The sequence below is a fragment of the Streptopelia decaocto genome, assembly GCF_964273445.1.
Source record: "Streptopelia decaocto genome assembly, chromosome: 3".
NCBI lineage: Eukaryota > Metazoa > Chordata > Aves > Columbiformes > Columbidae > Streptopelia > Streptopelia decaocto.
In genome coordinates, this window is record NC_138656.1 from 113,549,964 (window position 1) to 113,694,142 (window position 144,179).

Here is a 144,179-nt window from a genome sequence, read left to right on the forward strand (position 1 = left end):
CTGTCTTCCTCCCCTGATGTTTATGTCATTGCAGATGTATCAATAAAGATGATTTCTTCTCTTTCAGGTCACTGGTATAACTGATCCCTCTTGGACCTACATACAAACACACTTCCTTACTAAAGGTATCACTGAATGGTGGTTGTGTTCATTGGAAGAAAAAGGGCAGATGTTTAGGGACTATCCTGGAATGAAGGAGACCTGCCTTGTGTTTTGCTCCACTCTTTCTCTGTGACTTTGAGCCGTTCATTTTTGTTCTCTGTGTGTTAGCTCATATTTTACAATGAGGGTGGTAAAATACTGGTTGACCGGAGAGGTGGTGGATGCCTCATCCCTGGAGACATCCCAGGCCAGGCTGGACGGGGCTCTGAGCAACCTGATCTGGGTGAAGATGTCCCTGCTCATGGCAGGGGTGGCACTGCATGAGCTTTGAAGGTCCCTTCCAACCCAAAATATTCTATGATCCTATTATTCTATTATTCTATGATTCTATGATCTTTGTTGTAAACATGAAAGCCTGAAAAATGGACCTTCTCAGATTGTATGCTGCTTTTGACCAGAAAGCAAAGGTGTGTACATTTCTGATGTGGAGATGTCAGACAGGCCATACTATTGTTGGCTCAGAAGAAGTTCAGAGACTGCTACTTGAGGTCTAGGACACATCTGCATTTATGTGACACTGAATGTGACTTAAGAAAGCCCAAAACCTATTGCAAGCACTGGGGCAGAGCTCTTACTCAGAGTTATATGAACACAGGCAGGCTGCTTCCTGGCTCAAGCTGATCTGCCTGCCTGCATCTTGCCCATGCTGTCTGGATTTTAACCTACTCACGTCCCCATGAGGCCAAGGACATGGTGCATCATTCTCTGCAGCACTGGGATGAAGGCTGTCAAAAATCACCTTCTGAAACAGGCCCCATTGCAGTCTGAAATTTCAGAGATTTCTTCTAAACACCTGAGGCCACGTTGCAGCAGCCCCAACACAGCTGTCTGTGGAGTGTCAGAGGGTGTGAAGAAGGGAGTGAATTTTCATGTTTCCTAAGGGAACTTGTGTGTCTTTTTAGAGGAAACACAGCAAAAGGTGATAACACCTGCTGTTATTGTTATTATGTCTTTAAACAGAAAGAGATGTCTACAGGGGGCTGAGCTGCTCAGGAGATGTGGTCTGTTGTGCATTCAGGGTTAAGAAGAGGCAGTTTGATCTCCCTAGATTCCAAAAGAAGTGGGGCTGGCTCATGTATGGTCTTTCCCACCTTATCCTCACTGTGTGTGCAGAAAACACCCGTGGTCATCTCCTTCATGTATGGGAATGAGCACTGGCTCAATACAGACCTCAGGGCTTGGCACAGTTTGGTTTCAGGTAGATTTGAAAGTGGAAATATTGCTTTTGATAATTCATTTTAAAAACCTTCCCTCATGTTACCTCAGGAATGAAGCTCCTTCCCCTGATATTTATGGAACAGTGTGGCACAAATGCATCACTCATCCTCTCATCTGTGTTTCGTTGGTTTGTACAATTGTAACACCAGGTACAGAGCCTAGAAGTGATCCCTGCTCACTGAGGAGTCACTCAAATGTCAGGATGGGAGGAAGAAAGGTTAAAGGGTGAATATCCTGCAAGCATTCAATATGCCCTTATGGCTAGGAGATACTGGGCTGCTATCTGGCAATTTTGAGTGTCTCCTGAGCTGCTTTTCCAGAAGAGAAATGGAGGGCCAAGGAAGCCAACTGGAAGGATGAAGACAAACTCCACGGTGTGGAGTAGCTCCATTGGTCCATGGCTTGTGTGGTGCCACCTTCCCAAGAAAAGCAGCCCAGAGTCTGCTTTTGTCCTAGCTGAATTGTCAAGCATTGGAACAGGCTGCCCAGGGAAGTGGTTGAGTCACCATCTCTGGATGTTTCTAAAAGATGTGTAGATGTGGCACTTAGGGACATGGTTTAGTGCCAGAGTTAGGTTATAGTTGGACTTGATGACCTAGAGGGTCTTTTCCAACCAAAATGATTCTATGATTATAAATCCTGCCCTTTACAGAGCAACTGTCAAGTCATTTGTAGTTACTGTAGCCTTATGAGTGGCTGGTGGAGCAGCCATAGTTCCCTGCAGACTGAGGGGACATGTATATTACATAGTCCAGGGGTATTTGAGTCCTTCAGGCTCTCTTGCAAAACTGTGTCAGCATGGGCACAAGGCAATGTGCACATTCCTCTCCGTCCTGCTTATCCCAGGTATCAAAACAGCACTATAAGCTACCCTAGAAAGCTTTGAGTATAATGGATTTTAGTAAAATATTTAAACCATCTGATGACAGCTCTAGTCTTTCTGGAAGCTTCCCTTTAATGAGAAAGGAGTTGTTGGTTAGCTTAAGGTGAGTTGACCTTGCTGAAATTTAATAAGTGGAGAGATCTCAAAGTGTTGCTTAAAATAATCTACTGTGCCAGACCCTCCTGACTTGAACAGCTGTTCATTAAGGTGGCCATCAAACATCCACAATTACATTTCTTACCTTACTGTAGAGCAAGCAAAGAGGAGAGGCAGGGCTGTTCTTCAGATGCAGTGCCCTAGCACTGAGCTTGGAGAAGTGATGGACTGGAAAATCTTCAGCTCGTTCTGTCAAAACACCCCCAGGCCTCAGTCATTTTGGAGTGTACATCCTGTTGGAGCCACGTGGTGCGGTTGACCCTGCCAGACCAACCACGAGTTCTCCCCTTCTGAAGCAGCTGCTGGAGAAGTGATTACATCTGCCCCCCTGAGTTCAGGGCTCCTGGTCTGCCTCTGGCAATGGGCATGGCTTTCATGGCACATCAGCAGTGTGTTCATGCACACCTATTTTCTTCCATTTCCTTTTGTCTTTGTTGGGTTCTAGCCCTGAAGGAGAAATTATTATTGTATAACCTTTATGGGAGAAGAAAAAAAACCCAACAGGTGCCAATGATTTCTATCGGGGTGCAGGTTATAGATGAAATATGAACGGGTCTGTTGGCAGATTTGCCAGTGGCTCAGTAGGTACTGGTCCTATATTCAGAATCAGAAGTGTCTTTAAATTCATCTTGGAATCTGCGTTGTCTTTAGATTATCAAGAATTCAATATGTGACTGACCTTGCAGCATCTTTTGGGGTTTTTACTCTTGTTTGTGTCTCCACTCTGTATTGAGTTCCTTATGGGATGCCTGACACCCTTACAGCTTTCAGAAGAGACAGCATCGGTGACTTCTCTCAGCATCCATGAAACACTCAATTCTCCTAATTTTCTGATTCATTAAGACATTTTTAAGAGAAATTGAATCTAATATGGAAGCTAATGTTGAAAAGAATCTAAAGTAGACTCAAATACTTTGTGTAGAAGACAGGTATAGTGTTGCTTCAGAGGTTACGTGAGTGAGACATTATGAATTTGGAAGAGAATGAAGAGTGTGTGACAAAGTAAGATTAAGTTCGGTAAATGGTACCAGAGGCCTTTCCCTTAGACAATGAATTCTTGGATCCTCTTGAATCCCATGTGGGTGTAGACACCAAGGGGTGTCTGTGTCCCCAAGTTTCCATAGTGTAAGTGATGTAGGGTGAGTCTCTGGAGACATCTCATAGAATACTGCACCAGAAACACCCTCAAACAAATAACTCGTTGATCAGTCCAGGCAGCTCCTTCAGTACCAATGTCAAACTGAAAGATAACTCTTGGGTTGGGAGCATCTGCTTCATTCCACAAATCAGAGGTACTGTCCTTCAGAAACGGTCTGGAACATCTTGAAAACCTAAAGATAAAGCAAGTTGAACATCCTCATCCTGCTTCCTGAGATGCTTAAAAAAAAAACCCAATACAAATGAATTATGAAAGAAATCCCATTCATCTTGAAAGGCAAGTGTAATCTAAAGACTGATGGGTGAACTCCCAAGTACCTTTACATTTCATAGAGTCAATATTTGTTCTTTCTCCATTTATAACCCCATTACTCTCTCTCGGTGGGCAGGAGATTTCAAAGGGAGACCATTTGTTTTCCTTGATTAATGCATTAATGCTAGTGGTTTGTCATAGTAAATTATACTTACTATCACAACCTCCTTATGCAGGAGAAAAAGCAAGCCAAAAATTTATGATCAAATTGCTCAAAGTCACAGACTCTCATTATTTTAAAAAAAGCAAGCCAACTTCTGCTCTTCATTACCGTGCGAACAATGACTGAACAGGAGAAAATGTGATCCAATATCCTTTGTTTTGCAAAAATCCTTTAGAAATCATCACATTATTTTCCACTACATTGGCTCAATTGCGTGCAGTATTATTGCATGAAGATAGGTGGGAGAGAGAAACTGCTGCTTCATCTTATGTCTCGCTTTTGGCTTCCCCTGCATTCACAGCAGGGCTTTCACCTGAGAACTGGGCTTTACAAGCTTTGTACCTCCTCCTCCTCCACAGGGGCAACAGCAGCTATGAACACTGGCTTCCTAAAACAGCTGAAGAAGGCTACAGTTCTCCTAGGTATTCATGACAGCATTTGTGGCAATCTTCTTTTGATGAAAAACAAACTGCCTGAAATCAGCACTTAGGACTGGGACTCCTTTCATGAACACAGCTACTTTTCCTTTAATGTCAGAAGGTGCATTTTGCAGAAGCGGGGGTGCTGAGCTGAAAATAAATTATCTTACCTGTCACTGCAGAACGGGAGAAGGTGACTAGTTATCTGTGTCCAAGATGGGGTTGGCAAGTGAAGCAAGAAATTATCAGCAGTGTAGTAAGAAATAGAAAAGATTCTCCATGGGCAAGAGCATCTCAGGTTGAGAACGGCTGTGGAAGGGCTGTGCATGAAATACACCCAGGGGATAACTGCAGAACAGGGCAGAGAACAAGCACCAGAGTGGTGGGCTCAGAGGGTGATGCTGGCTTGTCCATCTATCGCAAAAGGCTGGTCTGGCAAAAAAACAAAAGGGGGTGAAAACTGGGTGGGCTCTAGTCCCCTTTTACCTCAGCTGAGGTGTTTCTGAGGCAAGTTATTTGTGTACAGAAATGCCACCTTCTATACTAGTCTTTGCAAAAAAGAAAAAAAAATCCAGCTGTGTAGCCTCCTTCCTTCCTCTGTGTTCTTTGTAGCTGATCCAACAAAGAACAGTACTGCATTAGATATCAGTGATGCAGATCCAGCCAGGTGCCCAGAGACAATGGATGCAGTAAAATCTCAGTCTGAGCTTTCTGCGATGGGAAGTCTCTTGCCCTAGAAGCAAGTTATTAATAACTGGAATTCCCTAATGCTGGTGTTGTGGCTACAGAGTGCAAAGGTTTGAATGGCTTGAACTTCAATGCCATTGTAAGTTCCTTAGGCTGTTTTAGATGACATAGTCCAGCACTGTCTGCAATGCCCAGCACACCTGTTCTCTGTCACTGGATAGTCTCTTGAGACCACTGTAAAACAAATCGCTGGTGATATTATTGTCCTCAGTACTTAAATGCATGTGAATGCATACAATTACAGTCCTTTCAAATAGAAGATTAAACAAGGAAAAAGAAAATGTATTTTTAAGCATATGTGAAAGGACAACATAAACCTGTTCTTCTTTTTGCAAATGGCAGACCTAGTCCATTGTTGAATTTGCACTGAAGCCAGTGAAATTACACTTGGGATTAATTCTACCCATTCAGCAGAAAGGCATTTCCTCTGATTCCCTTTGATTTCTTACCGATTTGTGATCTGTGAGCCAGAGATTTTCTGTGTAACTTGCTGTCTGTACAAAGATGAGGGAAATACCCTGTGCCCTTAGGCAATGATAAGCCTGAGGTGAAAGCTGATCTGTCCAAGTTATTCTGGAAAGAGGTTTGCTCTCTGTATGTTCTTCACACGTTCTTCAGCTCTGACTTCCATTAGATCTGTCCTTTAATAAAGAGAACATTAGAAAGTGTTAAGCTTCAGTGAAATTGCTTTCCTGCAATCTAGAGTTGTTCAAATCCACCCATGATCAAAGATGTCGGTATGTGAGGAACTGAGAGAGCTGTGTTATTGGTTCACCCTCACAGGAGAAGACAGTCCTGGCCCTGAACCAGGCAAGCCAATGAGAAGTTTTTCATTGACTTCACCAGCTCAGACTTTAGCTCAGTCTCTGTTGAATGCCCCTGTAGGAATGGTCTATCCTGGTGACTGTACCAGTCTGCCCCAGCTTCAGGGATGTTTATTCAGTTCTTAGCCCATGCTACTGCATCTTCACCATAGCTGTTAAGAATTTCTGAAATGCTGGTGGGACTTTTAACACACATCATCTGTCATGGTGGAGCACCGGAACAGGCTCCCCAGGGAGGTGTCACGGCCCCAAGCGTTACAGTGTTCAAGAGACTGAACAACACCCTCAGACAGATGGTGTGAACTGTGGGGTTGTCCTGTGCAGGGACAGGAGTTGGACTTGATGATCTTTGTGGGTCCCTTCCAACTCAGGACATTCTATGATTGGTTCTATGACATTCATGCTACCAAACTCCTTCCTACCTGTTGGGAATGGCCAAAGTCCCTCCCGACTCCCAGACCATGCTCAGGAATTGTCTGGTTGCCAGGTGGCCTGGGTCAAAAGCATGCCAAGGACTAGTCCAGCAGGTAATTGTAACCAGAGGAGTTGTAGTGTAAGTGTCCAGATCCTTGCTTGGTTCAGCTCATTACTGTAGATGTGGATGTGATGCAAAGGTATCACGGCGATGCTTGGAAACCATCAGTTTTGTGGGGAAAAAAATGGTCTCTGGCAATGAAAATGGTTTTCCCAATGTAAATACCCATTGTAAATTATAAAAGTTGTTGCAGTAAGGATGGGGTGTGATTGTGCGTAGGGAATGTGTGCCCATGAGGGACAGGAGAATGTGGGGTAACGCTGAAGGGCTTTTTTATTGTCCTTCATGGTTCTGCACTTGCATGCCCTCAAGGTGGAGTCCACAGTACTTGTGAGGTTTGGGACAGGCGCCTGTGGTATCATGTTAAGGATCATTTTAAGGATGAATGTTGAGATGCTTACCAGTTTGTATCAGATTCCATTAGGGCATGTTTCTCCCACATGACAAGCAGAGAACTTCCAGACAAGTAAATCTGAGGAAGAATTCTATTTCCTGTGGAAAAGTATGACAATGTAAGTTATCAGCACGGGTTGGTAGTAAAACAGGAAACAAAAAGGAAAGACATTGTGGAGATTAAAAAGGGTCTGCAACCTGAAGTGACTCATACCTTTCTAGCAGCAAGATAGAGACAATTCTCCCTTGGTCATCGTAGGTAAGATAGTAGAAAAAAGCTTACTGCTGTGCACTGTGAACCAGCTGGGATGTCTCTGCTCTTCAAAGCAAAGATATCTTCAGGTGTAAAATTCAGGTTCTTATCTAACCAGCACTCCCAGAGAGCTATAGAATATACTAAAGGAAAGATCACAGTGGCAAAAGAAAGCCAGTATGTACCATCATCCAACTGATGGAGAAATCTTCCCAGGAAAACTGTTAGAAGACTAATCAGTCAGGTCAAGTGGGAGAGCAGTTTCATGTTACAGATATAAGAAGCCAGTGCAAGTCCTGAAGGTCTCAGTGAACTTGAGGGTCTCAGCTGAGTGCTTTGTGCCTGCACAGCAAACAGCAACATCCAAACAGGCAGGACGGATGAAACACAGAGAAAATGAAGGATCCACTTCACAGCTGAGGAATTCTGATCCTTGAAAACCTTGTTTCTTGAAATCCTTAGGTGACTCACAGTGGAGTAGAAAGGTGAAGTATGAATGTGACTCCAAATCCCTGTAGTTCTAGTACAGTGATTAACCCAAGAACATCCTGTACACAAGGCACTAACTAAAGCCAGTCGGATATGCTGGTCCCAGATACAGCACCAGACTGTACAGTGTCCTCTAATGTAGAACGTGGTGTCACTATACTAAGGAGAACTCCAGCTGAGAGGTTTCAACATCAATTACTTGGTGCAGGCATGAGAAGTTTTTCAGCTTTGTTGTGGATCACTTTGTAGTCTCCAAATATTTTATTTTTGACATTTTTGTGCACTGGAGGATTTTGCATCACTCTTTACAACATTTCTCAATGTTTTTAGTGAGATAAATGCATCACTTGGGGCCTTTGCTCCACAGAATTATGTTAAAGCAACACCCTCACTCCAAACCTGTCCCACTATGCAGCAAAGCCCCCCAGGATTTATATTTGTTTTGTAAACTGGGGCGATTGAGTGACACAAAATGTGAAACTTCAAAGGCTTATCAGTTTGAATGCCCTGCACAGCTGTTGTTTAACATTGAATATGGAGACAGGGGAGGACTTTACTTGTGAGATACTTGGTGTTGTATTGCAAAACTGCATTATGTGAAGTCCTGCGCCTTCAAATTGATGAAAGCAAACAGTGATTACTTCCATGAGTAACCTCATCTGTTTCCAAAAGGCACTCTTAGGGGAAAGATCAAAAAAAAAGAAGAACAAAGAGCTGTTCTATGCTGCAAACTTTGCTATTTTGTATTTGAAGCTCTGTTCACCCAGTTTAGATGTATTTCTATAGGTATCAATGCACATATACTTTGTCATTAATTTACATTCATTTACTAGGAGGCAGCGTTGCTAATTGGAAAGATCTCTAACTAGACTTAAGAATAAAAGTGTTCAATCTTTTCCAATCTCTGACAGTTTCCCCTTGCTGACCTCAAAAAAGTATTAACCTCAAACATATGACTGGGCTTTGTCCATGTATGAAATGGAAGAATGCAACAGTGGTCTTTTGGGGAGAGCTTTGAGACCTTATGGAAAACAGTGAGAAGTGAGTTATTGGGGTTCAGAAAGCAAGACTAGTCTTAGCACATTTGTACAAATACAGCTGCCTGTGACTGTGTAAACAAACATGGCTTCAAGCCTACATATGGTTGTCTAGCTAAAAGCTAATTCTGGTCCAGCTCTTCTAGCAACCAGCCCTTTTTCAAGCTGTTAATGGTTTGGTCAGTGAGGCAGAGGTTCGTGGTGTGGGGTCAGTGAAAAATAGGAAAGCATTACCAAAATTCAGCCCTAGAAGGCAGCAAGATCAGTACATGCTTCATTAAACTAGGAATTGTCCTAACTGGGTCCATTCATGATTATAATTTATAAACTGGGCGATGCTAGGATGACAAAATTGTACAGCAAATTGCTTGACTTCTCACTGCCTCAGTTTCCCCAGTTGCAGTTGTGCTTAAGTGCATTTAAAGCACTTTGGGAATTTGCATGTGTGTTTCAGATATTATGGTTTTACATGTCGCAGGAGAAGGAGATGACCTGCAAGACAAAGGAATACGAAAGGAGAAATGACAATGCAATTAAGCATCATGGTCAAAAAGGAAGACTGAGTTACCGTTGTTAAGCATCCCGGACTAAAGCCACTTTGGGATTCAGGTGACTAAGTCCTGGATTAGCTCTGGCTGGAGCTGTCCCCTGATCTCCTCGGAGGTGGGGCTGGTCGGTGTCCCTGCTCCTCGGTGGTGAGTGGTCACAACACTGGGTATTGCAGGGGAAGGTGAGAAGTGCTGAGCTCAGGCCCAGTCCCTGAGTATGCAACTTGGTGCTATGGACTTCTTTACTTCTTAAACTGCTTTTTGCCATGACCAAGAAGGTATTAAATCCAGCTCAGGCACAAGACTCTGTCTTCTGGAGGTAGGGAGTGTGTTTAAGTTTCCCAATATTACCCAGACTGTCGTATCTAAGAGCAGTCATTCTCCACAGTTACTCCATGAACAGAAAGAGCACAATCATTCCTCCAAGCTAAGATGTAATGCTGAACTGCATCAGTACCAGCCTGTTCCGGCTTCTGGGTGGCTTTGGGGACAAGGGATCCAAGAGATTGTATATCATCATATGCATTATTACCTATTCCCAGGAGACATATATAAGGCATGGCTGGATTTCAAGGGCCATTGTTCCATTGGTGTCCTCTTGATTCATGTTTACCCCATGAGACTGTCCGTGACAGAGAGTCCATCCTTTGTCTGTGCTGCAGTTGGGACAGGTGGCCTCTTTCTGCTTGAAACACGCAGAAAAGAGCCCCCACATACCCTAAGGAATAAGGACATTATGGAGATTTGCTTTAACTGAATTGCCTGTTTCTCAAAGGCTGATATATAGGTGGCAGTTTTTTAATTTTATTTTTTATTTTATTTTAGCAAGAGCTGCTTTCTGCTTTTCTTTTGGAAGGCATCTTTATAAACTTGCTTAAAAACAAGTAAACTTCCCCTGCTCTGGTTTAACTGTATTAACAACAACCTAAAGAGCTGCTCAAGCACACTTCCCATGTTTAGCTTTAAACCTTTTGTCACCAGAGTTTTTTAATTCCCCATATACTGAGTCAGCCAAACCTAATTACCCTTTAATTAGGAAAATCAACACCTGCTAAGAGGGTGGGCTCTTTTCAGCAAATAGTGCTTCTCTTTTCTCGAGCTCCAATAAATTTCCAGGGGCTCTATTATTTCTTTATCCTGCTGATAAGGAGCTTTGACTGATAATCTGCTAATGGGGATAGTTATTTCATGCTTATAAGGCAATAGTGGTGAATCTTCCTCTTGGCAAGTGCAGCAAAACAAGGTGGAGACAGGAATTATATGTAGATTCTAGGAGCCAAACGTCCTGATTGTTTCTCTTTAAAACTTAGGTCAGCCCTGGAAACTATGGGTCAGTGAGGTCTGGCATGTGGGATTAAAGTCTCAGGTGAAATAAAGAGTAAGGCAGCTCAGAGAAGTTCCTGGTCTTTGATCTTGCTTAGGCTACCCTCTGCAAAAAGGTGAGGTGGCAGGATTGTCTACTGGGACTGGGCTGTACAAAGCCTGCTGGACCCCAGGGTATGTCTGTGCTGTCAGGTCAACCCAGAGCCACCACTGTCCTTGAGAGGAGACTCATTGCACCTTCACTGTAGATACTCTGTGTGAAGAGCTGTTTGTGGGAAGGAAGGTTGCTTAGGTGTAATTCAGGCTAGACCAACCTCTTGTTCACATGTTCTGAATAGATGGGGTGTGGGTGGGATTCAAGCTCAAACTCAGTATTTCCCACACTACCCTCATCCTCAGTGTGGCTGGCTGGAACTTGGGCAAGTGGCTGTATGGACAGAAAGGAGATGGGGCCACGGACCTACAGATCCCCTTGAAGTTTGCTTTTAGCACACAAACCATTCCAGGACAGATTTCTGGTGGAAACAATGACTGTGGTATTCATGGCAGCACTCTTGAAAATGTCTTTCACATATAATCTGTCAGCCAGTCTGATTTTTGTCTGAGAACAGCTGAAACATAATCAGAAATGCCAGCATAAGAAACTTTTCATAAGTGCACTCATCTCTGAGCCCTTTAGGCTGAAACCTCTTACACTTATTCTCAGCTCTAAGGTGAATGTTTTTGGGAAGTTTTGCTTAATTCTGCATGGATGAACAGGACAGAGGAGTGAAAAACAGTTGTTGTTTTCCTTGGGTGTTCCCACTCAGGCTTTTTTTGCTGGTAGAAGCTGCAGCTTTGTTCATAAAATCACTGAAGCTTAGAATGTCCTGAGTTGGAAGGACCCACAAGGATCATGGAGTCCAACTCCTGTCCCTGCACAGGACAACCCCACAGTTCACACCATGTGTCTGAGAATGTTGTCCAGTCTCTTCTTGAACACTGTCAGGCTTGGGGCCGTGACACCTCCCTGGGGAGCCTGTTCCAGTGTCCAGCACCCTCTGGGGGAAGAACCTTTTCCTAATGTCCAGGGCACAAGGGGTCCAGTGGAATAGAGGCAATCTGGCATGACTGGCTGCTGTCAAAAGGAAGGAGGATTTTGAATATGTGGGCTGATACCAGATCCAGCCCTGCAATGAGATCCAGGAGGGTTCGATCTCTGGACCAAAGTCTCCTCCATTGTAGGATCAGCTCAGTGGTGGACACAGCTGAAGAATTGTCCTGTCACCAGTGTGGCAGGACACCACTGCTCACACTGATTTCAGCTACAACTACAAATATCTGTCGTTCTAAACATCCTTATGAATTCAGGCATATATATCCTTTGAAAATACTGCCCGTCCATCCTTCTCTCTGTCCGCACCGGAGAGAAAAGATCCCCGGGTATCTAAAACAACAGCAATCGCGCTTCTCCAAGGCACCCCCCTGACTTCCCCCCCGCAACAGCTTGCGGTACGGCTGCTGGACAGCCTGCAGCAAATTTGGGGGAAGCGGTGGCTTTTAGGACCCTGGGACCTCCGCCAGGGCTCAGGTAGGTCTGTCTCATTTGTCAGCCTCCCTGAGCCGGGTTCATTCACTCCCAGGGATGCGTGTGTGTGAGCGCGGGTGTGCGCCCAGTGCTCCCCCGGCCCCGCCGCGATCCTGCCCCGCCATGGGACCGGCGCTCTCCTGCGGGCGATGAGTGCCGGGCTGGGGCAGAAAGCGCTTTCCTTTTCTCTGGAAGCGAACAAGCCGTGAGGATACTTAAGGATGTGCAGCCCAGATGTGTCTCCCGTCTCCGCTTTTCTCATAGGACTCATGTGCTTGGCAGCTTTCGGCAACTTTGCGAGGACTTCTGCGGATTTCTCAGGTAGGGGAGACACTGATGCTTTCCTGTGTTGAACGGGAGCTCTTGTTAGAGGGCTCGGGAGCAGGTTATGCGGGGAGTAATTTTAATCTTTTTAAAATAAGCTGATGAAAAGGATATCCTGTAAGAGGATTTTGTTAGAGCCTTTCTCAATAACCCTTAGCAAAACCGTTTCGGTAGAGTAACTTTGGAAACAAGGAAGGGAATAGTGTTAACTTGTGGAAGTTTGTAGCAGGTTTTGTGCTGTGTTTGGCTGAGGAGTGAGAAGAGATAGGTTAGGAGGCGGGGAAGGTCTAGGACATAAGTTAAAACTAACATAACAAGATCTAAGTATTTTGCAATGGGACAGATTCTCCCCCTCTTAAAACACAGGTCCTGATTGCTGCAACCCCCTCTCCCCCGGAGCTGAAATAAAGGAGATGTTACATGCACAGAGTGAATTATATTCTGAGCCTATGTTTGCTTAAGCCAGGAGAAAAAGTGTATCATTTCTAAATCTAAATAGTTTCTGAATCTAAAAATGCTCATAGCCCTTGTTTTGAGTTGTGCACAGCAGGTAAATACACAGCATTTTGAAAGGTATGGAGTCCCGTATAAGTTTTATATGGAGTCCCGTATAAGTTTTATAACTATGTACAACTACATCAGTTACTTTGAAGTTACATTTCTGCTTCTGTTCTTTGTGGATGTACATGTGGATCAGAGAAAATGTAGCAGATCTTGTTTTACACTTAAGCAATGTCGATTAGTTTACTTGGGAATAGCTAATAAGGGTCACTTTGCCTTCAGGATATCAGTTCTAATTTCGGGTCATAGTGTGAAGACTCTAGCCTGGCATATTCTTTAGGTGTGCGTTGCAAAACTCTTGTAGTGGATAAGAGCTGCTGATTATAGTTTGCTGACGAAAAAGTGCCATTAGCAAGAGCTGAATCTCACTGGACTCTAGTTTCAACACATCACAACATTGCTACTCGCTTTCTGGGAGTGCATGTGTCTGCGTGCTGGGAGAGATTTGTGTTAAAAGAAGGAGCTTGTGATGGAGCAGGAGAGAATATCTACAGTAGCTTGAAGTCTTAACGTGAATTAAAGGGGGCTGGCTTGCTTGTGATTCAGGATTCTTTGGAGGCAGATCAGTCCTGGGGGCTGCCATTCAGGGCATATCTGCCTCTGAATGAGAAGGGTTGAGGCATTTTCCTGTTTCTAGTGTGCTTTTATCTGTTTCTTGGTATTGAGCTTTCTCTGTGTTCCTCCTTGCAAGCAAATGAATGCAGAAAGGGTACATGGAGTGGACACGACGGGAGTTAAAGCTGCAATTGGGAAAGTGTACTAGTCCTTCAGAAATGTAGGTAAAGTTTAGATAAAGTTTGTCCCAGCCAGGCCAAATGGGTAAGCATTAAAATGTGCAAAAGCATCTCAGAGCAAGGGTACTTTACATTGTGTGTACACAACATAGCCAGAGCAATGCAAGTAAGTTCAACAGGCTTTGGTGATGCTGGCAGGGGGGAAGATGCCGTCCTGTTACAAAATGAATAAGAAGGTTGCAGATAAAAAAATCATGTTTTCTGCAGCATCCAACTGTACTGCCACGCTTTGGGAGAAGAGGGGTGGCTTAAACCCCTGTGTATGTGCATGGCAAGGCTGTTCTCTGAAGCAGGGTCTGTAATCCCAACAGCACAACCTCCCATGAGTTTCCACAACTGTGGAAATCTTCCAGCAGATCCAAGCTGTGTTTCCTGATAGCAGGCTTGGCAAATGTCTGTAGTCTTGTTGGACTGACTGTACCTTGCAGGACAGGAAACATGGTTTGCTGCAGCAAAGGGCTGTACCCAGTGCATTACAGCTCAAATATGGTTTTGTAAGTTCATGAGCTGGGTAGCAACAAAATGAGAGGGAGTAGGAAAATGTACAGCATTTCCCAAAACACACTTTTACTTCCTAGTACATTTTGCAAAGACCCCATTAGTTTCTCTCCAGTGCTTGAAGAGATGCACCATGTGCAGTGGCCCAGATAACTCTTCCTACCTGATGGAGCACATTGTCTGTTACTGTTACCCCTACATACGAATTGTCAGCTGGCATGAGGAATGGAAGGGGAGTAGCCTTTTAATATAATTTGACCATAATGCTTTCTGGCCACTTACATCCTTTTTCTGTACTTTGGGGTGTTCTGGGTTCTTCTCCAGCATGGCTGGAATTGAGCAGGTGAGCATCTTTGGGGAAGCCTTGTAGCCTTACCATATGCCACCCCACCTAGAGGTGGTGCATCCAAGACATAAATTGTCTGCATCCCAAGGAGATGAAGGGATTTGTAGTGGTTATTGCTGCTAAGGAATGCAAGGCTTGCTGTCATCCCCTGAGAGGTTTCTGCAGCAGTTTGACTGCTGCCCACATGCTACAGGCAGATGACGCACCTCGTTGGGATGTAAGGGCTTTTCAAAGTTGCAAATATCAGCAGTACTTTTTTTTTTTTTAAATTAAACTCAGCCCTGTAGATCTTACTTAGCAACAAATCTCTGGCTTCTCAGCTTGGTTTGACTTGGTACTACCAGGGAAGTGATGCTGTTAGTGACTCGTCATGGCCTTTTCGTGATGGGTCAGCGTGCATAGATCCAGCCCTGGAAAGAAGCAGCTTAGGGATGTCCAGTCTTGAGCTCTAAGCAGACCACAAGCAACACTGATCTGACTCACACACTGCAGCTATGAATCAAGACTGGCCAAAAGACTTACCAAGAATTGCACACCCACCCATGCTCCTAATACTTTCTCAGTATCTATGTCTTTAAAGTGTGTGCCTCTTGGCTGCAAGATTTCTTCTTTGCATAGGTCATGGGAAAGCACCCTGGGAGGGTAAGGAGAGGCCCAGGGTAGCACTCACAGGTAGAGCTGGTGGGGATCTCCGTCATCTTGGCTCCCAGGCCCCTGAGCATATGGGAGCCTCATCACATTGTGATTCCATCCCTCCTGTTCCAGCAGCTCAAATGCCACAACGTGAACATGATGACTGTGTGTCCTGCTGGGGACTGGTGCAATCTGAGATGTAAGAATTAAAATTCCTTTTAAGTGAAGTATTTGAACTATGTGAAGAGTTTTGAAGCTGTTTTCTTTAATAGTTCTTTAAACATTGGTGTTTGTGGGAGGGTGTGGGGTTAGGAATTGGGTCCTTCGGGAGAGAGTGGAGTTATCAGGCACTTTGCAGCCACTTTTATGAAGGCCTGGACTTTTTCTCTGTACACGATTGCAGTATGGGCTCTTGATCTAATCTCATTCAGTGACCGGTTCTTGTGCTTGGGACTGTTTGAAGGCTCAGGATCTAGTGTCACGATTTGTCACATACCCCTGGTGTTCAAGGTGACACTTGAAGACTGTGATGAGGTGTGGGGTGAGAGGCTGGTCTTTTGGATCTCTGTTCTTTAACTGTAAACCCTTAATCCTAATCTCAGTCCCAGCAATGAACTCCCTGGAAGCCCTGCTGGTTGATAAAACTTCCCTTTTGTTTTAGCCTTTTTCTGTTAGTAGTGGGAGTCCAAAACACAGCAATGTCCTTGCCCTGCCAGAGGACACTGTGCTGTAGCTCCTCTGCGTAGGCTCTGGGAGGCAGTGATCCATGTGCAGTGCACAGAACTTGCTTCTTAGAGGAACTAGGTTAATGAAAAGGGGTCCAAAGTTAGTCTTTGGTACTAATTTAAAATGCAGGTGTTGAAAGCTTAGTCAAATCCTGTGTGCCATCTCTAACTCCAGCCATGGGGTTCCTGTCTCTGAAGATAAATCACGCAAACACATGTTGAATTCTGCTCTGCCCACTGCCAGCCAAGGTGACCATTAAATTTCCAGCTGCGTACCTGCAGGGAATTAGGCTTTTGTGATTATGATGCTGTGCTCCAATTCTCCTCAATGGCTTCCCCATTAATTAACTAATTTCAGGCACATTGAACAGCAAGGTAGTAGAATCAGATCTATGGGATTGACACAAATTTCATGTTAGTGGAGACAGAACCTTCACTACTGCCACAGTGCAGAAAAGGCTGTGCTGTGAACTCAACCATTTGCAGACATCAGAGAATCCACTACAGGGACCTAAGCCAAAAACTTAAGTTTCTAGGCATGGAACTAACTTTGATGGGAGCTCATGCCTTTTCTGACACAGGAGAACCCCGCTGCAGGACATAAAGCTACAGGAATAACAGCCCCAGTAGTGCTGGTCCCTCTGGGTCTGCTTTAATATTTCTGTTCTTTGCATTATATTTGGCACAAGCTGGATGTGAGCAGCACTTTGCTTAAGGGAGCTGATCCATCATTGGGCCAGATGAATACTGAAAGCTCCCATGCACACTCCGCAGGTGAGCCCTGGGTCGGGACCTCTCCCTGGAGGCTCTTCCTGGCTTTGAAAGCACAAAGGATTATTTTGGTTGTTGTTGTTTTTTGTTTGTTTGTTTTCTTTTCCCCCAGGATGGCAGCCTTCAAGTGAAAGCTGCTTTTGCCACCTCTTTGCTAATTGGCTCAGTGTGTTTGTTTGAGCTGATGAGGGTCAGGTTTGGGAGAGGAAAGAGGCTTCTCCCTGATTGCGCTTAATCAGTCCATAATAAAGGCAATTTGTTTGACAAGTCCATTCACCAAATTATCACCAAATCTACATACTAACAGCTTCTGAATGGCTTTAGTCAGACTTTGATATTGGTTTTGGAGTCCTGAATGGGTCAATGGTGTCAAGGGAGGTCCAGGATTTCTATGTGTTGAAAGCTGCAGGCTGTGAAAAGGGGATTTTCAAGAGAAAGGCGGATACAATTTCTTTTCCAGTGCAGTGGTGTAACTCAGTAATGAGGTTTGTGCTTTTGACCCCAGGGGCAAACAGACATGCTTTAGACCTTATTTAAGGATGGGGCCAAACCCAGGCCACCTCCATACCTTCTCTTTGCGAAAGGCTTTGAGTGATGAGGTTGGATGGACCTCAGGCTGCAGCTTGAAGAGGTCCTTGCCCTAGGCAATGTTTTCCTTCTCAGCTGGAGGTCATATGTACCAACCCATCCATCACAGCTGTGTGGGCTGCTGTTTGGCTTACTGATTCTCCTTTGCAGAGGTGACAAAATCCAAAACTTCATCAAAGCCAGTTAAAAACACTGGTGGCCTCTTCTGGTAATGTTCTGGAGATGTGGCGGCACGGTGAACTGTAGGGGATGGGTTTGGGGATCTGAAGGACAGTGGCTGGGTCTGAGTGGTTCTGGCAAGGGGGACCTGCATTTGGTTTTGTGTCATGTGTCTCTGTCAGTGGGCAGCAGTTTTAGGACCGCAGAGAGCTGAGGCTTTTGGAGGAGGAGATCAATGGGGGGGCTATCAAGTGCCAGTTCTGCTGCTGTTGGGAGAGGAGGAGAAGCAGCAGCACAGAAGCTGAGGCTATTTTGGTGCCTTAGAGAGTTGTTCTGGTTTGTCAGCAGGGATGCAGCTTTGTCGGCATTAATATAGCACATTAAGCAAAATGCAGATGTCTGTGCTCTCCTGTCCTGAGGCTGCTCCAGAAAACACCATGGATGTCCCAACAGTTGTGATGATAATGCTGTGAAGGAGGAGGACTCAGCTCTTGCTGACTTTTAAAAAGTCCAGAGTTTACTTTTACTGACAACCGAAGGGACCAAACTGAGTTTCAGAAAGAGAAACACGTGTTTCCAGTTCTGTGTGTTTGTGCTCCTGGGCTGTGACCAGAAGTGCTGCTGTTACTGCTGTGAAAAACCAGCCGCAGGTCTGGATTTGCAGTGCCAGGGAAGGACCATTGTGAGGGGTCCATGTGGGCAACGACTTCAAGCTCAAGAGCCATGTGTGTGCATCTGGCTCACATCATGTGGAAATTCAGTTTTAGCCATCAGAGCTGTCAGCAAGAGTCAAGAGACCCTGGCATCCCTACGTCTGCATGATGATTGGCAATGTTTGTATAGTATCTACTAACTGCTGTGGCCCAGAATCCGATCCACTGATGCAAACTTTTGTCAGTACCAGGAACTCTATTTATTATTATTGCTATAATAATATAAATTATTACTACTAATAATACTAATTAAAATAGGGGCTGTTGTGATAGGACCAAGGGTAATGGTTTTAAACTAAAGGAGGGGACATTCAGGCTAGATATGAGGAAGAAATTTTTTACACTGATGGTGGTGAAACACTGGTCCAGGTTGCCCAGAGAGGTGGTGGATGCCCCATCCCTGGAGACATCCCAGGCCAGGCTGGACGGGGCTCTGAGCAACCTGATCTGGGTGAAGATGTCCCTGCTCATGGCAGGGGTGGCACTGCATGAGCTTTGAAGGTCCCTCCCAACCCACACTATTCTATGATTCTGTGATTAACAAACAAAAAAATCCATGGTGATAATTTTCTTCAGAGTATCCCAGGTTATCAGTACCCTCCAGATGCACAGTCTATTTGAGGAAAATGTCCTTGCAGCATTCTTCCTATGTCTGTGTGTTGTTAGGTGTACAAGTGCTGCAGAATTAAAGCAAGCAACTGTTTATGTCCTCGGGTAAAACTTGTTCCCTGATTTAAGACTCTGCAAGAGCATAATTTATGTAACACAAATAGTTTGGTCAGTTAAAAAAAATGGTGGGAATTTTGATGTATCTTTTCACAACTGAGATACTTAGAAGCCAGAATGATAATTTAAGATGGGGGGGTGGGGGAGAATAGGCTTAGTTTCTGCGGGGGGAGAAAAACTGTGTATTTACACTTGGCACCTTGCTGATCTTTTTGTTGATGCTAATTTAAACACGGCCTGATCTCCCAATGTGTTTGGTGCTCAGAACTGAAAATTGGACTATGCTGGTGTTTAGGTGGGTGGGCGGTGATTTAGCTGGCCAACACCAGGACTGTTTACATGTCTTATTTGAGACAGGCTGCTTGTGCTTGGTGTGTTTGTGCACGTATAGGTTGAACCTTCTGCTTTCCGTTCCAAGACAGCAATCCCAGTCCCTGTGGGGGACCATTTGAAGCAACTACCCTTGTTTTTGTGTGTGCTCTTGACATTCCTTTTTATCCAGATACCCAAGGCCTTCATGGATTCAGTCTGTTTTTGTGCCTTCTGTGGCTGCCTGCAGGAGCACACCCAATGCCCTCCTCAAAGTAGTTCAGAGGATTTTTGGTCGGGTTGGCTTGATGCAATTCTATGGCATTCCTTGTGTCCTTGCCAGTGCTGTGTCTCAGCCTCATTGATTCGGTACTGCTGTTGTCTGGGATCTTTGTGTTTTTTCTGATAAACAGACAAGGGCCAAATTCTGCTCAGCTGTGAGGCAACTTTGCTGACTTGCCAGGATGCAGAAAAGATAATCCTTCTTGCTCATTATATCTGATATAGAAGTAATAATTGTGAAAGTTTTAAAGAAAACTGCTTGGGTTTCTTCCTCCTGTCTTCTTCCTCTTTTTTCCCCTTTTCCCCCCTCTTCCTCCTCTTCCTTTATTCTCTTCCTTCTTTCCTCCTCTTTCTTCTTCTTCTTCTTCTTTATTTTGCCTGAGGAAAGATGTTGCATGTCTCTCAATCTGGGCTTGGGCTGGTCCAGGTACATATGGTTCAGCTCAGTAGCTCAGGATATGAGCTCATTTGTGGTAATTAAAGTATGTCTGTTCTTTCAGGGATGCTTAATGCTTGGCTGCCTGGAATGTATTGCATATCTTTTTATGTCAGAGACAACCATGGTTCGGCAGTTCTGAGTTGCATAGTAAAATAAATCTTGTCAAATATGCCATGTGCTCTCGAATAGAGTTGGTATTATAGATGCTGTGGTATCAGTGTTGATGGGGCTCCTTTGGCTCATAAGGTTTCCTCTACAGTAATCCCCCTTGAATCCATCTGGATCCTTGAATGAAGATGGAGCAGCATCTCTGGGACCTGCAGTTTGGGCAAGCTCTCCGACTGTACTTTCAGTGGTGCACTTGAATTAGCATATGGACGTAGCATACTGCAGAAGAATTGGTGGTAGATGTTGTCCAAGCCCTTTAGTTGTGGTGGGCAGGGGGGGTCACATCCACTTGTTGGCAAAGTATCCTGCATCATTAACAACATTGCCAGTGCTGTGCCTCACTGGTGTGGAAGAAAAAATTGTCTTTTTAAGAAATATTCCCTTTTTTAAATGTTACGTTCACAGAAGAAGGCCGAGAGGGGTACAAGAATTTTATCAGCCACTTACAATCAAAGAACTTCACTATATACTTTTGTGTGTCATCTTTTAACCTGGTATCAACACACCAGTTGCCAGCAGAGACGCTTGCCATTCCTCCAGCAGCCTGTAAAAGCACCAGAATCATCAGGCTGTGAGAGGGCTGTCTTCAGGTAAATTATACTAAACCCTCAATAGATCAGGTGCCTGCTGGTGGTGCTTGTTGAAAAGGGACCATTCAGACCACCTACTCTGAGACCCCCTATATGTTTGTGTTGTTTTATTTTTCATCTGCCATCGGATGCCTGTGGTTTTGCAGCTATGATATTATCAACCTGTGTTGTATTAGCCTCAAGGGTTGAAAATGGGCTTTTACTCCAACAAGTAAATACAAAAACAAACACAGCGGTGAAGGGATTTTCTGCTGATTTTTCCTCTGTGATTTTTGTATCACTCTGTGGGCTGGGGTGACCTGCACCCTGTGTTTAGGACCTGTGGGCTCAGCTGTGATCCTTTTTTGTTTGCTCCTCTGCATTGATATTAAGGTTGCTTTATGGCAGGTGCTCTTCCTGGCATTAATTTCCTCTGTTTGCTGTATTTTGTGAAGGCTTTTGGCTCACACAGGTTCCCTTGAAGCTATGTTGGGCCAAGAGTGCAGACGCTTAGTGCAACTAGACTGATAGGTGGTAACTTGAGCTGTTGTACCTGGATTATGTTCAATTTTGGGTCCCAGTCTTTGGGAAATCTCTCACCTCTGTGTTCTGTGTGGGGCCTGTGAGCTTAGTGCTGCTGTGGCCTTGGTGATGCCCATAAATGCTACGGGACAATATTCTGTACTTTGGTTTTGGACTAGTTTAGTTTTTGGGTGGAACATTCAAAGAACAGCATTAAGATTGCAAATCAGACATTTGAAAGTTAAGAAATGTTAAAATTAAGGTAGTTTTAACTACTTGAATCCATTCCTTTGGGCTTTTACGGTATGAGTTACTTTCTAATGAGCACATACTACTTTTTCACCACCTCCTTGGGGTCTCCTGTATTGTTCAGTGCACAGGACATCTGCCTCACGGTGATTTTCTTTATCCTTCTGATTGGTTATGGCCCTAGGTTCTTATTTACCAGTAATTTTAAACCCTATTTTGCTTGTTGTGAGTGCCCTATAAACAGGGACGTGCTTACCCTTCTGGAAGGAGAGTCTGGAGTGTTACCTGCATTGCACAGATGAGAATCCAGGACAGAGAGACAAACACCAGGAGCTCTAACTGCCCAGTATTTCAAGGGTTGCTCAGTATCTACCATTTTTCAGCAGCCCCTTAACCATAATCTCAAGCTGTGGTAGACAGGAAGAAATACGTGGTACGCAATACACAACTCCTTCTCCAGTACTGTAATGTGTATATGAAAATGAACTGCACAGGTTAAAATGAGCATTACAGCTGCAAAGTCAAGAGCATGTAACTACGTGCTGTGGGTGAACCCTGGTAGGCAGGTCAGCTCCACGCAGCCACTTGCTCACCTCCTCTTCCCACTCTTGGTGGGACACAGGGAGGAGAAAGGAAGAGTAAAAGCAGGAAAACTCATGGGCTGAGATAAAAATAGTTTCATAGCTGTTGAAGGAGAGGTGGAAGAAAAAAGAAAGAAAACAAAATCAGTGCTACAAAGGCAATCACTCATTTCATCCCACAGGTAGACTGATGCCCAGCCCCAAGCAAAAGATGGCTGACTTACCTAAACATCATTCCACTCTCTTTTATTGCTGAACATCGCCCCTCACTGCAAGAAAGACATTGAGGTGCTGGAAAGAGTTCAGAGACAGACGACAAAGCTGGTGAGGAACAGCTGAGGGACCTGGAGGGTTCAGCCTGGAGAAAAGGAGGCTGAGGGAAGACCTTGTCATTGTCTACAACTACCTGAAAGGAGGTTGTAGCATGGAGGGTATCGGTCTCTTCTCCCAAGTAACGAGTGATAGTATGATAGGAAATGGCCTCAAGTTGCACCAGGGGAGGTTCATATTGGATATTAGGAAAAAAATCTTCACAGAAAGGGTTGTCAGGTATCGGAACAGGCTGCCCAGGGAAGTGGTGGAGTCGCCATCCCTGGAGATGTTTAAAAGACATGTAGATAAGGTTCTTAAGGGCATATTTTAATGCTAGTGTTAGGTTGATGGTTGGACTCTATGATCTAGATTCTGTGATGTTAAATGGTATGGAATATATCTTTGGTTAGCTGGGGTTGTCTGACTGATTGTGTCTCTTCCCAACCCCTTGTGCACTCCCCAGTCTATTCACTGGGCGGGGGCAGAGTGAGAAATAGAGAAAGCGTTGATGCTGTGCAAAAAGTGCTCAGCAACAGCTAAAACATTAATATGTTCTCTGTACTGTTTTGATCACAGACCCAAAGCACAGCACTACACAAGCTGCTATGAAGAGAACAAACTCCATCACAGCCAGAGTCAGTACACTAAAGAGCGAGCAAGATTATACCTGATTTTTTTATGTAATACAAGCTAGAGGTGGGTATGATAACAAGCTTTCAGTTGCCAGATACGAACTGAGCCCATAAAGTGCAGCTGTACGCAGGGTCCTGTTTTGCGTAGCTTTTTTTTCTTAGAGCAGTCACAATTTGAGTGTTATTTTATTTGGGATAAGAGTACCTAAAATTGGTTTACAAATTTGGGGTCAGTCCTTCCAAGAGAAGCTTAAATTATTTTTGAAGACATTCTCCCTCCAAATTTTTGTTTGTTTCTGTCTCTTCAGGAGTAAAAAAAAAGTAAAGATGTCTATTCAAAGACACAAATAACGATTCTTTGGTGCGGGTGATATGACTGAAAACAGGATGTTGTCCAGTTTTGTTTCTCTTTAGATTTTTATTGTCTGGGTAACCCCTTGGAAACTGAGGTTGTTGATCTGCCTGTTTCCAAAGCACATCCATCTCCTCCTGTATCATTTGTACAGGGGCCGCTTCTGTCGTGTTAACACTTTGCTTCTTGGTTTATGTGCTCACGCTGAATTCCAGCTCAAAGAGGTTAATGCTTTAGAAAAGTGAGTCGAGCAGGGAAGTGGCTCTACAGTTGATGATGAAGCGCACACATCTGTGACCCATGCTGTGCTCACATGTTAGTTTATTGTTAGCCTCACAATAAAGGATGACACTGTTTTTTTTGTTCAGCTAAACAACTTCCATGGGATGAATTGTATAGAAAAAAAAAAAAAAAAGAATAGATGAAGCCTGGCTTTTATTTGCCAAAATGTTCTTTGTTTTAGCTGCGTTGTGTGGGATGCAGAACTCCCAGAAGAGGATAGCCTCTCTTATATAGCAACTGAGGGGAGCTGATGAATTGAATAGGGAAGCAGAGACAGAGATTCAGCAGGAAGGGGTGAAAAAATTGTCTGATTCTTCCTGCCCTTTGGCTTTGCTTGTCTTCAGCTGACAGCCCCAGGCTTTCACTTTGACTGTACTGCAAGCGTAGATGCTCTGCTATACCAATAAGTTGCACTGTAAATGTGTTTGATGCCATTTAGCTTGTGTTTGGTTCAGAGTTAGTGTGCACAGAGACTAGTTATTGCATTTTGGCATTTTTGCTGGTGGCTGGACTGTAAAGGTCTGTAGCAGCTGTAGGAAACTGAATACTTGCTGTTAGACAATCTATTTTTCTTGCTGGATACATGAAAATCACTTTTTCTTTATCTCTGTTTTCTTAAAAGTTGTCCGTATAATTGGAAGGCAGGGTTCAAGTTCAAACTGATAAGATTATTTTGCTTCCCTACACTGCGTGACAATGGTCCCTTTTGGTAAATTAAGCCATGGACCTCCTTTTGCTGTAATGGGAAACAATCTCATTAGAAACAGAGCTGGATTAGTGAAGAGACCAACCTACCGTATAGACACGCATTCTGACCCCAGCAGGCCTGAGGTGCCTTTTGTTCACTCCAGCCTCCTCTGCATTTTCCCATCGCTCATATATCTGTGTGGTGGAGCTGGTGGTGATTATTTCTGCTTAAGAATAGCCTGCTGGGGGGTGAAAAGGAAGTCGATTGGCCAGCATGATATCACAATATGAATGATAAAGTGATTTTTGAATGTTTCCCTTAAGTCATTGGAGTACAAGACTGATTAAGATGTCTGTTGAAGGGTATTGGAGATTAAGGGACACTCTTCACTGGTTTTACCTGTGAGACAGTAGACGATCTTTCTTCTGTCTCTCAGCATTACTCTCTTATACAGATCAGAAAATCTGGACCTGGTTACACCAACTTTTCCAGCATCTGGACACAGGAAGCTCTTCCTGTTGGGGAAAAGAAAGGAAAACCTTTTCAACTCTGTTGTTTCTGGCTGTTCTTGGTGATGGTTATTGTCTCTTGCTGGGTTGCGTGTGGGCCATCCAAGCTGCTTTATCAAGTTGGGGCCAAGAGCCCTGAGCTGGCATGGTGCACACCAGTGCCAGCAAGAGAGCAGCGTGGCTGTGCCTGCAGTGGGTTCTTGGGGGGATGTTGTGTCTCAGGAACAGTGCTGAGCTGTGAGGTTCTGCTTCTGGAGATGCTCATAGAATCACAGAATAGTTTGGGTTGGAAGGGACCTTCAAAGGTCATCTTGTCCAAGGCCCCTGCAATGAGGAGGGACATCTTCAACCAGATCATGTGCATGCCCGTTGCATCCTCACATTCTGCTTTTGAGATCTGTTCTATCTGTCTGTCTGTCTATCTATCTATCTATCTATCTATCTATCTATCTATCTATCTATCTTATCTATCTAATCTGTCTACTTATTTGTTTTATCTGCAATTTTTCTGCTTTCTGAGTTTCCTCAGTTCTGGGAGATTAGGGGATCAGCCCTGGCTGGTTCCAGCTGCTCCCACGGGATGGAGTCATGCTAAGAGGGGCAAGTCCCACGTCTTCCTGAGTTAAGAGCTGTTTTTTGATCCTTGAAGAAATCTTTGTGCCCTTGCATCTCTTCTGTGTCCTACTTCTCTGATCCTGGAGGTATTGCCTGGAGCTTGACTCCTGGCTTGAAGTAACCTGGCAAGGAGGGCGAAGTGTGGACAGCGTTTGAGAGTGGCACCAATGGCAGAATGAGCCTGGCCAGTTATTGTAGTAATTTGTAAGTAAATTGATTAGCCTGGAGGCTAATGCTTTAAGTGGTGAGGAGTCCTGACTTGGTAAGTAATTAAATTTAAAGCATTGGGGCTATTCACATGAGGGAGAGTTGGTTTCTCTTTATGCTCCTGATGGATATGAAGTGTTTTTTGTAAACAAATGTAATTAACAAGAACAAGGGTTAACCAGGGTAATTGAGACTGCAAAGCTATGGACTGTCTCTTGCCAGCCAGGGTGCAAATAGGCAGCTGAAGGAACAGATCTATTTTCTGTTCTTGTTACATTTCTGGATATATTTTAAGGTTTCTCAGAAAGACCAGAACAATGAAACACCCTTTGACAATAGCAATCTCTTTTCTTCATGGCACAGCCTGAGCAAGCATTCAGACCCTTTCCTTCAGGGATTGCTCATTTCCCTTATTTTTTCTCCTGAGATAAAAACAATAGTCCCCCAAAAGCACAAGTTCTGCAGCGCTGTGACAGAGCCAGCATTTGCTGCTCTATCAGGCAAGCATTGGATGGGACATTGTCTTCTGTTTCTCGGGGGGAAAAAAACAGAAAGCAACAAAGAAACCCTTTTCATCTGTTGTTTTAGTGCTGTCAAAAATAATAACTGATGCCCACCCTGAATTTCTCTCAGCGTTTTTTCAGAGGCTTTCATCCTTTATGCACATGAGGGAAAATGAGGCATGTGGGAAAGAAATCATATTCAGTGAAATAAAATATTGTCAAGCCAATTGGAGACACAATCCTGGGGTGTCCTAAAGCCTGAGGCTGCGGACCCAGGCTTGGCTCAAGTGTGAGGGGAGCCTGTGATTAAAGAGACTTGTCACACACAGACCGCCCATGTGTCCTTTTCTACATGGCCTTGAAGTGAGAGCTTGGGGTCTGTGAGACTCTTGTTTTCCTGCCTGTTCCTTTTGATTACATGTTGCCTCAGTGTCTCTGAGTGTTTCTTACTTGTTTCTTACTTTTTTGAGCCCAGATCCCATAGTTACCTGGATTGTGGTGACTTCTGAATAGTTTTGGGGCTGCAAAATTGAAAGGTATGTGTACTGCCCCATTAATAATGCTGCCTCTCTGAAGAGTTTCTGATACAGAAAGGTCTCACAAAGTATAATAGATAACTCTGAGTGGATGCTTAGATGGATAGTCCTGTTTATCTGCTACTTTCAAGTGAATGTTTTTACTTGATCCTGTGTCGAGTTAGATGAAGTTACTCCTGGAAAGGATGCCTTTGTTTGAACTTCAGCAGTCCAAAACACCTGAGTAAGTTCAAAAGGAGCACACCGAGGGTTTACCCACATCTTGTGAAGTTTGCCAGTAAAATGCTTTTGGTGACACACTGCTTCAGCAAGTTGCTGGCCTGTAAGACCCATGGTGGCTGCCTGCCACTTCTGCTGCTTCCTTCACCACTGGGGCTGTGGTCCAGCCATGCTCCCTCTGCTCCCCAGTGCAATACCAAAATTCACTTGGTCCAAACTTTACGTGCTGTCTTACAAAGGGCCAAATTGGCCCGACCCACCTGGATTGTAAGAGATTTCAGAATTGTCTTTAAGCTCAGACCTGTCTCTGTGCAAAAGTCTTCTGGTGCTTGAAAACTCCTTGTCTGCTGTGGGGTTAGTGAGGGTGTCAGGATGCTGTTAGTATCCCGAGGGAGATATTAACCCAGTATCCATGTCTGTTGTATGCAGAATTGTCTTTTAAAGCCCCTCTCAGCATAGAGCTGCACTTCTGGGTTTGTTGACCAAAAGCGGCTCAAGCTACAAAGTGTTGCGTGGGGAGGGAAGCTGTCTAGATGCTTGATCCCTTGTTTCAGAGCCTTTCTGGCTCATTTCCTAGCATAGTTTTCTGGAGAAGGTCAGAGCTGCCTCCATCCCAGCCGTATGTCATTGGCCGAATGGCAACGTTGATGGATGTGGACGGAGATCAGGCTTTTCCTTTAGCACTTGGCCTAGTGGTGGTGGTTGAGGGTGATCTCAAAGGAGTGGCTGTCAACGGGCCCTTTTCATTTAGGGCTTCTTCCATTGGTGACAATGAGCCTGATTTGCATTGTAGAGAAACTGTCACCTAGTGTCTGGCTCATGTGTTAACAGAACTCAGCTGTGCTCCAGCCCCTGTGGGATGTGCAAGAGGGCAAGAAGCTTCCTTAGACATTAGGCACGTGGAAGGTACACTTACCACAAAAATGTGGTGGGGAGAGGTAGAGAAATGTCCATCTGATGGTGTATTTAGAAAGAGATTGAGCATGCAGGCAATCGGTGGACAGAGATGGAAATTTAATCTCCCAGGCTGTTCTCCATCCGAGTCTTGCCTGGGCAATGTAGCATCCAACCCTTCTGATGCCCAGGCATGAGCAAAACTTGCTGTGGTTTGAGTGCTCTGGTGAAGGCTGTTTTATTCTTACTCTAATGGCTTGTTGATGGTAGTGCTTCAGTGACAAGTCATTATTGGTGTGTCTAATAAAGCTTTTAGGACTGCTCTGGAAACTTTAAAACCTGTAGTAGGTAAGGCTACAGGTAAACACCTTGGAGGCTTGCTGCATCTCCAAGGTGAGACAGGCCAGGTGCTTTTTCTTTGTGACAACTCCAAATTTGCTAGCTTTACTTAAAAACTCTAAAGTTTCCTCCTTTTTCTGCCTCTAGTTCTGGGTTTCCACCGGGTCTCCAGTTCAAGCACACTCTATAAATCTATCAAGAGTAATTCACTGTTACACAGCATTGATCATTCATGGCTGTACAGGCACTTTACCATAAATACCAATAGCATTATTTTGCAGATGAAGAAACTGAGGCACAGATTGTGCCATCAGCAATGGGCTTTCTTTTTCCTTAACTCTAGCAAAGACAACTTCATCTCACTTAGGCTGTTTCTTTGGACTTGTAGAAATCTTCTAGAAATCATCCTGTTTCCATTACATCTGCATCCAGAGGTCATGGCTGTTGGTTCCCCTTCACTGACCCAAAAAAGGCCCAGACAGTTGGCTTAGACTAGATGGATCATGCTCAAAATCACTAAGTGGAGAGCAATACAACTGACGACTTGTTTTCCAGCCCATCTCCTGTGCTTTTTTTAGTTCTCAGCACTTTGATATGCAATGGATATAAGGGGATTCTGTAACTCCTTCTTTCTGTCTTCATAGGACATTTTTTTTCAGGAAAATTCATATTAGGGTGGTGAGGTGTGGAACTGAAATACCATGCTCTGTCAGTGTCCTTACAAGTAATGTCTCTGCTAGCCTTGCTGTTGCTCCCTTACCATGAGGGATGCCAGGTATTAATAATACTCCTTGCACTGCTCTGGTAGAGCTAAACAACCCCAAGGAGTGAAGAGATTGGCCTCAGTGGTTTGAAATTAGTACATTTGTGTTTGTATTTCCTATTTTTCACTTTCCTGCCTAAGGACTTTCATTAATTGTTCTGATGTATGTGCCTCCTCCTATTTTTATAAATGCTGTGCGTGTTCTCAGAGCAAAATGACATTCATTCACTCTGAAATAACCTGGGGATTTGTTTTCTTGGGTGTTGTAAAACAGACTAGGTATAAATGCTGCAATTAGGAGGTGATGGGCTAATCTCATTAGTCAATGGGAGGAAACATTGGGGTCAGTGGGCTGGATAATGAAATCTGAAGATAAATTTTGATGTGCCAGATGGCCTGGCATAGTGGTTCCACTAATTTGGAAAGAAACAGAGCCAAAGGTAGCTTTGAACAACAAAAGCTGTAGCAAGAGACGGCATGTGATTTCTCTGATCTAAGAAGCTGTTTATGCAATGTCTCAGTTGAGTGCAGGCCTGTGGGATTCATCCAGGCCTGCTGTATTTTGGGGTTTTTTTTTGCAGATTTTGAGCAGTAAGAGGCAGGCCCCCAGCAAAAAGCTAATGAGGCACTGGCAGTATATTGCTGCGCTTGTATGTTCAGCAAGAAGAAAAAATCCTGACATCTCATACTTTTGGGTGGTGCTGATAATATAGATATCTTCGTTATGTAGGGAAGGTTGTGCTTGTGATGTCCCCTCATCCACAAATATTGAAGACAACATTTAGAAATCCTAATACTTGCTTTTTGGGATGAGATTGTAGGCCTTTTCAGCATGACACTCTGGGCTTAACTCGAGGTTTTCTGGAATCAGTCCTTTTCATGCTCACTGAAGTAGGCAAGAAATAGTGCTTTTGGGGCTAAAAAAAAAGGAAAAAAAATCCAAATTTTCAAGAGTGCTCTCCGAGAGAGGAACACCTCTGTTTTGCCTTAGCCCAATGGAGATAGTGTCACCAGATTTTGCTTTCACAGGGGCCTACATCGTTCCTTTCATGTCTGTTCACTTTTAGTGTTTGGCATCAGCACACACTGAGGCATTTCCCATCCTCACCATCTCTGCAGGGTTGTGGCCTGAGAGATGCCCCAAGGGTAAGTGGGAAGGAATTGGATATGGTCCTTCTCCTTTCTGCTTTGCTCCATACTTAGAATCGTATAATCATTTGGGTTGGAAGAGACCCTCAAGATCGTCAAGTCCAGAGCTTGACGCAAGTACTCACTCCTCACCTCTCGCACCTACCCACACCAATATTTTTTCAGGAAACAACCAATGAGCAGGGTTTGCCAAGCTTGTTTGTATTGCCAAAAATAAGAGCCAAGGAAATCCATTTACACACTCTGGCCACCTTCCCTGACAGCACCCTGGTGCTATTTTTTTAGCAAACATCCAGTGCAGAAAAAGCCTCATCCTGGGCTCAGGGCCATCGCCTCAGCTCTGCTGATGAGTGCCCAAGCTTGGAACAGCCTAATAAAAGCTCTTAGTCTTTAAAGCAGTGTCCAGAAGAGTAGCCAGACTTCATCTGGCTGTGAAATAATGAAAAGTGTATTTATGATAAGAAACCTTATTGAAAAATGTGCTTGTAACTGGGATGCAGCCAGTCAGTGCTCTCTATCTCCTGGCAGATGGAAAGGACGGACATTTTCGTAGTAGTTTAGTGTGTTTAGTATTATGAAAACTCAATGGGGTGGATCTTCAATGAGCATACAGTAACACAGGTCTGACAGCAGCAATGCTGTGTGGTAATGATCTGTATACAACCTGAGAGCAGCTCAGGAGCAATGTAGTTGGACTACTCCCATAGAATCCTTTACTATCTCCACAGTTATACGGGTTCTAGTTTCTTAGCCCCCATCTTGAGTCCTATTTATGTTACCATGGGTCAAACCCAACACTTCTTTTACCTGTAAATGCCTTGTGCACTGCAGCCCTTTGAAACAATATATATGACTGAGCCACTTCCAACCTAATTCCTGGGGGCACACTGTATGCTGGCAGTAGAATTTAATGTGGAAAACATTAATTGACAAGTGTCCTCTTCCTTCTACAAAGGGTCTGGGTTCAGCTGCTGGAAAGGGACCGAATTGCCTGTCTGTCCAGCGACTGGAGGCACTTAGTGTCAGGGAAAGTCCCAGAGGAGATGCAGCTGCAGGGGAGGCTGTGATAAATCACAGTGGCTCCAGCTGTCGGGCAGGGCATGGGGGAGATTGATGGGGTGGGTGGAGGGGCTGAGGCAAGGAGAGTTCAAGCATCACCCTGACCTACGAGAGGGGAAAATAGCCCCAACCCTCAGCAAGGTTTGATTGAAACCTGCTGTTCCCCCAAAAGGGGGAAAGGTCAGGCTCTGCTTTGTCAGATGCCCTCAAACAAAAAAACCTATTTATACAGGACCCACCCCTGTACCTTGTGAAGTGGAGGGTAAAAGGGTTTGCAGACATTCAGTGCTCCTCTCTCTGGTAACATTTGTGCCAATGAACAGTGGAAATTCAGATTGGGCTGGTAGTAAAAGCTTGGAAGCAAGTGGGCAGGTTAAAACTCCACATAACTGGGGGTACTAGAGAGAGTTCAGAGAAGGGAAACAAAGCTGGTAAAGGGTCTGGAGCACAATTCTGATGGGGAGTGGCTGAGGGAACTGGGGCTGTTCAGCCTGGAGAAAAGGAGCCTGAGGGGAGACCTTGTCACTGTCTACAACTGCCTGAAAGCAGGTTGTAGGATGGAGGGGGTTGGTCTCTTCTCCCAAGTAGCAAGTGATAGACAAGAGGAAATGGCCTCAAGTTGTGCCAAGGGAGGTTTAGATTGGATATTAGGAAAAATTTATTCACAAAAAGGGTTATGAAGCATTGGAACAGGCTGCCCAAGGAAGTGGTTGAGTCATCATTCCTGGAGGTGTTTAAAAGACACGTAGATGAGGTTCTTTAGGAGCATGGTTTATGAACCAAAATGATTCTATGATTCTACAGACATTAACTGCAGTTAGTCTCCATAAGCACTATATTGGTGATCCGTGGATGACACTGTTCAGTGCCTTGGTTTCCCTACTGAAGGGATGGGTTGTGCATAGGATGATGATTGTGGTGAGCATGTGCTTGAAATGATGCCTGAAACGGTTCGTATATCCCTGAGCACGGTGCAGGTGCTGCCAGCACCTGGGCAGAGGAGGGTTTCCACACTTCATCACCAACTCTGTACCACAGGTACCCCAAGAACCAGACTTGATGGTTCAGCTAGAAGTGAAATGTAAATATACCACGTGTCTGGGGACCCACAGTCAGGACAGTCATTTAGAGTTGTCTTGACTTCCCAGTGCTAAGGTGTCTGCCAGAAAAACTGACCTTCTCTGCTGCCAGGTGTCCTTTTTCCTGAGTCCCCCCAACACATGGACAAGGAACAGCTTCAGGCCATCTGAACTCTTATTGTGACCTGCTCCCTGTCACAGTCTTTCAGAGGGACTCTGTGGGTCCCATGTAAAGTGATGGGTACTTGTCCAAGTGTCATATGATACAAACACAAATGCCTCTGTCACACACATATACATGACAGAAACATGGATGTTTGGAATCAGATATGACTTCCATGCCCTGTCCTGCATCTGGTTTGTACTCATGTTGTAAATAAAACTGAGATGAGGTGCCTGTGTGATTTGCCATGACCAAAGGCTGGGCATCTCTTTAGCTAAGCGAAGAACTGGCAGCTCAGAAGTCAATTTCTGTGTGAATCGGATGTTTCCATCAAAGGAGAGAAAGCATGACAATAGCTTCAGCCATCTGATTTTAATGTCCCGCCATACGTCTGTTGGAGCTCTTCCAGCCACTTTCCAACCTCTCCCCTCCCCTTCTGCCCTTACACAGAGGAGATGCTGTACCCAATACAGCTCAGCCAAGCAGAGGCAATCTGGCATCCCTGTTCTGGTCCTGCATGGCCTTCATCTATTTGCAAGTTACCAACAGAGAGTATATTGGCCCAGTAAATTGATTGGCAGCTTCTGTAAGTTGCTTTGCAGCTGATGGCTGCAGAGAGCTGTTGGAGCGGAAAAGCATCACGAAATACCAGCTCGCTAGGCTATGAGGGAACCTGCTGGAAGGCAGCAATTTCCTAACAGGAAAGGAAACAAAGGCATTTCATTGAGGAATGTTGTAGGCAGAGACTGACTCACAAGCAGGGTGGAGGAAAGGACTTTTAAAAAGCCCCAAAACAGGGAAAAAACCCAAACAACAAAACCAACACCAAACATGTAGTTCAAAGGCAAAGTTGGCACTTTTTAGCTAATGGAGTCTTTGGCACAGGATTGTAGCTCAAAGCCAACTTTGATTTTACAGAGTTTGATTTTATGGTGTTTCATACGTTGAAGGAAAGAGCAAATTCTACCCAAATAGGAGGCTGCGAAGGTCTCTTTCCTCCTTTCTTTCCAAGGCAGCATAGACATGACTAAAGAGGAAAGTACAGGCTGTGTCTCTGCTGCTGAGGCACCGGCTTTTCCAGCTCTCCAGAGTCACTTTCTGATCAGCAAGCAGGCCAGTGACTGGGAAATATGGCCTTAAAATAGTAGCCCCTCTGTGTGTCAAACAAACTGCTGATCTTAAATATCAAAAGCAAAAAGTCACTGTTGTTCTGTAACAAATTGAGTTTGGGTCTGTATGGAGAGCAAAAAGTGCCATCAGGAAAGAAAACAAATGTGGCTAGTTGATGGCACATCACATAAAAGATATTACATACCTTTAAATGTTTTAAAGAGCATCCCCTGGTCTGCCTGGTACATTCTTTCAGCTCTTTTGTGTGAGCCCCATTATTTTATTTCTCCAGTTTTGTAAAAGAAGCTTATTTGAGTTGTGTAGATAGCACAGGGAATAAAGCAAAATGCCCTAGTCTGAGCTGGTTATTTGTGTGAAAACCCTGCTTTATAATGATCTTTCCTTACCTGTGGAACGGAATTTAGCTCCTTCCACCTTCAGTGTTGTTATAGTTCCATTAATAGGCATCAGGGAGGGAGATGCAGCTACACAAGTCAGTTCTTCTGCATGGTATTTAAAACACTGTGACTTAAGTAGGATCTTAACACAGTAGGATCTCAGCTCCTTCTCAGACTTCTGGATTCTTGATTGATTTTTGGTGGGAAGTAGGGATTTCAAGCAGGACGCAAGACCTAAATATGTTATTGAATCTGGGTCTGAGCCCATGTGTGGTTTTCTTCTGGAATAACTAATGGAACAAAACTTTGCCGTGGGAGTCTCATCTTACCAAAAAGGAAGCCTGGCTTTAGGGCTTTCTGTAATCAAAAATGCTGCAGTATTGTAACGCAAGAACTTCCTCTGCTGGTTCAAAGTTGTTAAAACAGAGTTTGATGGGTTTAATTTTATATCCATTCAGAAGCATCATCTTGTTCTGCAGGTGGGATGGGGGAAAATGTGTACGGGAGCTGTGGAAGGGACCGTAAGAGAACAGATTTCCAGCCTGTCACCATGGCTTTTTCCCCACCACTTGCCTTGCTGTCACTCTGCTGCCATGTGAGAAGGCCTGTGTGTGGGGATGTAAGAACAGTCTGACCAAAATAAAATAGAGCAGATGGTTTGGAGGTGAGAGCTAGAGATAGTGAGGCAAGCATTTGCTTGCTTGATGGGTAATATTTACCTGAAAGACCTCACCATGACTTTCTGCACGTGCCATACGTCCAAAGTGGTTACTCAATAGGATGCATTATGGGAAAATAATGTTAACTTTATTATTTTGTTTGGTCTGATTAATCATAGACCACTGATCTGCTGTCAGACTGTTCACTATCTGACCCCAAATAGCTTTGACTTGAAGAATGGGAGTGTGTCTGCTCAGAAATTATGTGCGTTAGCAATGCTGGTTGTGTGCTGTATTTGCAGGTCTGATAAAAACTGAGGAGAAGAGAAGAAGAAGAACACCTTAGTGCCTACCCCAGCAGACCTTGACTTAAACACAGTCACGCCTCACACCAGTGTATGTGAAGACAGACTTGCAGCCCTCGTGTTTTGCCTTGTCTTTGCATAATGAGACACCAAAGTATTGCTTGTCTTGGCTAAACAACAGAAATTGGCTGTGATGAATTGCATTTGTGCCTGTTTCTGATTGGTTTAAGGTGCCTGTTTCAAGGGGTCGGGAAGAAAGATGAGTGTTTACATTTTCTCTAGATGGCTGGCGCAGGCTCTTTGCCCCTAAGTAGCCCAGATTAGCACATAGCCAAGAGTTCTGGCGCAGGGCCACAAGGACAGATTATTCACTGTACTTTGAAAGGGTGTTGGGTTTCTGCATCTGACCTTTTGGGTGGATAAATGGGAGGATTAGCAGCTAAGGAAGCAATTATCCATTCTCTATAATTAATATCTCCTTCTTATTCTCTGGTGTTATTTGACCTGGAACCAGAACCTGTTGGTGTTGCCAGTTTTGTGTAATTACCACCTTTAAAACGAGGACTAGAGTCCCAGACCTTTCCAAGTCAGCGCAGTGGAAACGGGGAGTAAGAACACAAGGGTGAAGTTATAGAATCAAGCTCCGGTGTCCAAAACAATGAAGATCGGGATGATTAAAGACTGTAGTTTTGTCCCTGAGGTAACTCTCTACCCTTTAATGCCACTGTGTCTTTTGACATGAAGATTAAATATGCTCGCTGTTCTTCTTAAAGAAAGCCAGCCCTGTCAATAAAGCAAACAGATGCCTAATGCTTCTGCACAGGCCTTTTTAAAGGTTGCCTGTCCCATCAATTCTGCCGTGTTTTCAGCTGTCACAGTTTAAAATGCCATCTTGATCAGGTGCATCTAGAGATTGTCATTCTGCACTATCATTTCCCATTTACAAGCCCAGGCAGATGTAGCCAGATGTTGATAGCATCTGACAGTTCTAGGAGAAGAATATATTTTTTGAATTCTATTTTTAAGAGTAATCTTGGATTCCTTATGTATCTCTCTGTCTATTTTGAGGTATTTATAGTGCCTATTGCAGTTGTAAATGAGACTGAGACTCAAAAAAATTTTAATGATTCTCTGGAAATCTCCAATTCTGATGTGCATCTGGATTATTTTCTTTTTAAAGCACTATAATTTTAAGAAGAACAAAGCAGTAGCTCAGCCAAAACAAATCGGATTGCCCTCTTTGAAAGCATTTCTTGTTAAACTTTCACACACAAAAATCACTTTTGGAACAAAAAGCCAAAGGAGAATAAGCTTTTAAAACACGTAGATATTAAGTTAAATATTAACTTCTTTTTAAACTTCTGACAGGATTAAGTGAAGCTTTTAAAACATGCTTGTAAGTCAGAGGTTTATTGCAGACTTTTATTTGATGCCATTGCTCAAGTAACACCATAGGTGGGAGTTTTCCCCCTGCACTGTATTTTGAGATAAAGGGAAATCAGCATTAATAAATTAAGGACAATTAAACCTTTTATAGGATAGGTATTTTAGACTATGCTATCCGAATATCAAAGTTTATCAAGGGGATTGTCAGTTGAGTGAAGAGTCACTGGGGAAATGCTTCTGGGTGTCAGGGAATTATGAGGCTTTAGCAGACACCATGGGACTTTGTACAGCACATTGATAAATGGGGAAATCGCTTAAATACACAGTGAGATTATGAACTGCAGCCCAGCTGTGGGATTATCTTCCTGCCTACCGCACGCTGAAAGCAAAAACAAACCAAAAGTGTTAGGCATTTGCAGTGCCAAACAGCAGCATTTTACTCAGAGGAGACCTCCTAAGTTGTCTCCTGGGGACCACATCTAAGGGAGAGCTAATCTATCAAAAACCCTTCTGCAGAGCACTGACTCCAGTAAAAGAGGTCCCAATAATCTGTTTACAGGCCCTTGAGTGAGTAGAAATTTTCAGTGAACAGTCAAAAATAAAACAGAAATTTGCTGTTTATGAACTAAAATCTTTCTGAGCAAGGGAGGCTGAATTCACAGAGAAAATACCTTCCGTGGTTACTGCAGATACTAGAAAATGTCATTTTCTTGGTAAAAAGACTAATACCATGGTGTCATTCTCATAGTTGTGGGTTCCCCCCCCGCCTTGGGAGGGATACATGGGCTTGTTTGAGCTCAGCGGGAGACCGATGGAATTAGCCTGAGTTAACCCCATGTAGTGCAAAAACCAGGGGACTGTCATATTACCCTGAAAGCAAATTGAACTTGGAGACAAACATTGACAGTGCGGATTCAGGAGAAGAAAAACACGTGGGGAATGTGACAGCTGAACATCCTGCATGCTGTTGCAGATTAGTGTGGTGCTGCGTTTTATTAAATCAAGGAGGTCACTGTGTGTTGCTGTAAAAGATGTTTGTCTTGGTTTTCGGAATACACAAGTACCAGCCTGCAGGGAAACTTCAGTTAGATCTCTGTTGTCTTCAGTTAAAATTACTAGTTCAATTCAAATAATAAATTAAAATAGTAGAATAATGGAAGTCATCCTCAGTTAGTGGATGATTGTTAAGTATTAGTAGTGATAGGTTATAGTAGTCACCATTCATTTCTCAGTTGCTGTGTGGGACTTGCATGTCCTGGACCACCACTTTTTAAAAAATTTATTATTATTATTTTTTATATCAGGACAACTGCAGGAGGTGCACCTATCTTTACGTGTTCAGATAAGGAGTATGCTGATTTTTCTGCGTCTCACTTGATATTGTGTATAGGTGTCTTTGTAGTCTTCTTGGCCAGAGAAGATTTCCATTGGCAAAGAAAACTTGGGATTTTTCCAGTGATGAGAATTGATATTCAGTCTCGCAAAGTTACCAGCACAGCCAGTGTGAGCTCCCTTGGTCCTGTGCCATTTCTACTGGTGGTGCCTGTCCAAACCTCAGATGTGGTCATCTATTTTCCTCTCAACCCCAGGAAGAAGGACTTTTTTATTTCTTTTGATATTCTCAGCCATTATTTGTCTACGAGATAACTCAGCAGTCTCTCTCCCTCCAAACACTGAGCAGCTGCAAATCATGACATCTGCTGTAACATTAATCATTAATTTTAATGAGAAATAAGTAAACTTGGAGTTAATTCAATCTCTCTTTTGTTATACCTCTGTTAGGGGTAGGCAAGGTACCTCTAGATTTTTCCAGAGTGTTTAAAATGTACTTTTAAAGTAAGTAAAGTAGGGTTTCTCCCATAATCACCCGTCTCCAGGAGATGGACCTCCAAGAGAAATACTAATTACTGTTGAGTTTGTGATTTAAATTATGAAGGTTAGCAACACTATTTCTATATCCCTGGCTGGGAAGACTTGTCAACAGCTCAATTACCATCAGCGAATCTCATTTTGTATTCCAGAACTGTAGAGAAAGGAATAGGAAGGAGGAAAATACGTTCATTTACTTCAGCTAGAGAGAGCTTGGGCCTGTGTCCAGTTGTGAGTAATGCTTGCTGGAAACAAGACATGAGCGTTAACAAGGAGAGTAATTAACTATTAGTGTAGTTTATGAAGATATGCCACAGATTTTTCCTTGCTTGGAGCTTTTCATCCAAAATGCAGGGGTTTACTCAGTGAATACTTCTTTTTTTGAAGTTTTTGAGCTTTAGTGAAAGGTCTGTCGTGTGAACACCTAAGACCTCTGTGTTATGGTGGAGCTCTGGCTCAACAGGCTTAATAGTGTAGCTCGGCTTTGAAATCTCAGTAATTGGGTTGCATGCATGGATGTGAGGCTATGATTTGGGCTTTGCTGATTAAAAAATTTGTACCAAAAAGGCCCTTTGCATTTGTAACTTCAATAGACTGCTCTCTTTTGGCAAAAGAAAAGTCCTGAAAGAGGTGAAACCCTCAATCCATGAGCAACAGAGCCCTTGCACCCCACTGCCCCAGGAGGCCTGGACGTGATCTCCTCTGGTGTTTGGGAAAACAGGGTTTTGCCTGAAAATTGCTCTCCTTTCTGAGTGCTCGTGAGCAGAATAATGGATCCTGGCCTGAGGTTTGACGGGGAGAAATTCAGCTTATTTAGTGCTGGATTAATGAAAAATTTTGCTTCCTGAGAGGGACCATGACTTCCTCTCAACCTTAACAAGCTACCAAATAGTTCAAACCTATTTAGAAAATGCCTAGCCCAAAGTGTCAATTATTATTGTAGTGGAGGAAAAATGCTTCATTTTAAAATGTAACCCCAAGTAACACTCACAGTTTTTATTTTTAATAAAAACGAAATCAATTTCTAAAGGTTCTTTTCTCCTATGAGACTTTTTTTTTACCCATTCCCAGCTTTTCAATCTGAAAATTCCAAATAAGATGAGAATTTTCAAGGTAAACAACACAAAAACTTTTGCTCAAAAAGCCATTAAAAAAAAAAAAATTGGGAAGAAAACTGGTAAGAGAAAAATCAATAGAGAGGTACACCAATGTGTTTTTTCATTTGTTTCATTTTTAATAATCTAAGACAGATAGGGGCCTTTGGTCACTCAAAATTTTTAAGTCTTTCAGGAGTTTTTAACCAACACTAAAATCAATAGTGAAGATTTCAAAAGACAGCACTTCACCCTGAACTGTTACTTGTGTAGACAGAAATGTTCACATCACATATACCCAGCTGTTTTTATGACTTTAGACCAAACATCTACCCCAATAGTAACCCATCTATGGGATGAAAACACACACAGCTTCATGGTGTTGGAAATGCTCAAAGTCTTTCTCCTGAAGATGAGTAATACAAAAATCAAGATGTGCCTTCAGACAAAGAAACAGAGACCTGCTTTTGTGGGTGCCAATATCACCGGTTTTTAGTGTTATTTCCTGACATATGGGAACGCTTTAGTGTGCAGGTGATGCTTTGAGGTGCTGAGTTCTGTCTTTGTAAGCTGTAATTCTCCCTGGATTTTATTATTTGCCATAGATTTTTGGGAATTATATGGTCCCATCACTTTTAGGTTCTGCATAGATTATAGCAATGACTGAAGAGTGTGCCTGAGAGGTTCCTTCTCGGCCACAGTTTTTGATATGGGCTATATCTTCTGTCTGGGTTCCTTTTCCTTGTGATTTATAGAAAAAATGGATTGTGACCATAGTGCCAGGATGTTTTGTTAATCTGTCATACTCTCAGACCTGTCTCCTAGCACTTTCCTAAACAGTTTGTGTACAATTTCTGGAATTAGAGATTCAGCAGTCCTGGTTTGGAGGTTACAAGGGATTAACCATATGAACAAAGCCAGACCACACCAGTTGTCTCAGGGCCAGAGAAGGTGACCTGCCACTAGTTACTATTTTTGAGGGCATGCAAGAAAAATGAGTGATCAGGGCACCCCTTCTTGTCCTATTACAAGAAAATGTGTAGAGCCCGAAGAGGGGATAGGAAATCAAAGCTGAAGATGATGGTTATGGCTCATATATACCCAAGCTGGGTGATGGCATAGTATGGTACCTGCAGTATCTGTTTCTTTGGTGGGTGTGCTGAAGTCATGGTGGCTACGGATCACAGCAGCTCTTGTGGGAAGCAGTGATAGCTCTTTTAGGAAGGTCTCCAGGCAGCATCAGTCATATGGCATGATGTCAAAGGAAGATGAGAAGAAGAGCAGAACTGAAAAAGTTGTGAGTTACTTCCATTCTGGAAGGAAGAGTGATTCCTCTGGCCCTTCTCTCAAAACCCAAGGGCAGACCAGGGAGGCATAGTCCTCTGATAGTGTCATTTATTCACAGAGCCAGGCTGCTCAGGAAATAACTCAATGCCACACCAAAGCTTGGAGCAGGCATCTCCAGAGCATCAGAGGTCCTAGTAGCTGCTGTCCCTAGTCCCATAGTGCAAATGTTTGCAAGTACCAGCTTTTTCTTCTGCTGTTTTCATGGTTGGCAAGAGGATGGTTTGCTTTGCCCCTTGTAATTTAGTGTGCTAGTGCTTGGCTCTTTGTGAACTGCTGCTCCATGTTGTTAATTATTGGGGAGATCTATCACAGATTTGAGGGTCTGGAAAAAGCAGTTGAAGTGCCTTGTCTTTCCCTCTGATTTTCTATGGCAAATTCTGGGTGACTGTGCAGGTCCCTCACTGCCTCTGAATGTGGAGTGAAGAATTTTCTATGCCCTCATGTTTCTTGACAGCCCCCTTACATGATGGGCTGATTGTGCTTGCAGGAACTAGGGGATGTTTCTGCATGTAGATTTTCCCAGGGTATTTCGGGGGTGATTCAGTGACTCATGCAGGGGTTTAATTTCTCTCCCCACTGGACCCTCTCTCCTACTTCTCCCACCAAAGTGGCAGAGCTGCCGCTAATTGGCCTGACAAGTGGAACAGCTCCTTTTGGAGGGAACCCCATTCTCTGTTGCTGAGAGGAATTTGCTTTGAAGTCCTCTCCCTGCCCTGTATTGTCTACACACCTTGTGTTGTGTGTGATAAATGGAAACCAAACAGTCCCAGACCAAGGAAACGACTGCTAAGTCCTGTCTGTCATTCCAAAACGTTTGCTGTGTTTTTAATAAAGCTGTCAGGGTTGCACTGAGCAGCCAGATTCAAAGCAGCCAAAAATGCTAAGTAGCCATATGCAGCTCTCCTACTGATTCTTTTTTTGGGGGGGTAAGAGCACATCAAAGCTGATGGAAGTGGGTTGAAGTGAACTTGTTATTACTAACGTCCCTGTGTGACACAGTGTCAGAAACACTGTGACCCAGCACAGCTTTGCCGTTGCAGTAAGAAGCCCAAGACAAAGTTTGCAATTAGGATACTCAAAGGGATTATTTCCAGAGTGCTATTACTGCTTAGAGCCCTCAAACTTTTCTCAGCCTTGTAAAAAGGGTGCTTTCATGGTCTAATGGGTAGACCAGTATCAGCAGGGCACAGGGCTGAGTTTCTGTTCCCTGGTACTTCCACTGAACCGGAGTGTGACTCAGTAAGTGGTTTAGTCTCCCTGTATCTCTTCTCTTGCTCTCTGCCTTTGCCTCTATCATCTGCTCTGAGTCAGATGGTAGGACTGAATTAGACCCTGTACTTACAGGAGTGATAAATCCCTCCATTTTGTTTAGTGAATCTGGATGGGGAAAAAGGAAGCCACTTTCCTTAAGAAAATATTTTTTAAAAGGAGAGAAGCACTTGGAAAAACAACAAAAAAGTGCAGGCTTTCAGCTGCTACTCAAAACAGCTAAAGTGACTCTGTGGCTTGAGAGGGAACCTGGGCCAGAAGGGGAAAGACACCATTTTTCAAAGAAATGGGCCTGCTCCAAATTTCTCAGATTCTGGGGTTGAAGTGCCTATTGACATGGTGGGACTAGGGAATGGCCAGGTTAAGGGACCTTTGCTTCTTGGGTGTCCTGAGAGATGCTGGTTTGTTGTCAAAGTGACCAGGGAGTCTGGGACAGATACAGCTGGATTCAGCAATGCCACTGTTTTCTAGCTTCATGTGAAAACTGCGTGCAAAGAAGGATTTGTGCCAGGATGATATGCTTAGCATCTCAAAGATCTAGGTGGGAGAGGGTTTTATTAGTGTTTTAGAAGTTGTTTAGAACAGCCTGAACCCCTCGTTGCTGCCATTGATTAAGTCACATGAAGGTTGTGATACCATGTCACTTCCTATGCAACGTGGCGTGTGGTGGGATGAAACTCCAGAATTACAGTGAAGTCCTTAGGTGGTGGTGGATCAGAGACCATGTATACAGCAGACCCCTTTTCCCTATGGAAGCACCCCAGGCCTGGCTGAGATACAAGGAGACCCCGCACCTCCACAAAGCGGTTGATAGCTGTGAGAGTCAACGTGACAGCGAGGATATGCCAGCAGAAAAGGGTTATATTGGCTTGGGAGAATATTAGCTCCTCGCTGAAGGGATTTCTCTTTCCCACCGCAGATGTAAAAGATGAAAAGTGAGCAGGAAGGGAAAGCACGTAGCTGTTCAGCCTGTCCCACCACTCTGGAAATGGTGCTGGCTGGACGATCTCTGAAGAGCTGAGCTACATGGGGAGGGGATGCAGCGGCTCTGAATGCCAGCAGGAATAGCTGTGTAATCCAAACTTTCTTGTTTCCTGAATAGCCCAGCCTCCGAGCACAATTGGGCTTCAGTGGTGTAGGGGGAATCTTATTAGGAGGCTGCAACGAGGAAAGAAGATTGGCTTTTGTAAGCGGTAAATGAAGTAGTTATTAAAAAGGAAAGACAAAGCTACCAAAAGCCTCATTCATGTTACAGGTTCGGGCATGGGACAGGGGAGAAATCCACAAAAATCTGTCTTTCAGCTTATTCTGTTGCCTGTGTTTGAATGCGAAATTGGATATCCCCAGGATCCTGGGAGACAGCGCACATGAAAACGGCATCAAATTCCTTCAGGGGTATGCAAGGAGGAAGCGACATCTGTTTTGCATCCAAACATTGCTTAAAGTCTAGTTAAAACTGTTGTTGTGACAGGGGGGTGAAAAAACATGGAGAAAATCCTCCTTCCCTTCAGCGGGGAATCAGCACAGCCAGGAGGGGAGAATACTAATGGAGGTCTCTGATCTTTCCTCTGCTTACAAATTAATGCCATACCCAGTTTGAACAAGCCACTTAGTCACCCGTGGTCGAGTTTTCGGTGAATGTGAAACAACTTGCTTGTGATAGACAGGGTCATTCACATTGCGCTATCCTGGCCACTGTGTATGAGGAAAAGAGCAGTGTCAATCTAAGCAGGTGTTTTTTCACTTCTTCAGTTAATTATCTTGACTTAATTTGATGTACCAGCTCACATAAGTCAAAACTGGTATTTCAAAGGAAATCTGGGGGATTTGGGGTGTTTAATAAGGCATGTAATGATAGGACAAAGGCTAGTGATTTAAAACTAAAAGAGGATAGATTCAGACTAGATATAAGGAAGAAATTTTTTACAATGAGGGTGGTAAAACACTGGCCTGGGTTGCCCAGAGAGGTGATGGGTGCCCCAACCCTGGAGACATTCAAGACAAGGCTGAACGGGGCTCTGAGCAACCTGATCTGGGTGAAGATGTTCCTGCTCATGGCAGGGGTTGGACTGGATGAGCTTTGAAGGTCCCTTCCAACCAAAACTACTCTGTGATTCTATTGAGACCACTTGGATGGGGCTGGACAGAAAACAAATATCTATGTCATGAAATGTTTTGAGGTTTTTGGCTTTGAGAAGATCTTTAGACATTTTTCATAATCAGAGACACCAACACTTTTCCCTTACTCCTTTTTCTACAATACACTTTACATTTAGATGCTCACCTAGAAGCTGTGAGAGCCACAATCAGGTGCCTGAAGCTCCAGTCTGTAGAGTCCATTTCTCTTTGAATCTCCCAGTTGAAGCTCTTCCATCCTGTGGTTTATTCCTTTGGTGAATGAGGTGTCAGCTGATCCCCACCATAAGAGTGTGGTAGTTCTGGCAGTTGCCTGAGACATGGAATTCATGGATAAGTACCTGTCTGATATGGGACATCCCAGGGACTCCCGTATCAGCTCATTTATCTGTCCTAAGCTTGCAGCTGATCTAAGGTCTTGCTTTGGGAGTCAAGAAACATCCCCATCAAAATGAGAGCAGAATGAAACCAGATTTAGAAATGTGGAAGTATTGCATTTTTATTTGCATCCTTACCCACAGAAGTAGCTTGGTTCTTTTAAAATATGTTGTAGGTCTTTCAGCCCATAACCAGGCAGATAGGCAGGCCTGCCACATAAAATATCCCCACATTTTGCATGTACCCTACACCATGGCAGCCTTTGAGCCTATGTGGAAAGCTATGGCAAAACAACCTGAAAGGAGGTTGTAGCATGGAGGGGGTTGGTCTCTTCTCCCAAATAGCAAGTGATAGGACAAGAGGAAAAGGCCTCAGTTCATGGCTGAACTGCTGCGTGTGAAGGGCTCCCCAGTTAGTCCACACCAGAGCCCAGGTTTTGGGGCAGGTGGGACAGCCCATCTTTCACCCTGCTCATGAGGGGGACTTGAGCTGCCACTCTCTGAGCCAAAATGCTTTTAAGCACCCGTGTAAACAAGGCTGAAAGCTGAATTGTTTCTTTTTTGTTAGGCAGAAGGATCAAGCAGGCAAGTTGAGGCTAAAGATTGGCTGTGTGGTCTCATAAAGCAGACAATCTCACCTGCTCTCTGCTAGACAAAACACAGAGCCCGCAGGTGGGAAGAAATGCTGGAGGAGGCCAGGACAGGGAGACACTGTTGAGATTCAGTCAGGGAGATTTTACCCCTGTGGGATTATAAGCAAGACAGCTGTGCTGGGTTTCCTCTTCTTCATACATGGAAATGAATAACTAACATGTTAGCTTTTTGGCATTTATCCAATTTTATAACCCAGGTTTGAATACACTTCTAATTAGCACAAGACTGAAACAACCTCATGCTATTAGTCTAATAATGAAATATACATTCCCTGTTGGTCTGTGCCTAGAATGGTTTCTGGATTAGTTTGATAAAATCCTACTGTCTTATTCCCTTTTTTTTTCTCCTTCTTGGTCCAGTTTCACCGCCTCTCTTGGTAGCCTTTAACTTTTCACCATAGAAGGGGGAGGAGGGAGATGGGACACCAGAGGTATCCTGGCATGTGTGGGACTGTGAGTACCATCAGTCAGGTGATATTAGTGTGAAAATTTTGTGGAAGAAGATGCTACAATGCAGTTAGATTTGAGTATGTAAGACTTTGCCAATCTTGTAATAAAGGAGTGGCATTTTTTGCTGAAGAGGCAAGTTTTGAGGCTGAGCTCCTGAACTTTTTAATGAGAAAATTCTGTGTAGAATTAGTACTGAGTAGGTTGTTAGGTTAGTCCTTTGCATGGTGGTGGTGGTTAGTTTCAGTCTCACGGAATTAAAATGCTGGTGTTATGCACAGCCATTCTTGCACTGACATGGGTAGCAGATACACCTTCACAGCTCCCTCTTTGGGTAGTAGAAGCAGCAGAGTTCACCTTTCCTAGTATTGCAGCAGTGTTAATTTAATGCTGCAGATCACTGCAGAACTGCACAGACCAAGGCCCTGTTCTACTGAGACACATGAATGCATGCTTAGTTTCTAAAAGTAGGTTAATATTTCCATGTATCTTACCTGAATGGAAGGTCAAATACATAAAATAATTGCCTGGATTGAGGCCTGAATGACCTAATTGCACTAGGCCCTGATGAAGGTAGAGTCCAGTGTCAGGAGTGACAGCAGGTCTTGAACTTAACACTTGATCAATCTTTTAATACCCTTTTAGTCCAGCAATTAGCATTTATAAGGCTCTGGAAGTGAATAGCTCTGTTAAGTTTTAGATCCTCGGTCTGCTCCGCTGTGGTTTTGTTCTCCCAGGGTGACTCAGTGATCTGATCTACTCCAGCGGCTGCTCCTGCAAAGAGCTGGATTATAAAAGTGTCTTGATTCTTCCCTTGTTAGAAGCTTGTGGTTTACGAGGTTAGAAACCTCTCTGGGTTAAGTTTTCACTTTGTGATGATAAGCTCTTTTACAAGAGTGCAATGAATTTCTCTGAGGTTAATTTTGACAGAATAGGCCATTTTCACTGTACCTACAGCAGAAGAGAACATCTTCAGGGCTTTGAAAGGAAGTCTTGCAAGTGAGCAAGTCAAAGACAAACAGTGGGTAGCTGGACAGCACAGAAAAGCGGGCAAAGTTTATTGAAACCAAGAGACTTTTTTGTTGGACTTGGGAATTGAACTAGGAATTTATTTTTTACCCTGGCCATAAAGCCTTTGCTGAGAAGGCAATGCCTGGCACAGCCTTCCAGCAAAGGGTGGATGGATAGTGAGAGCCTGGATTTCTCTGCGTGACTCTGCTAGCTTGTGTATTCTCCAAAACCTGCCTAATAGTTTTCAGTATCTAAGTGTTGATCTTCTTGTAGTTGTGTTCTTTGTCCTATAGACTGTAAAAGTAACTGCAGTAGAGAGTGGATTCAAAAATTATTAATGTTGGTGATGAGGTGTTGGTACTCTAATACAGGGGCAAAATTGGGACTGTAGCAGCACCTGGTGACTGAGAGACTTTCAGGGACAAAATCTGGGGCATAAAGGGAGAGGATAGAATGGGAAGTAACGTGTACAGCAGGAAACAAAACAGACTTCCAGGACACCACAAAGCAGTTCAGTGACTTGACTGGAGCCCCAGGAACCCAGTCTAGCACTTTTTCCATTAGACGGTGGCTTATGCTTGGCATATTCATGTGTTTTAAATGTTGCAGTCGTCACATTTCACTTAACATAAGAGCAATATGTGTGATACGGCATGGAGTTAGCTGTGTCCCAAGTGAAACTGGCATGGTCTCTCTTGTGCTCCAGTGGTCTCCTTGAGCATGTTCAATGGAACTTGGGCAGATCTTTGTAGACAAGTGTTGGAGGTCAATCTTCATTTCTCTCGCAGCCTCAAAATGCTCTTGCCCTGCGAGCGACCCACAACTATTCTCTACCCCTGGATTCCTGGCTAGATGGCTGCATGGGGACACTGTCATAGAGTTTTTATTTTCCACCCAGGCTGCACCCATTCAGTCAGTGTGTGGCCCTGTTGGCCACAGAAGTTCTGGCTTCTTACTTCTGCCTCTGTAGTATGCTCTGGAATTGGGTAGTAAAAGATATGCATGAAAGAAAGCCAAATAATTAGCCATCCCAGCCTTAATTCCCTGGGCAGAAGTTTACTTTTCAGTAACTGAAACTGGCTTAATCCTAATCCCCTGCAAATTCCTCTTCCTAAGAGTCTTTGTGAGGCTCCCTTATTGGTGAGAGCTTCAAAAAAGACCAGTGCTGCTGTTAGGGTGAATTTTTCTAATGCCTGTAAATGTTATATCTACAGTGTGATATAATACAAAGACAGTGAATCTCTGAAGCCAGAGACCCCTTAACATGTGGAGGGGAGTTATTAATGTGTAAAACAAACTGGAAGGGGAATTGTAGTGTTCCAGACACAAGTCTTTTCCATTATCAATATAAACCTTCTAATTTCTTGCCTCTCATGCAAGCTGGTAATTTTCTGGGAGAAGCCTTTCTCTGAAGCAGCTCCCACTGCCTTCTATGTTTTGTTGATTGACAGTGGTGAATATGATAGGGTACACTGGGACCACCTGTCATTGATACCTAATTTAGCCAGCGGAGAGAAGTTTCCACCACTGACATATTTGACACTTAGTTCTGATGATCTGAGTGGTGGGTTCCACTTCTCTGTGTTGTCCGTGCAAGGAACCAGAGCCTGACTGCCCACATCAGCTCCTTGTGATCTTGACCTTAGATGACCCATTAGTTAGAGAACTGAGTAAGCCTGTCTGGATTGTATATCATGGGTTGCATGTCTCAGGCATATATGGGAGTTAAAAAAGTATCTCTAAGTGCGTTCCTGGAGCTGGAACAAAGTTAGGACCACAACAGTTCTGAAGTTGCTCAGGGTCTTGTTCATCTGAATCTTGAGTATCACCAGGAACAGAGATTACACAAATCTCAGCTATGAATCCTCCTTCATCTTCGTGGGGAGGGGAGAGAGATATTAGTGAGAAAATTAGATGTTCCTATCCTTTGCCTACAGTGGGTAGTGTGTCTGCTCATTGCTGATGAAACTTATGTCTCTTTTTTTTCAGACAAATGGGTCCGTTTTCCCTGTCTTTTCACAAGCTTCCTTTACATCCTAGTTCCCATCTCTGTTTGCTGTTCTAGTTGTCACCCTGGGAAAGGTCTGGGTGAAAGACCAGTGAGTGGCACAGGTTCTGCTCACTATTCCTCTGCTGTTGTTGCCTCCTTTCTCTGCCACGAAGGACAATTATTTATCGTGACAACTTGGTAGGTGAGCATATTTCTTTGAATTGATGTGCTAATTAAAGGCAGTCTGTGTGTTAATGACTTTGTTCCTATTTTAAACAAAAACTCTAGGGAATCTGCTAGTCTCAGCAATAAAATGAAGAGAGGTTAGTTTGGGGAAATTTATGGTCTAATGCCAAGTGAAGCTTCCCTTGTTATCTCTATATATTTAAGACACAGTCTGTTTCTCCTGTCTCTTTTACTCGCTTCCTTCATAAACCTTTAGACTAATTAGCTTGGGTGACTTCTCCCCTGAAAAAGGATTAAAGACAAAGAGTTAGGTGATAAATAAACCTTGAATATGTATTTTGACAGTGTCACTGGTGTTCCTTTTTTTAAATTTCCCTTTCTAAAAAGTGGAATTCCAGTCAAGTGTCAAGGGTCTGGTATCTTATTTCTGAGGCTTCATCCATGCTTTGGGATGCCCATGTCTCACGTCAGAGTTGTTTGGCAATTCCTTCTCCTCCTCCATGAGCTACCCCTCATGCCAGTTCAGCTCCAGGAGCAGGGACATGCTGGCTTGTCCCTAGCCAGGTCCTACATCAGTGGCAGCTGCTTAGGAATACTTGTGCAGGATTTAAAACAGGCACAGCTCAGCTCTGTAAAACTGTTATTCAGACATCAACAAGTGTTATTTCTTCTCTTTAGAGGGATTCACATCTGTCAAGGGTTTAAATAGTACTAAGGGAAGGAACCTGCTGAATTCCTACAGTAAAAGTGATGTCTGTGTTAGGAATGTACACAGCCTGGGCACACACTGGGATCTGTGGGGGGCCCAGGCACCTTGAGGATGATTTATATCCCAGGCTGTCTGAATTGCCCCACTGAAGTGCCCTTCCATCTGCATGGATGGCAGAGGCATCCTGGGGTGATGGTACCACTACATAGCTCAGAAAATGGGCTAAAATCAGGTGGGTGACCCACAATGCATTTGTCATAGCCTAGTCAGGACCACAGTGCTGTTTTTAGAGATGCCATACAAATACCTAAAGAGTACCTCTCCTTAACCTGGGGTGAGCATTAAGTCCTGGGTTGCAAACTGTGGGTCCTCTGGGCCATGGCTGAAGGACCCATTCCCCTGACTTCTCACAGAGGAAAAGGCAGTGATTTCTGGGCTGGGGTTGCCACTGCCACCCCTTGTTGCCAAGCTGCCTCATGAAGGGGGACCAAGTGTGGGCATCAGGATGTGTCCAGAGCTTGAACTAATACAATTAGCTCAGCTCAGTGAAAAAAGAGGGACCCAAGTAACACCTGATTCATATCCTTGAGGACTTTCTAGCTTACTGGCTTTGTTTCTCTAGCTAAATCTACCAGCCCTTACTCTTCTTCAAAGTGTGCATTGGTAGAGGTTGATTGCTCTAAAGTGAGGGAATCCTGGCATTAGCTTTACTGAGGGAATTGACTTCAGTGTGCTGACGTGCAAACAAAAGCTTGAGAAGACACGTTTCTGAATATAGTTCTCCAGAGACTCACTTGTCTCAGGGACTGGGAGAGCTGCATATTGTTGTACTTGATTTTAGGAGCTGCCTAGGAAACACCCTTTCCCAGCCTCCTGACTGAATAGGACTTACACCAGTCTCTCCTTGTGTCCGTGGGTCATTTACATTTTATGGTTGAGGGACAGCACAGCTCAGATCACAGTGCTTTTCAGAGAAAGTTGATAGTTCCACTATCATCTGAGATTTAATACTTCCACAGCAGGCAAAGCCTGTCGGATCAATTTGTTGTTCCGGCCCATTCCCAGGCAAAATGCCATTTCCCAGTACAAAAGCACCTTTTGTTGCCACCGAGCCAGTTGAAATGTAACATGCTATGTGCCTCCTTCCTTGAAGAAGTGCAAGGTGCAATATGAAATAAAATTTTAAGGATTATAGATTAAAACTAATGCTCGACAGTTCGACAGAGCAGACTATGATAATGATGAAAGTCTCAGGAGCTGCCTGAAGATGAGCAGGAGATAGAAAGTTACATTGTGTAGGATGGAGAAATTAGTCTAGTATTACAAAGATGATGAGGCATCTGGAGCATCTTTCTTATGAGGAGAGACTGAGAGAGCTGGGTCTGTTCAGCCTGGAGAAGAGAAGCTGAGAGGGGATCTCATCAATGTTTATAAATATCTCAAGGGTGGGTTTCAAGAGGATGGACCAGACTCTGTTCAGTGGTGCCCAATGACAGGATGAGGGGCAATGAGCACAGACTGAAGCACAGGAGGCTCCATCTGAACATGAGGAGAAACTTCTTTCCTTTGAGGTGCCAGAGCCCTGGAACAGGCTGCCCAGAGAGGCTGTGGAGTCTCCTTCTCTGGAGACATTCAAACCCACCTGGACACATTCCTCTGTGATCTGCTCTGGTGAACCTGCTTTAGCAGGTGGGTTGGACTGGATGGTCTCCAGGGGTCCCTTCCAACCCCAATCATTTTGTGATTCCATGATTCTGTGGTTACAAGCTTTAATTCTTCAAATTGTTCAAAAATCATTTAATAAAACATTCTATATTTTGATAAGGGAAACTTTGATTTGAATTTGTCAAGGGAAGAGAAGGTAAAGGAATAGGTCGTTGACTCAGGAAATCATACCTGCCCTGTAGATAGCAGTTGTACTGTGTGGCTATGCGTGTACTAGAAAATTAAACACTTTCAAGTGACATCCAGGGACTGGAACATGATTATAGAATCATGAATGTATTTAAGGTGGAAGGGACCATTGGAGGTCTTCCAGTTCTAACCCACGCTTAAAGCAGGGAGGGCCTCAAATTTGTGTTAAGGTCCTTTGTGACCTTACCGAGTTGAGCCTGAAAATATCCAAAGGATGGAGCTTCCATAGACTCTCTGGGCAACTTGTTCCAGGACTTAACATCTTTGGTGGTGAAAAATTGTTTTGTTAACTTTGATTGTGTTTTTCCCTCTTGCAACTTGTGACCTTTGCTTCTTGTCCTCTCTTTGTGCATTTCTGGGGAGGATCTGGCTTTCTTTTCAGTAACCAAGCCCATTAGGAAGTGTAAGTCTACAATTAGGTCCTCCCCTTAATCTTTGCCAGGCTAAAAAAACATACTTTCATTAGTGTATTATGTTATGTGCTCCAGACCTTTAATCATCTTGGTGGTCCTTTTGGTGAATGCTTTCCAGTTATTCAACATCTCTGTTTTACTGGAATTTTCATGTCTGCTGAGTAGAGAGGAATTATCAATTGATTTCAACACATGTCTAAAGTATTTCTATGTGCTTTCCTGGAGCTGGAATGAAGTTAGGAACACAACAGTTTTGAACTTCTTAGGGTCTGGTTCATCTGTATCTTGAGTGTCACCAGGAACAGAGATTACACAATGTCATCTTAAAAGGACCTGAGGCAGCCCACAAATTGTCTTTGGGAGGTAACTGTTTCTCACTGTTGACTTTAGGGAGATGCAAAGGTCTCTACTTCATATTTTGATGTTAATTTAAATGACCTAATAACAGGTGGATGCCTACGTGACACATCCTTACACAAATAGTCTGTTTCTGCTTAGAACTTCTTCTGCAGGGGGTGAGTGGCCAGTCAGTTGTAAAGAGGATAGAGCAGATACACTCTCATCTTCTCAGTGGTGTGGGAATTCAGGCTTGAATGAGGATGTATGGGTATTATAGTGGTAAATTTGTTTAGTATTCAGGCTAGGGAAGGGAGAGGTCTAATGTGTTACCCACATTAGAACTGGGTAACTTCCCATTCTCTGTATTTACTCTGGAGAACACCAATATTTAGATGTATGGGTGTTTTGCCATCTGACTGAAACTTTTTCAGGGGATTTTGAGGAGGGTAACGGTGCTGATATATAGGGATTTTGTGTTTTTTAAAGCTCAAGGTCACCTGAAAACATCAAGCTGGGTTTGAGTTATAAACGTCTCCCAGCTTCTGGGTTGAATTTAGGGTAAAGAGAGCAGAAAGACCGCTACACAGTTTTGAGCAGAATAGTTGGTCAAAATTTTGGGGCATTGGTTTTGATAGAAGAGGCACTCCTCAGGGAGCCAGCTCTCTTTTGGTGCCATTTTAATCATATAGGTAACTGTTCTTGAATGAAGTAGATAGAATCATAGAATCATTTTGGTTGGAAGAGACACTCAGGATCATCGAATCCAACCATAACTTAACCTAACTCTGGCACTAAACCATGTCCCTAAGAACCTCATCTGAACACCTTTTAAGCATCTCCAGAGATGGTGACTCCACCACTTCCCTGGGCAGCCTGTTCCAATGCCTCACAACCCTTTCTGTGAAGAATTTTTTCCTATTATCCAATCTAAGCCTTCCCTGGTGCAACTTGAGGGCATTTCCTCTTGTCCTATCTCTTGCTTTCTTGGGAGAAGAGACCAACACCCCCCATGTTACAACCTCCTTTCAGGTAGTTGTAGACAACAATAAGGTCTCAGCCTCCTTTTCTCAAGGCTACAAGGAAACTTTTTGCTATGTTTGCAAGATTGCGTATTGTAGTTATTGGGGCAAAGATACTACTGTATCATGCTGTTGCTTTTGTCCCTCTGAAGCCAGCTGCTTCCATGAGATTTCCCCCAACTCACATTGGGAGCTCAGGAATCTAAAATATCCATACAATCAGGCTCACTCTATGTTAAGACTTGTGATTTTGTTAATGCCTGGCCCATCCCTCTTTCCTTTGGTTGATTCCAGTGGAAAAAGAATTGTTGAAAGACTCTTCAAATTACTGTTGATTTTGGACATTTCTGGATCAATGAGCTGTATATGAGGATCTGAGTAGCAGATCAGTCTCTTTTAGCTGTTGGTCCCAGGTGGATCTACTGAGTTAAGCATCCCAGGAACCTCCCATTTTTGCCTTTTCATGTGGGGAACAACAAGTGCTGGGAGGAATTATTTCAGTCTCATGAGATCTTAGAGTCACTAAGCTCTGAAAGCTGCTCTTTGGAATTGTTCATTTGTGGCAATTTTTCCTTACTGTCTTACCCCTTCCAGTCCCAAGGAAAGTTTTCATCTCACCTAAATGCTCTGATTTTCTTTGGACAAGAATTCTTCTTGACCCCTCTGCCTTTACAAATAATATGTATGGGGATTTTGGTGCTGTTTCACACTTCTTAGCCAAGATAGAACAGTTCTGTTGTATCTCAATGCAGGGAAAGTAATGTCTACATTGAAATTCTATCCAAGAGTTTCTCTCTTTGTTGAGATACTGGTTGTGGAAACCCAAGCTTTGTGCCCTTTGTTTATCCTCTGGGAGGGACAGTTCTGCTCTGCAGAACCCAAGGCATTCTGCCAGTTCCCCACTGTTGTTTTTATCCCCTGACCTTTCTTCTGGCTTACCCCCCTCTCACCTTGAGGGTGAGAAAGAGTGAAGAGAAGATGGAGTTACAACTTCCTAGACATTTGGCTGTTTTGTCTTTTGTACATCACTTTGTGGTATTTCATAGAATACCTTGCATGCTAATCTCTGTGCATTAGCTGATCACAACATAAATGCTTGTCCATTAATCCAGTGCCTTCCTGTGTGTCTTTTATCTCCTTGCTCTCCAGGGTTCTCCTGTTTCACTTTTCTCCCTCCTTTTAACCCTGTTTACTACAATCCAAGTCAGTACCACAGCTCCAGGCTACGGAAACAGGGACAGATACTGTAAGCAGATTGACAGACACAGTTAATAAACATGTCACCCAATGCTGAAGACTGTGCTCTCTGCATAGGACAATCTTCATGTGTCTTGACATGGAACATGACAAACATGTTCTTTCCACTCTTTCTTTATCAGCTGATCAGAGTAGCTTACTGACTTTTCTGCTGTTGACTAATGTGCTGACTAAGATGCTATGGATTATTTCAAGTGAATTAAAATAATAATATTCTTGGTGCTCTCTTATCTTCTAGTAGATTGGGTGGCTTGGGAGCAAAACCCAGTACAAAGTAAGGCTTAGTACTCTGTCCTAACTTCTGAGTCTACTATGCAGATTTCTATATCTGAGACACTCATTCTTGGATCCCTGTGTAGGCACTACAGAGATGCAGACACTTTAAACATCATGCAAAGGGCAACTATACCGGCTTGAACCAAAGGACTACCCTGTTCTAGCATTTGATCACCCTCAAAGGTCATGAACTTCTTAATTCAAGAGCTGTGTGTTGGTTCACTGGTTCTTGATGGCTTTTTTCTGCTCTTCATTTAGGTTGCGGTGTTTTTACTCCATGTTAATGTTTGAGACCTGCAGAAGGGCAGTGGCAGTAAGTGCCACAGCTCAACTTTGCAGAAGTTAAGGAAATGCCTTCTTTTTTTAACCTTCTTTGATAGCCCTACACCATCCTTTGTGATTGTTTGTTTTTGTGTGTGTGTTTTGTGTTTTTTTTTTTTTTAATTTTTATTATTATTTTTTTTCAATTGAAAACAACAACACTTTCCTTCCTTTTACATCCCTTCCAGTTTCTGTGTGGTCTGTTGCACCTCGCAGTTGTCTGTCTTCCAGGTAGAGGAGAGTCAGTTGCAACTTAACACCTTTTCCTTAACTGACCACTGCGTTAATTCCAAGTGGGAAGTGAGATGGGAGGAGGATCCAGGAATGCAGAGAGTCTCCTGGGTATGAGTCCTTGAATGGTTATAAAGTGACACCATGGTGGTTTCTGGATTGCTTTCTATTCCTTCCTAACAATTTCTAGTCTTTTTTTTCTTATTAGCAAATATTGTTTACTATATTTTCGCAGAACTGTTACTAGTCCAAAGCCTCTATCGTGTGCTACTTTGCATTTATTTACATAGACTTTTATCTGTGACTTACCCCCCAACTTCTCAGTATCAGGCGATCTTTCCACTGTTCACCTGCCGTAAACTCCGCAGTACTTTCAATGTGTGACACTTCCAACTTAGTTTGGATGTGTGGTTTAGCATAAGACAATATAGGAATGGCTGCTTCTCCTCACTAGCTCTAAGGGAGGCCAAACATGTCACCCGTGGAGGCCTTTTGCTGAATTGTGCGTGAGGGCAGACCTCAAAGTGCTGAGCTTGCTGCTGGCACAGCACATCATCTCAAGCAGGTTGTCCTTCCTTTGGCGAAGAGGGAAGAAAGATGGTCAACATGTCTTGCATCTGCCAGTGAATTTTCTGTAGCACTTGTAGCATGGCCTGTTCTCCTGGACATGAAAAGAACCTCCCTCTGTGGAGGATGGTGTTTCTCGTGGGAGCAGCAGACAGTTTGCAGAAACTATGTCTCATCATCTCTTCACCTGCCAGGTGATTTTCTCCTCTTTGCTGAGAGATTGGTTGTGATGATCTGGGAAGGCATTTGTTCAGATTTGGAGAACAAACATCAGAAGCTGTAATCAAGAAAGCTACAAGGGAATGCTATTGGTTGTGTAAAATCTGGGCACCAAGTCATTATGTAATATTCAAAACAGATTTTTCAAATTTCGTTATCTAAAACTGTGTTCCTATGGCACTCTCCATGTTTGCACCAGAGTAAATCTAATTAATAAACACAAATGTGAAGACTAAACAAATCTTGAAAGGTGATCTTGTTACAGCACTTACTCAGCAGATGCGGAGTGCCAAGTGCTGTTTCTGTTGTCTGGAGCAGCAATTTGCTTGAATGATAATGTTGTTTATAAAGGTCAGTGATGCTGCTTTTCCAGGAGATGTACCTGGGAAAGCCATTTCTTACTTCCCTTAATTCTGTTGCAGGACTGTTTGACTCTAACCAATAGGCACCTCTACGTGAACAGAGCTGAGAAGATGCCGAAATGCTGCCTGGGGTCATGACAAGCAGAACTTTTATTCAAAGTTTTTCCCAGTTTTTTTTAAAGGAGACTAGGGCATCCTTGTCAATGCATCCTGAGAAGTGACTTGATATCACAGCATGGCTAAGGCTGGAAGGTACCCTTGAGATTGTCTAGTCCAAGCTATCTTCTTAGAGCAGGTTACCTACAGCAAGTTTCTCAGGGCTGTGTCTAGTTGGATTTTGAATATCTACAAGGATGGAGACTCTCCAGCCTCTCTGGGTCACCCATCCAGTGCTTGACCACCCCCATGATTATACATAGAAGTTTCAATGGAATTTTCTGTATTTCAGTTTGTGCCCTTTGCTTCTTGTTCATTCACTGGATCCCATTGACAAGAGTCTGCGTCTTTACTCAAACCCCCTTAGTTATTCATACACATTGACAAGATCACCTTGAGCCTTCTCTTCTCTAGGCTAAGCAGTCCCAGCTCTCTCAGCCTCTCCTCGTATGATGAACACTCCAGTCTCTTTATCTTCTTTGTGGCCCTTTGCTGGACTTGCACCACTCTGTCCATGTCTCTCTTGTACTGGGGAGTCCAGAACTGGACTCAACACTCCATATGGGTCTCATGAGCACTGAGGGGTGGGCTTAACGCTCTTGACCTTCTGGTGTTGCTCCTACCAATGTCTGCGAGGGCACATTACTGGCTCATGGTCAGCTTGGTGTCCACCAGGACACCCTGGTCCTTTTTTATAGTTTGTTGGTCCCCAGCATGGCGTGTGGGGATACTCTTCCTCATAAGTAGGGCTGGGCGTTTTCCCTTAGTTAAAATTAATGAGATTTCTGTTTGCACATTTCTGCAGATTGTCCATCCTCTGAATGATGGAACAACCATCTGGTCTGTCAACTGCTCCTTCCAGTTCTGTATCATCTGCAAAATATGCAGATGACATACACAGGTTCAGAAATGTTCCTTCATGTAACAGAAAAGCATAACATTAGACTCAACAACAGAATAACTGGGTGCAGTTCCCTGACCTGTCCCAAACCAGGATATTGTAAGAGGGGATATTAATCAATCTAAGCTGTCTGAACATAAAAAATAAAGAAAAAAATTTAAAAATCACCTTTTCTGGCAAGGGATGATGTATCTGGTTCCAGTATGGGGCTGGGATACAGCTGGTATGTGCACTCAGACCCAGAGGCTGGGAAATGCTCCCAGGTCTTGTAGTTTAATCACAACCTTTAGCTGTAACGCTGTCCATACATGAGCACAATTCTCACTGAGTTTAGCAGCAGCCAACCCTAAAACTGTTTTGGCCTGTGTTGTGTTTTGGTATGTAATACAATAGGTAGGAGGGAAACGTGTGCTGTGGACATAGTTGCTGTTACAGCTGTGAGGCAAAGAGCCCTTCAAAGTGTTACTCTGCAAAAGAAATCCCCTTCTCGAGCCGATTAGTCAAAACAACTGCTCTGTGTCAAAGCAGCGCAAATAGCTTTTAGCCAAAAAGCTTTTCTAACTGCTGTTATGTTGGGGCCATTCTGCTCTGCCTGATTGCTGTCCCTATATAAGGGGTTAGTGTAGTATGCGGCTTAATAAATTCCACTGTTGGATTTCTATTGTCTCTTTGTTCTTCGTTGCCAAGGAAGCAAAATATTATTTCTGTCCTTGAAAGAAGCTGCAAATATGGGGAATGGCCTCAGTGAGAGGTGGAGGAGAAAAGGGACCCTGTGAAAAATACCTTTTGTGTTTTCATTTATTGCCTTTATAGAGATGATTGTCGTGATGTGGTAGAACGAGGCTGTTCTGTCTTTTCTCTGTTAGTCAGATGTCTTCATTATTATTATTAACTTATATTCCAGGCTAAGCAGTTCCCTCTGTTTGTGTATCCTTTCATCCCCTTTTGTCACGTCCTGAAGCGCTACTGAGTGTTCCTGGTTAAAAGTCAGCACGCATTTAGATCTCTGTTTATCCCAAGTCTTTCTGTGGCCCATGTTACTTCACATTCACAGGTCATTATTTTTTCCTGGCCTGCCCATGGATATAGAAATGGGACCATCTTCAGCTGATATTTGGGAAACTGAGGTGCAGAGGTGATACCAGATGAAGTAGTGCTCAGAACTCTTTGGTCTTGTGGCTTCTGGGCAGAGCTGACCTTTCTTGATGGCACCAGGGAAGAGGGAGAAGCCATGTGAGGGAGAAGCCATCTGTGGATGGCCTTTCAGTCTTGAGAATCCAAACTAGTATGGTTAAGCCTTTCTACTAACTACAGAAATGCAGTCTTTCTTTTATTTTAAGTAGGAATCACTTTAAGGTTAGGTACTAAAGACAAACATTAAGGTGGCAGCAAGACTCCAGGAATAGCAGAGGCTGAAGAACACCTCCAAAGACCGTGTTCTAGCACCAGCAACAACTGCGTTGCTGTAACATAAACACTCATTCATCTGTGGAATCCCACAGGGATCAGGGCAGTAAGTTGCCATGTACTGACTTTCTGTACCCAGGGTGAACTCCACCTCGGAAAACCCTTATCAGAAGAAGGTCACGAAGCCATTATTCAGTGTTGTGATGCACAGTGAACAGTTCATCTTTCTTTTGATGCCTATAATGAAAATATGTTTGAACTATTTAGATGGGGGCTCCCTTTAAAGCCAGCAGAGAGGGGTAAACACATCTCAGACATGGTTTTTCTGACCTCTACTCCTGTTCTCAGTTAGACATCTACTTTAGAATATGATACGTTTCACACCTGGCAGTGCTTTCTTCTGTCTACTGACTGCATGGAGAGAGCTCAAATGATAGCTAAACCCTATGACTGGTGGGATCTAAAGGGCAGTCTTCTAAGTCAAAGTTTTCCTCCACAGTATGGCTTTGCCTAGCTAGGAAACAGGGAAACAGGGAGACCTTTCCACCGACACAAAAAACAGAACAAAATCTGAGAACAGGGATCTAATAGGTCTTGATAATGAAGCCTAAACCAGGATAAACCAATGTAGCCACTAATTTTTGAAGTCCCAACAAGAAAATACAAGTTCCATGATCAAGTGATGTGATTCTTCAGGAGAGGTGAAACTACATTTAAATTGGTGAGATATTTTGAGACAAACAAGGTTTTTCTCTTGAGCACGAGGAAGGTGTAGCTTGTTTAACGGGTAGAAAGGAAGCTCCTGCATTAGTGCTTGATCCTCAGCCCAAGGTTCAGAGACCATCCTCCCAATTGCTGATTTCCTGTGCATTTCTGCAATGCTTTTTCCAGGAGAAATGCATGGAAAATTGAGGTTAGTTAGCTTCTAGCTGGCCGGGCAGCCTGACAGCTTGAACTGGTACTGCTCAGGATGCCTCTCTCTTGTATTGTTTATAGCCATCTTAAAAACAAATCCTGTGAAATTGTCATTCCTGCTGCTCTAAGAACGTTTAGCATCGCTTTAAGTTGTCCAGTTGCTGGTGAGCAATAAATTCCCTCTTGGCTGAAATCAATGGCTAAAACAGAAGATGCTGATCTGGCAGTTTTGTCTCATTGTTGCGGATGCAACACATCGCATTTACTGCTCAGGCAATATTTGAGGTTTGTAGCCAAGCAGTCAGCGATGGGGCATATCAGAAATTAGGGGAGACTCCTGCAAACCTCGTGTGTGTTGTTTTTGTTGTTGTTGTTATTTTTTTCTTGTTGTTGTTTTTGTTTTGTTTGTTTGTTTGGGGTTTTTTGATTGTTTTTTCCCCCTCTTTTTACAGTCAGTCTGAGCTCCCTTTTCTGCTGGCTGTTTCTCATCTCGGGGTACCACAGTCCTTTCTGCAAGCAGGCGTGAGTTTGGGCTTGATCACGTGGGAACATAAAGAGAGGTCACTTACAAATGGATGTACTGGCTCACAATCTTTCTCTTTTCTCCTTTTTAGTATTTCAAGGCTGTTCTCTTTCTGTTTTTCCAGTTTTCCTATCTTTGCTTAAGTGATCCAGCCTCCATGATGCTTCCAGCTGATTCTTGCTGGCAGGATAAGCTCCTGGGACCACACTTCTAATTAATAAATGAGAAAGAGCATTCTTTTTTTAATAGATCTACTCTACGTCTCCTTTTGTTTTCCCATTTTAATTTCCTTCTTTTCCCCTTACTCTGCTTCTTCCTTTCACTGTGTAGCCTTTTCTATCTTGTCTCAGTCTCTCCTCATTTCCTTTCCTCTCTTGTGGTTCATAAAGCTGCCAAGGCCTGGCCAAAGCAAAGAGAAATATGCATTTCACAGGCAAAGGTCGTGGAGAGGGCAGCATCGTAGTTCTTATTGCAGGTCCTGGGGAAATGGATGCAGGCTCATTCCAGAGCTGTTGCTTTCATTAAATTTGTCAAATCTACCCTGAATAAGAATAAATAAATATGGAATTTAAAGCAGAAGAAAAAGGGATATGTTAAAATCCCAGTTTTTTAAGCTTTTGCTTAATTTTTTAAATTTTTTTTGTGAAGAGAGTTCTGGGAGGATTAAACACAAAGGTCTCCTGTCTTGAGGGGAATCACCAGTGTGGATTCTCCAGTGTCTCAGCAGAGCTCACACCATACATCTGTGAGCAGAAGCTGCTCTTCCCATCACAGACGGCAACTTGTCATTGTCCCCCCCCAAATTTCCTGCTTCTTCAGTAGAAAAATTACTTGGTGGCAAAGCAATTCAGAGTGATTTGAGCTACCTGAACATGAAAATTGCCTATCCCTCACCCTTATTACACAACCCTGAACGAGGGAGGCCTTGAATTTCACAGTTTGCAATACAAAAAAGTTTCTAATAAAACTGAGCATTGGAGTGTTGAAGTGCTTGTTAAAATCAGTGAGAGACGCTACAACCCGATTGCAATATTTTCCTGGAGGAGAGCTCTTCACTGCCAAAGTGGTATTTGCACATGTAAGTCACGCTGTATTGTTTCACGCAAGGTAACAGGTTTTCAGACTTGTTCTCTGGGATTGCAGGAATTGTTCAGCATTTTGACCTGCCAGTTGAAATCTACTTTTTCTCAGGGATGTGTAGGTCACTCTGAAGGCCCCAGAGCTGGTTTCTGGCTCACGTCTGCTTGTGATGGCTTTAGCAGTGGCTCCCGTAGGGTAGTGCACTTTTGCCTTCGCTCCTGCCACTTGCCCTAGTCTAAACAAAGCTGCCATCTCTCTGTACTCATCGTCTTGTCAGAATAAGTTCTCCCAAATGGGCAGAAACCTATTTATTCAGTGTTGGTGTTTCTCAGCCCTTGTCAGATTGTTGCGGCTTAGTTCTTGATTTGTTTAAAGAATTGGTCACTGCACATAAAGTCTTGTCAGTCACTTGTGTGGTCGGATAACTGTTTTCATTGCCCAGTGTGATATGCTGTGTAAAAGCTTTCTTTTAATTGGGGTGGTAACAGGGTATTTCCCTGTCACTCCTAGTAAAGCTGTGGGCAAAGGCCAGGCTGCTTTAAGGCACTTCTGCTGTAGCTCTGCAGAGCTGTGTGGTTGTACCCAGGCTGATTTATATTTCCCTTGATGCATGTTTTTAATACAGAAACAAACTCTTTATCCTGTGTTTGCAATGGTGAAAGTCTGTTTTGGTCCCCAGCCTTCCCGGATTGGTGCTCTGTCTCTCATTGTCACGCTACACGGGGACACAAAGGAGCTGTCACAGACCTTGCCAGAGACCTGCTATGCAGCAGCTGCTTTCGTGACAGATGCTGAATATTTCCTATTTCCAGAGAAGATTCGGGACTGATTTTTCTTTGATATGTGGTGAACCCCGTGCTTTCAAAATACCAGAGGAAAAAAGGTGCATTCATTGGGCATGAGGGTACATCAAAAGACTCCTGTCAAGCACTGTGCTCACCAGCCTTGACTTCTCTGTGGGTGAAATGACTAAGTAGGGCCCAAGAAAGGGTTTGATGGAGATAAAGAGTTGCCTTGCAGAGACTTATAGAATGCTGCTCTCCTGAGAGTGGGGAAAATGTGAAAGTGATTGCAGATTGACCACAAAAGCCATGCCACAAATTCTATTATCCCATCCCATCCTAAATCATGGGTTAGATGAAGGTGGACTAAGATGTTGATCACCACAAAATGTTTTTGGCCTCTTGAATATGCAGTGAGATGTTCCGTAAGATCAGAGTCTGTCCTGACAGAGTGTGGATCCAGCTCCTGACTCCTTTCCCTGCTACGTAAGAATATTGCATTGCTAAATCACTTTAGCAACACATGAATAAGTTGGTCCCTGGCCCTTGAGAAATCACACAAATTTGATTTCAGTAATTTTAATGAGTAGACCAGAAGGTGCAGAAGGGCTGTCAGTCTCTTGCCAGAAGACCCAGTGGTGCTTGTAGGAAAAGCTGAGCATCAGGAGGCCCTGGGAGCAGGCTGAGCGTGGGGACAGATCCTGTCTGAGCTCTCAGACTTCCCTGCGGTGGTGCTACCTACGGTTGCTGGAAGACACCAAGCTTTGGGATTGTTTTTCTTAGCTAGGGTCTTTCCATTTGCATGTTAGATTTTGTAATGATGTTGATTTCCAAGGTCAGATTTGTTTTCTGTAAGAATTGTCCCAGGGAGGGATGGGATCAAAAGGACTATATTGTTGAACTGGAACTCAAAATGAACACCAGCGAAACTTGCCTACATCAGGAAGTTTACCAGCAAAGATGCATTTGTAGTTATACAAGTGTGTCCCCGTGTGACTATGGAAAATTATATAGGTATCATTATGGCATCCTAATTACACCACTGCAGTTTTGCTGCTAGAAACCCCTTGTATATAAACCATCCAGAAGAAACTGTCATTCTTGCAATAAAATAAACCTATTATAACTTTATTTAGAAGAGTTATATGGCCCCTGTGGTGTGAATTCTTTGTCACTACTTAAAATGCAATAGCCAGGCCATGGTGAGCAGCACTGTGATTTATTTGTGCGATGGCTGTATTTTGGACAGGATTTGGTTGAGAGCCAAGGAGAAAGAGCCAATTGAAGCTGCTCAGAAAGTATCACCCATGTGGTTACTTCAGCTATAAAGTGATGACCTGAACACTTAACTGCAGCGGTGTCTCTAGAATGAAATAGTGCCCAGCTTGTCTATAGTGTGTGGAATTGGCTTTTTTGGGCTGTAAGAAGTATACACTAAATCTCTCTCAAAATTACAAATTTCACTCTCTGAATACTGAACAAACCCCATAAAGCTTCCCAAGGCAACCTGGTAATTATCTTTAGGTTATGCTCTAAGATATATTTTATAAATATGATTGTACTATATTCAAAATGCTTTATGTAATTGACACATAATACATACTAATGTGTGCTAAGATATACTTTTTACAATTAAAGTAAGACATTAATGTCTATTAATATTTATAATACTGTAACACTAGCATATTAATTATATAATGCATTAATATTTATAATGCTATAACACTATTGTAACAAAACATTTTAAGAAATCTAGCTCTGCAAAGATGAACTCTGCAGTTATAGTGGGGCTTAGGCTTCTCCTGCAACTCAAATGAGGTGAAATATTCTGCAAAGGTTTTGTGTTTGTTTGTTTGTTTTTTTTTAAATGTGTGTGTATGTCATATTTTACATATATACACACAAGTACACACACACACACACACACAGAGAATTTTTAGTAGGAAGTACTAGGGGCTGGCAAATCTGGTAGGCTGATTGACACCAGGCAGGGACAGCCCTGTGTTCCCAGGACCAAGACAAGCTGAGCATCTGCTCCCGATAGGGAAATGTGCATGTGTCTGGCCATGCAGATCGACGCAGGCAGAAACACTCAGCATTCATGCAGATGGAAACAGCACCAGTGGCCTCATCCTGTTCCTCTCTCTGGTTGATCAGAGTGAAAGCCTGTTAGCAGAAAATATGCACGTGAAACCCCCTGTAACTGGACTCAGTCCATGCAATAGCTGGCTCATGGTCCTCACATCTCCAGTCACCTCACACACACATGTGTTCATGAAGATGGGTTTCTCAGTTGACTCCCTGACCTCCAGTCTTCCTGTAGCTGACCTGGACCTCCTGGTCTCTACTGTAGCCAACTCACAGGCTGGTCTCTCCAGTATCTTGCCCAGACTTGTGGCTGTTTTCATGCCTGATTCCCAAAGCTCTTGTAGAATCATAGAATCATTTTGCTTGGAAGAGACACTCAAGATCATTGAGTCCAACCATAACCTAACTCTGGCACTAAACCATGTCCCTGAGAACCTCATCTCCTCATCTGTTAAACCCCTCCAGTGATGGTGACTCCACCACTTCCCTGGGCAGCCTGTTCCAATGCCCAACAATCCTTTCCAGGAATAAATTATTCCCAATATTCAATCTAAACCTCCTCTGTTGCAACTTGAGGCCATTTCCTCTTGTTCTGTTGTGTGTTACTTGGAAGAAGAGACCAACCCCCTCCATGCTACAACCTCCTCTCAGGAAGTTGTAGACAGTGATAAGGTCTCCCCTCAGCCTCCTTTTCTCCAGGCTGAATCCCCCCCAGATTCTTCAGCTGCTCCCCATCACACTTCTGCTCCAGATCCTTCACCAGCTCCATTGCCCGTCTCTGAACTTGCTCCAGCACCTCAAGGTCTTTCTTGACATGAGGTGTCCAAAACTTCTACATGGCAGCTAAGTCTATCTTGATATTAGCTAATGATTGTGCACTGATATGCATATGCACACCCTCACTTGCTATGGTTGCTGGCAGGACACACACACAGGCCTTCTGACCTGTGGTCTGACTCTGGCTGCAGGTGCTGATCCCCATATACCCATGTGCACACAGATCAATGGAAGGGGCTTTGATCTGAAATATAGGAGCAGGAGTAAATAGCTGGAGAGGGGGCTGCAAGCTGGTGAAGTCCTGGTGCAGCTCCTTCCAGCCAAATTTTCTGTACTGTGAGGTTTCCTTCAACATCGTGGCTGCCTGCCTGCAACCGTAAAACTGATGAAACAAGAATTTTTTAGAAATTCCTTAAATGTAGAGGAACTGGCTGGTCAAACCCTTGAGTTACAGGTCATGATACCAGTACAAGATTGTAAGAGAAACACTGGCAAGCTGGAGGAAGTCCAGTGGAGGGCCAACAGGATGGTTTGGGGCTGGAGTCCATGGTGTAGGAGGTGAGGCTGGAGAAGAGAAGGCTGAGGGGTAAGCAGGTGCTTCCTTCTGCTTCCTAAAAATGGTTATACATAAGCCAAAGCTAGACTCCTCTCAGAGATGCTAAATAAAAAGGCAAAAGGCAACAGACATGAGTTGTAACAGGGGAAATTCTGAGCACTTATTTGAAACAGGCTGCCCAGGAAGTGGTGGAGTCACCATCGCTGGGGGTGTTTAAAAGACACGTAGATGAGGTTCTCAGGGACATGGTTTAGAGGTGGACTTGGCAGTGTTTGGTTAATGGTTGTACTTGATCTTAAAGGTCTTTTCCAACCAAAACAATTCTGTGATTCTATGAATGAAATTTTAAGCAGAAGGGTGGTGAAGCACTGGCACAGGTGCTTCAGAGGCTGGGGAATCCCTGTCCTTGGCAGTCCTCGCTCAGGGCTGAACAAAGTGCTGAGCAGCTTGATCTCACTTTGATATTGGCTCTACTTGGAGTGACAGTTTGGATTAGATGACCTGCAGGAGGCCCTTCTAGGCTAAGTTTCCCTGAATCTAGGAATATAAGCCTAAAAAAAAGAGATACATTTTAAACTCTGTTCTTTTGCATTTTCAAAACATAAAATATCAGAAAAATAAACAATATCCATAGCCATAAGGGCTTTAAAAACTTATTTTAGAAAAAAAGTTCTCAAGAAACCATTGACTTGTGGCAAATTAAAAAAAAAGCCTCTAAGATGATGTTCAAATAGCAAAAAAGATTTTTTTTGGTACTGAATTTCTAGAGCAATTCTTTAAAATTCTAGACCCAAAATACTTGCGGTTGGAGTTGCTTATTAAATTATCCAAAGTTATTCCAACAGTTCGTGAAGGAGTTGTAGTGTTTTATTAAATGCTATAGGAGTTTACAGTTAAGAATTTTAAGGGAATAATTACCAATAATCCTTACTAGTATCTGAGTTAGATTCAAGCCTGCAGAGTTGAAAACCACCATGTTTTTATTCCTGTCACCCCTAGCATTCAGCGATCTAATTCCCACTACCTTCTCACCCATATGCAAACCCAGAGAGACCTATGAAATACTATTCAGCATTTGCAAAACGTTACCTTGTTTAGCCCTGAAATGCTGGCGCTCAACTGCAGTTCTGAATTCTCCCTGGTTTCAAAGCCGTTTTCCTAAGTTAACACTAGATATTGTTTGGAGCTGAAACTGTGGTGCAGGAGATCAGATAGTGGTCAAGGAACTGTTGACTTAAAATAAAACATATTTTCCTAAGTATGCTTACAAGGTGTTCAATTTTTCCAGTGGTATCTGAAGGGTGAAAGCGTTGGGGAGTAGCCAACATGAAAGCAAATCTTTGTGTAGAGGGTTTGTAATAGCAAGTTTTAATCTCCAGTATTAGTAACAAAGCAAAACAAACCCTACTTGTCCATACCAGGCTGCTCTGTGATTTGAGAAAGCTGCTTTTACTACTGCAACCACGGGATTATCAGTAATGCCTGATACGAAAAGCATTCATTGAGTTACTTGCTCTGGCTTCAAGCCTTGCCTGAGGTCACATTTAAGCCCTGTTTGGCTATCCCTGTGGTGTGTTATTCTATTCCACTGGCTTAGCACTGTTACAGTGGGATGTTACGGGTCTTGGTGTTCTGCATATGAAGATTAAGCTGGAATTCTCCAGTCGTAGCCCATCTGAAAAAGTGTGGTATAGGGGTAGTTTGAGTTCCAGAAAAGTGTCTGATTAAGGTTTCTTCTGGGAGAAAATTCTGTTTCATGTTTACAGTCTCAAAAACATCTGCAAGCTGAGGAAACTAGAAGAAAATAATGGTAGATATTTAAAAAAATGTATATATATGTATATAATGCTGGAAAATAAGAGGATTAAAATAAAAATGCATCTCTGTTAGTTGTCAGGAACAAGCAGTGTTTTATTCACTAACATAGTCAATTGCGCTGACTTCATGTGTTTCATATAATGGGAAATTGCTTGTTTCTACATATGGTGTTAGTTTTTCATTATGTTGATTTTTCTCAATTATATATATGTACACACTTCTATATTTGTAACTACAAAACCTCAAAATGGGCTATTTTAAGATGTTACTATAGCTTAGATATAGCTCCATGCAGATATTAATGAAGCTCTGGCTTGAATTATGGGTAGTAGTTCATTAACCATTAAAATCCTTTGAGTTTCATTGCAATTTATTAAGAGTTTCATACCATATCCAAATTGTACAAAGAATTAGTTTTATTGTGATTGTCTCTAACCCCCCAGCACACAGAGGTGAAGGTTGAAATTTGTCTTCTTTCTTGGTGAAAGTCAAAATTTGTCTTCTGAGGAGCTGGGTCTTTTTAGCTTGGAGAAGAGGAGACTGAGGGGTGACCTCATTAATGTTTACAAATATGTAAAGGGTGAGTGTCACGAGGATGGAGCCAGGCTCTTCTCGGTGACAAACAATGGTAGGACAAGGGGTAATGGGTTCAAACTGGAACACAGGAGGTTCCACTTAAATTTGAGAAGAAACTTCTTCTCAGTGAGGGTGACAGACACCGGAACAGGCTGCCCAGGGGGGTTGTGGAGTCTCCTACTCTGGAGACATTCAAAACCCGCCTGGACACCTTCCTGTGTAACCTCATCTGGGTGTTCCTGCTCCGGCAGGGGGATTGGACTGGATGAGCTTTCAAGGTCCCTTCCAATCCCTGACATCCTGTGATTCTGTGACTGGTGAGCTGGTGTGTTGCTCTGTGCCTTGTCACACAAAACTGGAACTGTGCTTAGTGGAAGCAAAAGAGGGTTTACCACTTTTAGACAACCGTGGTTAAATACAATATGTGAATGAGTGTTTGTAGACTCTACTATTATCCTGCATCTGGCTGCAAGGAAAGCACTTGTATCCTCTGTGCTTTTATGAACTACTCCATCAGTGGCTGTGGTTTCAAAAAGGCAGGGTTGTAGCTTTGTAACAGAAAGTAAAGGATGAGGTTTCGATTTACAATACCTGTAAAATGCTATTCTGTATGAAACTGTTATTTTTCTTTAGTCCACTTATATGTTAAGGGTTAGAACTGGCTGTTGGATGAGCACTGAGTAACAGTTCCCTGGAGAGGCGATGGGTGGGATAGAATTACAGGCAGCACTGAGGGTTGTGTTTGGGAGTAAGGGAGAGTAATTGCTGATGACTGATAGGATTCAAACTCTGGACTTTGGAAAAATAAATTGCAAGTGGTGTTTGAAAGGAACATTTCCTTCTCATTAGAGGGAAAAATGCTCTAGCATTTTTGTGAGACGCTTCTTTTTGTTGTTTATTCTCTCTTCAGACTGTAAATCCCTGCTTTGGTAATGACATTGGTCTTTTGAGTTGAGGAGATGTTAAGCACTTGACTCCTATGCATTGGTTTAATTTGGGAATAAAAATGCCCACCAGTGAAGATTCCATGTCCTTGACACAATCTTTAAAACAGGGGATTTGCTAAACCCAAAAGCTTTGAGATAGTTTTTGTTATCCCAGATTTTCAAAACATGTAGCATTTGGAAAAGGTTTGGTGGGCTTAGTGCTTTAGATTTCTTTTACGCTTTTATCATGCTTTCAAGCTGAAACGTGTTTTTACAGAAGAACTCAAATTATCACTTGCTCTAACATCATCTTCCTTAGCCAGGCTAATGAGTGAATCATCAAAACGTTTCCTGATAAAATAATAAGAATTTGTGTTGCTTCCACTCCAAGGTGAACTGTGACAGTAGAGCTGGGATGTTTTCCTCCAATAATCTCTTACTTTCAGTTTCTGGATCGATAATGGTGATTTCACATGCCAGAACTAGATGATGAAGACAGGAGTGGCAAATGCCTTTGGCTATCTTTAGTAGCAACCTGCCTTACCTTTTTTTGGAGTGGACACTTGTAAGGCTGTAGCTTATATCCCAGACAATAATGCAGATAAGTGTATTTGATGAAGAGCGATAAAATCTTTTGCATTTCATTCAGTAAAGAGCACCCTAGGTAGTTCCCTCCTTCATACCACACGTAGTGGTACAAAAGGTCATTGGAGACTTGTTACTGAGAATTCAGCAGGGATGCTGAAAAACATTCAGATTTTGGGTTACTGAACCATGAATCAATGTGTAAAGAAATGCCAACACTTTCAAAAGAACTACCAATGAATGTAGTGCAAATTTAGCACACTTAAAGAGGAAGAAAAAGAAAAAGAGCATTAATTCTCTACAGCCACTTTCTTTTGCTCTTTGAACAACATCTTGTCATCCCTGATCATGCCCTACCAAATTCAGTATCTTCTCCCTGACAGTGGTCGGTGCCAGATGTTTCAGGCATTGTGCTCTGTGTATTATTAGGCAGTCACCATCAAAGCACTCAGTCCCTTCAATATCTTGAGCTTGAACGAACTCAAGTTATTTTGAGATTGCTGATGGAAGACGAGAGGAAGGAGTTGTTTCAACAAGTGATCTGCACTAATTGCAGGGGTTGAAACCTTCCCTCATCCTGAGCTGGTAATATGAAAGGCATACCATAATATTCAATTATTCTAACAGAATAATTGAATATTTTGAGGAGCAAACAGAGTCATGATTGCACTTTGGTTGTATTTCTCAGACTCCCTAATAGATCATTCTCAGGGAAATGTCTTAATGCACTGGAGTAACAGTGTGGAAAGTTGGGTTTAATGTTTCGTGTTATATTCTGGTTTTGTCTGTAGTTTGCTTTTCCCCATGCCCGTCTTTATGGTTGCCTTACTTTCATGGGAGAAGAGCTAATCTGACTCCAGGACTAGGTGTAAAACATCACACAGAGCATGAATTCTACTGACTGGGAAAGGAGATGCACTCCAGTATAACATTTTATCCTCAAAGCGCTTCCTTGAACAAGTGAGATAAAGACACTAAATTAAACAGTGCTGTTCTCTGATCTGATGCAGCCCTGTCACTCCAGTTATTTGGGCTGTGTCTCAGCCTCTTATGAGCAAATGCTGCCCTGGAGACTCAGAAATATGTTGATTTATGTAAATATTTATTTGGCACACACCTTGAGGCACTGCAGCAACAGAATTGCTAAGTAAGAACTACAGACTAAAATTTAGAGAAATTAGAGAATCTAACTCTTATAATGGCAGCTTGAACATTGAAGCTAAATTACTGTGTATTTGTTGTCTCTAAGAACATTGATTATAGTCATTTTAAGCACCTGGGCCACAACTCTCACACAGCTCCTGAACTAGGTTTCAGTGTTGGTATGGAAGAACTGTTCCTGGTAAGGGCTCTGGATGAGGCTATACTATTTTGGACAGTAAAAAGAAGTTGCTGGATATGGCCTTAGGGACAAAGAAAAAGGCCCTGAGAGTGTTTAACTTATTGAAGTAAATACACCCTTGCAGATGAAAAAAAAAAAGACGTTTTTTACAATTAAGGTGGTAAAATACTAGAACAGGTTTCCCAGAGAGGTGGTAGATGTCCCAATCCTGGAGACATCCAAGGCCAGGACGGATGGGGCAACCTTAGCTAGGTGAAGATGTCCCTGCTCATGGCAGAGGTTGGACTGGATGAGCTTTGAAGGCCCCTTCTAACCCAAAATATTCTATGACTCTATGATTCTATCTGTCTACAAGGAAAGCCAGAATTGATGTTGAAATGATTCTGAGCAAGCTGTGTGAATTCTCAAACCACAAGAACTGTGCTTCCCTATGTGCATTGTCCTGTCTTGGAAGACAGGATGATGAACCTGAGGAAGCAGTGTACTTTGCAGCAACGAAGGTAACTGCAAACCAAGCTGGCCCCTCAGCATAGCAGAGATGTTGAGAATCTGGAGAGAGTCCCTTTGGCTGTCAAGAAAGCAAAGGTATTGGAACATATGGTAAATAATAAGACAATGAAAGGGAGCTGGTCTGTTCATCTAGGAGAAGCAAGGAATAAGGGGAGTGGGATCTCATTGCTGTTTTATACTACCTAAAGCATCTGAATATTGCTTTCACTAAGGATATATAATACGGCTGAAGGCCAAATCACCAAGCCTTAACACCCATCATATCATTGTCTTGCTCCTTTGCACGTGTGTGAGATAATAAAATCTACATCCCTCACTGCTTGTTAGTAGCGTGTTTGTTAGACTGCATTGCTGTAAATCACCTAAATATTAACCACCTTTCACTAATAATGGTTTTTGTCATGTTTTTTGCAGGTTACATATCACAAGCACTAAAGAATTACACTGACCATGCCTGCGATGGAGAATATGTCTCCCTGAGATGTCCTCACAGAACCACCATCAGCATCCAGTCTTCTTTTTATGGTCGAATTGTCCCAAGTCATCAGATGTGTCCTTCTCGCTATCCCCACTCCTATGCAACTTTAATTAAAGAGGATGTTGCCTGTTCAGTTGGTACTTCCCTTCAGGTATTACATGTTAAACTGGCTTTGTTAATTTTTGGACTTCATCTTTCCTTGGCCAGACAGCATCTGTCTGTGCTGGTGCTGCACAGACCTAAATTAAGCAGTGCTACCCGGTGTGGGAACACTGACATCTCACACAGCTTCGTGCATAATTCATCTTTGCAGTTTAGACAGGACTGAATTAGATTTTGATGATGAATTTCTTAATTTTACTGCAACTCTAGTCAATAACAGTTCAGGAATGTGGTTGAAACTGAATTACACTGCAAGACCACATTATGTTTGACTGGGTTTGAAGATTATTTTTCTTTAGAGTTTCCTTCCCAATGATTACCTTTTCAACACATTCAGAAGTTTCTGTGGTGTTCTTTTTACTTCAGAACTGATCCTATTTCAAGAGGCTTTTACTTCGGTAACTTGAAACCCAGAGAGAATCCTTGGCTTTACTTCTTCTGACTCATTTGACTCTTAGGCCACTGTAAGTGATCATACATCATTTAACCTTGTAATCTCCCAAGCATCAGTAGTTAATCAGCTCTGTCCATTTTTGTAGGGGATGTTGACTATATGTATCCTCCCAAGAGCACATGTGATGTCAGCAAATCAAAGGATTATTTGGAAGGTGCCAGCGTTACTCAGCTGTCAGTAGGAACAACTAAAATTAGAAACACGAGTTGGCTGATGTTGTTGAGATGAATGGGGTCTGCTTCTGGATGTTGAAGTAAGCACAAGTCTTTCCAAGTGCAGGATTTGGGACTGTAAAAACTTCTGGGCAAAGATCTCAAGCAACCAGTATGCTTATGGCTATGAATCAATAATAACTCATAATAAAAAAAATCATAGCAAAACTAGATTCATGAACCTACAGGGCTAGTGAATAATTTATTTTATAATTTGGCTGAAGGCCAGAGTTTTCTACACCACTTCTTGCATCCAGGGTTTTTAAGAGAAATTTACAGCATTTTTTAAAAGTTGATGCAAGTGCTTTGGCTTCCAAATGTCAGTGGTAAATTCTCCAGAAATGGCGCACTGTTGGTGTCTGCCCGTAGTGCAACCATTAAGCTGACAGATTTGCCATTGCACTCATAACACTGCACGACAAATGACGGAGTTGTAGTATAGGAGGACACAGTCCTTATCAGTGGAAGGTTTTCCCAGGTAGGACAACAGAATTTCATAATATGACAGAAAAATAGCAGAAGCTAGCCTTTCCTTCTTTCTTTTGTTGATTTACAGCAAAATTTACTTGCAATGTTTCATTTACCAGTGTGATTGATAGCTACATGCTTAGCCTCAGCCCTGGTGGGTAAATGGCCCACTTAAGGCATCTGGAAGAACTTGAGAACACGGAAGATGTTGGCTTGCCATGCCGTGGTTTTATGTGCAAGCGTGGTTTAAAAGAAATCCCTGTCTGCCTGGCTTAGCTCCTAATGTCGTCAGAGCTGCTACCCATTAGCTTTCCTCCATCACTTACAGCGCTTTAATTACAGCTTCCCTGTTTGTCAGAGTGAGAATTGTGTTCCCTGTAGGCAGTCGTGCAGCAGATCTCTTGAACAGTAAGTTTGTTACATAATTGAGACCATTCACCCATTTTTTGGGGATGCAGTTGTGCTAGAGAAGTAGCTGATGCTCTCTGTTCTGCCACAAATTTCTTGAGGGACCTCAGGCTAGTTCCAGGGTCTCCTTGGAGAAGATCCACAGTGCTTCTTTGGTGCCCCCAAATCTGACTCCGATACCTCAGTTTTCCATGGTTGGCCAGGGTAGGGGGAGTCCCAATGCCAGAGATGAATCTTGTGTTCTTTCTCCATCCTGTAGTGGGTGAGGCCTCTCTGAAGGGTAAGCCAGGAACCCCACAGGCTGGATGGCAAGCTGCCTGCAGCTCCGAAGTAGGAAATGCATGTCTGTAAGAAAACTGGAAAGCTGTAGACAAGAAAATTGCGTGTATTTTTGTGGTTTTGAAACTCAGCTGTATGGCTGCTATAGGCGCGACCAATTGTGCATGTATTCTGATTGTCAGTGATTTAAAAAGTCAGCCAAACCGAACCCGTCAAAATTAAGTATATAAAATCACGGTGTCTAATCAAACCCATGAATGTATAATTTGCTGTGTCTCTGGAGAGTGGCCCGGAGGGAGGGTAAGGGGCAGCTATTAATACTGTTCCCTGCAAACACTACATTTGAGTAACAGTTAATTCCCAGTTAGAAGCTGCCTCCCCTGTAAATGTCCATTTCGGTCATTGTTTCTATGTTAAAAAGGGAAAAGAAAGCGTTGATTACACTGAGACAAACACTACTAATCCAGTCTCATGTAGTTGTCTGCCAGGATCCCTGGCTTTAGTCTCTTGTTTTTGTTTGAAATGAAATGCAAACCACTTGGGAGAGCGTGTCTGAGACATCAAGGCAGTGACCCCAAACTACACATTTGTGTTATTCTAACACCGTAATGTCAGATTCAGTGGGAGATTTCCAAATACATAAAGAATTTGGACATTCAGACTGGGATTTTGGTTTTGATGTGGTTGGTCTCTTGTTAACTTTTAGATCAGGTCAACAAGTATGGTGAGATTTGAGCAACAAAATAAAGTTGTGTTGAAAGCCAGATATCATTTGCTTTTTAAACAACTGTCCCCCCTGCACTCAGTTTAACAGGGGAGCCCAAAGTTAGCACAAGTCACATGAAATATATGGCAGGAAGGAAAGAGTGATTTGTGCTGTATTAATGAAACATCTTTCAGATATTTCAGAGACAGAAGTGTAAAAACTTCTCACTCATCTATTAATAACAGCAGGTAATGCTTTGGTGGCTCTGGTAAAGAGACCCATGCAGTGCAAACTGTGGTGCGTTGGCAGAGAAGGTCTGTGAAAAGGAGCTTTATGGTTTCTGAACCATCTCTTTTCTTGCTTGTAGGTCAGGAAGAACAGCTGCTAGGACCAAAGGCTATTCATCTTTCATCCGAAGAAGTAAATTATTTAATGTTAACGGTCATTTGTCATAGAATCATAGAATAGTTTGGGTTAGAAGTGACCTTCAAAGGTCATCTCGTCCAACACCCCTACAATGACTAGGGACATCTAGACAACTAGGACAACTAGATCAGGTTGCTCAGAGCCCTGTCCTTGAATGTCTACCACCTCTCTAGTCAATCTGGGCCAGTGTTTTACCACCTTCAGACATGTTGAATTCATACCACTGAAAGTGGTGGGCAGTAAGTAACAGAGTGTTTATCCACACTGCATAATTTGTGCAGAGAGGTGAATTGTGTGGCCACTAGAAGGTCTATATCACCAGAACAAGATCATGCAGAGATGTTAGCTCAGATCCTGAAGGTGCAGAGCTGTGTTAACACAGTCCTGTATGCGTTGGTGTCATTGCCATGACCTGTAACTCCCACATACCTTTACTCTTTTAGAGCAATTGTGCAGGTGCAGTTGGTCTGAGCACGCAAGCTAATGATTTTGAGAGCTTGAAGATTTTTCGTAGGTCGGTGCATTGGGCTTTCATAGTGGAGTTTTCCTCTTGCTCTGTAATCTCACATCAGCCAGATAGGGTTGGTAAAGCCTGTTTTTAATCCATGCAATGTCTGTTTTTTTTTAGTGTGAGGTATGGAGAAGAAGCTAAATTACATTACTGCACAATGGGGCAACACATGGGAACATCTGGAGACACCTTTTACCCTGCTAGGAACCATCCTCACCTACTTTAGCCTCTCCCTTATGCCATGGTTCTCTCACCTCTCACACCCCTGCACAGATTTGCATTTCTATGCCATGGGGACATCTCATGAGATCTTGCCTTTAGGGAAATAATGAAGCTGACAAAAAGATACAGCAGCAGCATATGTTTATTCACATGAACACATGAATGTTGGCACAGAGGACAAAGGAGAAATAGGAGTATTAAGTGTTCTGCATTGCCTAATGATAAGTGCCTACTGGGAAGTGAATCCTTTTAGTAAAAAACCTAGTCACTCCTAGCCAAACTCATAATACACAGCTTGTGCCTGCAAAAATATGTGGAGGCATCTGTATATCTGAAGGAAGCTACTTAGCTGAAGAGGAGGAGGGTTGGAGTGGCTTGTTTATAAAGCTTTCCACAGCCGCTCATTTCTGGACCAGTATGTCAGATGGCACTTGTTTTCAGCAATAAACAACTCAAGGTCTGGATGGAAGAATGTTTACTGGTTGGCCTGCAGTCCTTGCTTATTACCAGAAAACTAGATTACACTTTACAGCAGATTACCTGCAATATTCTCATTTTGGTAAATTGACAGAAAAGTAAGGAAGGAAAATGGAAAGCCCCGAAGCAAAGCTTGTTTAGAAGGAAAATAAGAAGCCCTGAAGAGGCACTTATCTGTTGTGTTTCTGCTCCCAGATATTTATCAAAGACATTGTAGACTAACTAACTTATTTCTTCATATATGCATGTACTGAAATCAGCAGGAAACTGCACTTCAGAGGGAAACGTTTTACTGTGTGACCTGTTTCCCCAAGACCAGCTGTGCTTAGATGGTGCTGGGGAGTTGTGCGTCTTGTTAGAAAAATTGGCCAGTATGGGGAGGGAGCGTAGGCACAGCCTGTGGCCTGGGTCTCTTTCAACGCTCTCCGGGACAACCAGTTGCTGGTGACAAGAATCACTGGTGCTGCTGATGTGGTATTTCCTTTTGTCCTTTAAGTGAGATACAGGACACCTTTGCTGCCACCTCTCCCGCTGTCACTCCAGCCGTGGTACAAAAGGGAGCGGATTCCTTGCATGCTAACCACAGGATTTCCTGAGCCCTTCTCCTCTTTATTTGCCCCTACCAGGAAGGTTTTTGTGACAGAAAGCAAAGGGCAGCTGACCTCTTCTGTGAAAGATGAGATGAACTTTCCAGAAGCTGTGTGACTCTCAAAGCCTGGGCCAGCTGATCACAAAATGATGGGGCTGGAAGGTAGGGGTGTGTGTGTTACTGTTTCTGAAAAGGGTTCTATTTTCCACAAATAGTCTGGATAAGCTGTGTGGAAGAGTAAGTAGAAGAAAATGATCCAACTGCTCTTTCTTTCTTAGTAGGCCAAGCATGGTGGCTACTGCTGTGCCCAGTCACAGTATGTTGCATGGCCCCACTGATGTAACAGGCCTAAGTGGCTTCAACAGAAATGAGAAAAGACCATTTCCCATGACTGAAAACCTATATGATTATGATGGTCAAGGGAAAAGAGGGAGAAAAAAGATAGAAAGAATGAATATGGGTCATCAATACCACTGGGAGGAGAACCCACCGTTTGTAATCTTGTGTATTACAAGATCTCCACAGCTCACAGGCAGTTTGAACAAGGAAAGTTTCAGTTTCAGAAATGTCAGTGAATTAGAAAGCAGTTCAGGCAACTCTTCATCAGACTATGTCAATTACTTTGCAGAGGATGGTGAGCAGCGAGCTCAGGGTCAAGAAGAGGTGACTGCCCTGCCCAAGTTGCTCTTAAAAATCACAGAACCAGTGCAACTTTGCTCATGAATCTTGCATCAGCTGAAATATAACTCTCTGGCAAGCAGGTCCCCCAGCTAATTATTTGCAAGTAGAAGAACTGCCTGATGCAGAGGTCATAGATAATCTCTAAATTGCTGTATCTTTGAAATCTTTGGCTTGGCTGCAGTAGCTCATCAGGGCAGTGTGGTTATGTATTGCAGAAGAGGAGATGCTGGAGGCAGAGGTGGTCAGTGCAGCCCATCTCCCTGATGAGGCAGAACTGTTCCCCGGGGTCTAAGCCTCCTAATGCTTTGTTTACTCTAAATTTAAACTTTCCAAGTCACGGGGCTTCCATCATTGCCACTAAGACCTTGCTTGACAGTGTAATCGTTTGCTCTCAATGATTTTTTTCCCCACTTTGTGTTTTAAGCTTTCCCTTCCTTTAATCCCATGACTTTTGGTTATGCATCCTTTTGTATTTCTTCAACTTAGACCTCCCTTTGAAGTTGACCCTCACATACAGATTAAGTTTCCCACTGTTAGGAAATGTAGGTAATGCTTAATTGGGTAATATTTGTAATGCAGCCTATCAGGTCCTTCGCTAAGCGTGTTCCCACTCTTTGTGAATCGCTGTCTCTGGGCTCTTTAAAGGCTCTGCCAGAGAAGTTCTGGTGAATCTTGCTGTCGTGTCACAACATCCCAGCCCACTGCTGCCTGTCCTGCTGGCATTTACTAGTTCTGTAACAGAGCTGGTGAAAGGGAATGAGCGCCCAGTTTTCAGCTCTTTGTTTCACAGACTGGTGTGTTAATGTGAGTCACCAAACGTGTGGGCAGACTTTCTTCCTGCTGACTCTGCCCCTGTCTTTTTACTTAAAAGGGGCCTATAAGAAAGATGGGGACAGACTTTTTAGCGAGGCCTGTTATGATAGGACAAGGGGTGATGGTTTTAAATTAAAGGAGGAGAAATTCAGGCCAGACAGGAGGAAGAAATTTTTTACAATGAGGATGATAAAACACTGTCCCAGGTTTCCCAGAGATGTGGTGGATGCCCCGTCTCTGGAGACATCCCAGGCCAGGCTGGATGGGGCTCTGAGCAACCTGATCTGGGTGAAGATGTCCCTGCTCATGGCAGGGGTTGGACTGGATGAGCTTTGAAGGTCCCTTCCAACTCAAACTGTTCTATGATTCTGTGACTCTGCTGTGAGCAGTACAAGGTCCATTGGAGAGTGATAAGAGAGAGCTCATAGAATACTAAACCTGCCATAGATCAGTGGTCAGGATTCAGGGCCTTTGATCTCTTCTTCCTATGATGCACAGACTGAATGTGGTAATGTGGGCAAAGCTGAATCACTTTCTAGCAGAGCACAATGGGAAGACTGCTTGACGTAGCCATAGGCAGGTAACCATCAACAACGATTTTACTTCCTTGTGTAGCCCGTTCTCTATTGATGATCCTTGGAAAACCCTCTTGCTCCATGGGCTTCAGTAATTTGTGTGAATGAATAGAGATGAGTGCGCAATCTTCAGATAATTGGATAAAGGACCTGTAAATAGTCTGCAACTTAAAATTGCTAGAGTTTACAGTGTGTTTTAAAGTAATATCTACACTCAAGGGTACATAAAACAGTAGCAGAATTCAATAAAATGTGACATGAAACCATTATGAATGCATTGTACTGTGCGGCTTTACAGGGAGAATTTGTGCTGGCTTGTTTGTTATATTTACTACTTCTCACTACAGAACTCATAGAGGTGCACCAAATATAAGTGTTGGTGTAACTTCATCATAATGGCTGTATCTGGATTGAATTCAACCTGAAAGTGCTTAAAGATGTTTTTAAAAAATTACTGGTATCTTCTTGTGTAAAGTTCTTAGTACAAATCTCTGCCCATTTTCATTTGACTGCACACAGCTGTGATCCATTCATGCAGTTCGCTTGCTGAGTTATTCTCCTCAGCAACATACAATTTGGGCAATTATTTAGTGGGGTTCCTCTGTGCAATTTCATGCCTGACTGATATACCCTGCAGTCAGCTTTATGTTCCTTTCATAATGGAGGCTGTACAGAGAACAGCCCTGTGGCAAAATCCTAGTTCCCATTGAGCTTCACTGTCGGCTTCTATGGGTCCAAAGTTTCACCCTAAGTGTGTTGAATGTGTGAACTGCTACAAGGTACTAAGAACTGAGGTAAGTTTAATTGCCTTGGGTGTTGAGCTCAGTTGTTGTTTTATTTTAAGCGTGCAGGGGAAGCGCTTCTTGAAGAGTGATTTGAAGAGACACAATAAAAATGAGCGCAGCCTTGGGAATGGCTGAGGATGGCCTTGTTGTACAGCTCGCATCCAGTTCCAGATTTAAAAGGTTTTTATCCAATAGGCACAAGCAATTACTTAGCTAATGAGCATAACAAAATGAGCACAAGAAATGTGTTTCATCTGCAATGCCCACTGGAAAGGCATGGTTTTGAGCTTGAGGCTGCCCTGGCTTTAAGAACCGGGTCACTGCAGGGAGATTAATTCAGGGCATAAATCACAGGGGTTAGATTAGTGTTTGTTTTACTTGAATTCACATTTCTTGCTCTCTTATCTCCTCTAAATCTTGCAGCTTCTTAGCTCGATCATGAACCAGAGAATGGAATGGGTTTAAACAGCCACGACTTCCCTTCTGAGCACTGTCTGTCAGCCCTCAGGTTTGATTTACCAGTGGAACACAATTATAAAATGGCACAATGCAATTAATGTGTCTTCCCTCCCCTTTCATGCCAGACAGGAATTCCTCCTCCACCTTCTTCAGTTGGAATGATTTTTGTAATATAATCTAATCCAGTGCAACTTTATTTTCCATTAGTCAGACATAAACAGCTGATTATATATCCTATTTCAGGGTGATTCTGCATGTGTATTTCTGTGCAAGTTCAGATTGCTTGTGGTCCGGTTTTTATTTGGTTTTGTGGCTGTGTTTTTCCACCTTTGCAGATGACAGCGACATCCAGAAAAATAAGGCAAACGTAATGAACTGCCTAAATTTTTCACACCATTAAGCCAAAGCCATGCGAGTTCAGAACATTCCCGCACTACCAAGTGAACTCCCAGCCTTTCTGGTGTCATTTTAGCTGATCATCTGAAAATGCTTCAGAAATGACATCTGACATCTGCCAGAGCTCTGGTACAGACTAGAAGTGTGATTATTGAGAGTAAGACCAGAAAGCCAAGGTCTTGGTTAGTAAGGGCCCCTGTGAACACCAGATGCACTGAACCTGCAGGGGAAGGTACCTGTGGTGGGTCATCTTCTCACATGTATTTAAGAAGATCACAGAATCACAGAATCGACGGGGTTGGAAAAGACCTCAGAGATCATCGAGTCCAACCCTTGGTCCAACTCTAGTCTGTTTACTAGATCATGGCACTAAGTGCCATGTCCAATCTCAGTTTAAAAACCTCCAGGGATGGTGGGTCCACCACCTCCCTGGGCAGCCATTCCAATGCCTGACCACTCTCTCTGTAAAGAATTTCTTTCTAATATCCAGCCTAAATTTCCCCTGGCAGAGTTTAAGCCCATGCCCCCTTGTCCTATTGCTGACTGCCTGGGAGAAGAGACCAATCCCCACCTGGCTATAACTTCCCTTCAGGTAGTTCTAGAGAGTGCTGAGCTCACCTCTAAGCCTCCTCTTCTCCAGACTAAACAAGCCCAGCTCCCTCAGCCTCTCCCCATAGGTCTTATGTTCAAGTCCCTTCACCAGTCGTGTTGCTCTTCTCTGGACCCGCTCCAGCACTTCAATGTCTTTCCTGAACTGAGGGGCCCAGAACTGAACACAATACTCCAGGTGTGGCCTCACCAATGCAGAGTACAGGGGAAGGATGCAGGTATACAGCACATACCAATGAAAGCTGTGGGGAAGAAGATTTCTGTGTATGCAAGGATAGGTAAAAATTGTATGTACAAGTTGTTAAGCAAACATTAAGCTGCTGTAACATCTCTGTTCTTTATTTTTATCAAGAACGTGACACAGTCAACCATTGCTAATTTTAATTGCATTTTTCCTGATGTATTTCACTGGGCATTGAACACATAATTTTATTCTTTATGGCTGTATGTCATTATGCCTATTTACTCAAATAGTCTGCAGGAAATCAGAAATATTAATGATTTTTTATATTTTCAGGTAAATAATTGCTCTTGAGGGAGAGGCATGTTGGTATTTCATGAATGAAAAGGAAATATTGATTTCTCTCTCCCCATGAAATAACTTCTCAGAGTTACGGCTGTTATCAAATTAAGTCAAAACTGTAGCTAAACACTCAAACCAATTAGTAAAAGGCATATTCAGCCTCAAGAACACTTCCTCTTTTCTATAGTCTCACAATGGCATAGATGAGTCTTGCTCCTTAATTTAGGTACAAACTTCTCCTTAGGGCTCTGTGTTAATTTGCATATGGCAGATAATAAACTTGGGAGGTTTCACTTATGTGGAAAATATGGAGTAAGCAAGAGCTGCCAAAGGTTAGGGCAGAGAAAGACAAAGTGGCAATACCTGAGGTCTGCCCTCGTTCATCATTCTCTGAGGTTGGTAAGTAATTGCCTTCATTCCTGGTGCTGAGCCTAAGGACAGATGAACAAGTGCTGCTTAGACATCGAAGCTGAAGCTTTCAAAGAGGTTTCTTGTTGGCCTAACTCAGTCTCTGGTGAAACCCAGGGTGGTTTTCCCATCAGTTTTAATGTCACCTATTATGCAATGCTGAAGGTTTTTGAAAATCCCACCCATGTGCTATGAACAGATTTGTTGACTAAAAACCTAAATCTACTGCCTTTGAGGGGAAAAAGCTTCCCTTGTGGGAAAGAAAACATGTGGGGTGCTGCTTCATTGCTCTGTATTCTTAGCAGTACTTGGGTGTAAACACAGCCGTGGCTCCAAAGTACCAGCAAACAGGTCTGCAGTGATTTGGAGAGGATTTCTCTCTGTATGAGTTGTTCCAGTTGCTCGTTGCCTTCTGAGATCAAAAGAGGTATCTTGCATAGAGGCCTTGCTTAAATTCCTTTGCAACCCACTGCATGTTGCATTAAATTAAATTTCACATGCTAAGTGAGCAGTCAACCTTTATGAGCCTAGAGGAAAGAGTATACTGTTTCTATGCACTTTAACGTGATGGTCAAGTTGGGGCTAACACTCCCAGGCACCTCCTTCAGTGTTCACCTTCCAGCCTTTCCAGCCTAAGCCCTGTATTTTGAAGCAAGATGCCTGCGTTTTATCACCTTTGTAAGTGGAAAACAACAGCATATGTTCTCTGCTCACTAGAAAATGCCTGATTTGTCTTGGTTCGAACTTTAAAATAAAGGTCAGACTTGAAGCAGGCATGAATTCTTGCATATGTCAGCCCAAAAGGTGAAAGCTTTAGGAAGTTGGGAGCAACCTCAAATGAGGCAGTTTCAAATTGCACTTGAAACTGGAACAGCTGCTGTTCCTGTTGTTCAGAGGGCGACATTCTGAGTTATAATGCTAAAGATAATATCTATTTCATTCAAGGAGAACTCAAAAATACAGAGGAGTCATTGAGGCAGAGAGAAAATTGGTTTGGGTGGCACGTGGTAGAGAAGGAACAGCCTTTATGTAAATGGTACAGGGATAAGATTGTGGGAAAGCCCAAATATCGAGGTGCGTGTAAGAAAAGGGAACAGGGAGAAGACAAAAGAGACCGCAGGAGTCTAGGGGAATTTCTGAGAAAGGATTTTCCAGTGCCTCCTTGCAAATGAAAATTAATTGTTTTGGGACTGGATTTCACAGCTCTGTGTTGCAGGACTTTGTGAGGCTGGTGGATTACCTCGCTCTGTGGTCTCAAAATGCTCTGACAGGTTCATGTGTGTCAGGCAAACATTATGGTAATTTTAGCACTTTAGGGGCTCTACAGGAGTACATAAATACCACCTAAGCCATCCAGCTGAATTTAAAACTTAATTACCGCCCCACTTAATAATGTTCTCGCTCCCCACTACTGCTTTAGAGGATCATAGGGTTAAAAGAAATCATTAATCTTCCTTAATGAAGCTATTTTCTAGCAGGAGACAAAATGTCTTGCCCCTGTGGATTCTGAGATGGAGTTTTTATGAGTGTTATGAATGGGAAAGTGGGGAGCGAGTGCTGGAGAAAAAGCATTGCAGAAAAGGGGATGGGACCCAAAATGCCATTGGTGGGAGAACCCTCTGACTTGCAGGCCCTTGCTGAGTTTAGCTAAAAGGAACATGATAGTCATGGGGGAAGAGAAGTGAGCCCTGCTAAAAACTAAGTTGGCTATATAGCAGTGTTCCCACCACAAGTACCAATTATTGGAGTACCAACAATTGCCAAAGCTTTTATATAACCGAGATGAGATCTCTCTTGAAAGCTGCAGTTGAAATTGTGCATCTCTAGAGAAATCTAAAGCAGAATGGTGGTGGCAGAGTTTGTGTTTCGGCTTTTAACTGTCAAGGCTGATCTGTGTCCTCAAAGCTGCTTTTCCCAGGACAGTACAGCCTTATACTACGATTAAATTGCATGCAAGTGTTTCAAAATCTCTGTGACCATCCCAGTGAAAATCCTGCCTTTTGCATGCTTGCAAGGGAAAGAAATCAAGCTCCTTAAAACAGTGCAAGGTCTAGTCCTCTCCTAGTCCATGGCTCCTGTGGTACCAACTGCATTGAGCACCATTGCCCACCTCATGCCAGGGCTGGCTAAGGAGGGAGGGATGGCCTTGCTGTTCTCCATTTGATGATCCCTTTTGGTGGAGATACTGAAGTGCTTTTGTTTCTCTGTTTCTTGTGTGCATCCCCGGCTGCAGAAGATGCTGGACGAGTGCCAGGACAGGCGGAGCTGCCAGTTTCTCGTCAATAGCCGGCTGTTCGGCACTGATCCATGCCCTGGAACCGGCAAATACCTCATCGTGTGGTACAAGTGCAGGCCAAGTAAGTGTCTCACTATTGAATCTGCTCTGGCGAGACCAAAGCGTTTTCATACTTAATACTCACCAGAGAGGTCTCCTAGGACTTTATGTTCCCTTCCGCCTTTATTTTCTGTGTAACACAACCCCCTGGGTGTGGAGCGTTTCCCCTCTCCCGCTCGCTTGCTGCCTTGCTGGGATGCTGCTGCTCCAGCTCCGTCCTCCTTGCTGGCAGCCCCACTCACAGATTGTTTTCGCAGGTGCCAGCGAAAGCCTTTGCCAACGCTGAGCTCACGCTATCGGCAGTGGGTGGGCTGCTCCTGTCTGCAGCCGCTCTCTTGTCCACTGGGCCAGCAGGACTTGTCCCCTCCCTGCCTGTCCCTCCGAGGGAGCAGGAGATCTTTGAATGGGCAAAGACTCCAGATCTGGTGCCCAAGGCAGGCACAGAAGACAGTGCCACAGGAAGCTAACCTACCCGTACCATGCACCAGCTTTTAATTGCCCCCAGATCAGGCTGGAAAATGTTAACTTCTGTTTTGCACAGTCTCATTAGCTGGGTTTAAATTAAATGGAACTGGTGCCTGGATACTGAGAGTGAAATCATGTGTGCTGCAGAAGAGTGAGACTGGTGTGGCTTTGCCCCAGGACAACCAGCACCCTCTTGGCCAATTCCTGGTCCCACAGAGGTATTTAGCACAGCCTGGGCACTGTTCTCCATCAGCGCTTTGGCAGCAGACATATTGGTTTGGAGACGGACAGGATTTGATGGTGGCCAAACTGTGCCAACAGGTTTTAGTTGTAGAACAGGACCTGGAGAAAAGGAGGCTGAGGAGACACCTTCTCATTCTCTACAACTACCTGAAAGGAAGTTGTAGCATGGAGGGGGTTGGTCTCTTCTCCCAAGTAACAAGTGACAGGATGAGAGGAAATGGCCTCAAGTTGCACCAGGGGAGGTTTAGATTGGATATTAGGAAAAACTTCTTCACAGAAAGGGTTGTCAGGCATTGGAACAGGCTGCCCAGGGAAGTGGTGGAGTCACCATCCCCGGAGGTGTTTAAAAGGAATTTAGATGAGGTTCTTAGGGACATGGTTTAGTGCTAGAGTTAGGTTATGGTTGGACTTGATGATCTTAAGGGTTTCTTCCAACCAAAATGATGCAATGCTTTTATGATTCTATTTGAATTAATAGTCTGGACATGGCATTTCAGACCAGCCTAATCCCAAGTTTTTTAGATGACATAACTAACATGGTTCCAGCATCACCTCAGTAAAATTTTTGGGGAAGAAATTTTTAAAAAGTTTGCACAGGGAAGAAAAACATACCTGGTTTCCAAAAAGGTTTGAAACAGAAGCAGAAACATTCTGTCAGCAGCATAGAGGACTTTTTGCACGCAGAGACCTGTGCTAATCAACTGAAGGGATCTGGCAAGATCTGTGAGGAATTCAAATGAAAAGTAGGTAATGAAGCACCTGCATTTTTTTGCGTGGTTTTCACAAATGATTATAACATCCCTTGTTGGGTGAGAAATGCATCCCGGAGAGAGGGGTGATTAGCAGGGTGTTCTGACAAGTCCTCCTAAACCTGTGGGGCCTGTATCAAAGCTCGCTTGAGAAATCTGACTATTGAGGCCTGTCCTGAACTTCTGAGGTACTTCAGGATCCCATCTGTGCATAAATATTTATGGCTCGTCATTCTTTGCTAATTATGCTAAGATATGCTAGAAAAAGAGCTTGCATGTGTGCTGGGTGATTTTCCTGAAAGAGAGCTGGGGAAGCTGCTTGAAAATATTTCCCCAAGACATTTTTCAGGCAGTTCCAATTTTTCAGGGTGAAACAGGGTAACCTGACAGAAATTATTGTTTCTTAGTCACTGGGCACACTTTTAATCAGAACCTGCTGGATTAAGAGCAAGGTTTGAAGTATGTGAGGATTAGACTGGCACAGACATATCAGGACATAGTCAGCATTTCCTTGATGATTCAAGGCGTTAATTCTGAGTCTCCAAAACAGAATCTAGTGCTTGTGTGAGTTTGGTAACTGTTCGGTAAGCCTTTTTTTCATCCTGATGTTGGAAAAGGTTAATGACAGGATTGAAGAAGGATCCACAGAATGTAAAATACAGGACCATGAGAAATTTTGGTGGGCTTTTTTGAGTATTGAGTATCTGAGTATGGTTTATGAGCTGTAAGTAAATCCAGTGCAAGGCCTTCACGTTTAAGAGTTGACCCCAAAAGCTCTGGTCCTATGAGTATTGATCTGCTCCAGAAAGTGAGCACACATAATTGTAACTGAAGAGCACCAGAGAGCCCCTGTTGAGAGCTCACTGCCTGGCACATGGTTTGATCCATCGCTTTATCAAAAGACAAATGCAATTTTTTGGGTTATGTTTCTGTTCCTGAATTCATCCTTCTTAATGGCAGACATGACAAAAGTACTTATTAAGAAGCCATCTAAGGTCTGAATTTTCTTCTAGAGGCTTCTATTTACTTCCTTTGCCTATCGAGGGAGCTGGATGTGATCATGCTGCTAAAGTGAGTGCCTACTGAGGCAGAATGAATGTGAATTTTCCTGTATACAGGTACGAGAGGTGCTTTGGAAAGTGGCCTGCAGAGTTTGGACAGGATATCTTTAACATAAAATAAGTATGCTCTGTCCCTCCCACTCTCAGAGCCATGGTGGAGCCTCAAAAGGCCCCTGAATAGAGGTAGTTCTCTACAAAGAAAGACTTCCTTGAAAGAAAGCAAAACTGAAGTTAGTGGCATTTACTTGTACCTTTGCTGAAGAATAACTAGATGGTGCAGTCATTCCCTCCAGCCACTGTCACTGCAGTTATGTCTCTCTGACATTACATTGTGTTTGAAATCTAGTGGTTTCGATGCTCACTGGCTGCATGGAGTTCACTTGCAAGGCAAGATGCTATTTCGGTTTCTCATGAACAGAATTTCAAGGAGATGGAGGACAGCGAATCACGCTGAAACAGCCCCAGATTTTCCAAATGGTGGGGCTCCAGGGAGCAGGGCAATTGGAGTGATCTCTGCTGTACTAATTGCTCTGAGACTGATTTCGCTGGAAGCTGGGAAGACTCCTGCAGAGGTTTGGTGCTGAAGTGTTGCGGTTCACCTCCTCTAGAAATTCAAATAAATATATGAGAGAAATGCTTGCTTAACTAGAAGCAGAGAGAAATTGAATGGCTTGTGTGCTTTAGGGAAGTCTTGTGCTAACTGTGTTCCTTTCTGATCCAATGGGAGGATCTGGGGTCCAGTGGATACTCATCTTGCATGTACATGACTCAGCATGGGACTGCTTTTAAACGTCAGGTGTTTGGCAGTCCTGGGGATTCTCCGTGCCTGTAAATAAATAAATACACTATGTGTGTGGATACTTTTAAGATACAGAATGTTTAAGAAGGTCAGAAATAATCAATAGAAGGCTCTCTTCTGTTTCATTTTGGGGCAAGTGAGACTTATTTATTGCCGCTATGTGATTTGAGGGCCAAGGTTCATCAAAGTGTACAGACTCTTCTCTCTTCTCTTTTCTCGCTTCTCGCTTCTCTCCTCTCTCCTCTCGTCTCTCTCCTGTCTCCTCTCTCCTCTCTCCTCCTCTATCTATTCTCTTTCTTCTTCCACTCTCCCTCTTCCTCTCCCCTTTTTCTTTCTTTTCCCATAGAATGTGGGCCTTAGTTTCTAATACGGGGATGGTTTCCAGTGGAAAGTTTGAATGCAGACGCACTCTTTTAGAGGCCAAGAAAGTTGATGAGAATGCCTGTGGGCTGTCCCATGCCAGTTGGTCTCAGTGCCAGAGAACTGTCACATTTAATTTCTCAGGGCAAATGTAGCCGGAGATGTACTTCCAAAGCACACTGAAGCCTAGGATCAGCCCCTGAACACACAGATGACTTCAATCTCCAGGGTACCTTTCCGAATCATTAAAAAATTGCACACAAATGCAATTATTTCTCAGGTAACATGCTGATTTGTTTTAGACCCATTAAGTATAATTACCGGGTAGGCTGCAGGAATGTATAATTAGAGAGAATTGACATACCATTTAATTGGTCTAACATTAATTCACTCTAACTGAAATCTGGATTCACCAAGATTATTCAAACAATTTGATGTTTGTCCATCCCCCTCACTTCAGAGACAGAAAAACGTGTAAGACCGTGTGTTATTGTAAGCTAGGAAATATTTACCCTGCATGCCAGACTTTCAAGAGGGGCTGTGTGGCATAATCCTGACTGGGAACAGGATCTGTGGGGCTTCCCAAGTTATGCTGAAGAAATACCTTCACCTCTCTGCATCTCAGAAATCCTATTGCAGCTGATTTTACTGGGGTTGGTTGCCACTCTGGGTTATTGTACGAGCAGGGATTGCTCTGGCCTACACAGCATCTCTTTGGCCACAGTGGCTTTTTGGTTGTTTGGTTATTTTTTTTGGTTTTGTTGTTTGTAAAGTGTCAAAGCTCCTGAACAGAATGGGGACATAAACGTTTGCCTTTCTCTGTGAAGGGATTACTGAGGATGAGATGGGCTGAGTGGCCATTCGCTGACAGTTCTGTCAAGAAAGGAGAGGGATCCTGCCCTGCTTATGAGGCTTTCCCATGTTGTGCCTTTCTTTTGTCTCTTCCTCTGCCATTGCCACACTGTCCTGGATCCACTATCCCCTTCTCAGGTCTGAGGAGCCTAAGCTGCACCCTCCTGTAAGGCTATAACAATATTTTCCCTCTTTCCTATTGGGTAGTTGCTATTTAGTTTGTGACTTCAAAGACTCCAGGAGAGATAATCTCCATTCTTTTTTTTTTTTTTTTTTTTTTTTTTAATTATTATTATTTTTATTTCATTGAAAAATGTTGTGTGGAGCAGCTGGATGTGATAATTAGAGGCTGGTGAGTGTGAAGCCTCCTTGCATTAATCATCCCAGCAATGTAACAAAGTGTAAATGCAAACTTTGCTGCTCTCCCTTCTATTCAGAAACCGAAACATAAAACCTTTGAAGTTTCAGAAAGCCTGGATGGTGACCTGGGCTCCAATTGCAGCTCAAATCCCTCTGTAACAATACAAAAACATATTTGTGAAAGGCACATCAAGGTTCTGAGAAATGCGTCTGGGGAGGAAAATTGCATTTTTTGGCAAAGGGTGAAGTGCCAAAAGTTTGTGTGGGGGTAGGAGAAGGAAAGGGGGTGGGGGAGGTCACTTTGTTCTCGTTCAGAACCTGTAGCTTTGATTTATGGGAAAACTTTTGTGCTGAGAATCGACCTGGACATGTTCTGAAGAGAACAGGCAGTCATTCTTTCCACCGTAGATTTAACTCTAATCTAAGAGGCCCAGTTAATTCTTGTCAATGGCTTTTTTCAAACATGGGAAAGCCCATCCTGATGTCCTTGCCAAAATCTTACTCAGATATTTTTATTTTTTGTAACAGCAATTTTAATTAGAAAGCAACTGAATTTTAAAATCAATTAGAAATGAATTGCAGTTAGACCATCTTCTGATAATAATGTCATCTTCAGGTTTGCACCTTCTATTGTGTAGTGGCTGAGCTGCCCTGCTGTGTCCCAGCAGTGTTTACCTTTTGATGAGGATGTGTTATCTAATTTTTTCGTCAGTAGTACTTCAAAACCTGTAAAAAGAGCAGAATACCATTACTTGCAGAAGAGCTTTTCCAGCCATCAAAGAATTGTGAAGAATCATCCTCTCTTTTGGCAGTTTCCAGTTGCCAGTGAACATTAAGCTGCCTTATATCTCTTGGGCAACTGGTCAGGTCTGCTCATCAGATTTCAACCAGATTAGCTGAAATGTATGAAAAGGACATTTTGGAAGGACCGCCTAGGCTTGCGGTGAATGCCCCTTGTTTGCTGTTTAATTTCCCTACAATCCATTCCTTCAATATTGAACCTAGTGTGAACCAGCTTTGTTGTTGGCTTCTCTTCTCGTTGGCTTCTCTTCTCGTTGGCTGTGCTGGGCTGAGAGTTACACCTTTTCTGTTAAATTCAGTGAAAAGCCTGGTCTCATCACACATCCTCAAGGCTAGCTTTCTCTAGGCAGAGTTTGGGAAAAGCTGTAAGCAAGAGCGGAGGGCTATGGAAAGAACAGAGACTTTGTGGGAATTTCAGACAAGAGCATAGAGGGACCTGAATGTATTCCTGGTGCCTTTAATGCTGGTGATTGATTTTAGTGCTGGGATAGATTGGTAATTCAGTAGTTATCAACCCTTTCAGAAAAGCATTAATCTGCTTTGTAAGACAGGTTTATTGGTGGCAGGAGAAGTTCACTGTATTGTTCTCCGCATAGCTTTTTGGTGGGCCAGGCTTTCCACAGCAGCGCGGTGAAGCGAGGGCTGTTAAATGAACACATCCCCCTGGCCCAGCCACCGAGGCAGCAGAATAAGCCGTTTACCTCCTGCATTCATCAGCTTGCTCTTGCTTATCTGTATTATTTCAAAACTGTTAAGGTGGTGCAGGGAGTGGAAATTTATAAGGGCAATAAAACTTCAGGCAGCAAATGCTGGGGCGATGAAAAGATGTAAATAAAAGAATGCTATAAATAACAGACGACAGATCCGTCAGCTTGCAATTGGGGTCAGAGAATCTTTAATGCTAACAATTAATTTTGTTTTAAGCCGTTGATGCACAGAGATTTTCAAGCATTGTCAAATAGCCCTATCTCTGTAGCACACTAATCACTTGGCTGTCAGGAGCGGGATTAAGAGGAACGTGTGATTCCACTGTCATAGAATGTAGAGATTATTGTGAGCCCCTGCCCCAATGGAGAAGGAAACCACTGCTGACCTTGGAAAATTGAAAAAAAAACACCAACAACCAAACCAAACCAAACCAAAATCCCACTTTTCTTCTAGACCTCATCAGTCAGCCCTGACTGACACGATAAGGAGCCAGCAAAGACCAGGGTGCTTCTTCCTGCTGACGTAGGTGGAAGGATTCCCTTTGCTGGATCAGGTCTCCAGTATCCAGATGTGAACCACTAAAAAAGACAAATTCCAAAATGTGTCTAAATTGTATAAATCATACAAGCTGTAACTTTTATAGATACCCTTTGTCAGTTGGCATTTAAGTTTTCTGTGGGGTTCTAGGGAAAAGACAAGGACTGGAACAGGCTGCCTAGAGAGGCTGTGGAGTCTCCTTCTCTGGAGACATTCAAACCCTCCTGGACACATTCCTGTGTGATCTGCTCTGGTGAACTTGCTTTAGCAGGTGGGTTGGACTGGATGGTCTCCAGGAGTCCCTTCCAACCCCAACCAGTCTGTGATTCTATGATTAAAAAAAACCCCTTGTAAGCCCTGAATTTTCAGTGGAGGACAAGGAAGGGATACGCTGCAGTCTTTCTGTGCCGGTACAGGTGAATCAATAACATTCCCAGAAGAAAATGTCTTCATGTACTTCAGGAGATCCAGCCTGTCCTTAGGTGTTGTGGACACCTGTGATGCCTTTCTGTGCTGATGATGTGCATTGTGGATGATGCTTCAGGTTTGATGAAACCAATATATCTGAATCTCACAGAATCATGGAATCATAGAATGTCCTGAGTTGGAAGAACCCACAAGGATCATTGAGTCCAACTCCTGTCCCTGCACAAGACAACCCCACAGTTCACACCGTGTGTCTGAGGACGTTGTCCAGTCTCTTCTTGAACACTGTCAGGCTTGGGGCCGTGACACCTCCCTGGGGAGCCTGTTCCAGTGTCCAGCACCCTCTGGGGGAAGAACCTTTTCCTCATGTCCAACCTGAACCTCCCCTGGCACATGTTCCTGCCATTCCCTTGGGTTCTGTCACTGGTCACCAGAGAGAAGAGCTCAGCCCTGCCCCTCCTCCTCCCCTTGTGAGGAAGCTGTGGCCGCCATGAGCTCTCCCCTCAAGTCTCCTCTTCTCCAGGCCGAAGAAACCAGGTGACTTCAACCACTCTTCATATGACTTCCTCTCCAAACCCTTCACCAACATTGTACCCCGGCACAGTCCAGCTGTGGTAGAGGTTTGCAAGCTACAAATGAGAGATTTCAAGATTTTCTGGCATACTGATGAAGAACCGTAAGAAGAAAAGCGTGTCCCAGAAACAATATGCTTATAAACCAAATTGAGAGGCTGCAAAGTTTGGCTCTGTTATATTGAATGTACAGTTTAAACCATACGTGTAGGCCTCATAGAGCGGTAGGCAGAACAAGGAGGTAATTTGATATAGTACTTCTGCAGCGGGTCCTGTATATGGACTTATTCAAGACAAGAAATATAGATGAGTTACTCTCCTCAAATAAATGTCTCTTGGAAAAAAACAGAGAAAAGAGTAAGTAAGTCTTCTCTGGAGCAAAAGCATGGTAATTAACTCTTTCCAGTCATGACGGTTTCTTCAATATTTTTTCAATATCGGTCCTCCATTTGGTTTTCAAATTAGTTATACATTTTTAAAACAGGTATCTCCTGATATTTTTGACTTCTCATCATACTAATTCTGCATCAGGCTCTTTTCTGTTACACACTTATTTTTCTGACTACTTAAAAGGCACTGGAGGTTGTCACCTAATCATGTCTCTGGGAAATGGGGCTTCTAAAGCATCCATGATGAATTTGGGAGATTTGGTAACTGTATTTCTCCCAGCTACATTTCTTCTTCTCAGGCAAAGTCATTGGGGGAATACTGCGTGTTTAATTATTTAGGACAGTAGTGAACTAGCTTTTAATCTAGTAGGCCTCATTTTCCCATATTTTATGCTTTAGGCAACCCCATGGATTACATATAATAATATCAATCAGGTATTCTCTTAATATTCCCGTGACAGAATTATCATTGCCATTATTTTAATATTCAGAGAAGACTGTTTTAATGATACTAAATTCTCCCTTTCAGCTATTTTAATAATAACTTTAAGCAGCATTACTCCAGATTTACACCATCACTGGAAGAGAAGAGTGCGATGGGCAGTGGTACTAATTAAATCTTTTTCCTGGCATATTCAAGTAATTTTTTCCTTAGTGCACTCCTTCCATCTTTTAATTACAATAGCAAAGGTTTTCACCATGACTCTTATGCAACCTCCTGTGGTATAGCTAGTCCTGATTTATATCCATGCTTTTTGGCCAGATATTACATCCATGCTGGTTGGCTGGTGAGACAGAGCAACAATTTGCACTGATTTGCCTCCTTTCTATAACTGGCTACCAGTTCTTATAAAACGTGTAGGGACTTAACTGCATTTGTCGTGTCAACATTTCTGACAAATTTCACTGAAATTTAGCCAGCAGGTGCTCAGGTCCTTGGAAGGAGGACTAATAAAGGGGGAAGCAGAGGCTCAGGCAGCAGAATGCTGGTAAGTCACACTTGCTTCAGAAAATCAGCCCAAATTCCTTAGTGAAAGAAGTAGGATGAGAATTAAATTTGTCTGTGGCCCTCAAGTGTTTTGTTTAACTCTCCTTTAGTAGTCCAGCATATATATTTTGATACTGTTCCCTTTTTTCTTCCTTAGAGGTAACCATATATCTCTGTTTATCCATCAGAAAGAGTGCAACTAGGTACATCTGAACTCTGCGTTGGAAATGAAACGTAGCAGTTAATTTGCAACACTGCCAGCCTTTTCAGAGCAGGATATAAAAAGACAACGACTTCAGACTAATGAAAGTGACAGTGGGGAAAGGCACCTTTTAAACATTGCAAATTGGATGGGTGCATCAGGAGTGTAGTTTTAAAGGAATCTGACAAGGTCGTTTGCAAAGAACAATCTCCTCCTTGAAACACTTTCAGACCTCCAGAACTTGGCACTCTTGAGTTTTCAGGGTACTTCTGAAGTTGGCAAACTTTGATATAACTCTGGACTGTTATCCGAGCTGTATCGAGATTTTCAGATTAACTTACATGCTCCATGCTGCTGAGGGTAGCATATTTCAATTTCTAAAAGTTAAATGACAGCATCTTCACAAAAAGTTTCCCAAAGGAGAGGTTGAACTGAAATAATGTTAAAAGGTTTTTTTCTGTGCAAACGTATGAATTTGTCGAATTCTTGCTTATTTATGCTCCGAATGAAAGGGGATGACCCTTTTTAGATCTTGGCTGTTGAAGTGAGGGAATGACCAGGTAGCCCTCAGCCTGTTTGTGGGGGAGCTGTACTTGAGGATGCTGGGGATCTTTGCTGTCCTGGAAATGTTCCCTCCACCCAATCCTGCCTAAGGGAATGCTGACTTGATGTATTTATTAAAATCCTCAGATGAATGGAAAGTCCTTGTTACTAGCAGGGTCACATGGATGAGGAGGAAACCTTGGAACTCAGGATATGAGGTCCATGTTGTAAGTGAAAGCAAACTGGAAGAAAACAAAAAGCAAGAAGCCATAGCAATGTACACCACTCTAAAGAGTAGGCATTTGCCGCTGTGAGGAATTTCTGATCTGTGTCAACTTATTTGCATCCTGGGACTTGGAGGCTCAAATCTGCTTATATCTTCCAAAGTGTAAAAGAGGATGCAAAACTCAGCTAACAAATGCTCACTTTAAATGAAATGTAGGGAAATATAGGAACACAGGAATAGGTGTGTGAGGAAAAGGTTTGAAGTGGACCTCAAACTGGAAATGTACTGTAGTCCAATAGTTTTCTTCACAGAAGAATGTAAGAGTCAGTGGAAGCTGTCCAAGGCACTTTACTCTGTCTGCTTTGAGATCTGCTTATCTGTTTCAGTTTTAGGAAGATGGACTTAGATTTACATGCACTTAAAAAAAAATAATCTCTGTTTCTTACAAAAGGTGTACCACAGATCCTTTGAATTAGCTGATTATGGGGGACAATAAAAATACATGAAAACAAGGGTCACAGTTTACAAGGAAGGATACTGGATGGATATCTCCAAGTCCTGTTGTGGAAGCACCCTTGTCCAAGGATACTGCTTAGAGGTATCTGTCCTAGTGTTTAATAGGTTTCCTGTCTTGGACACTTGTCTTTCTAATTCCCCCAGAAGAGATATTAACAAGTAATCACCATACGTGATTACAGGATCAATAGAACATTTTGCTCAATCAGGTTGTGGAGTCTCAGTCCTTGGAGGTGTTAAAAACTTTAATGGACTCAGCCCTGAGCAATCTGCTGCTCTAGCTGATTCTGGTATGAGCATGGGGTCTGGCCTAGAGATTCTTCAGAGGTGACCTCTGTCCTATGTGACTCTGAATCCATAGTAAAGAGTTCATATTTCTGTGGTTAACCCTTGTTTTGGCTTTTCTCTTTAAACTGACACAAAAAATTGCTATGTGGTGACTTTTGCAACATAATGGTTCTTCTGCCAAGACAGGCTGAAAGCAGCAAAATCTCATCACATATGAGATCATAATATTTATTATTTGGTGATGAATTCCAGTCTCTGTAAAAGCTTGCCGAGTTTTAACTTCTGTGACTAAAAGGTTGCGCCATCTTGAGCCATCTGACCTGCTACTCATCTCAGTTGTTCAACATTGCATCAGTATCTGATCAGAGATGGAGGGAGGAAGAGTGACATGGAGCACTGGAAATGCATCTACTATTAACACAGTGTCAGGGTGAGAAAGTGAATTGTCCCTATGCCCTTTTTCACAGACCAAAACTAACCACCACCCAATAGTTAAACACATTCTTTTATCAGTTAAAGGCAGACAGGTGTTGGTGGAATGGCTGGATATAATGTAGAGTTATGAATTTCAAGGCAGGAGATATTTTTTGTTTTGTGTGATATGCAGTGGAACAGCTAACAAAGCTCAGGTGAAGGCGAGCAAGGCAAAAATTGGGCTGAAGATATTGGGTAGCACGAAAGGCAGTTTGGTTCTGAAGTGGCACCTTGAGTGCAGTCTCATTAATATAAAATTTGTAAATTAGATAAGAAAGTCTTACACATGAAACAATCCTGACCTGATAAGGAAGTGGGCAAGACTATTTCTGTTTCTTACAAAATATCTTTCTTTTCTCAAATTCTTGATTCTGAGGTTTAAATCCTTTAGGATTTTGTGAGGAAGACAGATTTCTCTTTCCATGTATTTTCAGCTCTTTGATCTGGGAAATAGGGTCAACTATGCATTGATTATATGATACATGTACATTTTAATTAGCAACATTAAATAATTTTTTCTTCACAAATGTTGAAAAATATAATTTAGGCAATTAATGCCTATGGCATTAACGTATTTTATCACTTCGTTAGATGCAAAATCCTTTTTGGAGCTTTTATTTCTAAGATCTTGTAGAGATTGAGCAAACTGACATTTAGTTTTGAGCTTCCCAATCATGATCATTCAGAAAATCGTCATAGAGCATAGTTGAAAATGTCCTAAGGAAACTGGATAAATGTATTTACTACAAGTCAATACTTTAATATTCTTGTACACATCCCGTAATTACAATGCATTTTGTTCACTTTGCTGTTTGAGAGAGACAATTTTTTCATTAGAAACAGTTATAATTGTTTTCCTTCAATTGTTCTAGCTGTGTTATAACCGTGTTGTATAATGACCTTTAAAAACGTGTCTAGAAAAGCCTGCAGCTGTTCCCTCCTTGGTTTCTCTCTATTGAGTTATATTTAAGCCAGTGTCTCTGAAAATAGGCAGTAATAAAAGGGATATTATCCTTAGCAAATATCTTAATCACGGTAAATCTCTGTTGCCCTACAAATGACTGCATGGGGGATTAGAGTTGAGCAAGCCATTTGCTGAATATCACTGCCACCTTTCCTAGGCCATTTAAGCATGTTTAATTTTTCAGGGTGAAACATGAAACCCACTAATACAAATGTTTGCATTTGGACTGAATTATATCCAGACTGTAACAGTTATAGCAGGCTTAGGACCAGATTGTGATTGATCTGTAGGAGGCCAGTTCTTCTTGGGAGAGAGAAAAATGCAGATTCATTCCCAGTCCCAGCTCTCTTATGTCACTTACGCTGCCTCGATTCTTTTCAATAGTTACATAAGGCTATTATGTGTTGAAGTACCAGTAAATATATGGTTGATGCTTAGATATGTATTTTCTTTATATCACAGTCCCCACCATCATTTAACGCCTGGGAGCCACCAGTGTCTGGATGAAAGACATCTGGCTTTGGGTCATCCTGGCTAAGATGGTGGTGGCAATGCTATGAAGCAGAAAATACTTTCAGGGACTTGTGCCCTCTGTAACATCACTTTCTATCTGTTTGTTTATCCAGATTTCTGTCAAATTGCCCAGAAACACTGAGGGTTCTCCAGTGATCTAGCTAAAAGGAACCTTTTGGGAATCTGAAATACAACAGAATACTTCATCCTCTTTTCTTTTTTCTTTTCTCTTTTCTCTTTTCTTTTCTTTTCTTTTCTTTTCTTTTCTTTTCTTTTCTTTTCTTTTCTTTTCTTTTCTTTTCTTTTCTTTTCTTTTCTTTTCTTTTCTTTTCTTTTCTTTTCTTTTCTTTTCTTTTCTTTTCTTTTCTTTTCTTTTCTCTTTTCTCTTCTCTTCTCTTCTCTTCTCTTCTCTTCTCTTCTCTTCTCTTCTCTTCTCTTCTCTTCTCTTCTCTTCTCTTCTCTTCTCTTCTCTTCTCTTCTCTTCTCTTCTCTTCTCTTCTCTTCTCTTCTCTTCTCTTCTCCTCTTCCTCTCCTCTTCCTCTCCTCTTCCTTTCCTTTCCTCTTCCTTTCCTCTTCCTTTCCTCTTCCTTTCCTCTTCCTTTCCTTTCCTCTTCCTTTTTCGTTTTTCGTTTTTCCTTTTCTTTTTCAGAAAGCAGTGTCTTCTATCTGTGGCAGCCCAGGAAACAGCAGCCCTAACCAGTCTGGACTCAGCCAGAGCTTTAGGAATTGGCAGCTCCAATAGGTTTTTCCTAGGGCAGAATTTAGTGACCATGAGGTGGCACAGCCCTCATAGTCCACACTGCACTCCATCAGCTGCGCTGGTTCTCAAGGAGTGTGTGCTCAGCATCCCTGGAGGTGTTTAAAAGACATGCAGATGTAGTTCTTAGGGTCTCTTCTCTTAGGTCTCTTCCAACCAAAATGATTCTATGATTCTGTGATTCTGCCTCCCTCATCTAATATCTCAAGCCATCCATCAGGCGTTTTCCTCCATAAGCCCTGAACACAAATTTCCAGAGCAGTTGCAGTCATAAGAACTGTGAATGTGAGAGGCAGAGTTTTGCTGTTGACTGTCTCATAACTGCTGGACTGACTTTCAGCAAGGACGTGAATGTCTGTGCATCCCAGTGTTTTCTGGACTAAATGCAATACTCCTTGTGTTGAAATCCCAGTCAGGTTTCCAAATAACAAGCCCTGACATTGAACAGCCAACAGAATTTAATATATATTCTAAGGACCACAGGACATGTGGTTAAGCAATCAGTTATACTTGTTAATTGGGAGATGTAGCTAATAATAACCAAATGAGTAGAGGAAATTGGGTTAGTGCCTTGTAAGAAATAAGAACCTCACAAAGGACCCTGGCACTCGCTCATTAGAGACTTCAAAATTGATCTTTTCCTAAAGTTAATCAACCATTTAATATTTCAACCACTTCAGCCAGTCACAAGTATTCTCCCTTTCCAGATATTGTTTTATTAACTATGTATAGCTTATCCTATCAGCGAGTTTTATGGCTTTGCGCTTTTAGTTTGAATATTTTTTTTTCCTAAGCGAAAGAAGAAATCTACTGAGTCTGTAAGGTTCTAGTATACTCTATTAGGTTTTACACTATGTACCCATGCTGAAGCTTTGCTCCCAATTCCCTCTCAGAAGAAACAAAAATCCTATGGGAGACAATTATAGGTGAAGACAACAACTCTTGGTATGTTCAGTGTATTATTCAGATGTCTTCATGATGATTGTGGATGAAATACCTACATAGGTATAATTATGATTGGTTCTTCAGAGCTGTATGGGGTTCCTCTCTCCCTACATACTCTGATGTTGAAAAGAGTTTCCGTTCCTGATTCCTGCCACTGTTTTCCACACTCAGCTGGTTGTGGGTTTATCCCTGTAGGTATTGCTGGAGGATGTGTGTTCTTTCAACAGATTCCCCCATGCATGAGCTAGGTCTTACTTCTGTCTTCATCTACAAGGATGGATGAGAAAGTGTTTTCCCATTCAATAAATATTTTAGAGGTTTGAAAGTTTCCCTGCAGTGGGATAAAAACTAAGATCTTTCAGAGATTTTTGTAAAAGGCTGCAGAGGGGGAAGGAAGATTACGTACTGGAATAATGTCTAGGGTTAAGATTCTCACCCAGACTGTGAGGGTTTGGACCTGGGTTTTCACACTCCAGGTAGATGCTCTTATCACCAGGTAATGGACTATTTTGAGGGGGGTATTTTTTGACTTGCAGTAGGAATTTTCAGGTTGAGTATGAGGAATTGTTTGTTTTCAAACATTTCTCTCAAATCAGCAGGTGTCTGTTTCGGTACACATTTTCTCCACGCTATTTCTTCTGAAAAAAAGCCTAATCTAATGTAGTCATTAGCCCTGATTTGAGCAGGGATTAAACCAGTTGACCTCCTGAAGACTCTTCCAAACTAAATTATTTTATGATTTAATTTTGGTGGAAAATTCCTCTCCAGCTCCAATCAGGAAAAATCATTCTCAAACCTATACTTACAAGACAGTAAAAAGTATTGTGACTAGTGCTAGCTGCCATGGTGTAAAGATAAAGTATTAAACAATAAAGTAATTATTAGCTAGTGTTCTCAGTTACTGAGTAGTTTGATGCATATGGACTTTGCATAGTTTCTCAGAGAGAGAGAGAGAGAGAGAGAGATAGAGAGAGATATATATATGGTATTGTATACAGAGAACCAGTATATATATATGTGTGTGCATATATATATGTGGTATCGTATACAGAGAACCAGTATATATGTATGTGTGTGTATATATATATATATATATATATATGTGGTATTGTATACAGAGAACCAGTATATATATATGTGTGTGCATATATATATGTGGTATCGTATACAGAGAACCAGTATATATGTATGTGTGTGTATATATATATGTGGTATCGTATACAGAGAACCAGTGTGTATATATATATATGTGTGGTATCATATACAGAGAACCAGTATATATATATATGTGTGTGTGTGTATATATATGTGGTATCGTATACAGAGAACCAGTATATATATATATGTATGTGTATATATATGTATATATATGTGTGTATATATATATATATGTGGTACCGTATACAGAGAACCAGTATATATATATCTATGGTATCGTATACAGAGAACCAGTGACAGGGAGAGACAAAAAAGTCATATCTATGCTAGTAAATGATACAGGGCCGGGGGACCCCCAGGCTGATGATTATCTACACGGTTTTGTTTTTAGTGTGCTTAGTGGCACAATTTTGACTTGGTACAATTAGGAGCATTTCAGATAAAGTGACTGATCATGCTTGGGAGGTTACCATGGGTCAGGGACCCTTCCCATTAAGCTATTTGGATGCTGTTATAGCTACATTTCTAAAAGTAAATAATGTGATCAAGTGGAAGGTCACTCTACAGAGACTGGGGAGCTTGAGGTTATATTCCTGGCTGTGCCCTGCGTTGGCTGGGTGACCATAGCCATGCCACTTCGGTTTTCTTAGTCTCTATCCTTCACACTTGTAGATGTCTAGGTATAAAGACTCAGCTCTTCAAAATAGGGTTTGTCTTCTGTGGTGTGTTGGCAGACATGGATGGGGAGGGCCTGTTCAACGTTGGGACCTCTAGGGGTTCCCATAATACAAATAATAAGGACAATAATAAAGAGAAGGGAATGACGTGACTTCCTGTGAAATGATAGATGTAAGCTAAGCAAATGTTCTGTTTACACAGGCCTTACAAAGGCAAAAGTGTGTTTCATATTCTTGGACTTATAATTTCAAGAAGGACTTGGGGAGCAGATTTGCACATCTGTATTTGCAATGGGCAAGAGCAGCCCCCATCATTAACAAATGTAGTATAGCTCCTATTGAACCTGCTGTGAAAAAACGCTATTGAGCATAATTGTGTTTGCATTTGAGCTGCTGTGGTGTAGAATAAATGCTTGGCACTTAAAGGGCTGATCTATGGATGAAAAAGGTGCCTAAATATGGGCTTCTAATATCACCGTATAGAAATCACTCAATTCCCATGCCTTACTTATTTGTCTGCAAAATGAAATTATTTGCTCTTTACCTGAACTGACATGCAGTAGGTGAAAATATGTTCATTAAATACGCTCATAATGCCAGAGAGGGAATGCATAATGCAAATGATCACTGCTACTCCAGCAAAAGCAGTTGTAAGCCTGGGATTTGCTGGCAGCTGATGTGCACCTCTGGGCGAATGCCCAGAACTGCTGCTGCCTCTGACAAGCTCACACCATGGGGAGGTGAGAGCGCTCCCTTCGTGCTGAGCGCCCGCGTCTGGATCAGCTGAGTAATTAAGTGTTTGTTTCCTTCCAGATGAGTACAAAAGTAAAGTAGCCTGTGAAGATGACAAGCTGAGGCTGAGCTGTAAGAAGAACATGGTGATAGCCATTTACTCTGCCATCTTTGGAAGGACACAAGGAGGCAGCCTGGAGTGCCCATACCAAACACTAGGGATGCCCATGATTGGTAAGAAGGGGAATGGCTTGACAAACGCTGATCTGGGCAGGGTGGTTTAATTTACTGTCACTATGATAGTGCTGGAACAGATCCTGATTAGGAAAAGCAGGACTGGCACATACAGCCTGCCATGGTGGTGCTCCTGATATGCGGTACCTAGTTAACCAGCTTCATCATGAGCACCAGGCTGAGGTTCAGGTAGGTGGCCTAGCCAAGTTACCTAGCTTCAGACTTGTATCAGATGCATCAGATTATGTACTTGATGGTATTCCTTGAGTTGCTTGTTCAATTTTCTGCCCTCCTGGTAGTTCATACACTGAGCCTCTATCTACACTATGGAGGAGTTCAACAGCTGAACCACCATAGCACCAATGTGACCATCCCAAACACCACATGAAAGAGATTTATGTTAACCTGTTACACATATCTGGTTTTGCTTCTGTATTATTGACGGACGTCATGGACCATCTGTGGCCAAGTTGAGCCTTGGCCTTGCATTTAAAATTTTACCAAATTTGAAACAAGGGGTGAGAATTCAAAGAGTAAGTTATTAAGTTGCATCATGTTTCAGTTTACTTGTGGTACCTTCAAGCAGCTTCTTTATTCTTGGGTTATCATAGTCTCCTATATTCATGTGTTAAAGATCTAGAAATTTAAAAGCACTGGCTATAACTGTCTGTTCTTGAGCCATTGTGCAATGAGTTTTAGTATTTTAGACTGTGGCAGAGGGAGCAACTGTCCACAGTGCGAAATCCTGTAGTCAGCATTCCTCATCATCCTTCTCTGCAGAGGTGGGAGGGGATTAACTGGTTTCCCAAAGGGGAAAAAGCTTCAGAGGAGGTTGTAAAGGGGAGCTTGAGCTGCTGCTATGCTATTGCCTGTGCTCATATCTGTTCAGCTGTATCTGGAGATCTTCGGCTTCACAGCTGCTGATTAGTGCCCTTAAGGAGTTAAATGCTATTTAGATGGAAGCATGTGAAGTGACTGCTTGGAAATATGATACGCAGATGATGGGTATCAGTAGGAAACCACAGGTGGAATCAGGCCCATCAGGTTCTTTGTGCGGTGTGGTGAATGCCTTAGTTGTGTAGCTGTGAAAATCTGAGCACTTGAAGCACAGCTGAGTAGTTCAGGTTCTCCTACCATGGCATGGCAAGAGCATCACATTCCTTTAACAGGTTATTTCCCATCTCCTGAGGTGACATATGTCTTTGGATGTACTTGTGTTATCCCTCAGTTGCCAGGGAGCAGAAGCAAAACCAGATATATGTAACAGGTTAACATAAGCCTCTTTCATGTGGTGTTTGGGATAGTCTGAGAGTGTGCACATTGGTGCTGTGGTGGTTCAGCTGTTGAGTAATAACTTGCTGAATCAGCAAAACCTGATTGGTTTCTAGCACATACCTGAGCAACCTCTCCTTTGTCCTTGCTGAGAAAACAAGCAGAAACAGGCACATACCAGTGACAAGGTACTAGCACATGGACCTGCTCCTGAATGTCAGTGTGAAGCAAAACTATATGAAGCCACAAAGGCTGCATATGAAGAAGAAATTTTTTACAGTGAAGGTGATAGAATACTGGCCCAGATGGCCCGGAGAGGCGGTGGATGCCCCATCCCTGGAGACATCCCAGGCTGGGCTGGACGGGGCTCTGAGCAACCTGATCTGGGTGAAGATGTCCCTGCTCATGGCAGGGGTTGGACTGGATGAGCTTTGAAGGTCCCTTCAACCCAAACTATTCTATGATCCTATGAAAGTTTTACTCTTCTTTGCCGAGATACAAAGTCCTGAGACTTGTACTGTCTGAGAGCAGAGTATGTGGCACTAGAAAATCAGGTGTGAGACAGTGGAGCTGGGAGAGCAAAGCTGTAGCCAGGAGAACAAGCAGTGAGGTGTAACAGCACGTGCTATACCATCTATAGTGCCTGGATGCCCTGTGGTTTTCAAACTGGCCTTGTGATCTCTACAAATTGGGATGTTTGCTGAAGGAAATAAGGTGTCAGAGCCTAAAGTGTAGTACGCAGTCTGCTGCTTGCATAAGACTGGGTCTTTCTCTAGTGTCAACACTTGAAAGAAACTGGTTGCGAGAGCAGGCTCGGGACAAATCAATGTAATACCAAGCTAGTGATGGGAATGCTGAGGTACCTATACACTGAAATCCATTGCAAGATTTTAAGCAGGTGACTGGTGCTAAAAATGGCTGAGTTGTGCGACAGGAGCAAATATCTGCCTGTTTGGAATTGTTGGGGTCTCAAGTATCTGTTAAGTCAGTCTGGTGCTGCTGGGATGCTTGTAGCCAGGTATGTCCTGCCTGCATGACAGAAAAGGGAAGGTGGGAAGTATCTCTGGGGCAGTGTCCGCCTGCATGCGCTGCAGGGCTGGGATTGAGGGGTGAGGCACTCACCATGGAGCAATGCCTTCCCCAGGTTTTCCTAGGTATTTGTGCATTGTGTACATAGGGTGAAAGACACACAGTATAGCTGTTAATGCTGATGTTCCTCTGTGCACTGAAATCCTCAGAATGGATACAAACATCCTGGCTTGTATCAGGAATAGCGTGGCCAACAGGACTAGAGAAGTGATTATTCCACTGTACTCGGTGCTGGTGAGGCCCCAACTTGAATCCTGTCTTCAGTTTTGGGCCCCTCATCATAAGAAAGCTGTTGAGGTACTAGAGAGAGTGCAGAGGAGGGTAACAAAGCTGATGAGGGGCCTGGAGCACAAGTCTGAGGAGGAGCAGCTGAGGGAACTGGGGCTGTTCAGCCTGTAGAAAAGGAGTCTGAGGGGAGACCTTATCACTGTCTGCAACTACCTGAAAGGAGGTTGTAGCATGGAGAGGGTTGGTCTCTTCTCCCAAGTAGCAAGTGATAGGAGGAAAGGAAATGGCCTCAAGTTGTACCTGGAGAGGTTTAGATTGGATATTAGGAAGAAACTTGTCCACAGAAAGGGTTGTGAAGCATTGGAACAGGCTGCCCAGGGAAGGGGTTTAGTCACCATCCCTGGAAGTGTTTAAAAGACGTGTAGATGTGGTGCTTAGGGACATGGTTTAGTGGTAGACTTGGCAGTGCTACTTTTTCAGTACAAGTTCAAGCAGGTAGCCTTTCAACTCACCATACTCCACCTCTCAAATCCCACCTATATTTGAGAATGTTTGTTCAGGTCTGCTAGTGTGTTTAGCTACAGCTCGCTGATCCCCTCAGCACGATGCTGCCGATACTACAGGCGGTCTCTGCTTATTGTGAGCTTCCATTCATCTATTTGTGCGAGCTGACCTGATGGGACAGAGCTCTAGCGATGCAGGAATGGGGAGGTGAGTTGTGACTGTGGTTATCAGTCATCTCATCATCCCACAGGAGAAACCAATGCAGGATCCATCTGCAACCCAAATCAGCAAAAAGAGCATTCATATGTTGCTTCCCCACGGCATGCTGCAAGAAATAATAGTCCTGCCTGCATTTACAGCACTGAAGTGAGGGGGTTGTGCTCCCAGCTGTCACTGGCAATTGTGGGAGTGACACAGAGTCCCTCAACCTGCTCCAGAAACCGTCCTCCTGCCACAGGCCTGCCTAGCCCAGCAGGCAACGCTGTTCCTTCAGGAGCAGGTGAAAACATCATGGCTTATAAATCAAAGCTTTCTCCAGCTAGAGAACATTTCCCTGAACGTTTCCACAGTCCTGCAATACAGGGAGGGCTGCTCCATGACAGCCTTTGATTCCAAACATTCGCAACGAGCTGATCTTACAAATATGACCGTATGAGTCAGAATTCGCAGCAGCATCCAGTTCCCGTAAGGCAGAACCGAGCTATGTTCTGCACATGGAAGATTTGTTCTGTTTGAATTTCATGGGACTGATGATTTGTGTCAAGTCCGAGCCTTGGCAAAGGGCCTTTTCCTGGGAAGTAGGTCCTGGACAAGTATGTAGTGATTATTTTTATCCAGGCAGCATGAGTTACTTGATGAGTGAAGAACTCGTACTTACCCCAAAGGTGGGGAGGGATATATTTTCTTCCTCTCCTAATGAGAAACAGTTCAGAAAATTTTATTTTTTTTTTTTTTTTTTCTGTGAACAAAACACACATTTGGGTTGAATTTAGAAATCTGCAGCTTCTAAGGTGAGGCTTTTAAAGAACTATTCTAAGATGGGGGGAAGGGGTGGTCTAATGGAGCATTGTATATTGCCCAGAGAGGTGGTGGATGCCCCACCCCTGGAGACATCCCAGGCCAGGCTGGACGGGGCTCTGAGCAACCTGATCTGGGTGAAGATGTCCCTGCTCATGGCAGGGGAGTTGGACCAGATGACCTTGGAAGGACTCTTCCAACCCAAACTATTCTATGATTCTGTGATCCCTTTTCCCAGCTAGCACCATGCCCTCCTCCTCTCAACAGGACTGCGAAACATGAATTATCAAGGACAAAGAGGTAACAGATGACCCGAGGGACTAAATCTGGATGAGCTTTGAAGGTCCCTTCCAACACAAACTATTTTATGATTTCTGACTCTGCCATAGGGAACCAATAATTTATTTGTTTCTGCCTTGGAAAAACAAGACCTTGTACTCCTATAGGAGTACTGAGGAGATAAAGTCCATTAATGGTGAGTTTCTTGGATTCTGCAGGGATTCTGTATGTTAGGTGCTCTGGTGGAGGGGTGTGAGGTATTGTGACATTCCAGCCCTTGAACAACTGCATAACTCAGCCACCATTGTGCTCCTTTTTTAATATATAAGATCCCCAAGTCAGACTTCACCCACTCTGCCATGCCCAACGCATGCTTTCTCTCTGTCTAGCATCTATGCGAATGTGCTTAGCATCTGCGAAGGGAAAGTTATTGTGAAGAACTCCATCCTATCCCTGTCATGTTAAAAAGAAAATCTACCAGGATCCTCTTTTAACTGAAAACATGCTGAAACTTGTGTCTCTGACACAAACAGCTGGACCCCTCCTTGAATGCCTTGGGAACTCTGAAAAGCTCCTAAAGGAATTTGACCTTATTTGTAACTCTCTTAATAAAGCCTCCGCTTTGCTGCCAGCATGTGCAGGGAGAACACACAGAGCATGGGGAGGTCTCTGGGGAAAGGGTTATTTGCAAGGAACAAACCATTAATATCCCTCAGCCCAGCGAGCCCTTTGCCCTGTTATTTTGTTGTTTACAGCTGCCTGTGCCTGCATCTCCGAGTGTCTTGTTTATACCAAGAGAAGCCAGTTTAAATAAAAAAAAGGCTTTTTCCTACTTATATCCAAGGGCAAGGTAATGATCTAATTAGGAGACTGAGGAGGAAGAACTTGGATGTAAAATAATTACCCCTTCTGTCCTTTAGTGGGGCAATTTACTTGATCATATTCAGGGCACCTGACCTGCTCACATATACGTTTTTACGGTAGCTACTCCCTTGCACCACAGACGGTGCAATGGACATGTTCTGCTGACCTCTAACAATCAGGGTCCAGGTCTCCTTCTCAAGGACCCTGTCTTTCTCCATCGTGTACACAAAGAACCCACAGCAATTTAACTCCTTGTCCTGGGTAGAAGGAATCTGGGCTTGGCTTTGGAGTCAACGCAAGTTCCTGGGAACTCTGGCTCCAAAGCCCAGCTTTGGGTCATGGTGTGTGGGTTAAGCTGAGCAGTCTGCTGAGAAGTGAAATGTCCTTGTCACTTAACAGACAAGTTCTCTCCTGTGCCTCTGTAGGGGGAAAATGGATGTGTTTACAAAGCCCTGAGGAAACTCAGATGGTCAGTGGCAGTCTCTAACTCACTGGATCTGATAACAAAAGAGCAGAAGAGTGAGTTCAGCAAAGGAGCCTGTGCTTTAGGTGCTCATTCTCTGATGTTTTTCATTTTAATGCAGTGACAGAAGGTGATCCAACCCATTTTGTTTTCATTTCCTCCTCTTAATGCAGATGTATATATGACTCGAACCAGAGCCTTCTCAGTGCCTCATATAAATATTTATTACACCACATAAATAATGGACCCTTCTGGTTTGTTTATCTCTGATCAGATCTAGCATGTGAATAAGAATGAAATACATGCAGTAAAATAAAAACAAACAAAATCCGTTTTATTCCATGGTATATGTTTCTGTTCCTGCCAACACAAGAGCTGGTTTTAAGCGACTGCTGCCCCTCCAGCCGTGCATTTCTGGCTCTCTTCCACTTCACAATTCGTGACCATTTTCCATCCTGTGTATCCATCAGTACAACTTTGTGGCTCTAATCTTGGTCTTAAGTGAAATATTTAAAAATAAAAGGCCTCCAAACGGTGAAGCTGGAGTGATGAGGGGTAGTAGCTGCTGAGGGAGGCAGTGGGGGACCAGGGTTGCAGGAGGAGAAAGATATCTATTAAAATCTGTGCTGATCAGATAATGCCATGTAGCCCGCCCATCTGTTTCTTGTGGATGAAATGCTCTTGTGCTAAATCGTGATTTCACCACATGGTAGATGATGGCCTTTAAAATGTCTGCAAGGCTGGGCTTGGGGGATGAGCAGCACACGAGGGAGGGAGCTGGACTGGGTCTGTCCTCTCTAATGTGCACACCAGTCTTCCAGAGTGCCCCTGCCCATAGGTGTGACTCTATGTACATTTGATTTACATTCAGTGCAGAAAGTACTTTATTGTATAGCTCATGATTAAGAACATGTTTTTAGTGGTCAGTCTGTTTGCATGCAATAAAACCCACAAGTATCCAAGTTCGAAGGCCAAATAAATATCAGTTGCTGTTTAATTCACATATAATACCTTATTAAATTTAAATTGAAACGGAATTCCCATTTAGAACGCTAAGTTAAAGTGAGACAAAGCCTGCTTTCAGAAAGTTGTTTTTCAATTTCAGATACTTTGCATGTTTCACTTTTTGTCTCAAAACACCAGGAGGTCATTAAAATCACTTTACAGCTGTTTCTAGAAAACTCAAACTATTGTTGGATTCCATGAAGTCATAAAAAATGATTTATAGGAAGTTGTTTTTATATGCACACAATGGCTGTTTTTAAAAAAAAATGAAAAAAATCCATTCCATTTTGCTTCTGGGCAAGATCTTTCTCAAAGCCAATGTTTGACTTGGTTTTAAAAAAGCTGTTTACAGGGGAGTATGACCCCATGCAGTGGTTGTAAATAAAAATTCTGAAAGTAGTAAATTAAATAGCACTAACAGGTTCTGCGGTGATATTGGTATATTTGAGGATGTGGGTATTTGTATCAGTAGTGTCAGCTTCTTTAGTTGCTGATCTTATCAAAGATGCCTATTGCCCAGCTATCAGTTAAAAGCAAATCCAGAATATAATCATGATAAAAGGGCAGAATTTAAGAGATTTAAATCTATTGCATCTCAACTCCATTGAGTTACTCTGAATGAAAACCAGTGTAACTTGTTCAGCACAGATAAAGTTCCTCTTAAAATAATTCAGATGTCACTCAAGAATATTACTAAATTACCACAATGGTGAATGCTGAGCCTGAGAAACAAAGGCAATGTGAAACCTGGGAGTCTGCAAGCATGCTGTGCTCTATTTCAGGAATCACGGGCAAGACGTGACTTGCAGATTGTGTCAGCTGGGTTGTCTCTCAAAAAAAGCGGGCCAGTCCCACAGCTTCCAAAATTCAGGCTTTGCTTCAGCTGAGGTGTAAGCACTTATTGAACTATACCCGTGTTCAGGAAAATACGTTTGTTGGGCTGTAATGAATAGGAATGATGAACTCATAGACTTCACAGAGGAGCAGATGCACTGAATGCACCATCCATATCTTCTGCTGAGTGAAGCCAGGGCTGTCACCTCCTTTGTTTTTATCTTGAATGCCTTATGGCCCACAATCAGCTCTTCTCTGCTGCAAATTAAATAATACAATTTTACTTTCATTGCCAGACCAAAACTGCTTTGTTCTCTGAGACTTCTTGGAGCCAAGTTTGAAGCTGTCCTCAGATTCTCACTTTAGTCCCCAAACCTGCAAAATGTTATTAATTTGCTCAACTTTACACACTCTGAGTCAGCCACCGCAAAACTGGAGCCTCATATGTTTCGTATGAGTTCTGATTCCAGATGCAAAGGTGATAAGATGATTTGAGTTCATGTTAATAAACCAAGTGTTTCTAAATGTAACTATAGCATTTCTAATTAAACCTGCAATTGATCCTTCACTTGCAGTCCCTAATGTGATTAGTTTCTTTTAAGATAATTTTCTTTCTTCTGGCCTAGGGCTGAAGTTTCCAAAATTTTATGAAGTGTGTGTTGAGTAAGTTTTCTCTCTCATTAAAGCATACTTTTTGATGTGAAGCTGGTCTTCTTTGCATATCCTACTATAGTGTTTGGTTGTAGATTTCTTTTTGAGCCAGCTGTTTTCAGTGACATTGTGCAAGACATAGATGTTATATCTATATCCAGCTACACCAGCATGAAATTCCACACTGCTATCTGTAATGATGATGATGGCAATTTGTATCAGAAACCCAGCTCAATATGATACCAAAGTACCTGGCACTGCCAAAGCAGAAACAAATAGAAAGTCTCTCAAACAGAAAAGCTCACAGAAAAAGAAACAGCATGCTGAGACTGATGCTTTTGTGGGGGACGTAGACTCTTCTTGGCCTCAGTGTTGACTACGAGATGTTGGAGCATCTTTCTGACTCCGTTCTACACTGCATCAGGTAGTACTTGTACCACAGCTGGTGAACAGGGATCCAGGAACCCAGAGTTAACAGGTGAGCCAAAACCCCAGTGGTATTTCTCCACCAGTCCTGACTGCAAACCCTTTCCCACAGTCCAGTGGTTTATCAAGCAAAAGTTCTTCTGAGCCTGTGCCTACAGCTCAGAACTGTTTTCAGCAACCTCTTCTAACAAATTGAATTATTTTATTTCCCTACTTGAAGTGGGTTTTCTTGTGCTTGGAACAGACCTACTGTGCAGGTTTTCTGAAGCCTGTTCTGGCTTCCAAACTAGCAGCCTTTTAATTGTTTGCTCCTGAGCTTTCCTCTTTACGCATCTGGTTCTGCATCTTTTCTTCTTTAAGGGTAGTCTTTTGTTTTCATTGGTTGGTCTTCACATTGGTTGGTGTTACAGGCTAAGTATCTGTAGTCTGGTGTTCTCCTTCTTGTCTTCTGCACTCTCTGTGGTTCTAAACCCAACTCACTCCTTGTGTCTTTAGAGGCTTGTGTACCACATCAAGGAAGAAAAATTCAGTGTATTTATGTTACCCCATCTGAAACCATGTGACAGTTACCTTTCCAGGCTGCTTGCTGTAGAGAGAAAGTGGATAAAGCCCATCTTTAACTGTCTTCTGCACTATCTTTTAAAGAGAACATCAAACTTAATGGGCATGGGGTAACCTGAAAATGCCTGGGATTTGATATACTGTACGTGGGGCAGACTGGCTCATCAATACTCCATGAAGACATCCTTCACAGGCTGCTAAGATGACTAATTTTCACTAATTTAACAGCTGAAGCAGAGACTTAGACACCTCCAACAGCTGTGGCTTTATGAAGGAGCTGATCTTTGTATCAACCGCAGCTAATGAAACATCTTTAAAATTAATAAGCAACTGTCTAAGAGCAGAAGCACAACTTCCTTCCCTCCTGTTTATGATGGAGATTCTCCTACAGAATGGGGCAGTTTTGAGCCACTCCTAGGTAAAACATGGAGGAATTTAGGCAGCTCAACAGCAGGGTTGGATTTGCTTTCCTCCTGCGTACATCTTTCTTGCCCTTCCATCGAAGTTTGCTTTCTCTTTTGGCAGATGAGTAGATAACCATAGGACTGATGCAGACATCTGTCAGCTTTCTTTGCAGGAACTAAATTTCTCTCCTCTGAGTTAATTGACTCCCCCATCTTCCATCTTTCATTCTGTCCTCCCTGCTCATAGCTCTCGGCAAGGAACTTTTCCTGTTTAATTCTTTAGCAAGAAATTAGGTGCATATTTCAGACAAAAATCCTGTCCTCTGTTTGGGAGGAGTTTTCTCCTGGAGCTGTCACTTGTTTGTAAGTGACTTCCCTCAAGACAATATTTATCTTAGCTCATTCCTTTCACTTGCCCCTCAAAAAATCACAAGGAAAGCTAGAGTTCTGCTGATGGTTTTATTTCCAGATGCAGGTCTGCTCCTGACGCATTAACACTGAACCAAAATGTGCCACGGAATTTGTCTCTTGATCAGGCTCCGCCAGTCTGATTCCAGTTCCTAATCGCTTGTCTCACCTGCACTGCTGGAAATAGTATTTTAGGCAGTGATTCTCTTTCTGAATCTTTTAATTACAGCCAATAATTTGGTCCTTTTGGTTCTTCAAGGTCTGATACTTTGTTGGTGGAAAAAGCAGAATGTGTGCTCCCAATTTTTATGCTAAATTCAAAGACTTAGAAAGAGCGCATAACCTGACAACTGGGTGGAGTGTTTTTCTTGTTCTGGACAGTCTGCCTCATCTCTGCAGGAACCTGCCTTTGTAGGCCCCACATGGATGTGGCAGGTGAGACTGATCACAAGGTTGACAGATGCACAGATGTTCTTGAGCATCTGGCATATGCCCAACCTCACTGTGGACTGGCCACCCATCTCAAAACCAGGTGACTAAACCTTGTGGATCCACCTGTGACGACTGCTGCCTTGGGAGAGGCTTCAATCTCCAGCAGAGCATCTAAGAGTTACCGTGATGCAAAAATTAAACTGTTTGGAAACATTCTTTCAAACCCAGATAGGTTTTGCAATCAAAACCAGGAACGTATGGCTTGGATTTCAGGTTTGGATGTGTCACCCTTTTTGGAGAAAAGCAATAGTGAGTAACCAAAGTAAGGGATGTGATTAATAGGCATTGGCTCCAATTTCTTTTTTTCACCAGGAAGAGGTAATAAAGAAATAGTCGTGCTGGGAAGCAGCCTTAAACTGACTAAAACTCATTCATTGTGGTGAGCTTGATGATATGGACATTACATCACTGAAACTGATTCCAGTTTTAAAGCCAATGCTGTCTGCAAGCTGCTGCTGGTAGAATCCTCCAGCGTGGCTTTGTTGCCATCTGATTTGGGTTTTACTCAGTCAGAGGTTGGACTGATAAAGGCAGTAGATCAGGGAGTAATATCATACTAAATGCAGCTGGTAAGATGAATTACCTGCTGAGGGCTTAGATTAAAAGTTGTGAATTGAAACTGGCCAGCAGTCTGCATTTGTGGAGTGATCCTGTGCAAGGGAATTCACCTTGCAGCAGGAGCAAGGCTGGAGGGACATGCAATTTCTAGAAAGTGGGGCCAGGACTAAAAGGGATAAGGCAAGCTGATCCCTCTCTCCCCCAACCCTAAACCTTAGTTTAAAATACCATATTCCAAAAAGCACAGCTGATATTTTTAAACGCTTTCACATGTGGAAGTTTCACTGTCACCAGGATTCTTGTTTGCTCTTTGGCAGTGTACTGAAGTAATCCAAGTCTAATGAAAGCCAAAGGGTAACTCTGCCCCAGCCTGTGTAAGTGGGCTCTCTATCATCTGTGAGGTCTTAAGGAGGTTTTTATTGCTCTGCTATGGGATTTGAGCTTTGCGGGCTTTAAAAGGTTCTTGGCAGGGGCCTGGCTCTGCTTAGCAGTACTTACATCAGACTTCGTGATATGGTGTTGGAATTTGTGAGTGTCCTCCCCATATCTCTGACACATGGGATCACCCATTGGTCACTGATGCCAGGATGGTATTTCATATAACATTCGCAGTTTACACTCAGCAAGCAAACAAGCAGCAAAAGAAAGGAGATGTTGCCCTGAATGCATGTGCTATCTGGTGCAATGAGAGTGCCACATCTTATCTTCCATTTCTGAAGACCTGAAAAATGTGAATTTGGCCAGCTGCAGGGAATCATAACCCAGCTCTGTTATTCCACTTTGCTGGGCTTGGCTTCCCTGCACCTTTTTGAGAGGCTAACTGCATGATTTAAGGATAAGAGACCCTCTGTTTTCTTGCCTCTGTGATCTTTGGGAATAGACACCTGGAGGTGAAAACTTCTGACATGGAATCACCTCCTGAAGAGGTCCCAATATACTTGGAGATATCAATTCAACCCAGCTCCATAAGGACTTGTTTGACTTTGGAAGTTAAATTACCTATGTGCATTTCATAACAGCCAACAGGAGTGATTTTGGGTGTTTTTATACTCCTGAGACAATGGAGGTAAAAGAAAATACCATGTTGTCACCTGTAGAGCTCTGAATGATGTGGTGGTGACTGTTATTTATGAGGGTGCTACAGCCTTATCTATCACTCAGCCATGTCTCAGATGTATTATTGACATCTTCAGAGCTAGTTAGTGAGGGAATAAAGATGCTTCAATATGACATCTTGGCATCCAGCTAAATGACCTCCTTATCACAAATCCTTTGAAGTGTATGAGGGAGATGGTCCTATTTAGAAGTTTTGGTTGTTGCTCTTACATGTTTCAGTTCAATGTGTTATGTGGAGAACGAACATGTTGACAGATGAGAAAAACCAAGAGGGGAGACCAAGCTAATTTCGGTATCAGTATAGTCCTCCCTCAAATTACTGCTGGCTGCTTGCCCTGTCATTTATGGGAATGTACAAGGCATTTGTGCTTAGAAATTTTGTGGAAGGAAAAACAAGGAGAATTCCCTGTCATGACCAAAAGGAAGTCTTTGAAGTGAATACTTTGTCAAATTTTGTCCATAGAGTCCATTTCTTCTGTTTTTCAGGGCTGGAATAATATGACTGCTTCCAAGAGAATGGCTCAGGCCTTACTATGGGTAAAATGTGAAGAGCGTTTGGATTTAACATGTGGGAGTCTGATGTTGTCAGTAGAGTTCAGCTGAATCTTGTAACGTAGGTACCTCAGATGACTTTCTGCCAAGTTGGCATTCACCAGATTTTGGTTTGGAAGTCAGTGACAACAATAAAGGCTTGCCTAGATTGTGGCTGTTTGCTGTAAGAGCCAAGGAAATGGAGTACTACAAAAAACCTCCACAATGCTATGTTGAAGTCAAACTCGCAACCACTTAATAAGCAGTCAGAGATCAATATTGTTTAACAACTTCAGTAAGGACCCAGATAATGGGACGGAGTTTGTAGTTGGTATCAAATTGGACAGGACAGTTACAGCAGGGGGTAGGGACCTGAGGAACCTCAGTGGGCTGGAGAAATCTTATGAAACCTTGTGAAGTTCAACATGGGCAAGGGCAAATCTCTGAACCTGAATAACCCTCTGCAACAGCACAGGCTGGAGACCAACTGGCTAGAAAGCAGAAAAAGGACCAGTGGATTCCGGGGGACAAAACCTTGACCATGGGTCAGTGATGTGGTCTTGTGGCAATGGTGGCTAGTGGATACTGGATTAGTAAGGATATTGTAAGCACATCGAGGAGAAGATTTATTACTCTATTTGGCATTCCAGTACTTCACTTAACTAGAGTATTGTAATGTACAGTTTTGGGTTCCCCAGATAAAGACATATGTTGAAAAACTGGAGCAAGTCCAGTGAAGGGCCACCAAGCTGGTCGGAGGACTGGAGCACACAGCATATGGGGAAATGCTGAGGAACATGGGCTTGTTCAGTCTCAAGAAGAGAAAGCTCAGGGTGAGAACTTACTGCTGTTTTCTCCTACCTAATAGGTGGCTCTACAGAAGACTGTTCTTGGAAATGCACAGAAAACAAAACAAAACCAAACCCAAAAGCAATGAACACAATTTGCATCATTGGAAATCTGATTAGATACAAGGAAAAAAATCTTCATCTGGAGAGTGTTTTAAGCCCTGGAACAGGTGCCCAAGGGGCTTGGGGATATTTTTCTATGGAGATTTTCAGGGCAAATTCCTGAGCAACCTGATGTAACATCAAAGCTGGCTGTGCTTTGAGCAGGAGGTTGCATTGAACAGGCTCCACATATCACTTCTAACTAAATTATTCTATGGTTTATGTGCTGCAGTCTCAATAGGTGAATTTTTTCCTAGATATGTTTTCAAAATTAAGGTTTGCAAAAAGTCCATGTAAAAGAGGGTTTTAAAATCTCATTGCCTTACTTTCTGTGTTAGGGGATTTCATACCCATCTGTACTTGAAGCATATAGAATCTATACTTCTTTTCTGCTCATTTTGGCTGATGCAGGTTGAGCTGGAGCAGCAAGGCAATTGAAGAATTGAGGATTTCACTACTGATATTTGTGAATATGGAGGTCTGGTCTGTGCCCAAAGAAGCTGGTTATCTTGGGCTACTTGTGTGCTGGTAAACTAGCAGTATCAGGGCCTGGGCACAGGTACTGGAAACAGACCTTCTGTACTGTTAAATTGCAGCATGGTCCATGGCATCATTTGTTGCCTTGGCCCAGCTAACACTCCCCTAAGCAGCGCAGAAGATGGTTTGAGGTTGGTTATAGGACAAGGACCGGATATTACCACTGTGTTTTGAAGGGTAAGAGTATTTAGTAGTGTGAATGGGGGTTGTTCCACCAGAGTCGGCCTCAGGACCAGGTGACAGGCCAGAGTAAGTTTTGGTTTACCAGTGAACATGTATAGAATGCAGACTGGACCTGGGCACTGTTCAAATACAAGTAGAGATTGCAGTGTTAGGACCTGCTCTGGCAGATGGAGCTACATAAAAGAGGCTCTTATAATTCAAGCTACATCTGCATTGGTAGTGGGGCTGATGAAAGGGCTGGACCAGGGTCCACAGCCTCCTGTAGACAGTATGGGATGTTGTTTTCTGTGGGTAGCATGGGCAAGACTGTCTTCTCCTGGGGAAAAAAATGCAGCTACTACTTGATAAAGGAAGCATCAGGATAGTGCTCACCTTCCATGTAAACATCAGCTACTCTACTGAGTAGAGTGAGGAAGAGCCTGCTGCCTGGCCCTGTGACTGGCTGACCTCATGTCCATGCAACTAAACCCTCTACCAGATACTCCTGCTCCTCTGCTTTCCATCCAAAATACCTGTGGGGCCTTCTGCAAACTGATGTTTAGGACTAGCCCTGTTATATGTCAGACTATATTACCTGTTTGGGGTAATGCTAGGTGGCAAAATAATTCTGAGGAACAGGGTAGCAATTAAATAAAGGGGAAAATGGTGTGTCCAGATTTGAACATTATTTGGTTTCCTAGTGCAGATGATGCTACTAAAGTCAGTATGGATGGAGATTATAGCCTGCTCAGAACTGCATGGGAGGAAAGGGTTGTTGATACTAAGACATGCCTGGTGATGGCCGGAAAAGTGGGTGGTGTTTAGGTGAGGGTATATGACCAAAGAAACTCCTAGAAGCATTCTGAATGTGCTGAATCTACAGATCTGGCACCTGAAGAGTCAGTCCAGTTTGTTAAGGTGGAGGACAGAGCTTGTAGTTTGTTACTGCTCAGTCCTGCAAGAGGAACATCCCAAATGCTGACCACCTCTGGTGAAGACGTTTGCAAAAGACTCGTCCTGCATCTCACAAGACCAGTAATGAATAATTCCCCACTGTCCCATGGAGGTACTGTGCTCCTGTGCTGGGGGTGAAGACCCTGTGCAGACAGCCATGGGATGCTGTCTGTTTTGCGTGAGAACAATAACAAATAAAAAGAATAGGTGCTCTCCATGAATTACTGGGCAGCGCTTGGATTTGATGAGCTTCTCTAACTGGACATTAGCCAAAAAGACAATAAAGCAGCATTGCTGCATGCCAGATGTTTCCACTGGAACCACTGGCACTCATTGGATCAAAAATTCCCTAAGGAAGTTTGGGTGGTTCAGTATGAAAATGCTCACATGGGGCCCTGTTCTTTTGTCATTTGCAGCATGTGAAATAAAATCCTGCCTTTGATTTGAGAAAAAAGACACATTGCCCCCTAGGCTTAGTTTTCTGTGGCTTTCCCGTGTTTCTCATGGTTTCTGCTGTTGTGCTGGTTCTATAAATAGCTTTCAATATGTTTTGGCGTTCATTTTCCCTTTCTCTGCCTCCTGATTAGTGACCAAAAGGGGTTTGTGTTCCTTTCTCTGTAGCTTTTCTGTTGCTTTTAACTACAAATTAATGTTGAAAAAATGTCTTCTCGACAGCTTCCCCTTGTGCCTGGCCCTGGCTGGACAGTGAAAATGAACTATCAGTCTAGCACCTTAAAGTTTCAGAGCTTGTCTGTACAAATAATTTTCACCTTAGCTGAGAAAACAGGTACAAATCTTCTGATAGAAAATAATACTTGGGAAAATATTTACTTTTATAGCTTTCCCTATTCTGAATTCCTGATATGACAAACATTTTTACTTGCATGGAATAAACACTATTAACAGAGTATTTCTACTTAGATGGTAACATTATAATTATTCGACCTTGTAGTTGCCCTCAGCAGACTTCTTACAAATACATCATCTTCTAAGAGCAGACGGGGACACTGATCACCTCTGCAAAAAAGGGTCAGAGATGGTGACTTGGGACAACTCTCTTGGACATAACAAAGGCTAAAAAGCCTACCCAAACTCCTTATCCCTTCCCCTCCAAATGAAACAAGCAAAACCTTGAAAAAATCAACACAACCAAATCAAATCAGAGTTTTACCCTTCCCTGAACAACATCACAATGTTCATCTCCCTTACACTGGTGAGGTGAGAATTTGCTAATAACTTTGCACGTTACTGAGATCTTCTGCATTATCAGACAGCTAAATAAATCTACATTAATTCCATATGAATATTATAGCTCTAGTATTAATATGTTTTCTTTTCCAATGACAATCTCTTATTTATGGGGAAGCTTGTAGTGTTTCTCGATAAATATGCTGGAGTGAGACTCCAAAGATCTGAGTCTTTTTCCATGCTCTGCACTGATTTGCTGTTGTTAGTCTTTTTACTTTTCTATTACTCTGTTTCTTCACCTGTTAAAGTGAATATACTGATACTTGCCTTAGAGTCCTTTCAGATGTTTAAAGAATAAATGGCAGGTGAGAAGAAATTATTTTTATTACAGATAGCCTTTTCCATTTGAAAGCAAGCCACCTTTTCAGTCTTTTTCTTTCTGCAGATGTATGGGCATTTCTGATCCTTCACTGTTCTTTTTGGTAATTTCCTTTTATCAGTCTACAATTTATTAGAGATGTTTGACAATCAGATATACCTTCCCATATAAACACAAGGATTTTTTAGTACTCATGGAAAGCGCATATGTATGTGCTCTCACAATCTGCATCTGATAAATATTTTATGCAATTTCTGATGTAAATGGACAAATATTCACAAGTATGTATCCTTTTTCCCTTTCAGAATGTCAGTCGGCTACTGCTCTCCAACTAATGATCAAGCGCTGTCATGGGAAAAGAAGCTGCAGTATATATGCCAGCACCTATGAATTTGGAGATCCTTGTTACCCAGGCATCCGAAAGCATCTTAATGTCATCTACACCTGTGGTGAGACATGAAATTCTCTTAGTTTAACTCTCATTGGGGTTTGTGCTTGATGCACAGTGCTGTGTGAAGAACTACAAGACATATTGTACATAAGAAGTCGTGGAAGTTCCAGTTGGATCATGATGATTCTTATTTGGTCAACAAGGGAAAGCTCTGTGGATCACCTGAGTGGTTTAATTCTCTCTCTTTTTCTACTCATTGGCTTGACAGAAAAAGCAGAAAACCTGGAGGTGGTAGTTTGTTAACCCATTCAACACTTCCTCTACAAGGCAGGAAAATCTCGCAGTGAAATCAATCCACTCAGTGGATGTTTGCATCCTGAATATTACCATCCTGCCATTTCATTTGACTGCAGCAAAGCTGTGGTTATCAGTAGCATCTTTATTACTTTGTTTTGTATACAATTTTGTACAGTAGAATAAGACAATCACCAATCCATACTCATCCATAGCATTAGTAGAAAATCACTCCTATAATCTTAGGGTGAATGCTGCAACATGTTCCTAACAAAATATCATTATTTGAAAAAAACTAAACAGTTGGAGCTCTCACCTGGGATCTTAAGTCATAATGTTGAGCAGACATTGTTACTCCTACTTGACTAGTCATCATTTTATTTTGCAACAGAGAAAAAAATGTTCCTTTCTGAGCTCTGTGGTGCAAAAAACACATCAGGTCTGTCTTCTCTCAGTGATGACATTTTGGTCATTTGTAGCTGATTTATTTTAAAATATTTACTTGAGGGTTTTGCTTATACGGTTGTTGCTAGGATCAGCTCAGCCTCTCTCTCTCTATTCCTTTCTACATCCACCTGGAAGAGGAAATTCTGGTCCTATTTTGAATCTGCTGAGTAGATGGCTGAGTAGAGGAGGTTCTGGTTGTGTCCTTGGACAACAACAGGTCTGTGGGTCCATCTCCATGTGTAACTGCAGCATGCCGAACCTGATAGATGATGTTTGAGATGGGGTCACTATGGTGTTTCGTATAGTTGCTGTAGCGTGGCTGATGTACGGCACCTTGGAGAGCAGATAGAGACAAGCAGGAACATCAGGCTCTGAACTCCTGCCTGGCTATTGTTTTATTTGTCAAGTAGGGCAGGAAGGCTGATTTTTATTTTATAGTTTTTTCTCTTGGTTTCTTTGTTTCTGTTTGAAATGATGTAGCAAGGAGGAGCAAGGCTCTCCATGCAAACGTGAGAATTTGCTAACCAGGAAGGTGATGTTGTTATATCCCTTTTCTTGTAAAGAGACTGGAGACAGTCTTATTCTTGTAGGAATTTGATGGAAACCAAAGCAATGCAGTGAAGCAGGAGCTTCATAACTCAAAAATCCAGAGACAAACCAAACAGAGCCCAGTGATGTGTTTCCAAGAGGATATCTCCTTCAGCCTTATTCTGGCATTGTGGTCCTGGTCCCAACTACAAAAGGCATTAATGATCTCTTAATCTGACCTTAACTTGCCTAGTCATAGCCTAACTGCACCAGGAAATGAGTCACGATTGAGAGCAGAAGTTGGCATGTTTTGCTTTTTAGTGAGTGAAATCTGCCTCATCCTTTGAAGGTAGCTGTGGCTCCTTTTCAAAATCATCATCTCAGACATGTCTCTGAGCTGGATTTTGTGATCATCAGACACATATTTCTCCCCTCAAACAGCAAAATCCTTCAAAATGTGAAAACCAAATAAACAAGGCATCAAGTTCCAGTCCCATGTGCTCGTGCTGGACAGAAGTAAATGCTGGCATTCTTGTAAAAGACATGATAAAACCAAGCAATTTGATGTTCTTATGGTTTAGAGAACAATTGCAGTGCAGAAAACCACCTGTTGGAGATATATATATATATATATATGTATATATATACACACATATATATACATGTATATATATATATACACACATATATATACATGTATATATATATATATTTTTTTTTTTTTTTTCCCTCCAGGTTCCATAAAGCTGCATGCATTATTGCTGCTGGTATGGTTTTCTGCTACTTTCACAAAACCTATGGGAGTGAAAGGGGATGGGCTTTGACTGACAAACGTGACTGCACTTTCCTGTGACCTATGTCTAGATACACGTCCCTGTTCCACATCTCTTGCAGCTGGAAACGCTCGATCCCTGGAGCACAGGTTGTGTTTATGCTGCTGTTCACCGGAGAGCAGTGAAATGCACAGGGTGACTGGGGAAACATGGTGTGTGTGCAAAACGGGTTTCACTGAGCATCGCTTCAGCCTTTCTTGTTGCTGCTTCAAACAGTTGACTTCAAGACTCTTTGAGATCAAGCAGCGCAGTCCGTCTGCTCTCCTCTGTCACTCCCCGGCTGCCAGGCTGTGGCAGACATGTCCTGCCATGGTTGAGCAGTTTGGACCATGTCAGTGGTCTTACCTGTGACAAAAACTGCAATGTGTCCTTGGCCAGTGCTACTGACCCACTGCGCTGCTTCAGAAGAGGTGGAGAGAGCAATCATACTGATGAACATGGCAGCTTGGGTAGGAGGACCTTCATGCAGACGTGTCCCGTGTGAGAAACATCAGTAATTATGGGGACAGGGCAGCTGTACATCTGCTCTTGGTGCTAAAGCATGGGGAGGACTGGAAAGAGAAACATATGTCTTCTTCCTATAGCAATTAATGAAAAAAAGAATCTGTTGAAGAAGTAATTTATGAGGTGATAAAAGGTAATATTAGTTGAAAACTCCTGTGTTGCTAGCAGAAATCGTGGCCCTTTTGCTGAGATAGACTTTGTGACAGGCATTAATGCTGGCATTGGCTGTGTAGACAAATGACTGGTAAGGAGCTAGTGAGGTGACTTATCTCCCAGCCCTGGCAGGAGAACATCTGCAAACGTCTCTCAAGTCAGCACGTACAGACTGTTCTTTAGCTTGACAGCGGGAGCTGAACCCTATCCCAGATCTCCAAGAGGTAAATGGATGAGGCAATAGCTTTTCTTTCTTTAAGCCATGTCCAAATTTCCTGGATGTTCCTTCCTCCAGCCTCCATGTTTTATTTGACATGAGAATTCCTGCCAGATGTGCACAATTTTGTTGATGAATCTGGCTTGTAGTAAAGGTGTCATCTAACCTTTTGCCTGGCTGTATTTTTTTTTTTTGATAATTTGTTGTAATTTCTCCAGCCAGTGGGAGCGTCTCAAGTCAACAGTTCTCCATATCATATTATATCCCTTTGCATCTAGTGTTAAATGCCTCTTGGCATCACTTAGCTGAGAGAGAAATGCTGCAAGTTAGCATGTATATACAAGACGATTGAAAGAAGCAAGTAAACGCAGCCTAATATGATAGTGATCTCTTGTGTGCATTAGGGTCCCATTAGCCAAGCCAAGGTAACAGGTGAAAAATCCTCCAGCATAAAACCATTCCAAACCTGAACCTTGTCAGGGGCTCAAATACTAAATTTTGGCACAAAGCCACATTGAGCTAATAGGATGGTGCAGAAGATGGCATTTTCCAATATGTGGGTCCCATTACTGCATTAATAAATACATTAATTATTATTTTAAAAGGAAAAGGCAAGTTGATTCTGGGGAAGCACATAACGCATGGTGAGGTTGCTTTCTGAGTGTAACTAGAGGGAGATATAAAAATTTTAGCTCTGCCTTTCCTTTAAAATACCCTGAAACTCTTAGAGGATAACAACAAATAAGAGGGAAAAATAGTGCAATAAAGACTTAATAGAGGTGTTTCTCTTTTTCTCTTCTGACACCCCCCATCTCCCTGTCTGTCTTTCTTCGTCTTTCATTGTAATTGTAATGTCTGCAGGTAGCTTGCTAGTGGCTTTTTACCTGCTGATGAAAGTTACTGTGCTCTTGACTTTTTTTTCCCCTTTTCTTAATTGTCCACTTACTACACTCAAAGACTCCCTTTAATTCTCTAGATTTCTTTCTTCTCTAGTATGCTAGACTTGTTTTTTCAGCCTCTGCTGAAGTCTTAACTCAGCAATGTATTAACAACCGTTGCTTTTTTTCACGTGCATAATGCCACTTGGACTCAGGGAAGTGTTGAAGTGTGTACTTTATTTTAAGACCCATGCATAAATACCATGAAAGTTAAATATTTTCTCAAATGCTTCTTTGAGTGGGGATGAGGGTCTTGTCTGTGTGTAAAGAGAAACCTTATTCTTAGCAATGAAAATCAAGGGAACAATCTGGAGTTCCTACTGTCCTTATGGTCAGATCTGCCTCCCTGTGCAGTCAATGGAGGCTGTAAAAGTAAATCCTCTGCTAAGTACCTGCTATTCTTTAGATACAGACATTCATCAGAAGTGGCCTGATGAGAAAAAAAACGAAACAAAACAAAAGCAAAGCCCCCCAAAAGGTGAGGATATTTAATTTCTTCGTGTCTATGCGTATTTCAGTGGGTTGTCTATTGGTCCTCATAACTGGTGACTTTTTAGTGCCTTTGTTAGACATATGTTGGACTAAATGGAGGAAATGTGGCCTTGGATGTATTTTTGATGTGAATATGCATCGTGTGTTTAGATGTGTGTGCACCTCCTGCTTGATTCATGCTTGATAGAAAGGGGTCATTGGGCTGAGAGCTAATGAACTGCCATGGTAACTCATAAATTGCTTGGAAAATCCTGCAGTTCTGCCACATAAATAATCCTGCCATCCTGCTTTATGAGGCAATAAGCTGAGTCCCAGAGGCCAAGCGCTTCACATCCCGATGAGAGAACAGGGCAGGTAAAGGATAAAGCGTGAACACAGGGACAGCTGCTACTGTTTCATGGTGTCTGGTGCTGCTGGGAGGCCAAATGGGGTCAATGAGATGTGCGGGAGATGCTCTGGGGTAATGGAAATGTGTTGACCTTTGCTTTCTAGGGTACTTGGGAAAGCAGTCTGGCTTTCTCCAAAATGTTATTTTTAAATAAATATTCTATCAAGTTCAGCTACAGGCAGGGTCTGTGTTAGGGAAAAGAGCTCTGAGATAGTTGCCCTCATGATGGTGATGAAGAGGGAGGATGAAGAGCTGCACAAATTCTCTCCTGTCATCTCAACGGGATTGTGCTCTAGTCCATTAGCTCTTGTGCAGTAAATCTATCAATGCCTCAGGCTGGATGAATTCAATGGTCCCTTTCGCTCTTAAAATTTATGAATTCATGAATGTAGAAAATGTGTTTTTATCACCGCAAAAATGCTCTCTGTTGCTATAAAAAGCAATGTCTAAAATCTGCAAAAAGTAGAAAAGGAGAAATTGCAGACTTCCAAGAAAAAACAAAAGCCTTTTAGACCCTTCTGAAACAGGGCAATGCAGACAGAGTCTTGCTAGAGAAAGACAGACACAGAATATAAAATTCAGACTTTCTTTCTTCAAAAATTGAAAAAAAAATTGATGTTTACAAACAAGTTAAAAAAAGCCTCAGGACATTCTATGATTCTATAAGTAAACTTTATAGGCAACATAGCTCTAGGAATGTTAAACTGAAGATATAATGTTTGATAATGTCTGTTTAACTGTGCTTCTTGTGTCACACTATAAAGAGGAACTCACAAACATGTAGATTTGAAACTCATGGCCACATAGTTTGACCTACCAAATAAATAAAGAACAGAATAATAATATAATGTAATTCTTTTATGTGGCTAATTTAAATGACAAGACATTGGGTTCAGAGATGGTTTGGGCTGTTCAATTCCTCTGTCTTATTTTCCTAAGATAATAGAAGTTTGTCCAGTAATAGTTGTATCAAGCCCATGTTTCTCTTCAAGCTATAGTATATTTTTTAAAAAGCTATACTGTCCTCATGTAATGATCATGATAATGTAAAATTCATGAAATGGGATTAATCTGACCAAGTGTAGATGCATAAGCCATAGAGATTTATAGTGTAGATGTTCCCATCTGAGAAAAATTCCTATTACAGGTAATGGAGAGAAACAGCTGCTTTTGAGGCACAAATCATCTTGTCCTAAAGCAGATGCTTGAAAGAGATGAACTGTGTATTTGAAGCGATCGTTCTCCTGTGCTGACTGTAAAGGGAGCTTCTGATTCTTAGCTGATGTTATTACATGTAGGACCTGTACAATGCAGATATCTACATCTGGTTAGATGGCTTTCAACCACTGTGTTCTTACACAAATGCATCTTTTGGTCAAAATTATCACTGCCACATAAAGATGATAATAACAGTTTTCTCCTTACATTTATTAGTTTCCACTCCCAGTGTTTGACTGGATCTCCAATTATCACAGATTGATCCATGTCAGAGATTAACATGATGCTTATTTAAGTCCTTAAGGGAGAATTCTTTCTCTGAACCTTGAGAAATTACCAGTAAACAGACCAGAGTGCTAGTGCTGAAAAAGTTCTCAAATAGCAGCTTGGTGTCTTGCACCCCTGCTCAGGGTTATATCAGTCTCTGGACTTGGGTTTGGAGAAGGATTTTCCTGTTAGTTGAGGTCCACTTTTTACTTTCCACCTGGATAAGTCCCCCTGATGATTCTAGAAGCTAGGATGGTGTCGATAGCTATGTTGTCTTCTTTGACTGGCTTTCAAGATTTTATTCTTTTGGTCTTTTGTTCTCAAGGTCAGATTTGTTGCAGACTGTCAGGGACTGGTATGGAAGAAGGGGCAGAGTAGATTTTCATTGGTGATGTAACATCTGTTTCCTATTCCTGAAAGCAAACAGATTTGTTGAACCTCCATCCAGCCTTTTACACATTTCCATCCAGGGAAGGGAAAAGTAAGGAGCTTGTTTCTCCTTTTAGAGACATAGACCTCACTTTCAGAAATACTCATACTTCACAGAACTTGTTAAAAAAGCATGAGGCAGTGTAGCTATAGACTGCACCATGATGGGTAAGTAAAAATCTCAAGGCTCCATCTTCCATCTTCCGAGGCTGCAACTTTGTCATTTTTGGTGATGTTGTCTTAACAGTCTTTGTGGATGCAGTTGCCTGAAGCAAAGAAGGAAACCCCTCAGCCAGCAAGGCTCATATAATCTGGATTAATGACAAAGATTTGTTGGAGATCACGGGTTACCTGAGGGCAAAAGCAAGATGCCATCTCTTTTGCTGACCAGCACTACAGTGAGTGGGGCGCATGCTTTACTAATGGGCTTGGAGGTACCTGCTGATGACAGAGACTAGAGTAGCTCTGTTGTCCTACATCAAGGAGGAATATGCTATAGAAGCAGAGAACTCTTTAGGTTTAACATTGGTAAACGCACAAGAATGTGAAATGTGAGTGACATGGCACAAACAGCCTGATTAGTTTTAAGATGAAGCCTGGTAAATGAGGTAATCAGAAGCTGTCATTGAGCTGCCTCTGTTTGTCTTTGCTCACCGTAAAATTCTACTGTAGCTTGATCTGAATCACACAACCAGAAGAGTCCAAACACGTCTGGCCTGGCTTCATTACCAGGACAGAATGAGCCTGTGTCTGACATAGATTAGGGTAAATAAATATTCTGAGGAAGCAGAGCTCTGCATCTCAGGTGGAGGAGGAGCAGGTAAAGTTGTCACCTCAAGGGAAAGGCTTGAAAGCCCTTTGATTCTTGCAGAGTAGAAATTGAGACCTGGAGATAAAAATCATTGCCTTGGGGATGGGGAGGAAGGAAGATGGGGCTGGAGGAAAGAGAGAGGGAGTTCAAAGGACAACTTTTATGATCATCCTAAGCAGAATGAGCTGTAAGACAAGTGCCGCCTTCCAATTAGGCAAGATTTACAAGCCTGACGATGTGGTCCTCCATCTCTGCATTACTGGGAAACATATAGAGCTTCTACTATGGAAAAAAGGAAGAGTCGCATAAAGAGTTAGCCAAAGTATGCTGCAACCCCCGATTCCTACTGCTCACAATGTGTGTGCACCTGAGGCCTTAATTACTTTTATCTCTACTTTATTTTTTTGTTTTATTTTAGTTGATAGGACCACAGTGTAAAAGCCATAGGGGAGGGCATTTGGGCCTCACTGTGAGGTTCCCATTGCGTGTAAGGGGCTGCCACAGGTCATTTTGCCTGGGATCTGTGCTACTCCTGGCTGGGGGCTGCTGGAGATACGATCACATCTGGGTGCAGGGAAGGGTGGTTGGACTGTGGTGGAGTGCGTCATGGCAAGGGTGGAAAGGAGGCAGGTGGGGCTTCTTTTCATTCTGATATTAACCATGTATTTTAGAAATTTAGGAAAAGTTTCAGAATGGACCCAGTTTCTGCTGTAATAACTGTAATGCTAACTGTAACATAACCAAGATTTCATGGTGGCCAACTAAACTTCAAAGTTTCTAAACAGATTTGCTCATTGAGTGATTTTCTCTGGTGTAAATATGCACATAACCTTGAGGGTGAACACCAATCTGCCAACTGGAGAACTGATTTCAGGCTAGGGGTGGACCTGGGGGTTTGCCTGGCTGTCCTGAGACCTCCCTACTTGTACAGGAAGGACACAGCTTTGAAAGCAGTTGTGATCCATCCATCTTTTCACCCCAGAAAAGGCAGATCTACCTGAGAATAATTCTGCAAGATGACATCTGGATGCAATATAGAATGTAATATATGTAAAGGAAAACTTTCAGGAAGCCTGGAGAGAGATAACTGGAGCAGACTTAAAGTAACATGGGTTATCTGTATGGTGACTTTTTTTTCTGTAAGCATAACCCTGCTATCTAGGCTTGTTTTTTTTTTTCCCTTTGACATACTGACTCCCTTAATGGCATTCTTTCAAAAGTTCTGGCCATGAATAAGTGGTAGATATTTACCATTTTATTGTCACAGGCTACTTTTTTTTTTTTTATAGCCTCATTAAATAGGGTTACTGTTGATTCTCCGTGCCTGTCAAGGCCTGCACAGGTTTCAAATATAGTAATCAACAGTGATGTTGCCACGTATGAGTCTTTACTGAGAAGGCGGTAGGTAGGTAGCCAGTCTGGCAGCCCCTTTCATGCAGAAGACCTCAGGCCATAGCCAGAGGAATGTCTCAGCAGTGAATGGCTGACCCTTCATTCACTGATCACCCTAACTCCTCCTAATTGAGGTTAATGCCAAAAGCATTGACACCTTGATGCTAACTCGTTAGTGCCTGGAGGCTACTGGAGGTTGCTGACAGCTCAGTGAAACACTCATTAGATTTCATTTAAAGGGAGTGTTTGACACCATGACCAATTTAGATATATTTGCATAGATCACAAATATATTTGCCTTTCCTTTTCCAAAATGCATCAAGACAATGCCATTCCTTCACACCATTTATAGAAGGATTCACAGCTGGTATCTTTCTGCACATTTCTCTGCTGTGCACGTACCACTGTCCTGCTGTTTTCTAGCTTCCCTCTCTTCTCTTTCTCCACCTTAATGAGAAGCAAACAGGAAATTCTCTGGGATTTGAAAAATGCTTATTCCTGACCATTAGAAGAGAACTGGAAGAATGGGATGGAGAGGGGAAATAAATAGCAATTTTGTGAAAGCCACCAAAGATGCAAATATATGCAACTTCTATGATGGGGTGCCTTGCTACAACTGGTTTTTGGGAGCTGCTGCTGAAATAGAAAACAGCCACTCAGTAGTGTCTATAGCCCATTGATGAAAGGTATACAGGCATCAAATGTGTCTTTAATTGCTGGGAAGTGTACTAATGACTTACACAATGTTGTCATGCCTACAGGCCTCAGCAAGGACTGTCCTCTTGTGCAACAAACTCACTAAGAAGCAATCCCTGCTATGAGTAATTTAGTTGTTACATAGGCAGGGCCAGGCAGACTTTGGGAGAAAGTATTGGTCTCATTTTACGGGTGGAGCCAACATTCACACAAGGGTTTGTGTCATACGAGCTGAACCTGAGATCTGTCAACATAATGCCTTACCCATGCATGCCTCCACCCTACGTACTAGCTTATCGATGCATATTTTGTGGTGACTTTGCTAGATGAGTTGATCAATGTGTTGTTCTCCAGGTGGACTTTTCACTATGCAGTATTTCCTGCCTATTCCTTACTTACCTGAGATGTGTGAAAGCAGCAAGATGTGGCAAGGAAATGTCTACTTTTTTCCTGTTTTGAACCCGAGCTGTGGTTCTCCATGGCCAAAACAACTGGGGAGGGAGCACTGTAGCAGGCAGCCATTAATGCCCTCTGCTCTGCATGCACTAGGCGGGGAGCAGGATTCTGTGCCTTCTATGACCCATGTGATTGATAGCAGCTGAATGACAGCCAACCTGGGTCTCTTTGGCCATGTGTTGCTAAAGAGCATTTCTCTTATTCCAGTTCAAGTTCTCAGCTGGGAGAGGCAAAGTGATGATGGGGCGTAGAGGTTGATATATCCGTGTCTTCCCGCTACCCAGGAACATGCCCAGCCCTGTTTCATCCTTCAGTGGTAAAAGGGAATTCCAGAGAACCGCTATTTTCCTTCACTTTAGACATTTTATTGCATTCCTGCATCATCTCTGAGGCCCAAGGCATGGTTATTTTATCTTTTGGCTGTATAAAGGTCTTAGAATGGGCTTTTACAGTCTTGGTGTCTGGTCATCCCTGCACTGGTACTTAGAGATGGGGATGCCAGTGGGGCATTTAAGAGTAGAGGCTCCCAAAAAGTTCCTTAGGTAAAGCCTGCTCAGTGCAAATGACCTTTTGGGAGGCACTCACCTTACAGCGGGGAGGAGATTGCCATGGGAGTTACACCGCAGCAGTCCTGTTCTTCAAGAAAGTTTGCTAAACATTCATCTGACATCTACTTTTCCTACCTCCATTTCATGACCTCCATTTATTTAAAGTGTATGCACCCAAACAGTTAGTTACCCTTCAGACAGACACTTCAAAAACTGTTGACAGTGGCTACTTTTCATGTCCTGTTTTAGTCATTGTTTAGCTAAGCCATTCATGTTCAACTCCTTTAATCTTTCCTCATAAATCAACCTGTCCAGTCGCTCAATTGTCTTTTTGTTGCTCTTTTCCACAATTACCTATATCTTTTAACAAACACTGAGCCAGGTTATGATTATGTTTCCCCTGGGGGCCAGCAGAGACTTACAATTTCTTTGCCAAATATTAGCAATGGCTGTTGTTTCAACATCGTGCAGTACCAGCACCACTACCTGGGAAGAAAAGATGCTTCTCTCTCTCTGGAGTTTCAGTTCCAAGTATCCTGCTTCTCTGTATTTCACTCGTTTTCCTTCATTTAGGTGAATGTCAGAGTAAGGAAGCATTTCTGCATGGGGAAAGCAGGATCATGGAGGACAGTATCAGCATCCCTGGATGGCTGGTTGTGTTCCTGGCCTTACTAATTAAAGCCTGGGGCCTTAAGGATGACTGATACTGCATAATATAAACAATGAAGCAAATCCTACTAAATCCCTTTAGAAGATATTTAACTAAATTCCTAACCCATGAGGCCACCCTGAACCACCTATTATCTTTGAAAGCCATCTCACAGCTGCCTGCAAAGAATCTGGAGACTGGTTAATCCAAGCAGATGGACCCTTGGTGTCGGTGCCTTCAGGGGAAGGAGCGAAGGAGGGAGGGCAGAGACTTGGAGGTCTCTTTTTTTGAATGGATGTCACTCCATTTCGGTCCAAACCAAAGCCTCAGGGAGAGGAATATACCTGGTATGCAGCTCCATCTTGAGTCCAGCAGATCTGTTCCATAGCTGGTCAAAAGTTGCTTCAACCCAGATGCTCATGGCTTGCAGTGACCCAGGGAGTACATAGGACCAGTTTGTAGCTGGGACTTGCACTGTCTAGTCCCTAGATCATATTTGCTTCAAGCTTTGATTAAATTCTTGTAATATTTCCTTTAGGAGAAAAAAACAAATAAACAAACAAACCAAAACCAGCAAACAATTCTTGGAATAGGAAAAAAAAAAAAAAAAGGAAGAAAAATGTACAAAGGTACTTGAAAAATTAGAAAGAAAATAGATCAGTTCATAAAAGGGCAAAAAACCACCACATTTCAATAACATTTCAAGAAGAGGCTGGACAACGTCCTCAGACACATGATGTGAACTGTGGGGTTGTCCTGTGCAGGGACAGGAGTTGGACTCGATGATCCTTGTGGGTCCCTTCCAATTCAGGACATTCTATGATTCTGTGACGTTTCTTTCTCTTCCTCCTTATCAACAAGTGTTGCCTCTTTGTTTTTGGACAGGCATGGTGGTTAGCATGGCCTGGTGGATGGGAACTGGCCTAAGGCCAAAAGGCTTTCTTCTCAACCCAGATTTGTCACCAGCTCTTTGGCACTGGATGTCCTGCCATGTGTGCTTAGGCTGCAAGTCCTGGGGCTGTTTGCTCAGCATCTGGCATGAGAGAACAGCAGCCTCACCACCTCCCTGGGGGTTTCAGTTTCTGCATCTAGCGCAGACATGATCACTCAGATGTGATGAGTCTCTGCTTTCAGTGCCTACAGTTGCTGTTGAACTTTATTGACCTGAAGCTTTGGAAAGATGAGGTGTTAAGCTCCTGCTTGACATATCCATTGTTGTCACGATAATTCACTCAGTCATGAATTCAATGACTATCTCATGTTTCTCTTTTGTTTATTCTGAAGTATTGTTATAATTCTTATAACTATGAAAAATAACAAATATTAAATTCTCTTTCCCCCTATGTTTTTCCAGTGCAAAAAACAAACCATCCAGGATTTACCCCAGGATTACATACTAACACACATTTTTTAACGTGCTGGATATTGATCAAGGGGTCTGACTTCTGCTGTGTGAAAGCTGTACCTGATTCCCACAAGTAAGAAAGGCAAATTTTCTCCTCTGTGCTGTTAGAGATTATCAAAACCATCTGCAGATGCCTCGGGTATCAGTGAAGAATGAAGTACAGGATGTTGGTGCTGTGTTCTGGTGCTCTTTTGAGAGGATTGAGCCACCTAGTAAATGGGAGTTGGAATGTATGTAAATCTTCTGTCCAATATTTCTTTGCCTATTAGGGTATTAATAAACAAATGGGTTTTCTTTCCTTCCTCATGACATCATTCTTTGTCCTCTAAGTTATGCTTAATTAAAAATGAGGGTGCCTCTGACAGTAAAGCAAATGAAATGGGGAAGGTATAGGTATTGGTTTGTATTTTTAATTTTTCTTTCCTTCCTGTTGCCATTGAGCATTGTCAGGGTAGTGATTTTCTTTTAAGCAACACTTAGGTATATGCATATGTTTGCATTTAATTTCCAGATGGGGAAGAAAGCTTCTAATAACAGGCCAAGCTGCTGCTTTATAGATCTGGATGACTGTCTAACTTACCTGCCTTTTGCAGCTGGCCAAGAAATTGTGCCCCATACCCTGGGATGCCAACATACTCATGGCTGAGCCAGGCTTCTTGCCTTTCAAGCTAGATTGGTGCGAGAAATTATTTACCTGTCCCAGACTGCAAAAAGTTTCACTAGCTCTTTAGCTATGTGAGGCTGGCTTGCTCTTGAATTCAGGATCATATGGACTGCTTTACTTTTTGGCATGGTGACTCTTTGTAAAAGTGTTTTCTGAAGTCTTGGGCAGATAGTTTTTTATTCAAGGAAATGTGTTTAAGGATTATCACCGACATTTTGGTTAGGGCAAAAATATTTTCCTAAGTGAAGGGACATGTAATGATTGCTCTCTGTTCTTCTGTAAGCACTTCTCTGCAGAATTCTTGGAGGGATCTCCATGTCTCTGGCTGTGTCTCAGGTGTCTTGTCCTGGCTTGGTGAGTTGTGTTTTCCTGAGGGACCTTGCTGAGTGAGTCGGAGATCTCAGTGTAGCTTGGTCCAGCCTATAGATGCTTTTGAAGTTCAAGACTAAAGGTTTGGATTAGCAGTGGATGCAATCTTGAGTGTAAGTATAGGGATGGAGCGCTGAGTGCGTAGACATATTGATCTGAACAGGAATGCAGTTGCAGATCGGTATGTTATTAAACACACTCTAATGCTGACCAGATGTAGCTGTCTACAGTGTAATCAGCTACATATGGACTAGGTACGCTGGCCTCCTTTTGTAGTCAGTATATGAAAAGAACTAGGCATTTCTAGGCTGCAGTTCATCTAATTTTCAAGTAGAAATCTCAGGTACCTTACAATTGTTTATTTCTCTCCTTTTTTTTTTTTAAAGGAACCCATGGTGACTAGATCAGATGGGAGTATCTGCATTGTTGATACCTAAATTTAGGTCAGATATTTCTTACCTAGGATGTGTTTTCTACAAAGTCACATGTTTTCCACACTATTTGTCATAATTTTCCTGAGTATTCAAACCTCATGATATTCAAATGCAGTTCTAGCACCTTGTTGATTGTAAGATTATTAACTTACTTCAGTCCTTCTTTTTTAAACTTACTGATCTTTGACAGTTTCATATCTTATTACCAGAAAAGACAAAAATTAGGCATGCATATAATATATGCTTTTGGGCAATCATATCTCTTCTGAAGGTTCTTATTGTTCAGTGGGTTTGTACCCAGTTTTGCAAGATGGGATTCAGGTTCCAATTCTGATACTAAATGTAGCTGTCTAGAGGGCAATGAGATATCAAAGCTCCTGCTGTAGCCAGTGAGCCAAAGAAACTTGGGTTTGTACTGACTGCCATAGATACCTAGAGCTGAGTTGCCATTATATAGGCTGTAATGATATTGCAGATCATTTGTTTTATTTATAGGTCCTCCCTAATATTTGCACACCCTGTCTTTGATGTTTCGGCCCAGATCCTTTCAAAAGCACTGGATGTTCATGTTTAACTAGATCATGGGTATTTGACCAGCTGTATTGTTCTCAGACTGTAAAGACCAGACCAGTGCTGATAATAATATAATAATAGGGGCTCATACACCTAACACCCATGCGGACATTTACATTGCAGACACCTAAATATGGGTGTCTGAATCCAGTGCTGACTTGCACCCTTGACCCCATGTAAAGGCAAACCCTGGGAAGATTTTATAACTTTCTAAGGGTTGCAGTGGTCCTGATATAGTTTCATTGCTCTGGCAGCTGTCCCTGTGAAGGACAGCAGAAATATGTGAGAGAGAAGGTTAGTGTTGCTATTTATTTCTTGTTTTCACCCGTATTTGAAAACAACAGATCCCAAAAATGGGCATAGCAGAGTTATCCTTCTTATGGCAGAGAAGAGCAAAGACCTTCTTCTCTATTTTGAGACATCAAAAGAATCCATGTCCTTCTGAAAGGCATTTCCTTTTCCCAGTTAATGATAAATGGAAAACTTTCCCATTCTTTTTATTTTAGTGGAAACTTAACCAGCTCAGAAGCAAAGGTATGGGGTTAAGGCTAGAGTCAATAACACAAAAAACTTGATAATTTCCAACCAGAAATGCTTTGAACCAATCCAAGAATAACAACTTTCTGCAGTCAAAAGCTCCTGGTGATATTATGAGATGCAGTAATGCAGAGTGCTCCAGCAGGTCCGTGTTTTGCATGCAACTTTGTGGGATGTTTGTCCACATGGGAGCATCTGGGGCGACACCAGCAAAGCTGTGAGCACCTCCACAGTCCTACTGCCTTCTGACTGCTCAGCTGTCCTGTGTGCACCCTGCCATGTTGACCATGGCATGGCCTCATGTGCCTGGAGATGTGTTACCTCAACAGCCTGATACAAGCATAGAATCATAGAATCAATAGTTTGGGTTGGAAGGCACCTTCAAACCTCATCCAGTCCAACCCCTGCCATGAGCAGGGACATCTTCAACTAGATCACGTTGCTCAGAGCCCCATCCAGCCTGGCCTGGGATGTCTTCAGGGATGGGGCATCCACCACCTCTCTGGCCAACCTGGGACAGTGTTTCACCACCCTCACTGTAAAAAATTTTTTCTTCGTGTCTAGCTTAAGACTCCTGTCTTTTAGTTTAAAACTGTCACCCCTTGTTCTATCATATCTGGTCCTGCTAAAAAGTCTGTCCCCATCTTTCTTATTGGCCCCTTTTAAGTACTGAAAGGCCTCAATAAGGTCTCCCTGGACCCTTCTCTTCTCCAGGCTGAACACCCCAACTCTCTCAGCCTGTCCTCCCAGCAGAGCTGTTCCAGCCTCGGGTCATTTCTGTGGCTCCTCTGGCCCCTCTCCAACAGATCCATGTTTGTCCTGTGCTGAGGGCTCCAGAGCTGGACACAGAACTGCAGGTGGGGTCTCACCAGAGTGGAGCAGAGGGGCAGAGTCACCTCCCTCCTCTTGCTGGACAAGCTGCTTATGATGCAGCCCAGTTTGGCCTTCTGGGCTGCAAGAGCACATTGCCAGCTTGTGTCCAATCTTTCATCCACCAGTACCTCCAAGTCCTTCTCCGCATCGGAGGTCCTGTCTGATTTGGAGGACATGCTTCAGCCAAGGCTGCAAGGAGCTGCTTGCTTGGCCAACCTGTGTCACCTGAGGAAGGGACCAGTGACCGTCCAGTGGAGTGAACATGCCCAGTAACACAGGCAAGTTCTCTTCTCGCCAGCAAAGGAGAGCACTTAGCATATGCAGCTTCCAGCTAGACCTCACAGCCTGGAAGGTTCTCCAGGAATTACCCAGCCCTTGGCAGAAGCCAACACAGCCTAGTTAAAGCACTTTCCAGCTGGCTCTGGGCCCATCAGCACCATCTACCATTGGAGGTGTTGCAGCGTGCCATGGCTTGGCCACTCCACCATCCCTGCCCCACAGAGGTGTCCTGGGAGCTACTGGTGTTGGTTTGGTGCCCACTGGTAGGAAATCCCCATGCTGGGGGAATCCTGACTTGCTGACCCCAGCATTTTCCTCCCTTTGTGTCTCCTAGGCAGCAGATAAGGCAAGGAATGAGTCTGAATACATTGAGGAGACAACTAGGACCTGCCAGGCATCCTCTACACTCTGCAGCCGCTGCTCGGTGCCGGTTTGGACATTTAACTGTGTTTAGGAGAGAGTCCCTGTGAGTCACACTTGTGTGGTAAAAATGTTCTCTGGCCCTAAGGGCAAGTGGCCAGGCATGGCTCACGTTTGAATAGAAAAACTCTCTATACCCAAACTATCTGCAGTGAAATGTCCCCTGGACCATGCCAGGATGCTGTTCGGGTGGGCACAGGCCAAAACATCTCTGGGAATTTTGTTAAGTACAACATGGATACAATTGCAAACCAGTGCTTGAGCCCTTTGGTTTATTAATATAGATATGCCCTGGATTTGACCTCCAGATCAAGGAAGTTTATTGATCATTATTCTTCCAGTCCCTCTTTGTTTATTCTTCAGTCTTTCTGGCATAACAGGCTACTGCATTCAGCAGCCTGGCATACTCAGAAGCATCCCTGCTCCAGATCAGGACAGCTTTCCTTCCAGGAAGGTCTTATGGGGCTGCAGAACAATCCCTTCCAGGGGAAATATTGAGACAATCTGGCCCTTGTCTGATGGAGAGTAAGTCTTGCATTGGCCAGGGAATGGCCAGCGAACCCTGAATGTGGGAGTGTTTTCTGCCTTGGCTCCCATGACAGTATGAGAGCAAGAGAGGCACAGAGGAGAGAGCTGTGCCCTGCCACTGCAGGGGAAACTGCTCCATTTTTTGCTTTTAGGCTGTTCTAAAACATTTTTATCCGATTCTTTCTCTTGTTTTTGTTACCATGAGGTTGCAAAGCGAAACCTGCTAATGCCAGTTGTTCCCTCTGCACATGGGATGTGGCCACTCAGCCACTCAACAAATCTTCTTTTCCAGAGCTCCCCTTCTCAGCAGCATCTGCTCCATGTGCCTCTATCTGGTACATTCAGGGCTGGAGGATGTCTCCTCTCTGATACTAATGGCTTTGCCTGTAATTTCTCAGCCTGTTTGGAAGGAAAAAGGAGTTGTTGGACAACATCCCTGATCGTTTAGATTTGCAATGGAAAACAAGCTGGGCTAATTTGATAACTTTTAAAAATACAATCCTTAGACCAGTATTTCTTTTGGACATGTACATTCAAGTAGCATTTAATTGATTTCTTTAATAAATAAAACCCCCCAACATAATGCTCTTTATTAAATTTTCCCAGTTCAGTCTGGACTCTGATGTGCTTTGAAAGTGCTTGGGATCATATTCTGTAGCCCAGAGAAGCTGGAGAATTTCTAGTCATTAACCAAGAATGAGTCAGAGAAGGGCTTTGGGGTTCAGAAATGAGAAGGTGTTGGAGTAGCTTTTCTAGTCTAGGTTTGGAACCCTTCTTAGACAAAAGCTATTGCAGGGACCAAGGCCAAACTCCTTGAACATGGTGGATGAAGCAGGTCATTAAGGGATGAAGTCTTGTCCAAGTGGGTCCTAGAACCTGCTGCAAAACCTTTCAGTGGAGTCAACAGGTTCTGAGTCAGGTCTCAAATTATTCATTTCTGCAAAAACACAGAGGAACGGCAGTAATTGTAGACTGTGGTGGTTCATTTTGGTCACTATGATGTTATTATAACTGATGCCCAATCCACAAACACACCCATTTTCCTTCACTTGCCTAGCAGTCCTTATGAATCAAACATGCCGTTGAAAGGGAGCTGCAGATGATGTGGTTTCCCTGAGCCTTTCAAACATGTTATGAAATCAGTGGAGACAAAATAACTGTCATTATTAGTAAGCAGACTTGGACCCTGAGCCTGAATCTCCTGTGAGTATAAACAACCTATGTTCATGTGCATCCTCCTTGCCTTTTGTGACTAAGGTTTCACTGTGACATTAGGGGTTGAAGGCTCCAAGATAATAATTTCAGCTGTGTGCCTCCTAGTGCTATAAAGCTCATATAATATCAGGAAATTTATTGCTGTGACTTAGACGCAAACTCCCTGGAGTGGACGAGGGTTGCAGACCTCATGATAAATAGCACACGCTAATATTTAGCAAATGATAATGCAGACCACAGAAAAGTACGGAGAGAGGAAAGCATATTCCCAAGGGCTGATAACTAGTGTAAAGAGCCAAGAAATAGTTTAGAGTGGGAGGGAATTTCCCCACTCCATGGATAAGTCGCTGCCTTACTGATGCACTGCAGAGGGCCCAGCACTGATCCCTCCAGCATCAAAGTTACTTCTGGCAATAGTTCAGAATATACAAATTCGCAAAGCCCCACAGGCAGAGCAGACCCAATGTTTTCCAGCCCCAGCTGGAAGGTGATAGAGGCCGTACTCAAAGCAGCTGAAACAGCTGGTGGCTAAAGCTTAACCAGTTGTTTACAGGGCTCCTCTGATTTCTCTGTGCTGTCTGCTTCATGCATAGGGTGGGTACTTGGCAAGACTATTTCCCTGTCACTACTGCCCATCTAGTCCCTTTACAGAGTGCTAAAAAATCCTTCATCTTCTTGCATCCAAGCAGCAAGGGCGTATCCCTGCTAGAAATCTCCCTGTGCCTGGGATATGCCCTTCAGGAAGAGTCATGTTCCTTCACTGTAAACAGAAATGTGCCATTGGAGAGGATGAGACATGTCTAACACAATGTCAGATTGCAGTGGGTGAGCACTACTCGAATCAGGATTGCTGGTGAGCACTGTGCCAAATTATGTCAGTCCTTGAGACATGAGGGTTTGGACAGCTGGTAGGTGGTTGCGGTAAGCCAGAGGCTGAGGTGACCGACAGCTTCTTTTCCTTTTTGTGGCCTTAGAGGTGGCTGGAAGGTGGATGATGCTGACCAGCTGTGTCTGCCACTCGCAGTCTGAGAAGGGGAAAGGGTTGGACATGGTGAATTCCTGGTGAAAGAGTAGAAGAGGATGAGAGGGAGGAATGAGAGAGGCAAGTCTCAGCCATGAGACATGATGAGTCTGCAGTGGATGGGGCTGCTTCCACTTGATGCCCGCAGGAGATCTGTACCTACTTCATCACCATACTGGCACCAGTGTGACACAAGCTTGCAGTGTGCTGTGGGTTATTACAGGGTGATGCATGCCTTTGCAGAATTATCTGTTTTATAGTAATGGAAAATGCTCACTTCATGCATCACCACTGTGCTTAATCCACAGCTGAAATGAGGGGAGCTCAGAGGGCAGCAATTGCCCAATGACTTTAGGTGTCACTTTGGAATAGTAGGTGCAAAATGATGCAGGTAAACAACTAACCATGAAGGGTAAGGCTTTGCTTACAATGGAATTTGGATCAGATATTTTTCCATTCATCATGAGAAATACAGCCTATTGGTGATCAGAGATGCAGTCATGACACCTATGAAAGACAAGGATAAGAACTGCAGCCCGTGTCCTGTGTTATGTGTTTGTGTTTAGCCTCATAAGGTGAGAATTAAAGTTTCCTGTGTGATTATGTGGAAACTGCAGTAAAACATACATAAAACCAAATTGTAGGTCATGATTTTCAGATGCTGGAAAGGGAGAAATGATAGATAGCCTGTGGCAAAATACAACGTATGTACATGTGATTGCAGAAGATCAGAAGAAGGCATAAGCATCTGATTTAGAACACTTGTACTGCAGAGGCAGATTCATAGCACGTGTTGAGAGCTTATAGGGAACAGACCATACAGTATGTGATACCACACGCAGAGAGAGCTAGCACACTGGAAACTCCCTTCTCCTGGGAAAAAGATCATGGAGCAACATTTATTTTTAAGAGGCACCACCATGTCTTGTTTATTTATGCTTTCTGTCGTGTTATTTGTTAACATTGCATTTCATCACTAGGAGACACAGTGTTGGGAAGGCAGGCTTGGAGAGTACCTGTGCTCTGCTCAAACCCATTTCCCTGCAGTTTCATATCATACTAGTCCTATTATTTGACCACTGTGTATCCTGAGAACAAACTGTGTGTTGTTAGGTTTAGCTAATGAAATATATCCTGAAAGGGATGCACTGGAGGAGGATATCATAGATTAACAGACCCAAGGGGCAGGTCAGTGATATGCTCAGAAACGGTAGGTCCAACCCTTCCTCCCAAGCCTAAAAATAAATTAACATGAAAAATGTACAGTTTCAAACCCCTGTGTGCTCCAATCGGGGCAGCAGTGCCATAAATAAACATGTTCCTCGTCCTGGTTCCTTCCAGGTGACACAAGGGAGCTGGCTGTCCTGCCTGTGCCTCCCACTGCTCTACCTGACAGCCCTTTTTATGAGCAGACTGAAATTCTGTGTGTTCGTCCTCTGGCTATGGGTGAGCAGGAGTCCTAGCTGGTTGTCCACCTGCTTGCTGGAGTCGAGTTGACTGGTGGAGACACGTCCCCATGGACCAAGAATCTCTCATCTGCAGTGACACACAGACCCTTCTGTCAACATGTCCTTTGCACTGGATGAAATATCATTCGGGTGAGGCCATGGGGAGCAACCTTTCTCCTTCTGTTCTTGTAACTAGGGGCTTCTTCCAGGGTACTGAACAGGCAGCCAAGGCCTCTTACTGCTGACATTGTCACTCAGCATCCTTCCACAGCATAGCTAGGGGGAACGTGGAGTCAGCTGGTGACTTTCCAGCCACCAGCAGCTGCATGTTTCCATCCTGAGAAGCAGCTCTGATCCTAAGGAGATGGCCTGATGCAATGAAATTTGGGGAAAGACCCAAGGTAAAGCTGCAGAACTGGGAGGAAAGAATCATTGCTGGGACAGTGGGAAAGCTCATAGGAAGGGAACTGGCAATAGCAAAGGGAGAAATGATTGGCAGTCAGAGGAAGGTGGGGATGGTGATGTGCCAGGAAGATGTGCCAAGGGAGGTTCAGGTTGGACATGAGGAAAAGGTTCTTCCCCCAGAGGGTGCTGGACACTGGAACAGGCTCCCCAGGGAGGTGTCACAGCCCCAAGCCTGACAGTGTTCAACAAGAGACTGGACAACGTCCTCAGACACATGATATGAACTGTGGGGTTGTCCTGTGCAGGGACAGGAGTTGGACTCCATGATCCTTGTGGGTCCTTCCAACTCAGGCCATTCTATGATTCTGTGGTGGAGAGGGAATGGAATAGAAAACTCTGAGAGGAGTGGTTTGATCACTTGTTGATAATTCAGGATACTGGAACCAGGATTTATTTATTTCTTTTATTCCAACTCTAATCTGTGAGTTACTGCGGAAGAATTTTTTTATTTTTTGTGTGCCTGAATTTCCCCATTTATGAATTAACAATAATGGCTATTGCAACTCTATAACAGGTGAAGACATCTTAAGTTCCTAGCCTGGAAGTGTTGACACGTGAGTATTATTGATAGACATGTGGAGACAGGCTGTCTCTCTGAATACTTCTGCAAAAATCTTCTTGAGTGTCTTTATATTTGACAGCTCCTAGAACACATACACCAAACCTGAAGCACCTTCACAAGGTCTGACGCTGGTACTTATGCCCTTAACTGTTCTGCCTCCTCGTGAGAGGTTTTGCAATGTCTGGTGATGAGAGGCTGTCATAAAGGGAGGGAGCAGCAGAGCTCTGAGCACATCCTTAAAGACCCACCTGCCTTAAGATTTGTCTGCAGCTCCAGAAGCGCGAGTGATGGATGTCTCTACCTGCACCAGTGCTGGAGAGCTGGGCAGGTCTGGGTGACCTTAGACAAGTAATTTATTTCCTCTCTGCTTCAGCTCTCTATTTTAAAAAAACAAATATGAAGATATGTTCCAGGATAGGGATGACGGTAAGTAAGGTAAAGAGTAGGATGTAATGAGGTGTAGTGAGGGAGTCCATGGACGTGCACAGAAGCTCATCAGAAAGGTGGATGTTTGTCATCTGCCATTCATCATGCCATTCACCTTGCTGCACTCCACCCTCAATCCGTGATCATTAACATCCCTCAGAGACTTGAAGTGATTTTAACAAATTGCTTGAGATGTGCTGTTCCTCATTTCAATAGGTCTTATTCAAGACAACAGAGGCAAATAATTCAGTGTCACACTGCTGATAGCAAGAGAGTCACAGATGCTGATATCAAGAGACTTATCTAGTCCATTTTATTCTTTTTTGTCTTTCTTTTCTCGTCTTATCAAATAACCACTACCGGATTCTACAACTTTCTTTGAGATCCTCTATTAGGATCCACAGCCCAAGGCAGAAGCTCCCTAAAAGACTGGTTGTTTTGAAGATCTTCACCATATACTCAGATGTGCTCAGTTCTCTTTACAGAACTCAAGTAAGTGATGAGGTGTTCAGATATAAGTACTTCAGGTAAAGTTGGAACCGTTTTCTACCCTCATCTCTAAGTTTGTGTTTCATTTGCATATGCATACAGTAGATATTTTGACTGGTGGGACACAGTAGGGAGCCAGAGATGTTCAATCATTTGGTGTTCAGTTACTTGAAAGTTTCACACCTTCTGAACCAAGGTGGTACTTGGACTTTATTTTCTCCCCACTTTGACATCCCAGAACAGCCCTGGCCAGCTATTACATTGATGTCAATCTGAGTCACAGGACAGCTGGAACAAGCAGTTCTCTTTCCCTCTCTTTGGAGAAGTCTATCTGCTTTAAAAGGGTTGGGCCTCTTGTAGAGTCCACTTAATTTTCTTCAATTCACCTAATTTTTCTGCTCAAAAGTTTGGGTTCTTTTTTTGGGGGCACGTGTCTCTAAACTTCAGGATCTCTCTGTTGAAACAGCTATTTTATTTCTGCTGATGGAAATTCACATTTATGTTTAGTGGAATGATGCAAAGAAATGAAGAACGCTTTCTTCATGACCCTAGTCCCCCCCTTTAATTACAGAAAGTTGATGATTCAGACATTAAACTGGTCCAGAATCCTACTCTTATTACTGGAGTGACCCCCATTCTATGTGGCAGAAATAAAAAGCTCTCTCTGCAGAGTGCCTCTAGGCATTAACTTTTTCCCATGCCAAGATACCTCACTGCTGCTCCTGTGGGTTAGCTGGCTTTCACCAAGTTAGGAAACATCCATAAGCAGAGCTGTGAGTGGAAGTGACATATTTACCTCGCCTTGTCTCCTTTCATCCCACATTAGACCTCAAGCTGTCCAACAGCATTAGGAAGCCCCACAGAATTGGAACTTGAAGTCAGTACTGCTGGATTTATGGAACTTCTGTGCTATCTCCTGATGCTGACATTAACTGAATACGTTAGGAATGGAGCAGAACGTGACCTCTGTGAGATGAGCTTCAGGGATATGGGAACCAGGAAAATCTTAGAAATAAAACTTGGGAAACCAGATCTGCCTGCTATGTTTTTATAGCAGTTAGACAAGGAGCTGGCTCACGTACAGTTATCTTTGCAAAGCAGAAGAACCAAACAAGAACCAGAGGACAGAGAAAAATATATTGTATTGATCTTTATGGATAAACTGCAGTCAGTAAAAGAGCTAGTAACTATTCAGTAACTTTGGCTCCTACCTCTAGTAAAACAGCCTAAAAAAGGAAAGAAGAAGAATTTGCTGTGCCATGCATTTACATGGAGCCATGTGCATGTTAGCTAACCCTCAAGATACTTGCCAAAACAGAATGTACAGGATGGAAAAAGACTGAATTTCATTGTAACAGAATAATGGAGAATATACTAAATGAAGTCAATCTGTAAACAGTTAAAGCAAGCCTCATCCCTGGTGAAGAAGTTTATTGAGTTTTCTGTGTGACTCAGAGCACATTTTAGTTATTAATTCAGTTCCTTTAGAGGCATGTAGGCAGTATGAAGACCCTCTACACAAGCTAACTTTACCATTGAAAAGGAACATGAATGACACATGCATAGATTTGTAAGAAGCAAATCCAGACGTAACTTAATCATTTAGTTTGATCCATCTGCACACCAAGTAGACAAAAAGGATGTGGTCATTTAATCTGCATAAACAAGATGTTTGTTCATGTACTGAGGCAATTAATTTATTGTTTCAGGAAGACTGAGCTGAAAAAAATAATTTTGAGTGACTGGTGATGAAGATTATAAAACAGACTGAAAACAGGCTGGAGGGATCAGAAACACATAGTGATGAATAAATGCCAACACTTGGTGGGAGATACCTCAGGGGAGCAGTAGGAACAATGTTAAATTGTTTTTGCTGAAGATCCTTATTAATGGTTTGGAAGGAGGGTTGGCTATGATGTAAACGCAGTGCTGGGATGGTGCTTGCTCATCTTGGGAGAGATGATGCTTTCCAAAACATTAATACTTAGAAATTTTGATCTGACAAATTTTGGATAAATCAGAATCACAGAAAATGGTTCCAAACCCTTCAGTCTGGGAGCCCTACCTAGAGTTCTAGTGATTGCATCTGTCTGTAGGTGCTTCACTTTGAAATCTAGGTCTATGAGGTCCACCATTTAGCACGAACTTGGGTTCTCTTGGCTTCCAGTATGGTTCAGTACT

General features: G+C 43.0%; 1 protein-coding gene across 1 annotated transcript; it reads left to right on the top strand.

Moving 5' to 3' along the window:
* Positions 1-12,425: 12,425 nt before the first annotated feature.
* Positions 12,426-102,155, top strand: LOC309438071 (protein eva-1 homolog C-like; the record flags this gene model as incomplete). Its single annotated transcript, XM_082048978.1, has 5 exons — positions 12,426-12,509; positions 71,667-71,881; positions 84,127-84,250; positions 101,615-101,767; positions 102,067-102,155. Exons 1-5 carry the CDS (start codon positions 12,458-12,460, stop codon positions 102,153-102,155), a joined length of 633 nt encoding a protein of 210 aa, XP_081905104.1. The 5' UTR covers positions 12,426-12,457.
* Between the last annotated feature and the right edge of the window lie 42,024 nt (positions 102,156-144,179).